The sequence below is a fragment of the Botryllus schlosseri genome, chromosome 16 (genome assembly GCF_051294905.1).
Source record: "Botryllus schlosseri isolate E-star chromosome 16, Bs_hap1, whole genome shotgun sequence".
NCBI lineage: Eukaryota > Metazoa > Chordata > Ascidiacea > Stolidobranchia > Styelidae > Botryllus > Botryllus schlosseri.
This window is the reverse complement of record NC_137251.1, coordinates 12,818,552-12,962,730: the sequence shown is the minus strand read 5'-3', so window position 1 is coordinate 12,962,730 and position 144,179 is coordinate 12,818,552. Positions and strand designations below refer to the sequence as shown.

The window sequence follows — 144,179 nt, the reverse complement described above, 5'->3', positions numbered from 1 at the left end:
GTACACCCTTTTTAAGTGTTGGAACACCCTAGGGTGTACGATACACCCGGTTGACGAGCCCTATCCTATAGGGTGTGGACACAGCGAGATTGAACGGCTCACTGCATTTGGGTTACGTCATACTATCCATTTGACCTGAAAAGGCAACTTTACATCCATTTACTATGTGCTAACTTATATCTGTATTAGGGTTACATCTTTTTCATGCTTTCACAGGATGAGAGACATGAAAGCAGCATGTTGTCAAATTTATCGATTCTTCATAATTGCGGAAAATTTGGCGACAATAAGAAATATCTGAACGAAGCTGATGCGTTGGAGGCCTTGGTGCCACTTTTAGAAGTCGATGAATCTGAGGTAAGTCGTTATCTGTAATCGAGCTTAGGCATCAGTTATGCTGATGGACGTTTCACAAAAGCATATTAAAATGCTTCTGAGATATTTAAATCTGAATCTTACTCGATGGTGCTATAGCTTTTCCAGTCTCATCGGAGTGTGTATACACTTATACAGGCTAAACTCCGTTTTTGTACTTTTGAAAATTGCCTATGACAGGGAGGGCGAGCCTTTTTCATGAAGCGAGTTATACATGTGTCCATGTCATTTGAAGAACAAAAAATTGGGCTATACACGGTGTAATAGGCCAACATCAACGACAAACCTGTTGCTGCAAGAATGCTCATCCGCGTCTGATGATGCAGCTTAGCACTTGAAACAATCACATCTGGGATGTGGATATACTGGCACTCGGTTTTATGAAATTCATGAGTGAAGACGAAAACTCGCCTTGAGGCAGGTTTGCTGTCGACGTGGATTAAAAATTAGGGATCCAGCCAGAAATTCTGAGTAGCCCAATGCCGAAATTTGAGAAACCGATGACTAAAAAGAGTCATCACTTTCTCCAAGTCGCAACCACGGCTTTGCGAAAGCCCTCGCAACGGCATCAATCAATATCAGTTAGAGTATATTTATTGGTGTCTGTATCGCCCGTCTACGTGTAGCTATTGTGCTATAATGACCTTTAGAATACAAACGGATCTTACAAATAATGACGGTATGGCAACTCTACCTCATCCATAGGTAATAGGGCAAGTTTTTGCAACTTTTGCAACTCTTTATACAGCTTCCGGCAGCTTCCTAAATACTCAGAATTTACGTATAGTATATTGTTTTAGCTGATTAGGAATTTTATATTGCAACTTTTATCAAGTATTGCGCAAAATGTAAAGGAGTTATTAAAAAAATGTTATAAAACTACCTCTATGGTTCTATGCTATGGTATGGTTCTATTTTCTTTGATTCGCATAACAAAGAGCTATGTGATGGATTAGCTCAGTGCTTTCCAACCTATGGAAGGGAACGCACTCGTGCGGATGAAAAATTTGCAGTGCTACGGACAAACGTGGTGCGGATGAGTGCGGATAAAAATTGTTCAGATAGTTCAAATAAACTTAATAGGATACTAAGTACTAAGAATGGTGTGAACGTGAGGTTCACGTTCGCGTTCTGTGTGTGAACCTCAGAAATTTAGAAATTCACGTTCACAAACGAACCTTGGTAGGTTCTGGACTGCGGACCTTTTTCATATGTTACAATTTTTCATATCATTATAACATCTTAGGTTGAAATTCTTTGCATTTCAACTTCGGACCACTCTATGCATGGCGTTGGAAGCATAAACAAAATCAACACTAAACGAGCATGCACCTTGCCAATCTAAAATGTTTTACTTGCTTAGTTACAAAAGTTCGCTCGAAATATTCAGCTTTCCGTTTGTGGATATTTAGTGACTCTCTGCTGTGAGCTTGACCCGCAATAACACAACATCAAGAACGAAATACACTACATTTGGGAAGTCAGTGAATGATGCTTATTCAAACAATCTGGGAAATTGATATAAAGGATACATCGCTGTCTAACGTAAATAAATCTAGCAGGGGTACGGGATACATCTTGATTTGATATGTTTATTTTATCATCAAACCAAATCCGTGCGATTGAGGTGTTGACTGCTGTGTAACTTGTTTATGGGGTAATATCGGTTGCAAGTATAGAAACCCGTTTTACACTCTGCTCAACGCCGATGTAGCAATAGTCAGACACCGAATACATTGTCTGGTCTGGCCTAGACCGTAAGCTTATGTTACCTTACAAGTCGTCGTCGAAATTGTTGGCAAAGCGACGGAAGATATTGATTTTAATATAGCATTTGATTGCTCCAGTTGATACATTTGGTGACGTCTAAGACGTCAGCAATTACTTAATTAAGCATTGAGGCTTATGTGGCCTGAAATTTAGCGTTGGAATTGGTAATATGACGTCACATGACGTCATAAGGTTCACGTTCGCGTTCACACAGAATCTTTCAAAAAGGTTCGCATTCACACGAACCTGAACCTTCCAGGGGTTCGCACCATCCCTACTAATTACAATGCCCCCAAACGTTCGGTGCTGCTGCGCAATTTTAAATATTGTAGAACTGATGATGCACCGCTAATCGTAGCTTTTGTTTCGTCTCGTACTATAGCCGTAGCGAATTATTATTTGCGCACTATAATTACCACGTAATCAGGGGATTGGTTCGAAAGCGGAAATAAAGACCTGGTCATCCAAGTTTTAGAATAGGGATACTAAACTGTTTTTTTAGCAAAGGTCCGGTTACAAAAGTCTAATATTTGGTTAGGTCTGTCATAACTCTCATGAAATAATTTACAGTCATAAATATGCGATACGTTATAACTAATTCGGTAAAGCAGTATTAGCGAGAGCAATAAACGAAATGTATTCATTGTTCTTTTAGTCTCAGCTGATGGGGAGAATTGACATTTTTATTTCTTGCTAGTTCTTTATATATTGATTCTAAAGTGGTGACAGCGGTGGTGACACTGTACTTTATTTTTGTAAATCAGCGACAATCCTCACAATCTTAGTGAAACAAAACTTTTCCTGTAGTATCATTTCTTCATATCTGATTACAAGCAAGTTTCATTGATACTTTGGAACAGTGGTTCTCAAACTAGGAGGCGTGAGAGCATCTGACTGGGGCGCGAAGCGGCGGTCAACTGAAAAATTTTTCGCGCTCGGCGCGATTTACCTCCATTTCATAGTTATTGCTCTGTGTGTAGTCACAATTTCATATTGGAAAATTCTCTCATCAACAGTCATAACCTTCCATGTCATCAAACTATCCGTTGGGATTGCCAACATTCTGGTTGCAGGTTATTGATATGACGATAATGGGGGGCGAAATTTTTCACTATCATAAAGAGGGGCGTGTCTAAAAAATTTGAGAACCACTGCTTGCTTTGGAAGATTGACGTTGAAAATGTATCCTTTGTCTGTTTGCAGATTAAAATGATGGCTACCCTTACCGTGGCTTATATAATAGAAGAAAAAGATAACTACATCAAATCTACGGATAATCACATGGTCAAGTCTATTCTTCGGGTAAGACACTTAGTGAAAATACTATATGCATGAATTCTTCACTTCATTGCGGAGTTCGGCACGTCATTTGCCCAGCTCTTCTTGCTTCAAGTATATGCAACCAGCATTGCCGAAGATTTACGGAAGCCGAATTTTTTTAAGTATCTTGAAGTCGCAATCGCAAGCCAAGACCACGAGTGTGACGGCTTCAGAGCGGAAGAAATCGTATTAGGCCTCATGCATCTCGCCAGTAACGATGAAAACAAGCGGGCTATCGTAAACGAGGGGGTACTACCAATGTTAACAGAGCTCATGGAGAAAGGTAAGATTTAGGGATTTATATATAGAAGCTTTTTCGATTCTCAACGTTCACTTGCATCCAGGGGACGAAAGCGAAAAGTTCATCGCGGCGAAAACAATTTGGGTATTGTCGTTTAGAAAAAGGAATCGTAGAAAAATTCGGAAAAGCGAGGGATTAATAGACACACTCAGAAAGTTGAGCGCCAGTGAAGGGTATGCTATCTTCTAGTAATAAGAATCTCGGTCTTCGAAATGCAATATTTTTTCGTCGCGTCAAGTTGCAAATGTCCCAGCGACCATCATCGCAAATGAATAAATCGGAAACCGATTATAATATGACTTTACTATACAGATGAACAAACCTTTGCTGTAGGAAAATATAAAAGAAGTATCGATCGGGGAAAACTACTGGGTCGCATGTGGGAACCGTATGGAAACACGTCTTCATTGACGAAAATCACAAGTTCAAATGATTTGATCCTAGAAATTTTACGAGTAAAATTAATCCTGAGTTAAAAATACTAGTTACAGATGAGTGATAGAGGTAATGGGATCTAGGTGGGATTAGTATGGTATATCAAGCTACTCCTTGGGCGTGAAATCCCACTTGGGGTCCACGTGAGACCCATATTATGAGACCCTTCAATTTTGCCAACCCATCTATCCACCGAAATACCACATGCGTACCACGTGGTCGTGTTACCTGGGCCGTAGTCAGTAGTAGGCCTACCTTGTACACTTGAAGGGGCACTGCTCTCTAAAAACGATGTGGTCTCAAATGGAATGGCAAAACGAACAAAAAATTTTGGCGCAGCCATTTTCTTCAGAACGCCACCGTAATGGAGCTGCAATTTACTGAAATGTCCACAGGACCATCACGCTCCAGCAGTCACGCAGAGATCGAACTTCATGTAGTTGTCAGCCGATGTTATGAAGGAAATATGTCGTACACGCCAAGGTGGTTTAGATACCGCGTTCAACGGACGATGTTCAGTCAGGAGATTTATGTCAAAATCGGGCCTAGTGTATTCTATTTCTTTAGGAACGAAGTGGTGACCAAAGCATCTGCCCATGTGTGGGGATTTAAACGTAGAGATGGCCTCATCAGACAAAAACTGGAAGTATCAAAATCCGATGAAATTTTTTGATGCAAAACAAGATTTTAAAGTTTGTGCAGACTAATACTCTGGTACTGTAGTGAAACCATCTTCGAAATATGTCCTTTTTCAATTCCTTTTCTTTCAATATGGAGTTTTCAGTCATAAAATCGATCATTGCACGCTTTTGGCATCGTACTCACTGCTTCAGCGCCTAATTTTACCTAAAATTGGTCCAAAAATCAACAATTTACTTGTAACTTTTTTTCTGTTTATTTCCAAGACAAACTTGTGTGGAAGTGAGATAGAAACTTGTTGCTTCTGCATCTTTTAAGCCCAAAATCAGCTTTGTGGTGTAAACGGTTATCGATATAAAGCGAAATTAAAAATTTTTGGCTCGTTCGGTGAAATTGCACGACCACTAGAGGGTGCACGAGCTCAAAAATAATATAGAAAATATTTTTTTGATATTTGGCACCACATATCAAGTGTCCGTTTTGAAATTCAAAATTTTCCATTTTCACTCCACCCTAATGTATATGTGTAGTACATATATGTGCACATTTTTATTAGATACACGAATACCCGGGTTACATACTAATACCAAGAATGCTATTACCTAGATAGACATTACCGATAATGGAAATTACCGAGAACGGGCATTGCCGAGATTGGACATTACCGAGAATGCTATTGGTTCCACACTAATACAGAGAATGCTATTACCGAGATGGACACGACCTAGAATTCTATTACCTAGAATGAACATTACCGAGGAGGCTATTACCGAGAATGTATAATGTATAATACCATATCATCGTTATAACGTACGTTTTGGTCGTTGCCTAGCTCAAACAATAATTCGTTATATTTACTTGATTAGAGTTTTGGCGATAACAATTTAGGCTTGTCGAATAGCTTGCCAACTCGAATTGAGACTACCACCTCACTTTCTTTGCCTCCTATAATCCGAGTCTACCCGTGAGACCCGGTCAAATGTAACTCAAACTATTACAGAATAGAATAACAGCTTTACTACGTAGAAAGATCACGTCAACGTCGAGGCAATAGTCACAATAGCGGTTAACAACAGTTAACTCTCTAGGCTATAAAGTTACAATCTCTAAATATCTAAAGTTCGTTCTCTGCGTGACTGCCTAATCGCGTCGAGCAAGTGCGACGGTGAAGACATCGTGCCATTTAACGGGTTAAGAAATGACGCGCAGCCGCGACAGCTGCACCGTGAAGGTCTTGTGGAAATTCCAATAAATTGTAGCTCCATTACGGTGACGTTCTGAAGAAAATGGATGCGGCCAATTTTATTTTCGTTTTGCCATCCAATTTGAGACCACAACATTTTTAGAGTGCAGTTCCCATTAAACTTTCAGTTGCAAGGAACTTATAATTTCAGTACTCGAAAAACGTCTTTTACTACTCGACTCGAATCATTAAAATTAATGCGAGTACTCGAATCATTGTGCCCAGCTCTACCTATAGGCAAGGTAACCTATTACAGGTCGCCGTGTCCCAGTCCGCCATTAACAAATGGTCAACTGAGCAAGTGAGCATGAGGTGCTAATATTTCTAGTTTCCCGAACAAGATTATACTCTACTTCAGTGGTTCTCAACCTTTTTGGCTTCGCGGACCCCCTTTTGACCGTCATGGACCCTCGCGCACACCCTCAAGTCTTAGTTCAAATTTAGCTCAATTATGGTGCAACTGTCATCTGTCTTTTAAAAATATGAACTGAAGGCTTGTATTAAACAGCAAAAAATAATTTTATTGAAAAAAACATCATAATCGTTATGTAGAAATTGGATAGATTTATATTATTTCAAAGCTAATTTTGCAGCTGTATTTCTTGAAGTACTTGTACCATGGTCGTGTCTTGAAACTGCGCGTCTTCGAATTGATATGAACGAGTGCCGAAAATCCAATCTCATAAAGATAGATGGCGGCGAATGAAATATTAACGCGTAACGTTTCCGACGACACTTTTGGTTTGATCACAACATTTATGGCACAAAAATGAAGGAACATATTTTTAATGAACATAACACGTTCAACCTAGTCATTTTTATCTAACATCTCATATTGAAATTATTCTGGAATAGTGGTTATGTATATAACATGATATAATGGATTTCGTGGTGAGGTTTCAATTCCTTCATTGGGACAAATTAGGGAAAATACTTGATGATTTTTTATTTCAAACGACTGTTCACTAATCTGATGAGACTGACAACTTCAAATAGAAAAGGTTTCACAAACATTACGATGTCATCCTGATTGACCTTACTATCTCCATATTTTTATTTTTTCCACAAACCTCAACAAAACGTCTCTAAACTGCAATATGTTCGTGTCAGGTTATTGACAATATGACAATGAAAATGAATTTGCATAGTAGGACTTTTCATGTCAGACGATTATTCTGACGATGTGAGTCATGAGGTTTTAGCAGTTGTGGAACGAAACTGCGTCATGTATTCCCTAATTTGAAAAAAATACAAATCAGGTTATCAATCATTTTGCAGATTTAGAGGTCTCGCGGACCCCTAAAATTGCTTCTCGGACCCCCGGTTGAGAACCACTGGTCTACATCCTAAACTGATTTTCAAACTTACCAGCCCTATCTGTGACAACGAATCTAACCAGCGAGACCGGCCGTTTAGCCATAGCCTTGTAATATAATATAATGGCTATGGTGTAACCGCATTATCTACGACTGCCAGTAGTTTTGTACTCTAATATGTAGTATGTACCATAATACTGAAATTGGTACTAGGGTCAACCAGTTCCGTGGACCTAGCCTTGTCTCGCGAACGAGGTTGAATCAGGTCAAATCACCACGACAATGATATCAGTCCAGAGATTATCAAAGTAGTCAATAAAGTTACTCAAGTACGAGTAGAAGTACTTCTACCATAAGCAACCTAAAACTACTTGAAGTAGAAGTAGAATTGACTGACTTTAAATCTACTCAAGTAAGTATGTGGTTTTGAAATCGATCCTAATTCGTTCACATGGATAGTCAAAAGGTGCAAATTGGGCTATGCGAAAGATGCAGAGCTCGATTCATATTGATGCATACAAGGAGGCATCCAATTCTCGGCAGCATAAGCATTCGTCCGCATCAAGGGATGAAGATGATAGTATTGATATGGAAATGCGATACCAATCCTCTGTTTTCTCGAACAGCACGTTTTAGAAAATATGCGGGTATGGCGACATCCTCCATATTATAAGGCCTGTAGTTTAGTCGAGCAGCAATACGGAGTTGTATCGAATACGGTGTACACACTTTGCGCGATTAGTAAACGCTATTAAAAGATATGGTGGATCATACATCATAAACATGCCATACTGTGCAGCTTTATTTCCTGAAATTAAAGGCATTACTATACTTGCTTTTATACTTCGACATGTATGTTTTCCAGGCAGAAGAACTGAAACTAATTAGAACTCAAAGTATGATAATGGGAATTAAAAGAGAAATATGAATACTACTTCTAAAAGCGTATTATGTACTTCATGTCTTTAGTCTAGAAAGGCTCAAAGGCGGTATGCTAAAACAGGTCTAAAGCCAAAAAAGTCAGAGTCCACTTTTCCAGATTAGGACAGGCCATGGACTGGTAGATTAAGATATGCCAAGTAAATGCTAGATTTCGAAACATCAGTTTCAACCGTTGTGATGGGCCATATATACTGTGAAGAGATATTTCATATGGGCGACAATGCGGTGTGAATGGAGCCACGCAACCCGCTACATAAATTATATTCACCAATGCTTTCGTGAGATCATATTTGTCGCTCCATATCCACTGTGCGCGAAGCGCGACGAAGATTCTGGGCTTTACTCAACTTTTAGGTAAATTAAATGTCGATACTCCGTCAAAACAGCCCTGAAATTCCTCAGGCTATCTTCCTGATTGGAGGATTAATCTACTTCTACTTGACAAACTGAAAATAGCGAAAAGTGAGTAATTAGATCACAAAATATTAGAAAGTAGAAGTAGAAGTAGCGTGAAATCAGATCTACTTGAGTAAGTACCAAAGTAGCAGGAAACTACTACTACTAGTAGTCATGGAACTGTGGAGGCTCGGTGCCTTTATTAGGATGTCACTCATGACGAATTGTCTTATCACAAGACCCCAAGGACCCCATCCGCACCCATCATTGAATTACCGCTTGGAGCAGTGGTTCCCAACCCTTTCATCTCATGGTTCCCGTTGACCGAAATTTGAGCCAAAATGCCCCTTAGGAGAATTGAAACCGATGATTAAAAAAGGTAATTTTTCCCGCGCAAGCACCTGTTGAGTGAGGCATAAGACGGGCGCTACAGGGTGTTTGTTTCAAGCAGGGCCGTAGCAGCACTTTGTCTATCTACAAAAAAAAATGGTCTTGGTCCCAATCGACACAAATTCCGGAGGGCTTCGCTCCACAGACTAACCATACTTGCATTGATACATACAATTCACTATGACTCAAACACATGCACAGCAGACACACCTATTCCGCAGCGAACTGAGTCCGGAATCACGCGATTCGTAGATGTTGCCATGTTAGGTAATGGCGAACGCAAAACTTATCCATTTAGGTTTGTCTGCTTACCATGCACCAATCGCTAATAAAACTGCTGTTAAAATCAGTATGCATAAATTTACTGGTCGCGCGAAATGTTTCAAAAGTTTATGTATGAATTTGATGGTCAATAATATTGGTAGCCTACTAGGGATGGTGTGAACGTGAGGTTCACGTTCGCGTTCTGTGTGTGAACCACAGAAATTTAAAGGTTCACCTTCACAAACGAACCTTGGTAGGTTCTGCATTGTGAACCTTTTTCATATATTACAATTTTACTTCATTATAACATCTTTGGTTGAAATTTATTGCATTTCAACTGCGGGCTACTCTATGCATGGCGCTGGCAGCATAAAAAATCAACACTAAACCAGCATGCACCTTGACAATCTCAGAAATTTTACTTGCTTTGTTACAAATGTTGGGTCGAAATATCCAGCTTTCCGTTCGTGAATATTTAGCGACTCTCTGCTGTGAGCTTGACCCGCAATCACACAACATCAGGAGAGAAATACACTACATGTAGGTAGTCAGCAAATGATGCTTATTCAACCAATCAATGAATTGATATGTTTATTGTATCATAAAAACCAAATCCGTGCGATTGCGGTGTTGGGTAATGCCGTGTAACTTGTTGATGGGGTATTATCGATAGCGAGTATAGAAACTCGTTTTACACTCCGCTCAATATCAACGTAGCCGAGGCCTGAGATATTCGTAGGCCGCGACGTAGCAGTTCTCAGACGCCGAATACATTGTCCGGTCTGGTCTATACACCGTTAAGGCGTAAGCTTATATTTACTTGCAAATCCTCGTCGAAATTGTTGGCAAAGCGGCGGAAGATCTTGATTTTATGGGATTATTATATCATTTGATTGCCCCAGTTGATACATTCAGCATTTTGGCATTATGTGGGGCGAGTCGTGGATAGGTATCGTGGCTATCACTTCACTGAAATGTAGGGTTGGAATTAGCAATATGACGTCACGTGATGTCATGAGGTTCACGTTCGCGTTGACACAGAACCTTTCAAAAAAGTTCGCGTTCACACGAACCTGAACCTTTCGGAGGTTCGCACCATCCCTAATTGGTACTTCCATATATAGCATTACAAAAGAAATAGAGGCATTCGCCCAATGGCTTATGAATATAGCACAAGAAATTAGTTCGTCACTTTCGGTTTCGGCAAGATTGCACTACGTTTAGCATGCTCTTTCTCGCTCGCTCAGTGAGTTGTGTAACCGGGACCGAAACCACATTTTTTCAGGCCCTTCCCGCCCAAATAAACAATGATTTTGAGCCCACCATAGGGTAAGCTAATTGGGCTTGCTATATGAATCTGGTTTTTATATGCATCTGGTCGTTAAATGTTTTGAATGAATTCTGTCAATAATATTGGTTGTTCCATATATTACTATAGTTACTACTCTCCGCCCACATGACCAGAGTTAGCGGTAGAGCTGGTGGAGGATGATGAGTTCGAAAATATGGGGAGCGTAATCGTACATCGTTAAGTCATGTTCATGTCCCGCCGATAAGATTGTTTATCAGCCTTATGCCGGTGCGCACCACGGAGCTTTATAAACATCCCACATCCAGGGGTTACCAATCTTTTGTGGTCGCGACTCCATCTGCAATTTGAAAATGTTCTTAGGCCCAGATCAAAATTTGACGAGCTGATTACTAAAAGAAGTCAGCACCTTTGCCCAGACTGACTCACGGGCTATTTTGGAAGCGGATTACGTTCAACATATTCGCGAACCCCAGAATGAAGGCAAACGACCCCCACGTTTGGAACCACTATCCTTGAATAAAGCATTTAAACGGCCTTAACGATCTCTAGGAATATACCGTTCTCCTGTAAATGCGATTACAATTAGGCTAATTCCAGTAAATGAAGGTTGTTTATATTTATATTTTATGGCAGTTTTTTCGAGGGTGGTAGTCCCCATATTGAAACCAATAAATGTGACAGTAAGTAGCGCGCAGCGCGAAGAAAAATATCATGCATCAGCACAAATATTCCCAAAATTAATGTTTTTATGTTGATTTACGAAAAAATTATGAGCCTACATCAAGTCTACAAAATTCCGGACATTTGGCATATTATAAAAATTCCTCCCGGACGCTAGTTTGAACAGTGAAATTCCGTACATATCCGGGAAATTCCGGACGTATGGCAACCCTAAAATAAGTGCGAAGCAATCAATGTAATCCAACTGCATCATATGTTGTTTTATTTCTACCTACAGACCATGGAAAATGTCAGCATCGGGTGCAATTTGGGTGCTTGAAGAAGACCGGAGATTGCCAAACGTTATATCAAGATTGAATTCGGGAGATGTTAAGGTTTGACCATCCGTTGTGACTTGTGAGGAGGAATTCGGAGATCAGTCTACAATATAGGCCGATATTCCGTGATCGACCGGGAATATCCTTCATGGGTCAACAAATACAGCCTACCAACAGAATATCCAACAAATATTCACGTTTATGATACTATATTTCGAGAGTATCCTAAAGACTCTCTCTATCTCTCGTGATACTACACCATAACTACATTATGGTCGGAGCTTTCAATTGCAATTCCAGAGTTATGAATCTCGAATTGCTTCAGCTACAGAACTGCTTGGGATCATTGTAGAGTCTGTCAGACATGGGGTAATCGTGATTACAGGGCAAGTTTGTGAAACTTTTTTACAGCTTTCCGGAGACTCCTAAATGCTCAGAATTCATGCAATATGATGTTTGTCGGAATTTTATATTGGAACTTTTTCTCTTTTGTCATGCAACTTTTTACTGCAACTTTTATCAAGTATTTAGCAAATTGCAAAGCATGCTTTGAAACTAGTTCTGTGTACGGTACACTCTTTGATATGCTTACAAAGACCTATGCGATGGGTCATAGCTGTATCCCAATGTTATATATTGCAATGGCTTGCAAGCTAGAACTTCAAAAACCCAGACAAGCACGACAGTGCCGGTATTATAACTAGATCGCTTGATTTATTCACTGTCGTTTAAAGGTAAGATCATTTCCCATTTCATGGACGCCCAGGCGAGACCGCCGAAAATTACATTTTCACTGGGTCACCTTTTCAGGGTTGTTATTATTATTATTATTATGATTCACATCAGTGGTGCTTATAGCCTTGTTTAGGGCTTTGTGCTCCACGACATTACAAGTTATACAGTACAATGAATGCATTTTTTCGTCTCTGTCACGCTCGCTTCATCATCGCCTCTTTTTGCTGCCGATTTGTAGCTCGGCCCACTGTGACTGGGCTTTTCAAGTCACTGCGACTGCAGTGAGGTCGGCGATGAGGAGCTCATATAACCTCCGATACGTAGAAGTTAGTCCGAACCGGGATTCGAACCACTGCCATTGGTGTCGTGACGCTGGCACTTATTGATTGGGTATTGATTTTGTTAAACTCGCCAACACTCAGCCTTGATGCAATGCCCTGGATCAGGTTTGCAGACCTGGGGGGGTTTCGGGTTTGGCATTTGACATGTTTTATGGGTTTATCACTTTGCTGTTTGGCTTTTTCCGCATTGCATTCTTTCCTTGTCGTACGGGCAAAAATGTAATTTCCGGCGGTATCGCCTGGGCGTCCGTGTAGGAAGGTTCTAAATTTGACATCTTTGCACGAGCTGACAGCGAAATGCTCTCACATAGGTTTCAAACCCAAAGAACAGAAAAGTGTGTGCATGATCGATTGAATAGCAACGAAAGAAACCAAAAAAGCAGATACCCTACAAATCTGAACCTGTTGGGTTATACAACAGAACCTTTCGAGTATCTCATACCCTAATACAGCGGTTTTCAACCTTTTTCATCTCGTGGACTCATTTGGCCGAAATTTGAGCCACAATTCCTTTTCTCTTCGGTTCGCATTTGTACCGCGGGGATCAGATTTCAAGGGCAGGGCTATTCGTTGCCTTCGTTTCGGAGCCGCATAGTCATAGTCGACGGTTTCGGTAAACATGTGTCGGTAAATTTGGATTCTAGGTGTTATTACAGTCGATTTTTCTAGGAGCACGCTTCGCGGAGTCACAGGTTTAGCGAAACGTTTATATCGTGATGTGTCCTAGCGCGGATATGCATGTGCCTATTGGTCCCGCACTAGCCTACTGAGCAACTCTAGACTGATGCATCTCTACCACCTCAAGCGATACTAAGAAAATACCTTTCGCTCTTTGGCTAGTAAATATAGCACAATGAATTAGTTCATCACTTTCCGTTTTGGCAACATTGCACCAAATTTAGCATGTTTTTTTCGCTCGGGTTGCTGTTCACTAAAAATGAAGCAAGTTGACTTGCGACCTCTTTCACTTGAATTGATGACGTTGGAATGTTTTGTCACCTGAAAAATGTTGACTTGAATACAAAATAAATACTTTCACTAAAGCCGTTTGCCCGCTTAGGAGGAATTTGGTGGCGAGGCCGTTGCGGGCCCAACTAAATTGTCTCGCGAACGGCACTTTCAGCACATCTGAACTAGATTAAAAAATAAGAGGTTATATTTATGTAATCTATGTAATGAGATTTCAAACAGCATTTGAACATACTTCCACAAAAAAAAACAAGTGAAAAGGAGCATACGTTCGGAAATAACTAGTTCACTATACTTGACAGCTCGAACTTGAAATATTTGGTAAACACGTTACAATTCCCCTAAAAATTAAAAAATTCCCCTCACAGTGGGAATTCTGTCATACCGTTTATGAGGCCATCACTACATTCCAGACGCCAGTATCTCGCAGCAGGATAATAATCACCAATCTGCCTAGTTTCAAATAGTAACGTATGTGTGGATGTTTGGTTATGCTTTGTTAAACGCAGTTCGACCATTGCTGCTTGAACTTGTCAAATGAAACGTTACGATTTCCTCATCGAAGCATTAAAACCAACTGCTGATGATATAAGTCATCACCGAGCCGTTCTTTGCCGTTACTCATAACGACCGATTTCAATATACGTATTAAGCGGATTGCAGGCATGCCTTGATGTTCACTCTTATTCTCATGTCGCCCTACTTGAAAGTGCACCAATCGTTATTTCGCTATTCTTTACTACACATTTGAACCTGCCGCCATAGCTATCCGCTTATACACCACATTAGCGTGGGTTGTAGCTACAATGAGGACCGTAACAGCACCCTCAAACGTTGGTCTTGGGCCCCAAAGGGTGATCAATCAAACTTCTGGCGGCGAAGTCCCCCAAAAAACTTTCGTGAGATGCACATACGAATTGCGATTTCTTCATGGGCGCATCATTTCCGTCTATGGGTGAACCGGCTGGAATTTGTATTGTGGGGCTCAGATTAGGAGGATTGGACTAATCGCTGCGCCCATCCAGCGTGGCTATGGACAATGGGCACATACACAAAGTTTCAGCCAAGGTCTTTGTTTGGTAGCACACTTCATGGAGTCACATACTGGCCGAAACTGCATATGTGTCGGTATGTCGTGGGGCTGTAATTGCAGGCACCGAAATGCCTATTTCCAGGATTTATGCATATTTTTTTTCTTAATGGGGAGAGGTACACATTTCAAACATCAAGATATCTAGCGGCACTAAATTGTGCAGAAAAATTTCAAGTTAATTAAATCTCTGGAAAATACTCTATAATTTATGTAAATTTACGAGATAATTTTGTGTCCCCTTCGAGTGTCCCCACCCAATGAGGGTTTGAGGTGTGGCAATTACGGCCTTGGCTACAATGCAAATCATTTGGTGCGAGAAATCGTCAGCTATAAATTTAAGCAATGGGAATATTATTACGTAAGAAGCATAATGACGTCTCATCTAAAAAGACTGTTGCTCTCTCATGAAGCATTTTCATCGCAATCGTTATATTGTCTTCCAATATGTCTTTCAAGTTGCGAAATAAATGTAATCGCGAGTAATCGTCATTACTTTTCCAATGTAATAGTAATCCACTACTTCCTGATTTTGCTGTAATCGTAATCGTAATCGAGTGATTTCGAAGTAATCGTAATAGCAATCGATCACATTCATGAAGTAATCATCCCATGTATGGAGTCAGTTATTTTCAGTGCTTCATTCTTGCTGGTGCGTAGGATTCGACCATCCCCATTGTCTATACGGGCCTTATAATGGTATCAACTTTCAGACGCAGTCCGCCGAGGTTCAAAGAGAGTTCAGAGATTTGCCGCTTCCGCGTTCGGAACCGTCGTTAGTCGCAAGAGCCCGAACAGCACAAACGCCCGGACGTTACTCGTTCGGAGGCAAAAGCGGAACAGATTCATCTGGCGAGCATATAATGATAAGCTACCAATGGGATTTTCAAAAACTTGTGATAAAAGTAAGATTGCGTTAGGCACACAGCAGCCTGTAAATCCTAATGAACTCAACAATTCGCACACTGCGCCAATTATTGCTACAGTGCCGGCACACATTCGTAATATATCACGAAAATATAACATACGGAACATTTGCACATAAAATAACTAGATTTCACGACGCTCTTTCGGTCGATCTAATGTTCTAACATAGTCAACCACATATTGCATCAATTGTGGCCCTGTAAGTGACTACGCATATCTATAGTTCTTCTTCGCCTCTGCATTGTATCACTGTAACATTATCCAAGGCTAAAGCGACCATGCGCCACTTCTTCCGAGACCAATGACAGGTGGAGTTCAGTGCAGAGGAGAGAGGATCCCACCACCGGACGCCCCGATCATCGTAATCGATAGCGGCACCTGAAGCTTATACAAATTGCTTCTTTGAACGCATCTTTGTTCGTCTCCAAACCGAATACTGAAGACCTATTCAAGATTGATTGTGCTGATCCTCTGTGAAGCATGTATTGTTCCCGAAACAGTTGGTCATACAGTGATATATTTTAAAAAATATGACTTTTACCGCACATTCCATGCCGACGCATACATGAAGCTCAACATACCTCTCACGTTGAATAATCTACTGACTGCCGCAATTATTTACCCGGTAGCTGAGTTTATCATTTCATATGAAAAACATATCAATGATTATAATTGTTTTCACTTACTCATTCGCACAGAAATCAAATAATAGAGAAAGATATTATTCTCCGGGCGCACAAGGCCGGCAACGGTAGGACAATAGGCTGTGTGTCTTCTACGAAATGATAATGAGGGCCACATCTCAAGAGTACGCGAAAAAAGGCTTTCCACCCTTAATCTCAGCACTAAGCGCGATGTGACACCGTAATGTCCTTAATAATGTCCTTAAAGTGTTAAAAATCAATTGAGAATCATGGCAAGCCATTATTAAACCCCTCTTAAGTTACTTATGGGCGATAAAGATTTCTTTTAATTATTTATTTTTTTTAATTAGCGGCTTTTTGGGGAGATTTCCCACAAGAGTTGAACTTCAGCATTTCAACACATGTTATTACCAGAGGTGGTCAGTAACGAAGTACTTCTACTTTTTCGAAGTGCTCAAGTAGTTTGCTCTACTTCTGGTGCTTATTTAAGTAGATCTGATTTTCGCTACTTCTACTTCATAATATTTTGTTATCTACTTACTTACTTTTCTCTATTTCCAGTATGTCAAGTGGAAGTAGTTTAATCCTTTAATCAGAAAGATAGCCTGAGGAGTTGCGGGGCTGTTTTCACGGAGTATCAACATTTAATTTTCATAAAAGTTGAGTAAGGCCCAGAATTTTCGCCGTGCTCCGCACTCTGTGGATACGGAGTAGCCAGTATGATTTCACAAAAGTAACGGTGAATATAATTTAGGTAGCGGGTTGGCATGGTTCTGTTCACACTGCATTGTTGCCTTTCGCCCATATGAAATATTTCATCACAGTATACATGGCTCATCATAACGTTTGGAACTGATGTTTCGCCAATCTAGCATTTACGTATCATATCGTAATCGAGTAGTCCATGGCGTGTCCTATCTGGAAAAGTGGACTCTGACTTTTTTTAGTTTTAGAGCTGTTTTAGCATACCACCTTTGAAAATTTCTAGACTAAAGACATGAAGTACATTTTCCGCTTTTAGAAGTAGTATTTATATTTCACTTTCAATTCCCAGTATCATACAGTCTCGATAACACACATGCTAAAGTATAAAAGCAAATGTAGTAATGTCTTTAATCTCCAGAAATAAGGCTACACAATATGGCATTTTCACGATCCACCATATTTTTTATTAACGTTATATCGCGCAAAGTGTTTACACCGTATCCTATACAACTTCTATGCATTGCTCTTCGACTAAACTACGTGCCTTATAATATGGGGGATTGCACGATATCATGATATTTTCTAACACGTGCTGTTCGATTAAACAGAGGATTAGTATCGCATTTCCATATCAATACTGTCATGTTCATCCCATGATGCGGATGAATGCTTATGCTGTCGAAAATGGAATACCTTCTGGTATGCATCAATATGAATCAAGCTCGGCACCTTTCGCATATAGCTAAATTTGCACCTTTTAATAATCCATGCGAACGAATTACGATCGTTTTCATACTTACTTGAGTAGATTTAAAGTCTGTCGATTCTACTTCTACTTCAAGGAGTTTTAGGTTGCTTATGGAAGAAGTACTTCTACTCGTACTTGAGTAGATTTTTTTCGTCGCTACTTCTACTTGAGTAGCTTTCTTGACTACTTTGACCAACTCTGGTTATTACACACCTTTATTGGTAACAATATAGTTCACAGATTTTCATAATTTTCCTTACTATAAAAGAATGGTACAAACGAAACTGTGGTGATAGGCTATTTATAGTAATATACGACAATGATGTGGATCCAATCATTGACATTTAACATATTATTCAGTTAGCGAATAAGTTGGAAAGTGTGGGATACCGAGTTTGGATCGATATCAAGTCGATGAGTGGATCAACAATAGAGGTATGTATTATGCTGGTATTTGGCTTGCCTCGTGAGTGTACAAGTACATCATGAGACTAGACAAATTGCAGCTGTTTGTCGCGTAGGCCTACCTGACTTAAAATTATGACGCGAATACGTTTCTGCGCGTTAGCCAAATGTTGTAACTTTGACGTCACAGTACCGCTCAAATATGTTCTTGCTCCCGCCATGTTTATTGTGTGTCAATATAAACGACTCTGGACCAGGGGTCGGCAATCCCTGGCCCCTAAGATGATGATTTCTTAAGGCATGCAAAAAAGATTTGATGCGCACGACATATTATAACCATTAACCATGTTTGTTGCAAAAAGTGAAACAGCAGTTTTAAAAATGAAGAGAGGTCGAAGGTGACCGAAAATTATAAGCTAGAGTCTTTTAGGCAGACTTTGCCCATCTCGAAGTTATTTTCTCCGCTTCGCGCGATTTAGTGGAACCCGATTTCTTGAATTTATTTTATGAAGATAAGTATATAAAAAAATAAATAAAAATATGTGTAATATACGGAAATGAGTTTCCAACTGTATGAGCAATTATGAGGCCGTTGTGATGTTTTAGACTAGGGGTGGGCACACTGCAGCCAGTGGGAACGTAACTATAGGAGCCGGCAAAGTTTTCATGATCAAGTCATATCATCGTAACAACAATAATTGCTTGCAATAAATTAAGCAAATTTTGCGTGCACCCAGTGCTTCCCAAACTTTTTCAGTTCGCTACCCACTTTTAATGCAATGTTTCATTGAGCGACCCACCATGATATTATGAGCATACGAATGAAGACGTAATTGGACGTACAATGAGTCGTGTGAGCAACGAGTTAAATTAGACGCCCACGAGTGAAATTGCGCGACAATTTGAGAATACGAGAATATCAAGCAGACAAGTGATTACGAAAGAGAAAGCGAGTATCCATTATCTAATCAGTAATTCGTCTTTTACGTCCCAGTCTAGCTTGCGTCGCGGCAATTGATGGCAGATTACATTAATCGGGCTGGATTGCATTTTCCATAAACGTACACAAATCCTTCGGAGGACGGAATATTTCTCCTTTTAAGGCATACACAATAAACACACTGTCCAATTTTGCGCTCTAATCAAAATGACTGTCTCGAAAATCAAGCTCATGAATTATTGCGAGGACGGAACGTGACTTACGGCACTTATATGGACACGAAAAAATTTAATTTAGAGGAGGAGAACGGATATTCGCCCGTATATTAGCTAGAAGATAAGGTGCCTGGCGTATTCGGCAAATTGAATAGAAAACTGTAATATTTGAAAACAGCTTCGTGACCAGTAGCTTCGTAAACCACAAGCTGGGAAGCATAAACAACAGCGTTTGTGCGGTAGCGACCAAAATGTATACCCTTCGCGACCCATAATTTAAGATCCCCCGACGTAACCGTTGCCATTGCCAACTTCAGATAAGCGGTTGGTGGTATTCCTTGCTTGAAACGATAAATATGACAAAACTTAAAAAATGTTTGCACGCCAGTTGGTATAATATTTTAACATTGACATATGTTGGCACCCAGCATACAAAAGGTTGCCGAATCCTGCTCTAGACAGTGAGACCATGTTTTGCGATTGACAGAGGCAAACCCACCTTGTTTAGGACCTAACTGCCTTCGAAAATGGTCAACAGTTAATTTGAGGTGTTGTTGATATCGGCGCTTTCTATCGCGAAGTAATAAACTTCTTGATAACACATTCCTAATATAGCTCAAATACCTATGCATACGAAAATCCATTCGCTCTTGTGGACTAATACATATATAGCATTGTCTGTATCTCTTGTCGTTTATAGGGCATGGCTGATGCTGTCGAGAAGTCGGCGATCGTATTAATGTGCATGTCGAGAACATACAAGGACAGTCCCAATTGCAGAACCGAGGCGGGATACGCGTTTAAACTCGGGAAAACTCTCATTCCGATAATAGTGGAAAGAGGCTACGAGTCTGATGGTTGGCTTGGTATGAAGATCCCTACTTACACGATTGCACAACAGGATTTGTGATTACCCGATGGTACAATTAATGAAATCCCAATTGTATACATTGCCATCGCGCAGATTGGATGGAGGTTTTGAGAAATATTTGTACTATAGAGTCTGAACGAGAAGTGGATAGCATATTATGGCCATGAGGTTCCTTAGGGGGAAATTAGAACGAAACCGGAAAAAAATCGGAGTCATTGAAACGATTTCACTATTTTAACTCCACGCGTTAATTGGCAACACTTCAATATTGAAATTCCGATGTTTTCAAGAACATCAGTAGATATGACCTTTCGGCCACTATATTGCCGCGCTCATGTACAAATAGAGAATAAACTTAACAGCATTAACTAAACTTGTAACAAATTCAAGCATGGCGGCCCTCTCTAGTTCAGCGGTTCTCAACCTTTTTTGACACGCGCCCCCCTTGGCGATGGTCAAAAAAATTGCGCACCCCTGACCCCCTTGCATTTATCGTCATGTCAAAAAGAGCACATCATCTGATACATAGGTGGGCAACCTTTTTGCTAATCATGGCCGCATTTCGATTACTTATGTAGCCTAAGGCCGCATTCCAGGGCATAGCCGCAATGAACGATCTGGACGCCAAATACCTATAGTATATACCTATGGTCCATATCCATTCCGGGTGAACTCCGGACTATTCTACTATTCACAACGGCCTATTGTACGCACCGAAATCGCGAGTGGCAATAGTTGTTGGGAGTGGATATGGCCGCGAATGAATTGTTATTTCTTGACGATTCCCATTCCGGCTCAGATTAAGAAGGGCGTTACTGCATTAAAATCGAAAAATGCAGTCTTGTTGAATTGCGCGGAGCGCGAAGAAAATTTCTAGATTATTTAAAATCTTTCGAAAATTCGGGAGTGAATTTGTAATTGCAATTTGCATGTCCAAGGCCGCCAACACATACTAATTGAATTAGGCGTCGACGGCCGCACAAATTCCCTTCTACGGCCGCAGGTTACCCACCCCTGATCTAATAGTATACATAAGGTATATCTTACGCCAATTTTGAATCCGCATTCCAGTTGTTGAGTCTTTTACATTGCTGACAAATTTCCCCAAACTTGTTTGAAAATAACAAAAAATAACAGCGAACAGGACATCAATTAATTTCAAGGTAGGTGGCACTGAGACTAATCCTGATGCTGGTATAGTGACTACAGAGAGCACGGCGTCGTTCTGTCCTGCCATGCTAAATTTGATCAGTTTTGGAAATGAATTGAATTGTGTTGATTTATAGCCGAATTGAGGGCGAAACCGGGCAACCTTTTGCATCTAAGTCTGTCTTAGGCAGTGCAGTTCGCCAACTATTAACAACAGCTACCGAGCGCACCGAGATTTAGGCTACTGCCAAAGCTATAAGTAATGAATGACTTGCACGTAGGAATTGTTCTAAATCTTCAAAGAATATCAAAAATTTGCTCAAACGAAGTTGAAGTCAACCTATCCTCCGTTGAGCGCGACTGCTGTAGTTAGAGTTTGGCAAGCTTTCTAGAATACGAAATAAGTTTAATCTTCAACAATCGTCTTTTCAGAATGGTTGTGAAACACATGTTTAGTCACAATTTATACAGACATTGTCAATTTCTCGCGCCCCCCGTGAGAGGCTCCCGGTGATGTCATATTTGGTGATATACGACTGTTGATATACAATTTTTTTTTACAATTCCAAGCGAGGAAAGTTAAAGTTGACGTCAGCGTTTAGTAGGCCTATTCTCTTTTCATTCTGATTAGAAGAAGGTCAACCTCACACAACGTACATACTTCCTCGGAAACAGTTGGTCTGGTACATCATCGACTAAAAACTCACACATTGTCTCGTTCCTCCAAACCCGGGTAAACTAGGGGCCGTAGAGAGATAGTGTTAGGATCAAGTCACTACCTTCTAGTCACGAGTCATTTCGAGTCATTGCACATTTTGACTCGAGTCAAGTCAAGTCAATCGATTTTCAAAAGTGACTCGAGTCAAGTCAAGTCACTCGATTTTTGGAGGTGACTAGAGTTAATTCAAGTCAAGTCACGAGTCAAGTCACATTTCAAGTCAAGTTGCCTTTTCGAAGTATGTATGAGGCATGATTACGTCATTGCAATTTGCTAGCTGTCTAAAATACAGTTGGAGTAGCCATTGATTCCGAACCGATGAACGAATATAGAGTTAAATATCCACGCAAGAAGGCGCTGTATCGCTCGCATATACGTAGAACTGTTAAATTACGTAATTGCATAGCCCCAGTTTATAGTTACCAACCAAAATAGAGAAACGAATTGATAAGATGCAATACATTACCCGTTTACAAATAGATATGATACCATTCGCGACTGCGCCGATGGTTGAGGACTATATAAACTATATTCGACTTCAATTTCAATAAAACAAGCGGTTTGGTTAAGGTAAGAACAGAGAACAGAAATAAAAAAATTTGCTATTTTATTACTTGACCACTAGAGTTACGACAACGTAAGCTGTAAGCTTTGATCACTTCATTTCAATTTAATTGTGAGAGCAATCGAGGCTCGGTGAAACGCACGGTCATTGAATGATTGGTCGCTCTCACGGGTTACACAAGCGTTTCGCGAACAATCCGAATATATGCAAGATAGAGTGATTTTTATCGACACCGATTATTTGATGACTTGAAATTGACTCGTGAATTTTGCTCCGAGTCGCGAGTCAATCCACATTTCTGATACGCCGAGTCAAGTCAAGTCAAGTCATTTTAGCAAAGTGACTCGAGTCAAGTCAAGTCATGCGAAAACGGCGACTCGAGACATCCCAACACTGGAGAGATGTGATCTGGAATTCATGGGTCACAAACTGATTCCATTGTCACTAGACTAGAAATAGTCGCTATATCCAGGAGGCTTTGGTTTCGTGAAATGGAAAAGTAGCACGGAAATTTCTCTTAAAGTTTATTTTCAATGAAGGATTTTATGCAGGGCTATTGCAAGGAACGAAGATGTGTTTCGATTTCAGTGACTTAGCAGAGTTCAAAACGGCTTTCACAAAGCTAACAAAAGAAATTGGAACCAGATCTAATATAGCATCAAAACCAATAGTGAGTATTTATCTTATTTCGTGTGTTCTTGCTTATGATATTCATTGTATTTTGACTGCATTTTACATTTACATTTTACACCAGGCCGGTATTTCGTGTGTATAACCATCATCACATTAACCCTACGTATAAATGATTAAAAAATAATAATACAAAAGAAAATTTACAAAATCTATAAATTTACGGAATAAAACACAAATTGTTAGTCCGATTCCTTCCACCAACGTCTGTAATTTTGACTAGAACTCTGGGCTCGACGCCCCAAAATTTATATTAATATTAATAGCGACTCCGATTCGCGGCTCAATTTTACTAATTTCGGCTCGGCTCTTGACCGAATGAAACTGCGATTCTGACCCTGCCTCCATCTGCTCGTTTGAAACAAACTGTGTATACTTGAATATTTCATGAATGAACTCCAAAACTATTGCTCACGAATTCTGAAAATCGGAATCACGAGAATCAGACTCCGACTCTTGACCCCGCGACAAAAGTAGAAATCTAGCTTGACTTAGATCCAAGTGCTCGTTACAGCATCTTGATTCGGTTTTTCACACATGGCGCACGCAAATAATAACCAGTGTTATTGCCTTTCTGTAGGAGGAGCCTATTATTCCCGCCAAACAGCCTGACCTCGCACATCCGGCGGGTTCCCTTATAAAGAATTGGACGTCCAATGAAGTCAAAGAGTGGATCTCGATCAACAACGTTCATATGTGAGATATGAGAACTCCCATTATCATTTCTTCATTAGACCCCCGAAATTTGGTGTTCTGGTGTCATCTTGGGACCAAGTGGTTGCTAACTGGCACGCTATCTCAGTAGGGTTTAAGACAATATCAGGATGTTGGGACCGTTGGCGTGCTCCATACAGCATAATTTCAGATTTCTACTCACGCACTCATCAGACTCGTGAGTGGACATTATACATGCGGAATTCATGTCGTAGTTCTAACCAGGGCTTTGGAGCAGCCGTAAATTTGCATTGTTCCAGCTCCGGCTCCGGAGTTTTATTCTATCATGCATTAGCTCCGGCACCAGCTCTGGATCCACATTAATACCACTGCTCCGGCTCTGGCTCTGAAAACAATCGATGGTGTCTGTCTGTATAAGGCAGTGGTCGGGAACCTTTTTTGTCCGAAGAGCCATATTGGCCCTATTTTTTACATCTTAACTGCCGAAGAGCCATATATGCCAATCAACTGTTACGTCACAATTGAAAATTAGTGACGTCATGGTAGCACTAATTCGATCTGACTACATGGGATTGCTCGTGTGCGTCATATTTTCTCTGTAAAAACTGGTATTTATTGTTCCAAAATAAAGTTTGAAACGAGAGGTAAGGCACAGACAGGCTATGCAAGCCTCACCATTGATAACGCAATTCATCGTAAGTAGCTTGGAATTTATTATAACTGATTTTAATCGAATGTGACTGTCACACTGATTCCAAAAATCTAAATACTTATCGACTTCTCAATTCTTAAAGTCTTCGGCGGTATAACATAACGTCGCGCTACAGGCATATATTTGACCGCCTGCACTACACAGAGCTATATACTTACCAATCAAGAACGTGGATGGCTATGGCGTTGTTTGTAATTCGAGTTTGTAATTGTGAATGTCCAATCCACACCAGTTCATTTCGCGCCGTGGATCAGGAAGACAATGTGCATTTGAAAGCTGCGTTTTGAAATGGGCGCCGCCATGCTCTTTGATTAATCAACGTATCGCACAATGCAAGATTTCGAGTCGGGTACACAGAATTCGCAAGTGATATTGACCGACGGCGTGACAGTAACTTAAATTAGATAATTTTGAAATGAGGGGCTCGAGCCCCTAAACCTGAAGATGGCATTTTCTTTACCTCTCAAAGACATGTTTATACTGCCACGAGAATAATTATTCTGGCCGTGATGAAAATTTACCAACAAGTCGCTGCAATATTGATCAATTCAGCACAAAAATAAATATTTGGCAAAGAGCCATATCTTATACCAAAAAGAGCCATATATGGCTCGCGAGCCATAGGTTCCCGACCACTGATATAAGGGGTGGTCAACTCGCGACCTGCGGGCCATATGTGGCCCGTGAGAAGGTTTTGAGTAGCCCGCGAGCTAATTTCCCACTATATTATGAAAATTCTGTTATATTATCGAAATTGAATTGCTCAGATTGTGAACTTGCAGGGCCAACCAAAATTATGAATAGTCTGGCCGCGGCACTTGGGATGTTGATGACTAAAATATCAGTTTCGACGCATTGTCAGATCCAGGGTCGAGTCACATTTTTAGTAAATCGTCCTACATTACAATAAATTAAAATAGTAGTAAATTTTTTTTTCACGCTTGGCGTGTTTAATTGTCACAAGATTTCTTTCTTTGTAGCCTACTCCACTAGAAAATGAAACGTACTTTACTATCACTCCATGCCATTGCTGTGAACAGCATTAAAATTCTGATGCGGCGTTTTAACACTGGTACTGTACTCGTTAACATCAAGCCATACAGCTCAATTCAATTTTAAATGTGCGATTATTATTCAACTGTAACTGTAGTAAGAGCAATATGGGCAGATATAACGACGTGATCAATAGAAATTCGATTTGTACCAAATGGCCAATGGTTTTACGTTCGATATTGGTGCACTCGTTACAAGTCCATCCTGTGTCGATCAAGTTTATCTGAATACAATATTTTTCCGGTTGAAAGAAATCGAATAATCGAATTCAACATTGCGCCATCCACATTGCGACATGCCCATAACGAATTAAACTATGCAGTATCCACATTGCACATTCACAAGTCACAGTGCGCGAAAATCCAAGAATACTAGAGTATCAAGCAGACATCAAGAATGAATTAACGAAACAGATGATTACAAATTGGAAATCGCGTATCAAATCAGTAATTTGTCTCCAACATAAAATACCATGGGGTTTTGGGCTACTCTTCTGCCATCCCCTATTTACGCTCGAAAATCCTTACTGGAGTGAATGACGATGATGCGCAGTAATGAATTCCAATTAGCGTGCATAATTGCATACTCATTAACACTGTCCAATTTCGCGGCCCGATTAAAGAACTATCACAAAAGAACGAGTATTTGCTCATCCGATTCATAGCAACGATAAGATGGAATTTCTCGGCTCGTGCTCGTCATATCGACATGTCCAACGAAATCACGTTTTTATCGTCTTTCCTATTTCGCGTAATACATAGTGATCATCATTTTCGAACCGTATACAATTGGCCAACAAGGTTGTGCTGATGATGAAATTGCGGGTATGCCGAATAGGGCTCTTCAAAAATGACTTTTTTTTTCTCAAAGCGTACTGGCTACTTGATAAACTTGTTCGGTTACCTAATTTAAGCCTACACACAAAATTTGGTTCAATTCCAGCCAGTAACCGCTTTGCTACAGGAGAAGAAAGTTTCTATTTATTATATAAAAATAAATAATGAAAAATTTGAAAATTTTCTGTTCACTCCATGAAAGTGTTAGGCTTTAGGTTGGTGTTAGGTATATATATTGGTAAATCTGACTCGAAAGGATCAACATAAGAACTACGGCTGTACAACCGACGCATATTGTGTCTCTTTTGAGTAGTTTGGGCTTGGAATAAGCCCACATTCGGCATGTTTTCGTGCTCGATTTGAACAGAGGAAAACAATTGTTTCGCAGGAAGAATTTGTCTTCGTTTGACGGCGAAATCCTCTTGTTTTTGAAGAATCTAAAAGACACCGCGCCAGAGTTTTATTACAGATTTTTACACGACCGGATGGGCGTGACCGAGCTTCGCAGCTTCATGAATCTAAACAATGCTTTGGAAGCATTAATATAGAGTGACTCTGTAAGAGAGTCGGCGTAAAATGTCATGTCTTCCTTTCTAGCATATGAGCAATGAGCATATACAATTGGAGATGGGAAGTGTCTGTTGGAGTGATAGAACTGCACTTTATGCCTTTCCACTTGCTATTTCTACTTTACTCTTACAATTATCATATTCATTGCACATCGTTGTCGAAAATGTGCTGTATTAAAAGTGAAATTTCCCACCGATTACTTATTCAGTAACCCTCTATATACGTTGTAGAATAATTAGCGTTAGCGTTTAATTGAGACGATTAGTGGCGTCAGTTTTTTCGCTTTCCATCGTAATATATCATAGCTGCCCCACCTCATTAATCCTGCTGGAAGGAAAGGCAGCCATTGATTACAATAAGTACATACGTTAGCAATGGTTCTCGAACTTTTCAACAAAATTCCCTTTGGATATTTTAACCTGACTCGTGGTCCCTTACAAAAGCCAACAGAAAACATCAAGTGGGAGTTTATGGTGTCAATGTGGCGGGTGCAGTTGATTTTATTTAATAACTCAGCACCAAAATATGCTACTTTATGTTGAATAACGATATAATTTTGTTGCCCGGAGGTTTTTACATTACAAAGATCTGTTTTTTTTTCTGGATTATGTGAATGTCATGGAAATTGCTTCGTGGTGCTAAAAATCGCCTCGTGGACTCCAAAAGGACCGCGTAACTCAGTTTGAGAATCAACTGCTGTAGATGCCAGATGGTAGCAGAATATCACGAATTCCAGACCGCGCAGCAGAGTCAAGGAAAACAGAATCAGCCTTCGTGATACCAAATTGTAAGCGAGGTGCATCTTCACTTGGGCATGGTCATTGGCAAGGCATAGTTATTATTGGAATTTCGTATACCAGATGCCAAAACAGCCAAAAAATAAAATTTCGAATATGAAAAAAATAAGGCTTTTCGAAAAAGTAGATTTTTAATATAAATGCCTACTAGAATGGAAAGGAGAGTTCGTCTAAACCGACAAAATAATAATGTAAAACAAAATGTTTAAACTGCGAGGTACGTGAAATCTTTGCAGGTACACGGATTAGCATCACGGGGTTCATGAAAGTCCAATGAAAGTCTTGGGTCGATGCCAAAAATTCTAATTATCTCAATTTACCCATAGTACATCTCGCGAATGGATTCCGACGCCGTACTATAACATTGATTTTCAATCCACAATACCTGGATTTTTTGGTGATGCTATTAAGAGTTGGTGAATGATAAGATGTGTGTTTTGACAGGCGTTTGATTTCCCAGTAATAAATACAATGATTGTATACTACGCATACTTATGATTTTTGTTGAGCTAGTTGGTATTGATTCTGTAGGTGTGAAAACAGCGGCGCGGAATGTCTTAATAATCCGATGCGGGTGAAAGTTGGCGTCGGAAATATTCAGGTTACGTTCGAATCAACAGATCGCGTTAAAAGGGATTTCTCAAAGGATTAGAGTTGTACCGAATTAACACATTCAGATACGAATCAACTTAAGTTGTGTAGTGAGTTTCATTTCAAGCTGACAAATTAACACATTGATTGAATATTCCCATGATTCTTATCACACAACTAAAGTCAACCACTATTCCAGAGGTGTGAAAACACTGACATAGCGATCGTCAGAAAGTGTCAAATTGTTGGTTTTCGAAGCACCGTCTGCGACGGTTCTGTTATTCGTCACTATTACTCAATACGTGTTATTCTTATTTTATCTCCCTAGTGAAATACGGCTCCGTGGTAAATTAATTATCAAAACAAAACATTACCTTGTGAGCGATCGGTATGTCTGCAACATCAAACCACGAGAGATGGCTATGTCTGAGACGTTACCTTGTTAGTGGTTGCAGGATTTGGCAAACAATTTCACAACTTTTTTGAAGTGTTAGTTTGCGAGCGCGGTTATTGTTGGTATTCGAATTGCCGTCTACGCCGGCTGTGTGACAAACTAATTACCAAAATATTACCTTGCGAGTGATTCCTACCTCTGTAACACCAAACCATGAGATATTTTGCAAACTAATTCACACCTTTTTCCTGAAAGTACGACATGCCCCGTAGCCTATATATACCTGTGAGTACGACATGGCACAGCAGCCATAAGAATAACAATATATCGAAGTCGCAATCACCGTAAACGTTATTATTAGCTTGAAATGTTCATATGTAAGAATTTGGAATAAGCACATTATGTAAGGATCAATCACGTGATCAATATACTTGATATTCATCTCCTCATCACAACGGCCCATGCCTGAAACTACGACACACCAACACAACACGTCGTTTTCAATACGACACACCAACGCAGCCTATAACTGATAGTACGACACACCAACGCATCCACAAGAAACCATTGTCATTAGGGGGGTCTGAAAGTACGAATCACCAACACGAGTTTTCAATACGAATCACCAACACTCGTTTTCAATACGAATCACCAGCGGGCCCATAAGACCCCATGCAAAAAAAAAACGTTAGTGTGCCAGCTATCATATATTCTCTGATTGACGTTACGTCCTTCCGCGACGACGTTCACCTCACGAGTGAGAAAAGTCGATTTTTAATATAAGTGCCTAGGCCTATTAGATTGGGAAGGAGAGTACGTATAAAGCGACAAAATAATAATAATGTAAAACAAAATGCTTAAACTGCGATATCCGTGAAATCTTTGCGAGTCCACGGACTAGCATCACGGGGTTCATGAAAGGCCAATGAAAGTCTTGGGTCGATGCCAAAAAGTCGAGTAATTAAATCTGAATTAACGGCCAATCTGTTGATTGATCAGTCCAGAGATTAGGAAGTATAGATGGTCCTATTTATAGTCCTAATTGAAATGCAAATTCTAAGTAAGTCGTTTTGCTAACAAAACCGTTCCCGTAGAAGTAGAAGTAGTCAAAAAAACAAAACCAATTGAGAAAGTAATGCAAGTAGCATCAGCCTACTTGAGTACCTCGAAAAAGTAGAAGTACTTCGTTATTGGCAAGTGACCAGCTCTGCTTATGACTCGATCTAGATATACACCGTGGTATGTTTGGTGAATTGAGACGTTTATTTGCGTGGAAAGTAGTACGAATTCACGACTTGAATTAAACTATGCGATTTCCTATTATTATTATTATTATTGTTGTAGTCTTAATACACGTAATCTGTAGTCCGAGATGTAAATTCCACGATTGCGATGCCCGATAAAGGGTTTCGAGGCTAGCCGCACTAAGGGATGGTGTGAACCTCTGAAAGGTTCTGGTGCGTGTGAACGCGAACCTTTTTGAAAGGTTCTGTGCGAAGGCGAACGTTAACCTATGGCGTCACATGACGTCATATTCCCAATTCCAACTCTAAATTTCCGTAAAGCAGTGGCGGCTCGTCCTGTAGGGCAACTGGGGAATTGCCCCACCTAAAATTCTGATCAATAACAATTATTTACCATTTATAGACGCACAGCAATCAATATATACCGAAATCACAGCGAAAACCGCATTCTTCTTGTGCTTTCGCTTGTAAATGCCCATATATAGCGAAGTCTCTGCGAAAATCGAATTCTCTTCTGTAGCGCTCATAACAAGCTTTCACTGTCTGTTCTCTCAAAGCCGCGCACAATAAAGGAACGGTGATTTACTCTCTCCTATTCAAAAAATTACCGAGCAAGTGGAGCAACCTTGCCTTTTTGCCCCTAAGGTGTGATGTAACAATGGCATCTATATCTGAACTCGGTTACCGTCATATGCATTGAGTCGACCTTTGCTGGTATATGTCGTTTTAGACGGTGTTTCGTAACATGATAAGTCTTGAAACTTGGTATGCTATGTCGCGATGGTGGTATTCAACACTGCTCCAAGTTTCAGGGTTGCTACTTGAAGTTTAGGGTAGTAATTTCGTTTCCAAAGTTTAATGTGTGCTGATCCGCCATATCGCAAACATATTTTACTCAAAAATGGGTATTGGTCTCCATTGATTTTGACAATGTTATACATACCGAGATCGGTCATGATATTTGGCATAGTAAATCTTAATACTAGTATCGAACGCTGTACCAAGTTTTAAGTTTATCACTGAACTATGTGGGTGGTAATTCCGTTTCTTAAGTCAAGTGAGAGCTGACTCGCCATTTATCGCTAACACATTTTACGCAAAACCGGTAGTGGTCTCTATTGATTTTAACGATGCTCCATACCTAGATCGGCCATGAGCTTTTGGAAGGTATGTCTTATTTTAGTATTGAATGCTGTGCCAAGTCCCGAGGTTTAACACTCAACTATTAGGGCAGTAATTTAGTTATCGAGGTCGAGCATGGTAGAGATTTACGCTGAACTGACACATTGGCCTAACTACCGCATTGCGGCATTGCGGATTTCACGCAAAAGCCGGTGTTGGTACGTGCTAATTTTAACTGTGTTTCATACTGAGATAGGTGATGAGATGATGATCTCATGAAGCAGTTTACTGAGATTCTCGGTTTGCATTCAAATATTTACTTTATTTTAAATTCTCCAATGTCAATTTCACCGTGAAATTGTGGCCTTCGAGCCATTTGCTTACAACCCCATGTCAAGCGCGATAGCTAGTTCGTTTTCGATGAAGGCTAACAGCTGATCACTTGATCAGCGTATACCTCAATACAATTTACGCAAAATTAGGTGTTTTTACGCAAGACTCGCCCCTTTTCTGCATGGAAATTGTCCATTGATCTAATTGTACGCGGAAGGAAAGCGCACTCTCACCTTTTTTGCCAACGTATTCGATAAAAATGAAAGGCTGACCGCTGACGTATAAGCGAGAATAAGGACGCTTTGTTATAAACTTTGACACTGCTAGTGCCAGGGTCAGTGTCTCTATAGTTTGACCGAAATTGGGTATTGTGATGTGAAGCATGTGGTCTACTGCCAACGGTGTCTCGATATTACCAAATGGTCGACATTGCTCGGCTAGGGAAGCGAGTGGCGCGGTGTGCTAAGCAACACCAATGGTTGTTGGTTCGAGTCTCGGCTCTACCATGTTTCTATGTGTCGGAGGTATATATGAGCTCCTCATCGCCGACCTCAATGCGATTGCAGTGACTTAAAAAGCCCAGAAAATACAGTGAGTCGAGCTTGATAGTCGGCAGCAAAGATCCGATGAATGAATGCGTATGGAAGAGAGGGAGATACTAATTCATGGAAGAGAAAGAGAGCAAGAAAAGTCGACATGAAAAATGAATTGAACTGTTGAAATTGCCATTGTGCCATAGTCGTGGAGCTCTAAGGCTATAAGCACCATTGTCTTATGTTATCAATACAATACATACAATATACATTGCTCACGATTCTCAACGCTCTCATTCTGGGTATTCCAGATTTCAATGAATTAGTCATTGAACATTTTGCAACTATGAAATCACGCCGCGCGCGTAAATACGTAAGCCTTGTCAACTATGCCTAATATCTATACCCCATGCAAACTGCGTGTGACCACCACGAGGTCATATTTTCACGTAGGAATACACTATTGTGACGTCATTTAGACAATTAAAATCGCGTACACCCCTTGCCTCACCACCCGATATTGTCACGAGCCGCCGCTGCCGTAAAGTAATACAGTGGTGACTCGAACCACATTATGCCATAATTCATAAGTCACAACGTCACCTATTGTATCAACTGGAACCATCACATATGCTGCAATAATTCCACAAAATTAATATCTTCCGTCGCTTTAGACAGATTCGATTTTTTATGCTACAATAGGGATATCAAATCAAGTTAGATAGTACGCCTGATAGATTTTTACATTAGACATCAATGTATTCTTCATATCAATTTCATTGATGTAAATAATTGATTATTGAATAAGCACAATTGGTTGACTTCCCACATGCAGTGTGTTTAGTTCTTGCTATTCTGTGATATCGCGCAACGCTCACACCAAAAAGTCACGAGTTATTGTTCACAAGCAAAAAGCTGAATATTACGAGCTAGCTTTTGAGCAAATAATTTTTGAAATTGACAAGGTGGATGCTCGAATGTGCTGATTAGTGCTGTGAGCGCTATGTGGACAGTGGCCCGAAGTTGAAAAGCAAAGAATTTCACCCAAAGACGTTATAATGACGTGAAAAATTGTAGTACATAAAAAAGGTTCACAGTGCAGATCCTATCAAGGTTCGTTGTGAACGCGAACCTCCAAATTTCAGAGGTTCACACACAGAACGCGAACGTGAACCTCGCGTTCACTACATCCCTACGCACTACCAATTTGATGGCATTGATCGACCGGTGAGTTATCATTCTAACTTTCTGTTCAATTCAGAGCTTATGACGTCTTCGCGACCACTATCGAAGTAACCGTAGTGCCCTTTTACGATATACCGTGCTTCGTGAAATAAACATGGGATTGGCCTACCACATTCCCAAATATATAACTTAGGCTATGCGGTAGTTCAATAAGCAGTACCTTAACGTTCTATTAGATACGTTGACTGTTGCGACGGCAATATCTGGTTAACTATTCACAGGACAATGGAAACAATACCACGCTTGAATCGATCTCGTGTAAGCGACTCGGCGTGTGTGCGATGGGTATCTGTCATTGTTCAGTAGAATCACAGAGTGTGATGGTTTCATGAGTATTCCGTAGACGCTGTAACTAGTAACACCGTGTTGTTGAAGTTATCTGGGAAAGATGGGGTCATCCCCAAGCAAAGGTACAGCTGATAATGCATCTCCGAATCTGTGGCGAGCATCGTCCGGGAATCCTGCACAACAAACTGATTCGAGTAACACGGACACGTTTAAAAGAGGTATGAGTTTGTCAAGCAAGCTAAAATATTTGCCTCTATCAACATGTATACACCTTCCGTCGAGGAATACCGGGTCAATGTATTATTTCGGATAAATGAGAATTGACCATACTAACTCACTAGCCACCGTCTCCGTCAGCGCCAAGATCACCCACGAGATTGACAAATGTCCGAACCACTAATCTAGCCCGTCGGACTCAGATGACTTCCCTTTGGCGATAGGTTGCGTACGGTGTGGCGACAAAAACTTTTACCAAGTACGCACCCTGTGATTTATGTATTCGGATTGTTATTGGGCAGGGATAGACTTGTACAAATCATCAATCTACTTAATTGGCGGTCAACTAAACAGATGTTCAATTTGTTCATTAAAAAAATAGTTGCCGAACAACTAAAACACTTGTCGTGAATCGTGATACCGGTGACTTGTTGCGTGATGTTCTTGCAGTAGACTTGTACAAATACTCATTTAGCGCGGAGATAATAGAGTTTGATGAGCGATAAATTCGATTATCTCGTTCCCCAGGATTTCTGAAACCAGGATTAACAAAACCGGTTGATCGCAGCGCATAAACTTTGAATCTCGTGATTTAGCACCTATCGATCTCGCCTTTCATGGCATGCCACCCCATTTGTATCGCTTGCTTTTTTCTAAACTATCTTCTTTACTTTTCATTCAGTGTGCATGCCTCCTCTTTACATCGCCTAGGCCAAGGTGGGTGTCCGATTTCATAGACTACTCCAACTCACTTCGACACCTTCCTATATCTCTCATTGTATCGCATTTCTGCGGTGTATTGAACTGATAAAATTGCTAATAAGCCAATGATGATGAATGATGATGATAGCAAACCGGAACGAACTTCAAGTAACTATAGTTATCCATAAACAATCTGTACAGCAGGGGTCAGCAACACGCGGCCCGCGAGTTCATATTCTGCGGCCCGCGACTTGATTTGAGATTTCGGTAGAAAGCTAAGAAAACACTTTGAAATGTTGCACTTGACGTGCAATGGTACAAACACTGCCAAGACCGCGACGCTTAGAAAACGGCTTAGGGTAGTAGTACTGAAACTGGGGGCTTAAAACTTAAAAGCAGCTGAAGGGGGCGCGAAGCTGCGGTCAACTGAAAAATCTTTCGCGCTACGCGCGATTTACCTCCAATTCATAGTTATAGTTGTTGCTCTGTGTGTAATCCAGAATTCATATTATAGAATTCTCTCATGAACATTCGTAACATTCCATGCCATCAAACTATCTGTTGGTATTACTAGCACGATGGATGCATTTTGTGATATGACGATAAGGGGGGAGGGGGTACACGTAATTTTTCAGTATCATCAAGGGGGGCATGTCTAAAAAGGATTTAGAAGCACTACCTTAGGGCTTCCCCACAAGATCTAGCTTTACGTGGAGATCGTCCTTCAGCTAGTAACGTATCTCGCTAGCCCCAAAAAGCGTTTCCAGGTATCCTGCACAGCTCAGAGTTCAAAATAAAATGAAATTGATTACAGTGATCCTTTATTGTATTTTCAGTCCTTAAAATATCATTTCTTTTGTTTTCACTATACCCATCGCCTATGTTAGGTAGTGCAGTGTGGTACTGACGTAAAGTTTTAAAACGTGGTTGACTGCTTGATATCGATATAGAATTCATGCGGCCCGCGGCCGCTACAAAATTTGAAAAGTGGCCCGCGACCCGTTTTGAGTTGGCGACCCATGCTGTACAGTGTACACTGTGTAACATTCGTACTGGCCAATATTCCCGATAATGACCGTGACGATTGTCTCGTAGAGGTAATATGCTGGCATCACTCAACAATCAACAAATTATGCACGCACAATTGTAAAGCGATGTATCTATATACTCAGTAATCCATTTCGTCGGTGTATAGATACCGTACTGATTAACTGGACTGGTGCAACGGATATCACCACTTGATTGCAACCTCGGGATAATTCTCGTACGTAACTTTATCAAACTTTATGCTTGCGGATTAGCAGTCAGCTAACTTTATTATCGCCGCCCGAAATGCGTCTCGATGCGAAATGCGATTTTTAATCACAGGATTAGCATTCTACGGGATCAGCTAGCTTCATGATCTCCGCCCTTAGTTAGTCTATTTAGTTGATGCACATCTATCTAGCATTTATTTGAGTAGTTCTAGTTCTAGTTGCGGATTTTGAAAAGTAAGTAGTTATTGTTCTAGTTCGTATTTCGGATATTGAAAGTGGGTGTTCTAGTTATAGCTGTAGTTGCAGATTTTGAAAATTCAGTAGTTCTAGTTCTAGTTAATTATTTGAAAAAAATTAGTTGCCGAACAACTAGAAAGTATGTTTCGTCGTTTTGCCTGAATCGAGACACAGGTGTTCTGTTGAATGATGTCTGTGCACTTGTGCAGCCATTGCTTGCTCAGAGTCATCACTAGCGGCGTGAGGTGGGGTTTACAGGTCGAACAGGTCGAGACCGTCCCAATCCTAACCTGAAGAAACCCCGTCCTTTTGAAATGTTGATTCTGTCTGGTATTTCCGCTAAAATAAAAATGAATGTGTTGCCTAGGAGAATGAAGTCCAGTTCAGTATGGTTCTTGACTTGGGAACCCCTACGCCACAGGTGGGTAATTATTTTTCTGAGAATGAGAAGCAGGAAATACGTTGGCGGGCTAAGTCAAAAGTAGGTTTACTTCCAGTTCTTGTAGCTCACTTTCAAAATACAGTAGTTTACACAAGTCTGGAGAGGGGTTGATAACCATTTTGGCTCGCGAGACGGCTGACCATTTTGGAGAAGCACAATCATCGTCTTCCAACTCTAGAGTCGTGACTGATGCGAATATGATTCCATAATGTCAAAGTAACGTTAGGAATCGGCATTAAATAACCTGTCACGGCAAAGAACTGTCTCTGTAGCGTACAAACTGCAAAGCAACTTACCAAGAACTTGTATATTGGGCGTTTCCCTATAGTAGTATCGGTTCGTCTCCATTTAATCCTAATCCGACCCACTATGTTCAAGTGTTCATATGCGTTTTCTACCACTGCAATCAATAAACGAACGAGTTACGACCAGCAATATTGTACGGATATTTCAATTCAGGTCTCGTATCCCAACCACTTCCCATGGCTGCTATATCGGCAAAGAAACTTGCAATGGCGAAAACTCGGGAGAAAAACGCTGCACTGAAAAAAGTACTGGACGAATTTCCAGAACTGGCAGGTATATAGGCACTCAGCAGTTTCATGGTATTCTCTCCGCCCGTGCTTTAGAAATATCGCACTAACGCAAAACTAAAGAAAAGCAGAGGTGTTCAAAGTAATCGGTGTTGCTACAGTAGAAGTAGAAGCAACGCTGTAAATGATTGATTACTCAATTACAAGTATAAGTTTCGATTCCTAAGACTTGTCAAAACGACTTCACGTGGAAGTATAAAAAATTAAAGAGCTGGTATACTTTTGATGATGTATTTTTTGCGACCAACGCAAAATCACTAATTGCACTATACGAATGTAGTTATAGACTCTTTTAAAATTTAAAAGTGATGCAAATTATAATCTCAAAACTATACTGTCTAGCATTCAAAATCCAAAATGTAAAAATTACATTTTTGCCTAAAACGGTTGAAGTAGTATAAGTAGGCAAAACCTGCTTAAGTACGCTGCGGAAAGCGGAAGTCCTTCTTTACTTACCACCTCTGGAATTAGCCTCAAGGGTTCTGTTGTCTGGTGTAGGTCTTTTGATTTTACTCAAGCTACAAAATATTTTCCATCGTGATCGGCATTAATTCGAATGTTTCAGATTCGGTTTCATTTGTGAAAAGGTTCATGACTCAGCTGGACGAAAATGTCGAAGCAGACGTGAAGGCAAACACGATGACGCTTTCCAGCAAAAAGAATCTGGAGGAATTGCTGGATTTCTCTTTCGACCACGAACCGATGGTGGAAACGGCCGCAGTTGTTACCCGCTATACTTATAATTAATCGACCATTCCACATTGCAGGAGCACAAAAAAATTTTAGGAGATGAAATTGCTGCAGGAAAAGGAGGAAGAATATTCACGGACTACATGAGAGCTCTCTCCCCAAGAAATTCTGAAAATGCAAATAAAGCTCACTTACAGTAAGATGTCCGTGAACTACATGTATGACAATATAGCTTGACATATACTATTTGTAATTGCAAGAATATCACCAGAGACGTAAAGTATTTCATGAGATAATTTCAGAGCATAACCCAATATGGTTGAGTGACAAAAATATCTGAATTTGGCATAGCATTCCAGATATATAGAGTGACCAGCGCAGGTCGAGCGCATTGTTGAATCCCAACTGTGACTGCAGTTACAGGAAGGAATGTCTCAACTTACTGAAATCCGTGTGTTGGAATTACTCAGACGCGAGCAGCGAGTTTTGCTTTGCACTTGGAAGAGCAGGATGCTTCCGATTACTTGTGGATGATATCAAGAGCAACATTGGCAACGTCGAGAACAAAGTAAGGAATGATAGAAGTATGTTTCTGTGAAGATGTGCTCCAATAGACGTAACGAGTATATTTCGTATCGCATATGCTCGAGATCAGTCTCGTTGCTGTTTGCTCCCGGTATGTTTTAGTTTCCGTTTGTATTGGAGTTGCATCTCTTTCATTTTGTTTTCAGGATGTGAGACATGAAATCATTTTGCCAAGTGTGTCGATTCTTCACAATTGCGCCAAGTTTAGCGACAATAAGATATATCTGAACGAAGCCAATGCGTTGGAGGCGCTCGTACCACTGTTGAAAGTCGACGCACCCGAGGTAAGTCTTTATCTGTAATCGAACATGAGCAACAATTAAGCTGCGGACCATTTCAGAAGAGTGTATTGAAATGTTTCAAAGAGATTCACTACTGAATATTACTGACTGCTATATAGTGCTATGAATTTTCCTGACTTGGTGAAACCTATATACAGGTTCAACTCCAATATTGTACTGCTTACATTGTATTTTTTTTTAATCGCCTGCGGCAGGAATGGCGAACATTTGATCTTATATAAACTGATCTACCGGATCACAATTCTATATACGCACGAGAACGAGGGATAGCCTAGAGTTCTGTATACCCCTGACCACAACTGCAGTACATTCATGTGTAATGTGCATTATGTAATTTCAGTGGTGCGGTATCTCACATGTGCAACATTTTGGACGGTAGACATGATATATATCGGTAGGCCTAATATAACTAATAACTAATAACTATGTAGCAGTGAAAAATCAAGCAGCTGGGGGATTCGAAACCAAGTCAAGTGTTTAAGTACCAGAGGTGGTCAAAGTAGTCAAGAAAGCTACTCAAGTAGAAGTAGAAGTAGTGACAAAAAATCTACTCAAGTACGAGTAGAAGTACTTCTTTCATAAGCAACATAAAAATACTTGAAGTGGAAGTAGAATTGACTGACTTTAAATCTACTCAAGTAAGTAAGTAGTTGTGAAAACGATGGTATTTCGTTCCAGGGATATCCCAGATATCCCTGATTTCGTTCGCATTGACTGTCAAAAGCTGCAAATGGAGCTATGCCGAAGGTGTAGAGAGCTTGATTCATACTGATAGATCCCAGGACGTGTCAATTTTTGACAGAATAAGCAGTCGTCCACATCATGGGAAGTAAATGGTAGTATTGATATGGATATGCGATACTAATCCTTGGTTTCCTCGAACATCCCGTTTTAGAGAATATCATGGCATGGCGCCCTCCCCCATATTATAAGGCCCCTAGTTCAGTCGAAGAGGAATACGGAGAAGTTGTATCGGATACGGCTTTAAGACTTTGCGTGATTAGTGTACGTTCATTAAAAATATGGCTGATCGTAAAAATGCCATATATTATATAGTTTTGTTTTCGGAAAATACAAGGCATTACTACACTTGTTTTTATGCTTCCACATGTATGTTCTCCAGACAAAAGAAATGAAACTGTAATTAGAACTCAACGTATGATACTCGGAGTTGAAAGTGGGATACAAATGCTACTTCTAACAAGCGGAAAATATATTTCATGTCCTGTGTCCAGAAAGTTTCAACGGTGGCCTGCTAAAACAGGTCTAACGTTACTAAAAGTCAAATTGCAATTTTCCAGATTAGGACACGTCATGGGCTGCCAGGTATAATACGGTAGGTAATCGCTAGATTGCGAAGCAGTAGTTTCAAACGTTTGGGTGGCCATACTTACTGTGATGAAATATTTGATATAGGTGACAATGCGGTGTGAACGGAACCACGTTACCCGATATCTAAATTGTATTCAGCTATATACTTTCGTTAAAATATATTTTTCACTCCATACCTACTGAGCTCGAATCACAACGAAAATTCTGGGTATTACATGACTTTTATGAAAATTAAATGTTGGTACCACGTGAAAACAGCCCCGAAATTCCTTAGGCTATCGTTCTTAATGGAGGATTAAACTACTTCTATTGGACAAACTTAAAATAGCGAAAAATAAGTAAGTAGTTCACAAAATATTACGAAGTAGAAGTAGCGAGAAAAGATCTACTTGAGCAAGTACCGGAAGTAGAGGAAAACTACTTGAGTACTTTTAAAAAGTAGAAGTACTTCGTTACTGACCACCTCTGTCAAGTACTGCCTATCATTATGACGACATGACAATGATAATGACTTGAAAAGTTCAGATATATGTATGCGTCTTCATACGACGACAATGAAAATGATGGCACTCATGACAGTTACACCGTATCCAAAATAATTTCGTATTTCTGTATCATGACTATTTCGTAGCTCTTTGTGAGCATAGTCAAGGTCGAGCACTACTTGACTGAAATGATCGTTCCATGAATATTCCTATCCTTGTGCAACATGTTTCTAGAGGCTAACCGAGGTTTTGAGGCTCCGACAATGGGAATAAAGCATTGAAACTATATATTTCTGCGTGATATAATCATTTCGGCCTGACAGATTACCAGCAAGTTACATCTAACACATTGGAAGATTGATATTGAATAAAGGTTGTACGTTTGTTTGCAGATTAAAATGATCGCTACCCTTACCGTCGCTTATATAATAGAAGAAAAAGACAACGCGATCATATCAACGGACAATAACATGGTCAAGTTGATTCTCCGGGTAAGACACTGAGTAGAAATTCTAAGCTTCGATTGTTCGCTTCTTTGTAAAGTCCGACACGTCATGGCTAAGAATTCTTGCTTGCAATATGTAATCAGCATTACAGAAGTCGAATTTCTTTTCTCTAGTATCTTCAAGGTGCAATCGCAAGCCAGGACCACAAGTTTGACGGCTTTAGGGCGGAAGAAATCGTGTCAGGCCTCCTGCATCTCGCCAGTAACGATAAAAACAAGGAGGCTATCGTAAACGAGGGGGTTCTGCCAATGCTAACGGAGCTCATGAAGAAAGGTAAGTTTTATGGGTTCAGATATGTAGAGGATTTCTCAATCGTTCTCTTTCATGCAGGCGACGAAAGCGAAAAATCCATTGCGGCGAAAACAATCTGGGTGTTGTCGTTCAGCAAATCAAATCAAAAGAAGATCTGTGAGAGCGAGGGGTTAATGGACTCGCTCAAAAAGTTGAGCGCGAGTGAAGGGTGCGCTATATCTTCGAGTAAAATTGATTTGGTTAATGTTGTTAATAAGCGCGGTGTTACAACTTCGTTATATATTTTCATATTGTCACGATAACGGGTTGCTTCAGAAACTAAGATTCTCAAGATTTCTTTCATATAATTGCGTTTCAAATTTGAACTACGCTTCGCGTGTATTCTTACAAGACTGCACCGGCGAGATCCCGAATGTTCTTTCCTACACTGACTTTAACGACCAGCGCTCACGTTGGAATCATAATGATAGGACAGCTCGCTAATGTCGATACTATACGGTTGACGCGTAACCCTAAAAAGATTCCGGTTCGTGGTGACCAGAGGTGGTCAAAGTATTCAAGAAAGCTACTCTACTCAAGTAGAAGTAGAAGTAGCGACGCAATAATCTACTCAGGTACGAGTAGAAGTAGTACTTTAAAAAGCAACCTAAAAATACTTGAACTAGAAGTATAATTGACTGACTTTTAATATAATCAATCTCAAGTAAGTAGTTACGAAAACGGTAGTAATTCGTTCGCGTGGATTACCAAAAACTGCAAATTGAGCTACACGGAAGGTGTAGAGAGCTTGATTCATATTGATGCATCACAGGAGGTATCAATTTTCGGTAGAAGAAGCATTCGTCCGTATCATGGGATGCAAATGATAATATTGATATGAAAATGCGATACTAATCCTTTGTTTACTCGAACATCCCGTTTTAGAAAATATCAGGGCATGGCGCCCTCCCAGATATTATAAGGGCTGCATAGTTTAGTCGAGGAGCAATAATACGGAGAAGTTGTATCGGATACGGTGTTAACACTTTGCACGACTAGTGTACGTTAATAAAAATATGGCGGATCGTGCTACCTAAATTATATTCACCGATACTTTCGTGAAAACATATTTGTCACTCCATATCTACTGTGCGCGAAGCGCGACGAAAATTCTGGCATTTACTTTACTTTTATGAAGATTAAATGTTGGTACTCTGTGAAAACAGCGTCGAAATTCCTCAGGCTATCTTTCTGATTGGAGGACTAAACTACTTCTACTCGACAAACTGAATACAGCAAAAGTAAGTAGATCACAAAATATTACGAAGTAGAACTAGCGGGTTTATATATTTACTTGAGTAAGTACCGCAAGTACCGGAAAAACCACTTGAGTACTTCGAAAACGTAGAAGTACTCAGTTACTGACCACCTATGGTGGTAAAACGAGCTTATATAAATGATTTTCCTGTAAACGACGCGTAATGTGACATTTCTAATCGCAAACATAGCAAGGTGTAAATGTATATAAAACTTCGAGGCACAGAGTATTTTTTAATGTGCAATAACATCACGGATCCATCGTGATGTTTAAAGTATGGTAAATTCACAATCACACATTCAAAAGTAAAACGCTGGGGCTTTCCTAACTCTTCCTGCCTACATCTATAATAATGTATGTAGAATTTTACCCTCATACATATCTGTATGATTAAATTGATAGATTCCTGTCCCGAACCGGATTGTCTGGATTAAAATTAATCTGGATAGAAGCTTGTGAAATCTCTGTTCTCAGTACCGACTTCGCTAGGACAATTTTGCCATCCCGTCAGCACCCATGTCCGTATAAGTATGAGATATTGTCGAACGAATTACCTGAGAAGGCTCGGTGCCTTTATTAAGATGTGACTCACGACGAAATGTCCTATTTTCATAAGATCTCATAGCGACTCGTTAGTATAATTCTTGGGGATAATTTTTCGGTCGCAAGGGTTTAATTCGCACCCACTACGATAGGGGTGCTCCGGCAATCATGGGAGCCCAGGAAACAGTGGGCAATTGGTACGCAAATATAATTTTCAGTTATAGCTGCCATTTACGGGTCATTTTGTTCTATTATTCGCAATCGTGCAATACTTCAATCAATCATAATCCCCGAAAATCAGGGTCATTGTTGTTCATGCTAGATTATTCGATGTGTTCAATTACATTTCTTGATGTTATTGTGCTGCAGGAATTGACAGGAAGTTGCAGCTTCGGGTATTCCCGTCAGAGACGTTACGTTTACTGTACAGTGATGCTATTTTATAAAATAATGTTCACTGTGCAGATTGCATAACCCTCCAAGATTCGTTGAAATATCGAGGCTCGGATACAGAACACGAACGTCAACAGAACCCATGCACCATCCCTATAGTTGATACGTCTTATAAGGAATTGTATATGGGATGGTCGTAAACATTTGAATTCGGCTTCATTAATAATTCGATTTAGTATACGTGATATGAACTCGGATGTGACATCAGATTCAAAATATTAAATCCTCTCACCTCTCGCACGAACCCTCGTAAGACTCCGAACGCTGTAGGTAGCACATATCTTTACATATTTGCGGTTTAGTCTTGGTGCGATCGTAGTACTATTGCGCAGTAAAATATATTCGGATGTACTCTCGTAATGCCGACGCAATCAATAGAGCCCCATCACCACTGTACTTGTGTACGTTAGCAACTTGATTCTACCCACAGACCATGGAGAATTTCGGCATCGGGTGCAATTTGGGTGCTTGAAGAAGACAAGCGATTGGATAAAGTGAGGTTTAATAAAGTGGATGTGGGCAATAAATTGCTACCGAAACGACAGATACAGTCACTTCCACCCATGCTACCCTCCATGAATCAGACATCAAATAAAAAGAAAAAGGTTTGAAAAAGAAAATGTTTCATCATTTAATTATGATAAGAAATTAAGATATCTACGTCTATGATAATATACTATTGCGGGAGAAGCCAAAAGATTGTATCTCTCCTACTTTTCTATCTCTCTCTCTCTCTTGTGATGCTATAATACATTAGAGGTTTCAATCTCAATTTTGGTCGCGGGTCAGTTTTTCAACCGTCTTGATCATTAGCTGGCCGGAGAGTCAAACGATGCCAAAATGTCACCTTCGAATCCATGCCATTGTTTTAAGCTGGCATGCTTCTTTATGAAGCATATATGCATAATATATAATATTACGTATTATAGGGTCTCTATTCTATCGACGCCTATTTACGTAAAAATGCGATGTTTGGCCGATTGAATCAGATATGAACCGCTAAAGCAGGGGTGCCAACCCGCGGACCCGTCGATATAAGTTGGCATATTTCTATAACTCCTATGTAATATTCGTTCTTTGGTGATGGCTCTTCGTATATGCGTGCTGGGATTATTCTAGAAGCGGGCATTCCCAATTCGTAATCGTGTGGCGTTTAAAACAGAAAATTGGTTTCAATGAATTCGAATGCCGAGTTATAATATAAAATAGAAGTTCTATTTATAAGAGGAGCCATGCACTCTACGATAATTTTGAGGAGGTGCTTAGGATTCCACCATGCCCGTATTGCCCACCCGTTCCTAGGTTAACAGTGTCAACTTCCAGGCCGGCAAGAGAATATTACATGGTGGAACGAATATTTTAATGGCGTCTTCCATGGTCCAAAGAAAGATCGAAGTTTTGCCAGAGGAAGAGGAAGAAGAAGACGATACAGATGGTTTGAATTCTAATTCCAATCGGCAGCATTCATAAATGTGATATCCTCTGCCTTCAATACTTTCAGATGAGATGATTATTGAGGATGAGCGAAGTCGTATTGGAAGGGAAGAAACGGAAAAGGGTGTCGACACAAACGGACCCGAATCGTCTGGTCAACATATAATGATAAGCTACCAATGGGGTGTTCAAAAACTAATGATAAGAGTAAGATTGCGTCATGCGCAGCAGCTTGCGAATCTTAAAGATCTCACCAATTCGTATGATGCGTTCCGGAGTCGGATTAACTATTAGACCAGTGGTTCTCAAACTGGGGAGCACGCCCCCATGGTGGGCGTGAAAGCATCTGACGGGGTGCGCAAAGCCGCAGTTAACTGAAACTTTTTTCGCGCCATGCGCGATTTACCTCCAACTCATGGTAATTAGCCTACTCCGTTCATTGTCCGTATTTCATATTCGAGAATTCACTCACCAATAGCCATAACCATCCATGTCGTCAGACTATCCGTTGGGATTGCTTGCATTCTGATTTCTCTCTTTAATATTTTGTGATATCACGATAAGGTGGCGCGAAATTTCTCACTATCAAAAAGGGGGCGTGTCTAAAAAAGTTTGAGAATCACTGCATTAGGCACTTACGGCAACATCCATATAGGGCCAGTTAAAAATCCTATCTATAAAATGTTATAATCTTTAATATCAAATGAATTTTATCATAATAATCACTTGGTGATCTAACTGCTGAACTTTATATTGATTCAAATTTGTTTGTTCTTTCTTTTATCTGCTCTATTACTTAGAATCAGATGTAATTGCGACTATATAGCGTGGAGTAGACGACTAAAATCGTGAAAGTTAGTTTCGTCACTGTTTCGACAATCTTCAACTTTTGCCGTTCCAACTAATGTTGAACTGGGCGAGTGGCCCGCAAATAACAATTGTGAGAAGTTAGAGTCCTTTGCAGAATGGCATCCACGCAACCACAGTGATATTCACAGAAATATTCAGCAAACATGCTGAGTCACTCACTGTGACGCATTTTTCAGTTGAAGGATAAGCTGGAAAGTCTCGGATACCGAGTATGGATCGATATCGAGTCAATGGGAGGATCAACACTACAGGTGTGCAATTGTGCAATGTGCATACTATGCTGATATTTTGCATTGCCTCGTGACTGTCGTGAGCCAAGACAAGCGGGAGCTATTCGTTACTTACCAGATTAAGAATTATGACGCAAATACGTTTCTCCGTGTGGACATTGTACTGTCATCGTATCGCTCAAGTGTCTCCCTATACTCAAACGACTGATTAAACTTTGGGTGTGACTTTTTGTCAATATATTTACCCCGCCAAAGACACGGTCAGTAAACCTGCTCTCTGTGGCTTCGCCGCTTGTCAATGAGCATTTCCGGGATAGCATGGAGGGGTGGTGCAAGACTTAGAAAACCTTATCAGACTATTTCTGCACCTTCTTTGTCCAGCGGCACACGCACGTCATGCGCTCATCATGCTATGCATATATGCATATGCACCGATCGTGTTTAGGTAACGCATATCATGAGTCGGTGTATATTTGGGTTACCATATTTTGATATCCTAAAAAAGAGGACACTTTTTATAAATTCTGAAAGCCCCAGCACCGGACAAGAAAACTGGTGATTTTGAAAAAAAATTGACCGGGGCACAGTGTTGACTAAAAAAAGAGGTCATCACTTTGGCATTAACCCGATTTGTAATGAAACTCTGACGTTCGCTGCGTCTGGGTCGCATTTTCATGGCATTGTAATCCTTTTCAGAGAAAAAGAGGACAAATTCCCCAAAAAGAGGACATTTAGGCGTCCTGCGAGGACACTTTGAATTTATTGAAAAAACAGGACAATTACTCTTAAAAGAGAACGTATGGTAACCCTAGTGCAGTGGTTCTTAACCATTGCTCTCCAGCGCCCCCTTTCGAAAATTGCCTTAGTCTAGCGCCCCCTATTTTAAAGTCTATAGTAAAATCAATGGATAAGTTGTCGAAGTCCGCATTTGGGTTGGGACTTCACTGTTAGACCATTCGATTACTTAACGGTATAATTGTATGTGCTATTTTCGGGCATCAAATCCAGGTTGTTATAACAACCATCGGGTAACGCCTGCGGGCTCGTAGCATATGGTTCGAGATCGATATACACATCCGGAATTCTCGTCTACGATCGGCAATACGGCGAAGTTAATTCTATTGGGTTTTGTTTTATTGCTTTCTGTGACTACTAAATCAACTGATAATGTGGTACAGATTTGCTCACATTACATTTAGAACTGCACCAAGCTCTTAACTTTGACATGAATGGTGGTAACAACGCTATGCAGTATCATCCGTTATGATACGATGAATTAATATTATGACGATTTAATTTTGTAGCTTTCAAATGGAATTATATTTAGTTAATTATTTTGGCCAAAAAGGTTCAAAACATCTTTAATGTACAAAGAGCATCACTCTCAAAAGTTGTACAGTAGCCTACCGTGCCTTTTCGATTTCGACACGCAGTGCACTGCAGGATAAAATACCTACTCCAAAACATTTTCATCATTTCCAAACAGCACAAAACTGCGATACAATGAAAAGATGTGTCGAAACGACTTGGAGTAGCTAGCGTGACGGGAGTGTTTAAACGGGGAATTGGCAATCCAAAAGTACGCCAAATTCAGACAAGGTTAGGAACCACTGCCCCAGTGTATATGCCGCCAAACATTGAGGAAAAAATATATAACGTCCCATTCTATTCAATGTTGAAGCGTATAGACATTGTAAAACCTAGTTTTGTGGTTGCCAGATGCAAACCAGGATCGAACTGCCTTCGACAATGCTCAACATGTAATTCAAAATCTTGTTGGTACCGTTACTATCTATTACGAAGTAGAGTAATAAACTTCTTGATAAATATACATTTTTGTAATAGCACTCAAATACTAATGTAGGCCATGAGAAAATGTCCGTTCGCTCTTGTGGACTAGTACAGTGGTTCTCAACCGCCGGTGCCGGTCCGCCAGGCATTTTACAATTTTATACTTTAATTTCAAGGTGCAATGTGTTAAAGGCTTGTCCATTGATAAAATCAATCAAGCATCAAAACTTAAACTGAATGAGAACTTCGTGAGGTAACATTAGGTCTGGAGACATTTGACTTGAAGTTCAAGCCGTGTCATTTGACTACATGTGAGCGACCAGTACAAGCTGACTTGCTAAAATGCGCAGTTTGCACGATGATTCGTTTTCCATTCATTCATTTTGTGCAGTATAGTAACTATAGTAACTGCCACACTACAACCCCTATTTGATAGGGGCCGAGCTTGAAGGAGCCCAAAGTTATTTCGTGAATGAACATAAACTGAAGATTATTTTAGTTGAAACTTCATCCAACTTTTAAAAACAAAATTTCACACTTTGTCCGGTTTGGTGTCACTAAATAAATTGGATATTGAGTGATCAGGCATTTTCGGCGTCAGCCATTGCCGCGCCACGACGCACCAATGCATGTTGAAGTTTGGGCTAACACTGGACTGCGAAAATTGTGCCAAAAATTTGGCAGCGACAATAACTTGGCCTAAAATGACTGCCCTTTGTAGACCAAAAACCTCGATATAAATATGTCAAATTGTCCATAGGCACCTAAATGACTGGAGCCGAATTCCCCTGTACTGGCAATCTGTACCCCACAGGAAAAACGCCATCCCACAGAAAAAAGTTATTTTCTAGAGAAAAAATAGCAATTTGGAATCGTGTGCTTTTAGCTTAGTACGCTTGGGCGATTTCAATATCTATTCACTATATAACAGAATTTATGACATGCAACAAAGTAATTATTGCAACAGTCCTGCCCGAATATGTTTAGTTTGATTACATGCCCTAAATTTCCCAAGACGACACCTTACTCAGCTCTACCGGAGAATCTGATTCTGATAGGATAAAATAAAATATAGCAATCCTACGCAATTACCAATATTATTGACGGATTCGGTCATGAATTGAAAATTTTCACGCTTCTAGCGATTAGGCTACGTAAACTCTCTGCCGGCACTTAGTAGAACGGATATGCTCTCAAGCAGTGGTGAAAGCATCCATCTAGCTGTGGGGCCCAAGATTAAGTTTTTCGCGGGGTTGACTGACGAAGTGCCTTTTCGGCACTGGTTTTGTGTATGGTCATTGGCCAGGTATAGCTGTTGCCAGGTGTTTTGGTGCGGCGCATTGTATCCGTAGTAGCCAGAGTAGCCTACGTCTGGTGGTATTGAGGAATCAGCATTCAGCAAGGTAGCACGACAAGGTGCTTGGTTCGACTTCCAAACACTTCTTCTCTCGATATTGTCTAAGAGAATAATATTATTCGAGGGCATACTGGGCGAAAGACTGTAAACGACTCTCCGCGGTAGCACGTTTATCTGGGCAAGGCAATTTTACCTCGACTCAGCATACTCACTACCGAAAAATCTCATGGATACCATCATGAACATAATTAATTACGATCAAAACCCTAAAACGTCACTGTCTAGCACCATATACTTGGAAAAATGGCTTCATACTGTACATTTTTGGTTGATTTCAATTCCTGAAAGTCCACCGGCCCGCCAAATATTCTTTGAAATTTTACCGGTCCGCGAGGTGAAAAAGGTTGAGAACCACTGGACTAGTAGGCCTATAACATATACAGCAGTACCTGCATCTATTGTCGTTTATAGGCTATGGCGGACGCTGTCGAGAAGTCGGCCGTCGTATTGCTGTGCATGTCGCGAAAATACAAGGACAGTCCCAATTGCAGAACCGAGGCAGAATACGCCTATAAACTCGGGAAAACTCTCGTGCCGATAAGAGTGGAAAGAAGCTACGAGCCCGATGGCTGGTTAGGTAGGAAAATACTTGCCTACGTGATTGCATAACATGATTTATTATTATCAGAGTTAATACTATACATTAAATATATACAATTTTCCCTTCTATACACAAGGATTTTGCAAATTTGAGCAAATGCTAGAAAATTACCGATTTTAATTTCCAGTGTGTGCGTTCTTGACGTTTTGTAGCACGTCCGGCGACAACGGTTTATCGATGCGTTTTCAGTAGCCCTGTGTTGGCAGTTGGTATCAAAGATAACAATGTAAAATTATACATCTGTATGACTAATAAACTTATCAGTACCTTGCAGTACAACGGATTCGATGACCAGGATTATCTACCCAGAACAAAGCAACAGCTATTGAAATTCTGATCCAATAGTTCACAACTTATTTATGCGAACAAAGTTTTCATCTTAGTTATTAACCAAACACGATATAAAACGATCTTCCTTAGGATGTTGGTGTAGAACTTGGACTTGCCATTTCTATCACGGAACCAAACTTAGGCCTACAGCTATGTTTGATCAAATAATCGACTCGTATTCGTGTTCATCTTCGATATCAATGTCCTGAATTTATTTAGGGGCACTGCAAGGAGCAAAGTTGTATTTCGATTTTAGTAACTTGGTGGAGTTCGACACGGTCTTCTCGAAGCTGACAAAAGAAATTGGAGATAAAGCTAAAATGGCAGTGGATGTGATGGTATAAGTCTTTTTATCGAGGGCATTGGAATGACTAAACCATAGTCCTATATAATAGGGATGGTGTGAACCTCTGAAAGGTTCAGGTTCGTGTGAACGTGAACCTTTTTGAAAGGTTCTGCGTGAACACAAACGTGAACCTCATGACGTCACGTGACGTCATATTGCTAATTTTAAACCCCATATTTCAATTAGGTGATTGTCTATATTAATCTACTGTAAACGATACCGAGCGACGACTCGGAGCCACATAATAGCTCAGTACTTAAGTACATATTGACGTTTGAAACGTCGCCAAATGTATCAACTGGGGCAATCAAATGATATAATAATCCCATAAAATCAGTATCTTGCGTCGCTTTGCCAACAATTTCGACCTGATCGGACAATGTATTCGGCGTCTGAGTATTACCACATGAATATTGAGCAGAGTGTAAAATGGGTTTCTATATACTTTCTACCGATTAACAAGTTATACAGCAGTATATAGCCAACACCCCAGTCGGACGGATTTGGTTTTTATGATACAATATACATATGTAGTCAAGATTGACCCCGTTCGCCTGCTAGATTTTAACATCAGAAGACGATATCAATCTCATTGATTGGTTGAATAAGAATCATTTGCTGACAAAATAGTGTATTTCGCTCTTGATGTCATGTGATTGCGGGTCAAGCACACAGCACAGAAACACTAAATATGCACAAACGGAAGGCTGGATATTTCGAGCAAACTTTTGTAACAATACAAGTAAATTTTTGAGATTGTCAAGGGCATGCTCGTTTAGTGTTGAAAGTTTATGCTTCCAGCCGCATGCATAGAGTGGCCCGCAGTTGAAAGTCAATAAATTTGAACCAAAGATGCTATAATGAAGGGAAAATTGCAATATATGAAAAAGGTTCACAGTGCAGAACCTACCAAGGTTCTATTGTGAACGCGAACCTCAAATTTTCCGAGGTTCACACACAGAACACGAACGTGAACCTTACGTTCACACCATCCCTACTATATAATATATATGATTATTTATATGTATAGTCATAATATCGGTAAATATGAGGCACTAATAGAAATAGCAGAGTTGATCTTGGTATATGTGATTTTCAAGACTTCAGTGTTCCGCATAATGGGTTGATAATATTCCGTATAGGATGGACCCCCGCCGCCTCTTCCTCCTAAACCACCTCAGCTCGCGATCCACGCTCGCCCTCTCATTAAGAACTGGACGTCAAAAGAAGTAAAAGATTGGGCCTCCGCCAACAACGTTCATGCGTGAGATATGAGTCCTAGCTATCAAAGAGGCACTGCTCTCTAAATATGATGTCGTCTCAAATTACAGTTGAGTGCGGGAGAGAATTTTGGCAACATCCTTTTCTGATGTCAAAATACTTCTCATACTTTCAACTCCATTTCATATTTAGAGCGCATTTTAGACCACTTGAATTGTTACGCCCGGCATATAGTTTAAGCTCAAATTGTGTTGAAACAAATCTATGGCCAAAGTCTATTTGGAAATGGTGGCTAACCGGATATACATATTGTAGTCATTAAATTAGTCTTTTGCCTACGGTAACGTAACATAATTGTTTCACAGGAAAAATTTATCTTCGTTTGATGGCGAAACCCTGCTATTTTTGAAGGATATGAGCAACACCGCGCCAGAGTTTTACTTCAAATTTATATACGACGGATTGGGTGTGACGGAACTCCGTAGCGTTCTGAACCTTCACAAAGCTTTAGAAGCATTAACAGATTGAATTAGTACGATATTCAGCGTGAATGACAAACAGTACGGTATCTGAGATATAATAAATAGCAATAGACTGTAACTTGAAATATTATATCATAAGATGCTATTCATTGTATGTCATTTCTGGAGAAATTTGAACAGATTTGTGCTTATAGCTATCGCCAATTTTTCTACCCATGCAATCGCTCAAAATGTCATATCCGACTTGGATGCCTCGTTATGTATCGATTTGCTTCTGATAATCCCTGGTGCGTTGTTTAATTTGTACAAGCATGCAATTTTGATGTTATAACCTAGCGGTCATCCTTTTGGGATGTCTTGCGCTGTTTTTAAAATGTTCAATATTCATCCTCACTATTTTTTCTTCATTTTTTAATGTGATAGACGACAACTCCGTATGTACGGTGCTATCTAATCACTGTGTAACTTGATCATGACAATATGTACATTGTCTCAGTAAGGCCATCGGAAAGTGTCAGTCAATTGTTTGGAAGCCCCACTATTACTATATAATTTCGTTATTTTGCTTCAATACGCAAAGGCTGTTAGCTATAGCATATCAACTACAATTGCGGTTGGTGGAGGGCGCTGTAGCGCAGCAGCACCGGCCAAAAGTTACAACAAACAATTAGAGTATTAGACCGTCGACAATTAGAGTATTAGACCGTCGACGCATTCATTCTAATCCATGGGTCAGCAATGCGATGCCCGTGGGCTACCGGTAGCCTGCGAGAGCAAAATGAGGCGCCCTGCTGTCGCAGTAGCAAATATTCAAATGCTGAGAGTTTTGGAAGTCGAAACGGAAAGAGGCTTCCTATGAGCAGCAGTTAGACTTGGGTCAGTTGACCCTGAACATACGAACGCAGTTTTCGATCGAGGCAATGCTCGTTTTCGCCCGCGCCGAAACTTAACGGGAATCTGGTTAATATTCCCTAGTCTCGTCGCGGAGATAAGCGCCTCGTCGGGCAGTGCGGCAACGTAACTGAGCCCGGAGACCCCGGTGTGAGCCCCGGAGAGTGAGAGTTTTCTGTTCTTGGTAAGGGGCGGAAACCCTGCCCAGTGCTCTGAATGTCTCAGTGAAGAAATCCAACTGAGCACGGATAAGCGGCAGGAGTACTGGAAGCCTGTCACATTCATCAGTACCCAGGAAGTAGCTCTTATTTCAAAAAGGTTGGTGACCCCTGTCTACTCTAATATAGCTTTAATCGAGCGTCGTAAATAGGCTCTTCATTCGACTCTACATATAAGTTTGATAGATTAAATTATAAAAGATGCCATATGGTTTCTCTTTCGAAATGCTTTGAAATTGCTGTAATGTAATAAGACAATTGGTAACTACGTGTGATATGATATCATTCATTGATTTTGGTGATGTGATTCATCGAATGATGTATGGACCGCACTATATATTGGGTTGGTGATAACGTAGGCCTACGTATTCGGGATGCGAACCTCGATATGACCATTGACAACAGCTGGACGCTGTACTACAGCAGTGGTTCTCAAACTGTGGGCGCGCCTCCGTTGGTCTGCGTGAAAGCATCTGAAGGGGGCGCAAAGCTGCTGTCAACTGAAAATTTTGTCGCGCTCTGCGTGATTTACCTCCAGCTCATGGTTATTGCTCTGTGTATAGTCCAAATATCTGTGAAATATCTCATCAGCAGTCATAACCTTCCATACCATCAAACTATCCGTTGGGATTTTTAGCATTCTGGTTGCTCCTTTTATCATTTTGCGATATGACGATAAAGGGGGGGGGCGCGAATTTTTGAAATATCATAAAGGGGGGAGGTGCGTGTCTAAAAAAGTTGGAGAACCACTTTCAAAAAGCCCCATATAATATCTCAAAAGCGACATCACACTGGAACTGCAAGATGTTCTAGGGATGCCCAGAATCCGTTTCGTGGTATCCGGTGTGGTCCTATAAATTAACGTTGTCGAATACTATACCCCACAACCCAATAAAGTCTAAGCAAACAGCATGCATGGGTATCGCGTATATAGAACGCCGCGCCCCCAACTCTCATAGGATCTCAACTATACACATAAACACCATAAGATGCCATGCCAAATTGTTTCTCTACCACGCGAATCAGAATCAATACCCGCGGCAGATATAACTAGGGCTGGGCAAAATCGAGTATAGGCCTACTTGAGTTAGTCGATTCTGAATCACGTATTATGCTTCGATTCGAGTATCACTGATTACGACGCAATAGCAGTATGTAAGATGCCAATATTCAAATATGTACATTTTATGCCACCACAAAGAATATAATGCCTGTTATTCATCACATTACCTATACTTTGGTATTTGTTTGACTCTACCGATTTCATTTCCCTTTGTGACAATGTTGTGGGAGATTCATGACTTCGGAAATGTGTTATTTCCAGTAACGCTCGTAGCTTTGTACTATATTTCGTATGATGCGATACGAGCCAATCAAGGTTCCAAGGCTTCCACTGTGGAAAATAGTATCGAAAGCATAAGTCTCGTGGACAAAATATTTTTCAGTGGCGAGGAGCGTACAATTTCAGTACTCGAAAATATAGTCTTATGCTACTCGAAATGAATCAATAAAATAAATACTCGATTCAGATTCGAGTACTCGAATCATTGTGCCCAGCCCTAGATATAACCCACCCTACACACCAAAAAGATATTTCGAATGAGAGGGTGTCTCACCACTCAAAAGCTGCGAGACAACTTTGGCCTGAGTTACTGTCATTATAGTTTACATCAAGTAGCCCCTGCGAGATATCTGACCCGGCAAAGGCAACCGATATGCTGCATGGGCCGCGGTGAATACGAGATTTTTACGCCCCTGTATCACAGTACGCAGAGGCCTTCTCAAGCCGAAATGTCAAGTCCGACCACCAGGTATTCTCTCAGACCTGGCAGAGCGAGAGTGTCGAGCTATTCACAACATACTTGAACATTTACATGCAATATTGATCCTTGGATATCGACATTCACAACAATCCACGGCCATCCTGAGCCAGCTGCACGTCAGTATCCGATTTATGCAGAAGCTATTGACGGTGCCGGCTACTTGGCTGACCAGCGATGCTTATTTGGGGTAACGTTTCGCGGTTGAATTATGCTGAGATTTAATCTAACGTACTGCGTACACTTGAAAAGCAACAACATAGACAGATGAGTAAAATCCATCGCATATATAAAGCAATTTCATATCAAAATATAGTTTTGAGGCTATCCACTACTGTGGACGCGATAGATTTGATCGCATTAAATGGCGGATGTTTGATCATTTTATACGAAGCATAAACAGCTAGAATTGCACTAATAGATACAGTGAAGTACATTTCTCTTTGCATTCTGATTAGAAGAGGGTCAACTTCCATCCATTCCTTGTCGATATTACCTCGTACATTCTTCCTCGGAAACGGTTGGTCTGGTACATCATTGCCCAAAAACTTACACAGTGGCTCCCAACCTTCACTCACACTGTAAATGAGTAGCTGGTCTTTTGGAGCGTTCTGTTTTTAGAAAATAGAGATATATAATCAGCAGTTGTGAATATGAACATAGCATAAAATAGCCTGACATCAGGTTTGACTCGACCATGGGCACTAGGCAGTGTGCTCTCGTGCAGTACTGCACTCGCATATAGACTGTTTGCGAACGACGCCACCCTGAATAGATAGCGCTAACCTGCAGTACGTGTGCGTTGTGAGTCCTGTACAGCTTCTTCGCCAACATTTCGTTGATAACGATGTCGTTCGACCACACGGCTGGGGCTTCATACCCAATCGCCAATTTGCCTGAATGACCGATAGCTGGTACATATAGTCTAGGTCAGTGGTTCCCAACCTTTTTCGGTGACAGGGCCAAATTTAGAATTTTAGAGTACGGCCGGGGCCGCACGAATACCAGGGAAATGAAAGGAACCCCAAATAGTCACCAAAATATGAAAATTGGCATTGTTCCGATCATTCGCTTGACGACATTTGCCATTGTGTTGCCGCGCTCCCGTTGTTCAGAACAATCAACCTTTGCTGGCTATTTCGGAGTAGTTTTATTGCCCTGGAGAGATTTCAATTCGTATTTTTGCTTTCGATAAACACCGACATATCAAATTATTCGGACGCTTGGGTCTCGAGCTATAGGACTACCAATTATGCTGCTTTTTGCCGGCTAAGCAGTACGCATCTCGGCGTATTCAATCGTGAGTCACTTGTTACACATCTATCCGTAAATTAGTTATCAATACCCAGGGCCGTAACAGCACTTCGTCAGCCCCCCCAAAAAAAACGTTTCTCTTGGGCCCCCATAGGGTGATAAACCGAACTTCGAAGCCCCCTCACCCTCTCAGGCTAGACGTTTACCGTAGTAAATATTGTAGATGTTTACCGGTGTTTACCGCTATTTATCACCTAAATCGGGTGTCCGTTTTAGGCAGCTTCTCTCGACAAATCGCGCGAAGCGCGAAAAAATTCTATAATTCATGATTGAATCGGTCAATATAATCGGGAATTGCATATTTATTGGAATCAATTTTTATCCTCTCTCTACTCACGCAATCAGATTGACCGGTTGAGCCGAGTGAGTTGTGTTTGAAAAGGTACGACCACTCAATAATAATTAAACATCTTCGGGCGTATACCCGTTGGCAGGAACGAAATAGCACTTCGTCAGGCCCCCTAAAACTCTTAGGTCTTGAGCTCCCATAGGGTGATAAACCGATCTCCAGTGCCGTTGTTCGCTTCTGCCACGAAATCAGGATCCCCGTTTAGTGAGCCAGCGTGGACCGCGAAAATTTTCATTAATTCAAAATAAAATAGGTCAATAAGATCGGGAATTGCATATATATTGCTATCAATTATTTATCCTCTCTGCTCACGTAATCAGATTTACCGGTAGAGCTGAGTCAGGTGTCTTGGAAACTGTAGCGCCCGTAAATAATAATTAAACATATTCGGGCGGGCGGACCCGTTGGTACGACTTCGTTACATGATGTTATTTTTTACTTCGTGACCTCCAGTCTGCTATATCAAAAAATATAGAATCGCTCAAACGTACTAAACTAAAAGATGCACACGATTTCAAATTGGTAGTTCTTCACTGGCATATAATTCTTCCCTGCGGAATGGTAGCCTATTTGTCTCGTGACGTTCAGATTGCCAAGACAGGAACATTCGGCACCAGTCATTTAGGCGCCTATGGTCAATTACACCTATATGTATTTTGAATATACATAATGAAGTTTTCGGTTGGCGTAAGGGCAGTCCTTTTCGGCCATGGTTTTCTCGCTGCCGATCGTTCTGGCACACTTCTTGGAGTCGCATGTTACATGGCCTAAAACTTTATATGTCTTCGTGCGTCGTGGCGCGGTAATGGCCAACGCCGATATGCCCACTTCTATAAATCTTGCGTTTTTCATCTTGGTCGAAGAGTACCCAATAATTAAGGTACTTGAAAACTTGAAATCGCGCCCAGCGCGAAAAATCTTTGAAAATTTGCATAAAATACTCTATAATTTATGCTAATTCACTAAATAATTTTGGGCCCCCTTCGAGCTCGCTACCCCCAATTGGGGGGCTTTGGGTGCGGCAGTTACGGTCTTGTCAATACCTATATCTATACCTATATCTATAGGTACTGCCCGTTCAACTGGACAGTTACGGCACATTGCATGGAAACAGCAGTGACGTAATCTTACCACTCACAACTTTCCTGCAATCCTAATTGAAAACTCCAGACTCCAAGCCAAGCAAGAGTATCTTATAAATGTATTTTTTTTTCATAAAACGATTTCTCAATATTTTTGTGGGGGCCGCAAGAAGGCTATCTGGGGGCCGCATGTGGCCCTCAGGGCCGCGGTTGGGAATCACTGGTCTAGGTAGCTTACATGGACGGGGAGGGGTAATGTCTATAATTTAAAGATAGCCACCTTGTGATGACAGCCTATGACATACACGACATGCATCGCGTTGCAACGTGACTAGATTTCATTTTGCTAACGGTGACGGTCAGAAACTTGTTTTAGTAGGTCATGATACACGTTGTGAACTGTCGTGTTTTATTGCGGAAGATTATGATAGGTAAATCGAAAAGAGCTTACTTGTCGGTGCCGATACATCTCGCTCTATTCGCCATTGTGTCGGAGACGTGGTTTTCAATATTCGAATCATAAAATTCTTGTGAAATTTATGTATTTGATTTTGCAAACTGCGAAACCACTCGTCTTCGTCCTTTCTTCTCATGAAAATGATCTGTTATCACATGAAACAAAGTGTCAAATCGCGGTCACGTCGCAAGGCTTATGTGGTAAACAATCGTGCATCGGGAGCATCCAATTTCTTGTTTGCTTAGAGTTGCTTGAACATGGACTAGTGCGCATATGGTTGCGTTAAAATGCGAGGTCGATATGTTCCGAACATCAAGCTTCACCACATGCAGCAGACCAGTCACTCCAGTCCAGAAGGCAAGTATAGCGTGGATAAAGCTACCTATATGTAGTGTTACGGAAGAGTGGCCTAAGGTCTTTAAGAGAATGGCAGTCAGTATGGACTCTTGATAGTTGCGACAGATGATTCGAGGCTGTTGGGAAATGCGTATATATATTTGGCAAATGTCATCGCATAGTGAGAACACAAGGGCCAATACCCTGTGATGAGCGGGATTCCCCAGCGAGCTTGAGAGTATAGATCTCTGTTACTGGTGAAAGTTTCATTTAAATCCAAATGATCCTCGACAAAGTAGAATAATTACAAATAGAGCGACAGTTTTGTTCTTTCAACACATAATTAATTATATAGGTTTGCTTCGTGTAGAAACGGAATAATAATGTATTATCTCCGACCTTGGTGTCAGGGAACGCTTCCAAGATTTCTTCCCAAAAGAAGCACGCAGGCACGTCGCTCACAGCGTCCACGTTCTCGTACATCGCTCTGAAATCGTCGACATTGCCGCCAACGGACAATATCTTCTTCCATTCATTTCCAAGTCGAAAGAGATTTTCCGTATGGCCGTAAACTGTGTAACCCAAAGTCCTAAGAGCTGCATCCATGGACTTCGTTCCAGTCTTTGGATAACCGGCTACTATCACTTTCATTGTTTATCGGCTCTTGGTGTTCAATGAAATATAAGTAATCCTAATTCACTGTACTGTGTACATTGGAACAAAGTTGAGATTATAGCACGAAATTTTGCTCTGCGGAACCGAAAATTCGCGGAATTTACCTGTCCAATCCGTATACCTTTTCAACTTAGCTCAACGATAGAAGCTAATAGGCTAGATTCAACTGCGATGATGTTTACCTTCTGACAAATTCGTAAATATGGAATACGTTCGTGTAGCGAGGTTAACTATTAAACCAGATGTGAACAATGATAACCTCGTGTTCTATAATAATGTATCTTCTTTCCAGTCTATCAGTATGAGGCACATAAAGAAAATGATTTAGGACGCTGGGTCCGGTCCGTCTTTAACACAACAGATTGCAACTTTATTCAAGATTCTATACTATAAGAAAATGGCTCTCTAACTATAACTCAAGTACACCTCGAGAAAAGAATGATAAACTGCAAAAATGCTTGGAATCTCTGTGAGTGCGATCTTTGACCAGACTCGAAACAATTCGTGGACCTCGTCTCTGGACTCGCATACCAACTATATACGGAGGCAATATTGAAGCATCACTAGACTGATTGTGGACAAACTATGGCCCTAGTACTAAGTCACCGATCAAGGATAATCCGAGGATTATCATCGAAAAACTCACATAACTCCGCTTCTACTGGTCGGAATTGACTCTAATTTGTTTTGCATCGTCTTTGAAGACAGCTCAACAATTTCATGGAGTTGGCAGAAAAATTCGATTTTTATTTTAAAATTTTACCCAATAAATTAAAAAATTTAATCGGATCTGCAGAGTCCTATACTTGTTAGAATTGGACCAAATTTGGTGTGCAGCGTTTTTTAGGGTAACCTGACAATTTAATCAGTGAATGGCTGGAATCCGGGGGAAAAGTTATTTTTGAACAGCCCTGCTGCGCAACTACAGCAATCAGCATCGTCCGCAAACGATGAAAGGAAGTTGAGGGCTTCGGGTCTATTTAATGGCTAATTGAATTTCATAATAAGTGGGAACACATAGATTTGGCGATAGCATATCCTAATCTATACGGGAACTTTTCATATGCAACCCGACCTGACGAGCAAAGTTAACTAACTATTTCATATTAATAGCTGAGTGACTTTGTTGACAAGAAGCCTCGGCATTGCACCACTCTGGCGAAACAAACTATAGATAATTCAGGTACAGCGGTTGGTTATCGATAAACCAACTGTGCGGTACACAATTGCAGATGCACTGCACACTGCATAGTTGCACAATGCACATAGTCACGCTATAGTGCTAGCTATGCAGTATGCAGAGGTCATCTATTTAACGAAAAGTAGACGCCAGTCTAGCTCTAGCATTTAATAACTAACAGATACGGAAGCGTCCCGTTTATTCGCTCAAAAATTAGTCTCACGAGAGTTTCATCGTAAAAGTCCATCAATATCAGTCGTCTATTACGAATCTACGAATGGAGCCGCATCGAGTTCGTAAATTGCACGATCAATCAGATGACACTGCCTCCATCACCGCGTTAAAACAAGGATTTGCGAATTTTGTGATGATGGTGAAGCATTAGTCCAGCGCACTGCATCAGTGAAGTCTTCTTCCGTTTGAAATTCATTCAGATTCTGCCTTCCAGACTTTTCTCGTCAGCCCCCAATTGTTGTGATTGCAACTGGTTGGTTGTCGCCAATGATTCTGAACTACCCATAGTTGATCGATTCGTGGATTGATTCTGAAAGCTTTTAAGTGTCGTAGCTTCAGTCAGACTGCGCTTCGTTCCTGTATAAGCTGTTCTGTGGGATGATACCTGTGACGCAGTTTCGAACATTTATAAACTTAGGCGTATCCAAGAATATCAATATAGATACACATTGTGTGTTCATGCTTAGTTCTAAAAGAAACATAGATGCCAATTGAATGCTCTTTCTTCAGATGAGGTCAGTATATAGAGATAGTGGATACCCCCGTTGCCGTAACATGTTGTAGATCAGGGGTCTCAAACTCCAATGCTCTCCCGGGTCAATTTCCTAGCTTTAGATGACGCCGCGGGCCGCAGCATCGAATATAATAGGCTATTATGCAATGTTGTATATCAACGTACCGATGCGTAACTCATGATGGCTGTGGATTGGCTGGAATCTCCATCCAATTCCGAGGAGCACGGGTTCAATACTTTTGTCCACATTTTCCGATAACCGTTTCGAAAGTTTCTATTCAGAATCCCATATAATACACTGTTCATTGCGCTGAAAATAATGCAGCCGCTTACCAAGATATCACAATTTCAATGATTGCATTTTTACAAGACAGCCTGAAAACCTTCTCATTACCTGTTGGTGAATGCTAGCCAAGCGGTGCTCCTTTTGTACAACGCAGGTGCCTTGTGATTTATCAAGATAATCAACGCGTATGGCAGCCAGCAAATTGTGAATAGAGTGACGGTCGCGATAAGGGTAACTACCAAACGACGCTCTCTGTATTCTCTTTTCGGGTACGATCTAACAATATCGAAATGAAATAACTGTTATCTTTTGCGTATGTATTGCTCTATTTCCAATTGATTACGTCTTTATCCTTTGCGATTTTCCGTTTGTTGAGGTTACCGTGATGGTACTAGAAATTGTCATGCGACGAACTTTATGTCTTCAGATAGAAGATGAAATGTTTCAGATCGCGAATGGGAAAAACAATAGCATTGTGGTCCAACCTGTTACGTTCAAAAGCTTTGAAGACGCCGTAGTAGCAAGCGCCGGTTATCGCAAGTGGTAGTATAACAGAAATGCAGACGTACGATATCGTAAATGAGAGATATTTCCTGTTGAATTGACACGTAATCAAAACAAAGAAAACCATGCTGATACGATCATGCGACTAGATATTTCTTCGAGGTAATCCCAATGCATTGTATACTAAATATATTTTCAAGGATTGCTAGAATGTCTTACTCTGCGTCACAGTCGTACATGCAAACATGGATTTTCTTGTGGTATCGGAAATCGCCCCACCCGAATGCCGGTGGAATGGTAACAAGAAAGGCCCTGAAACATGATGTATTAGTCAGTACATGTAGAGTGTAGACTATATTGTGATCAGCTAGAGACACCGGTGTAGCAGGTGTTTCATCTTACTGTACTAATTTACAAATATTGTACTATGTTCAGTGTGCAGTGTGCACTTACCACATCCACACGCCTATTAGCAAGGCTGCTGTTCGGCCTCTGGTGAAAATCCTTGTGTATTTGTTGTGATAAACGATAGCGACGTATCTATAAATCATATAAATAGTATAAAATGCGTTGAGTTTATCAAATACATGCATAGCCAGAGAAAAGTAAGTGAATACATTCGAATGTTATGGATTTTGAACTGAGATATAGGCCAATTCAATATGTTTCCTCGCTCTCCGGAACTCTTGTGACGTAACAATTTAATCAGGTTATATACACTGTCACTAGGGCTGGGCACATTAAGCCCATTTACATGGTCAAGTCGTCTTGAAGCCAAGTCGTCTTGGAGTGACGTCATGAGACGGCTTGCCAAAGTGATCGAGTTTACATGGTCATGTTTATCGCAGCCCGAGTGATACGCAGCACTTTGGGATTCAGCTCGGGAATATGCTACGGCAGTTGAGATATCTAGAAATACTTCAACACAATTCTAGAATGACCAAATACACCGTGTATATATTCTGTCTGATAGTGAGTTGGACAAGTTATATTGTTGGCTGTACTCGCTTCATAAGTTGTGACGCTGAACAAATAAGACCACGTGCATATTATAAAAGCAGTATCATATACTGATAGAGCTTTCACATTCACCCAGTTGAAATACGTGCCGGTTTCGTGAAATATGAACATGAAATGTTGGTATGTTGCTGTAGTCTGGATTCGTTTTCAAGTACCGGTAATGTTCAAGCCGTCTCCAAGCGACTCTGCGGAACGGATTGAGCTCAAGACGGATTGAAGCCGTCTGCCTTTTTCTCTTTTTCAAAAACGAGAGAGTCGGATTGGCGAGTCAGCTTCGAAGCTGACCCAAACGGCCATGTAAATGGGCTTAATGATTCGAGTACTCGAATCTGAATCGAGTAGTAATTTTAATGATTCGAGTCGAGTAGTAAAATACGATTTTTTCGAATACTGAAATTATACGGTCCTCGTGAATGAAAGTTAATTTACTGACGAGAATTATAGTTGTGATACTATTTTCCACTGAGGAAGCCTTGAATCCTTGATAGGTCGTGTCTCAGCATTCCAGACACAGTACAAAGCTACGAACGTTACTGGAAATAACACATTTCCGAAGTCATGATCATCCCACAACAGTGCAATGAAATCGATATGGTCGAGAAAATACCAAAGTATCTTTAATGCGACAGATAACAGGCATTACGTTCTTTGAGGTGGCATAAAAGGCACATATTTGGACTTCAACATAGTACATTTTGTTGTGACGTCATAATGAGTGATACTCGATTACTCGACTCGACTCGAAGCAAATTACGTGATTCAGATTCGAATCACTCAGGTACTCGATTTTGCCCAGCCCTAACTGTCACCAAAGTGTCCTACCAGCAGCATGTCCTACAGTGGCGTGGACACCAGCAAATCTCACGGCTCACTGCGATTGCTCCACATCACACTTTCCATTTGACTGAACGCAATTTGACGGTAATTTTTGACCGGCTTGCCGAGCCGCGAAATTTAAAAAATTGGTATCAATCGAAAGCTACAAATGTACTGAATACGAAAATATAAATTTTATTGTGCTCGTGCTCCTAGAGCCAAAAAATCATCCTCAAATTTTTATTGTAACTGAGTTTGGTATTGTGACGCATCAATGGCGTCTGGAAGCAAGTGAGGAGCAGCGCAAACCGCAAGCGTATTGATCAGTGTTGCGCAAGCGATTCAGCATTCACACTCTCACTGCGCACTTGCTCCGAGCTGGCTGCTTATTCCAGACGGCATTGTTGCGTCACTATGAAAAACTTCGTTACAATGCAAAATGAAATACTCATTTTGAAGACCAGCACAATAAAATTTATATTATCGTAATCAGTACCCCTGTAGCTTTCGATTGATACCAATTTTATCAACTTTGCGCTCGGCAAGCCGGTCAGAAATTACCGTCAAATTGCCTTCAGTCAAATGGAAAGTGTAACGTAGACCACTCGCAGTGAGCGGTGAGATTTGATTGTGTCCACACCATTTTGGGTCACTATAAGCCAGTGGTCGGGAACCTTTTTCGACCGAAGCGCCATATCGGCCCAATATTTTCAATTGTAACTCCCAAAGAGCCATACATGTCAAGCAACTGTAACGTCACAATTGAACATCCGTGACGTATTGGTAGCACTAATATATGAGATTCGTAGTGTGCGCCATATTTCTGCCCACGTGGGTAAGTGGATCCAAACATGGTCACTACAGTAGTACATACCCAGCGTGTGATACGCCAGTGACGTGGGGTTAGGGGAGGCCAGGGAGGCAGTGCCTCAGATGTCGTCAGGAATGAGTGAAGGAAAATTGTGAACCCTTCAATGGTTATTGATATCTTCTATCGATGTTTTTTAACGACTAGTCACTAGATTTTAGACATTTGTATTCCCAAAATTACGGAATTTTCATTTTTATTGTTCGGAAATAAAGCGCGAAAGGAGTTGTAAGACTCAGATGAGACACAGACGGGCCAAGGCTCACCTGCAACAGCGCAACTCATCGTATATAGCTTCTTAGAATTTATGATCACTGATATTAATCAAATGTAATTGTCGCGCTGATTCTGAAAATCTAAGTATTGATAGACTTCTAAAATATTCGGCGTAATCTAATGTTGCGTTACACCCCTGCATTTTTACGGCGGTGCTAGAAAGCTACTAATCAATCAAGAAAATGAACTTGTAATTGTGAATGTCACTTCAAAGGCATTTTATTTCTCGGCGTAGATAAGGAAGACAATGTGTATTTGAAAACTGCATTGTCCTGCAAGGGTCGCCATGTCTGCTATTCTCTTTCGTCAATCAAGGTATCGTAAAATCCAATATTTCTAGACGCGCGACGGTGGTTAGATCGAATTCGCGAGTGGTGTTAGTCGCGGGTGCGACAGCAACTTAAATTCGGGGATTTTGAAAAGAGGGCGGTACGAGCCCCTAACCCTGGATACCCCGCTGTCTTGACCTCTAAAAGACATGTTTATGCTGCCACGAGAATAATTATTTTCGCCGTCATGAAAATCTATTAACAAGTTGCTGCAATATTGATAAATTAAGTACAAAATTAAAAATTTCTCAAAGAGCCATATCTTATACCCAAAAGAGCCATATATGGCTCGCGCGCCATATGTTCCCGACCACCGCATATACTGTCACACACACTCGACAGCGTGGACTTGATGGATGCAGCGTTATCGTATAGTTTCTTAATTGCATTCGTATTGATTCTATGTTGTATAGAGCTAACCTGTGATAGAAGGTTATATTCACTGTCAAAATAAAGTCGATGTAACAATATAAGCATTGAAATGAAGTCGCGGAGGAATGTGATATTTTACGACCCGTACGCAAGTTACGCCTTATCAATAATATCGCAATTGCGCCATAAGAACGCAACAGCAAGCATCAATTGACTTACCTATTGATTGAAACAAGCATCAGACTGTACATTGAGGCTATGGAACTCGTGGAAAGGATAACAGCACTGACTGTACACAGAAGCGGAGGAAACATATTTTGGTTTGTAATCACATTTGTCAAAACTCCTGGCAGAATGTAGGTCGTAATGATGAGATCAGCGACCGCAAGATTGACGAGGAATGCATTTCCGGCGAACTGAATACATAAATTAAACTTACATTACAAAACAGTATGATGTACCCAGTGAAGCTTGGTCAAATATGACCTGGTCATGGCCAAACGAAGATGCATTGAGCGAAGGTTAGGAATGTGGAATCTGCACTGCAGAAATATAATATTAGCAGAACCAAACAGTTGAAGTGATTACATGTAGAATGGAATGGAAATTATGTGTGATCTGATCACATTTATTTGATTACGTGCATATCCTTGTGGGGATTTACCTTCAATTTCTTTTCTAGTAATATAGCTCCAATGATTGCGATATTTCCAAATAATCCCAATGCTATGGTGAATACGAGGAAAGGTATTTCAATTTGGGGTATCCACCAAATGTGTTCATTGTGCACAAGAACAGCATCAGCGGAAAATTCACCGCTGCCATTGAATGGAACATTGTATTCTCCATATTCCATGAGTTGTAGGCTTCTACATGAAAAAATTCATACGGGCATATATCTAAAACGGTACAACATATTACTATGGAAAAAATCGACAATGTATCATTTTCGGCTCCATGAACTTGCGTTTGCTGTTCCTTCAACACAGAGCTTTGATATCCACGATGAATAACTGCTACGCATATGTAAAACATGATACAGTAATTGGTCTTCATGGAGTAACACAATCCGCGATAGAAATCTTTCACAGACTTAAACCATATTCCATCCAAATTTTCATGCCAGTTTCGCGTGATGAAAAATAAAGCCTGGAACCCAAAATGTATTAGAGAAAGTCGTCCACGAAGACGAACTTATAATAATTATAACTTGCGGTTCTGATATTGTTCATCTGTTCAAGACGCACATTGTAGGCAACAATGCCATACACAAGACACGGTGCGTTGTTGTGAACAGATAGGAGAATGTCGAAACGATGACCAAGTACGGTCTCTCAATCTAACACCACCCCCCCTCCTTAGCCTAATGGTATTGCTATAGTATTGTTGCCCGATTTAATACATTGTTCGATAGTGATCTTCCGACTATCTTTCCTTTTTGACGCTTTCCTCGTTCTTTTCATTCTCTTCCTCGTATTTGTCAATCAATTTGGGAAGACGCCGTAAAAACTTATTTAATTTACATCAGTATTGGGTCCTGCACTGCTGTCGCGCGGAGGTGCGAATGAAATATGTATAGGCTGTAGCCTATATTGAGAGCTTATAGAGTCCTATTATAATATCATCCCCGTGAGATAAATTTTACAACGATCCGACTTCCTATTCCAGACATACAGGAAAAAAAAACTTTAAAATCGATTTCGAGCATATTTGGAGGGTAAGAAAATGAGTGATGTATATTCAACTTGTGAATGGGACAATTTTAACGGGACCAATTAAACTATTGATTACTAACCTACGGATAGATGCGCAAGACTACCTTCCTATATTTTCTTTGTATCGCAGTTTTGGGTGTTTTGAAATGATGAGCATATTAATAAACTGATACCATGGAAAACTGAATGGGATAGAATGGTGACTGCATGCGTGGCCTGTCAATCAGATACGATTGAATGACAAGTCATCGAGCAAATTAGCGCAGGCGCGAAACCGTGTTTTGCTCACTATGGCGAGAGCCGCGAGACCGCCGAGACCTCGGCATCCACAAAGTTTCGTTTGTTAGCTGTGATCGCATGTACCATTTGAGCTACTATATATATAAATATATATGTTTTGCAGAACTATATTGGTACTTATTTACAGCTATCGGATATTGGAAATGCCTGCGAAGAATTGTGTCGTCCCTGGTCGTAATACTGTAAGTCGAAAAAATAGTAATTCAGCACTCTTTGTCATTTACAGGGTGGATCTCGCAAAGGACGAACAGGAAAGGCAGCACCGATCGCAACTACGTTGTTTTATATTGTCCATGCGTGATTCTACAGATAAAAGAGATAATATAATCAGAGAGGCAGGGAAAGCTCTATCTTGATTTGGAGGAAGATGATGAGCATATTCAACCTAAAATCAGATCAGCTTTGGATTTGCTCCTAAGGCCTGCAGGCGTCTACAAATAAATAAATTTACGAAATTCCCGACCTACTCTCAAATGCAGGTTTATAGATTGAAAACAGCCCACACTTTTTGCAATGCTGCACATATGGTTGAAACGTATCATAGAGTCGATACCAATTTGTATATATCTATCGAAAATGCGACCCGCTTATGCCAACCATGATCATTGATCACTCATGTCCTATCATTACAGGATAGTGTTTGACGGTGACTTGTCCATCGTATGCTTCCGTATGATCTTATTTTTCAGATGAAGATGACCGGCCACATGACGCCGCGGACCATGCAAGGAGATTACAAAATATGAACCATGCCAGGAAATCACAAAATCTGAAGAAAAACCGAAAACTCTCACTGACACCCAACCCATTTGCTGGATATAAAAGGGTCATGGCGACCCGGAGATCTTTCATTTCAACCGGGTTTATACTATGGTCTCCGCGGTGCCTTCATGCGCCAATCTGCTTGTACCAGTTGTGCCCCAGACAGCTCTGCATAACTGGCTAACATCTAGCGAATGTATATGATAAATGGTCAATATACAATACCACACAGGATGACTGTTGCAATGCTCATTTATTGCTCAGATGAGAAATGAAATGATTGCATGCCTAGAAGTCAACAATGCTCCTGGTGATATATATATATAGTATTGTACTCTACACCTTCATGTGGTAAAGGTTTGTTAATATTCGCATCGTCATTGAACCGTCATTCTTGTAATAACGTTTCTTGTTGACCCTGCGATCACATACTTTTTGCAGTGAGATGTCAATCCTTAGCAGCGCGGGTAGAACATCACAATCTGAAAAATATAGCAGATTTATAAATTAAAAAGGACACTGCATGGCGGTGTGTTCAACTAAATCACAATGTACTGCAAGGCCAGTGTCTCGTCCAGATTCGCTAAAATCTACATTGTAAGTTATATGCCATCAATTTTGAAATTGAAAACATAGTAAAACACTTTCGGATCAAAGTTTTCCCTTCAAATCACCACGTGTACCCTGGCTTCTTTTATTCTCTATACTCTAAGAAATAAGCCAATGACATATAGTCTATCACTAGTTTGGAATGGACATTAGTACACGTTGCTCTGTTGATGCTGCTTCTGAAGTTGAATACGTATGAACGTTTGACAACTCTGTCCTGCAAAATTGAAAAGTTCATTAACTTTTAGGATTTGCTGCATTCCCGCGTAAACTCTCTGCAGACTCTCCTAAGAAGAAAGAGCAGCTCTGAGCCTGGATATACAAGCGCCCCAGCCTTGCGCTCCATCAGGGGGATTAACTTGCCAAAGGGCTCGTCAGTGTTATTTATAAGATATTCAAGCAAAGATCAGTGAAACTGGTCATTGAATTTTCGAATTGTCTTTCTCAAAGTAAAACCAGCCATGTATTTTAAAATATCGCTCTCCCTTTCAGAAATACTGGCAGAGACCAATGACTCCGGCTGAGGTGGCTTCGTTCCATTATCAATTATTTTTTCCAAGTAAAAATTTGGCAGAGAAAACCCTGTCGTTTGATTTTGTATATAATATTGGATCACCGCAAACCTTACTGTAACTCATCACAATATCATCTGGGTTTCTAGTGGAATTCATACTGATAATCCATCCCGTAGCTAGTTCAATACCTTTTTCAGAGAGTTCTGGTGGGCCTTTGAACTCCAATGAGCGCAGCAATGGTTCAAGATCCACTGGTTGCTGGATAATATTTGGAGCAGATATGGTGTACAACTGTAGCCTACATGCTTTCATGAAAGTCGTTGAAGAGAAGTTCATGGACAATTTCCGGGGGAATATCGTACCATTCCTAACAACGTCACTAACTTGCGAGGCCACAATTTCAATAGATATACCGTATAAATGAGTAAGTCGTGTACCTGATTAAATTAAAATAATAATAATACAGCACTACAGACACTGCAGTCGATGTTCAACTTAATCACAACCGTCTACTACATGAAAATTAATCTAGACAAGCTACGATAATAATAACACTTAATTAACCCGCTATGTGTGTTTACGTTAGCCGGAGCATCACGGCAGACAACCGAAACATTCTGACAGCGATGACTTGTCATTCAACCGTATCTGATTGACAGGCCACGCAGTTACCGTTCTATCCCATTCAGTTTTCCATGCTGATACTGATACTCCAGTCGTCACACTTGACTACTCAGAGAAGTCTTCTGCTGAGCCGGCTAAAAGCAGCATAATTGGTAGTGCTACAGCTGGCGACGCGAGCGCTAAAATCAAATAAAAATGGTCTTAATCGAAACGCAATGTTCACTTGTTCCGAAAATACGAATATGTCTAGGGCAGTGCTTTTCAACCTTTATGAGCTCCATTCGCACTTTTTTTTTGTAAAATAAATTTCATTCGCACAAACTAACCGAAAATTGTTATTCCAAAAGAAGATGAAAATACTTAACAACGTTTTGTTAAGACGTGTAACAAATTGGCTACCATGTAGCTTAAGATGTCAAGTGTCTCATTAAAAAGGCAACTTTTTTCGCTCATTTTGATTTCAAATATTTCACTAAAACCCTTCTCAGCCAAACAAGTTGTTGGGTTTTGTACAATAACGTCTACAAGTGCTTGGATGGCCAGGTCCTGAAATCTGTTCTGCACTCCTATCAAAAATACAGCGTATTTTTCGCAAGTGAAAAATGCTTGCTGGCAGAAATCGTTTTTCAAAGCTGACACAAAGGTCCCGGAGGCTCCAGTTTGTCGAAAGGGTGAAAAACCTACATGTTTGTGTTGAGGCTTTTGTTTTATGTCTTGGAAAATAAGGTCCAAAACGACCAAGGAGAGTAGGCACATTAGAGCTCGCTATCTTATGATACGTTGCTCCAACTTTTTTTCTTTCGATCTCCCATTTTCTGTCTCACGATTAGGCTATATGAGATGAGCAAATAAACTCACGATACTGTTTTCTGCTCTTTAGCTCAAACTAACTTGAGAATTCATAACAGTTTAATAACGGTAAAGCAGCTTTTTAGACTACCACCAAAATCTGAGTTTTTGTGGCAACTCGCGACCCGAGCGTCACCCATGAAAAGGATTTCATTTTTAATATTACAGTGGTATGCTTCGATTTTACGGGCATGTATGACATACAGAACGCGCGCACCGCAATTCTACCCAACACAGCTCTACAAAACGTGTCTGACGCACGCGATTTCAAATTACGGCGAATTAAATTCCTCTGCGTGTCGCAGTTGTACTACTGTCTACTCAGTTGCAGGAACGGGACTATTCCGTGACGACAACCGAGCATATATCCATATCGAAAGGTATGGCTATCCAGCATTAGTCATTTTTGGCCAAGGTTTTGTCGCCGCCTATGGTTTTGACACCGCATTTTATCAGCATTTTGTTGGCCAAAACTTTACGTCTTCATGTGCCCCTACGAAGGAGATGGCCGCGAAATGAATGAGTCTCGTAGGCCTGAACTCACTCGTTGCACAGTGCACACCCCTACACTAATTCGTCCGAACGGTATTCGACCATGTTTTCCAGAAAAACCAGTCGGACAAATCTTATCATGAATTCTAAAGATAAAGCCATATCTTCCGCGTGTCTCGCTTATTGGCTACAGTACCTAACACTATGACCCTGGATATGTAGCCTAAAATAAAAAAAACTATCGCAGGATTTTTTGCAATAAATTAAACGAATATTACATTCATAATAGCAGATATCTCTAACACCGTACCGACCCAAAACTATACCCTTTGCGGTCCATACTGTAATAACCCTTGAGGGGGTAAAATTTGCGTTACAATGACTTGCAAATGGGAGTGTGTAATGATGGTATTTACTTCTATCCTCGTGCCTCTCGCTAATCGAACGATTCCTACGAAAATATGGATGATTGTTTAGCGAAAGAAAGCAGAAAGTCAATTTGACGTCACTTTTTCAACCTATCGCATTCTCAGACGGGCTGATATACTGCATGTCTGCCACTACACCAGCTTCCAAACCAGGCTTTTGATTACGTAATAATTATCGTGCGAAAATATTAATTCACTATATACTAAAATATTAATTCACCGTATACGGCTTGTCGGAGCTACTATTAGTGGTGCGTCGTAAGTTAAACAAGTGTTTACAATTGTGTCTCGCAACTGCAGAAGTTACACTGCCCTTGAATTTCCTCTTAGGTTTATTTGAATTATTCCACGCCATAAAAATTAACAATTATTCACGATGATCAGTCGCACTCATCCGGATTTTCCATTCGCACTGCAATTTTTTTTCATTCGCACAAGTGCGAACCGTCACACAGGCTGAAAAGCACTGGTCTAGGGCAATGGAACCATTCCGAAATAGCCGTAAAGTCTGAAAATCGGCATTGCTCCCAAAATTCGCTCGACGCAATTGGCCATTGTTATAGTCATTGTGTTGCGGTATTACTGATTTCCTCACCCTTGATAGTTTCTGGCGCTTTTCCAAGTCCCAGTAATAGTCGAAGTCGAAATACGAATAATGTGGTAATCTTTACTATTATGCGAAGTCACAATGAAATGCCGGCCTTGTACAACCAGAGTCGCGTCATCACCGTATTTTAAGAAAATGACTCGAGTCAAGTCGAATCACTATTACAACCCTGTTATGGTGACTCGAGTCAAGTCGAATCACCATTACAACCCTGTTATGGGGCCAAGGAAAACTGTGTAAAGCGTACCTGTATAATTGTTTCTAAAGACCAATAGGGAGTAAAGCATTGAAATATGAAATATCAGCCAGTGTAAATGTTATTTTATTTCTTCTGTACGATCCTGCTTCAGAAATCATCGCGCAATCGCCTATCTCATTGGTTCCCATCGTGGGCGATATCGCCCCCAGCGGGCGATTTTGAGAAACACGGGGCGAAATATAAAAGGACTCGTTTATTGGTGGGTGAAAACTTACGAAAGGCGCGATGTTAGAACGTTCAGTCAGATATATTGAATTGCCCGGAAATGGGATGCCGGAACATGTGAAAAACGGGTTATTCTGGGACTACCGCGAAAGTTGACGAAAAATAAAATTAAAGGGCACTCGCCACAAACTATCCTCAGATACCCGGATTGGACATTTTTACTCATTTTATCAGCGATCAGAGTTAGCTGTATAAATTTCCAGTTTATATGTCCTGTTTCTCAGATCCGAAAATATGGGGGCGATAAATATATGTCGAGCTTGATAAGGGGACGGTGAGTCGAAAAGGTTGGGAACCACTGGCCTATCCCACTGAGCTATATAAACAGTTAAACTATAGATAACTAACCGACGTAGGTTAGTTATCTATAGTTAAACACCTATCCCGATTCCCAAGGTTACAGGATGACCTCTCGTGGTCAGAGTAATATTTGGCATACGCCGCAAGGTTGAGTAATAGCAACTCCGTGACTGGAGTTCATGGGGTAAAAAAACTAGCCTCCGTTGCGGGCCATACGACTATTTCGGAGTGAATTTACTAAAAGCAAACGCAACCGAGTAGTTGAATTTAAAAAATCCATCTCTTATGATTTATGAATGGTGCGCGATGTGAGGTGCATAGATTTATAAGCTCCATAACTTCGTCCTCCCCCTATCGTCATTACTTTACAAAAGTTAAGCCGATAGCAGACGATATATATATAAATCAAGATCTTGGCAACTATCACAATTTTTTAACGTTCACTTAAATTCAAATTTATATCTTTATTAGTAACTTATCGTGTAACATAGCTCAGTGCTATTATCTCCATCATCGATATGACTGGCCAATATAAATAAGATAAGAATTATCATCGTATATTTTATAGGTAGCGTATGATTTTGCTAAGATCTATGTAATCTGTGTTTATTCTGGTTACCAACTACCCCTAAATCACAGCACTCGGTGCTACGAGCGGAGATTTTCAACTGGCAGTGCATTGAGCCATAAATGCGAGTGCGAGAAGACTCCGGCATTCAGCGTACGACACGTATGGATGGAACTCCGATTTCGTGCAAACGTGATTGTGGTCGACTCCTCCAATTTGTACGGTACGTAAATAAATGAAATGAAGGGTAAAGGAGGTAGTTGTAACTTTTTTAGATCTTGATAATTGATGGTTTCCGGAAGCTTTGACCGAGCGAGATAGTGTAATGGATGTGCGTCCGGCTTCTCGATCGGTAGGTCGTGGGTTCAATCCCCGGCCGGGTCAGACCAAAGCCCAAATACACCATATTTAAGTATAAGATACCGTACGCAACATCTATAAGAATCTGTTTTGGAAAAAATTCTTTTGAATGTCTTTTTTTCGGCTCGATGTCGAATTTTACACTTTTGCAACCAATTTTTCGTGGGTTGACTAAAAAAAAAGGTCATTTCTCCGACTTGACTCCAATGCTCCAATATAGCCGTTTTAACGCGTGATCGCCCCCTTCGTCATTTTCGCCCCCCTAGACCGTCAAATCGCCCACGTTGGGAACCACTGGTGTACATCGACATTCTTTTCCGCTCCTGTCTTATCATCTCACATGCCTAGCTGTATGTTACAAATAATCTTTTCTCAAAATCAAGATATGAACTGTATCAATTCCACCTGTTAAGCCTACCTGAATAGTATTTGACGATAACCTGGTACGTTACTGTGCCCCTCAAGATTGAAGAATAAATATATATTTTACAGCTTTTACGTGTTTCCTTGGCAGGAAATGACTTCACATGATGTACCGTAGTAATCTTTGCTAACACCTGTAGTCATATGTTTTCACATCACTCATAAAATCAGTGTATTGTTTTATGCAGGTATATTTAAAAAATCTATATATGGTTATAAATTGCAATATTACTGGTTGGATACTGCAATAGCCTATTGAAAGGTGATTAGCAGATTTCTATATGGTGGCGTCCGGATGAGTAACAATGTCTTCTGAAGAAAAAGAGCCTTACTTTGATGGTAAGATTAGAATATTTTCTTTGTCTAGTCAGAAGTGTTTGATTTTGCTGATATACTTATTAGTTATTACCCCCCCGCCCCATAATTATCAAGAAAATGAAGTTTCTAGTTTTATTTCAAAATATTTTTCTATCATCTTAAATTTGAATCACACCCATTAGGACATTCATTTTCATGTTTGGTAAATTTTGGAATGTTAAGTGTCCACAAGTATACGAGTGAAGGTGTAATTGTTGTAAACACAAAACCGTTTGTCGAAATTGAATGCTGGTTGCTTGCATGTTTGCTAAAGTATGACACAACCCTGCTGCAATTACCTGATCTACTGTTTACAATTATCCTAATCACATTGTGTGGGCCGAGTCTAGAATATTGACACAGAGCAGCAATTTCTGAAATTGCAGTAGGGTAATGTGTTCAATGAAACTTGACTGAACTTTGGACTTGTTGGATTGCGCACAATTTAAACGGATATCGTCACATATGCAGCGTAATTTCTGATGACGGCGACAGTGTTAGCTGTATTAGTATTGCCGACACTCTTTTGTTCTGTTGTATGGGTGATGGTAGTGAAGGAAAGCAGTTTTATCAAGTTATCGAGACCTTGAATAAGATATTGCAAAGTTTGGGACTGAAGAAGTGGTTTGTACAAGCTCTGTTCAAGGCTCACGCGATGCGTGAAGGTATGAGGTTAATCTAAAAACTGGATTACCGATACAGGCTATATTGTAGGATACGCTGCTAATCCTGAAATTTTAGTGGAACATTTTGTGTACATATCCTGGTATAGATATTTATATCAATGTCAAATTGGTCTAGCACTGCTGTGTCCCTTGATATATGACCAGCCTTTCTTCGTAGATAGTAAAACTAGTCGTGTAGATCTTGGAGCAATTCAGCATGGTAATTTTAAGCCTATATCATATGAGACCATTGGGCATGGATGATAGATTTTATGTGATATTTCAGAACTGAAGTGCTCCAAATCCTATGTCAAGTTGTCTTGTACAAGTGTGATATTTTCATTTTGTATTTTGATTCGGGAAAGTCACCTCTCTATACATAAATTATGTGCAGGCTGACAGCTATTGCCTCATTTTTCAGGGCCTTTGGTGACTACGCCTGCTGCTCAAGCACTCTATTATCCCGGGGCTAATCCTCCTCCGTCATTTCCGCCGCCGAGTGGTATGCAGCAAACTCCGCCAGTGCAAGCATTTTACGGGGGTGGCATGAATGCAGAACCATGGGCTGGACAGAGCCAGCAGCCTTTTCAACCATCTTACAATGCTGAGGATCCTGGTCCTGGTAGCAGTGGTGTTATAGCAGGTAGGGTCTGATCGGAAAATTGATGTATCCTTCGATCAAAGTAGACGGCATTGCTACTCGAGGACAAAAGTACTCTGTAAATTTGTACTCAATTTCAAGTAGAAGTCTAGCAATCTCCAAGGCAAGTGGACTTACAAATTGACAGATCTGAAAAGTACTGAAGTCGTGTCGAGGGAGTTAGTAGCGAAGTACTTATGACCTACTCGGGCAAGTCGGGCATTGTGGAAAAGTATAAGTCCAAAAATATGTATTTCAGTATCATAAAACTATGGAAGTAGAAATAGCATATAAAAACCTCCTTGAGGGGTGAAAAAAGTAGATATGACCTACCAGGGCATTGTGGAAAAGTATATCTAATTTTTTCACCCCTCGAGGAGTTTTGTTAGTATGCTACTTCTATTTCCACAGTTTTATGATATTGAAATACATATTTTTAGATACTAAATTATCAAGTGAAAAGTAGTTCATGATGCATCTCAACAATGAATTTCTACGAAGTTCATTCTTCAACTCATGAAAAAGATCTAAATAAGCTCTATTCGTGTAATCTGAAGCAAATTTCCCTGATTTGATCATTTTCACCTCTCACGATCTGAGATGAATCAGGCATTGAGCCGCGTTTCTGTCAACATCTATCGATTATATAAACTTATGAACGTAACAAGAGATTCTTGGAGGTTCAGGACTTCAATATACAACTGAATAATATTTTCATATTGAAATTAACCCGAATATTTTCGGCTGATACTTGTCAGGGGTTATCGTCAGCAACTAGTAAAGAATTGGAAAGAAAGTTGTCTATCAACAATCGTATCACCAAATTTGACGTCCCCGGCATGAAATTTTGAATAATCGAGGCGCAGAAATCGCTTTAAAAGCTCTATGTACTATTTTTAGATTGAATTATTCCATTAAGAAGAACTAAACAGTTCCTTCTCTTTAATTCGCTGAACGAGTACAAATTTTGTTAAATCAGGAGGAGCCCAAGCATGCTTTGGTGGAGTCGATTCTAGTAGCTCTGCTCCATCGAGAGAGCAGACAGCTCCAGCTGGGAACCTCGTGCAGCCCAATATAAACGGTATGCGATAGAGGTACCGCCGCTTGCTTTACGCGTGCAATTCTCAAATTGTTTCCAGACCTGCCTCTATTCAATCCGATGGATTATCGGCAACACGTAAATCCGATAGCGGCAAGCACATTATTTACTCCTGCCATGGCAGGAGCTGGAGGCCCCTCAAATACCGAACCTGACGACAGTCAATTTGAACCGGAGCAGGATAAACTGGACACGTTGGCACCAACGAGTCTCGGCGCGTCGGGGCAGCAAAATTTTGTCCCCACCTTGAACCATTTTAACCCCACCCTCCCGGCCGCTAATACCGGACTGCAGAATTACATGAATCCGATGGCGCAGGGAAGCCCGCAGATCAGACAAGCCCCGTTTTTTATCCCGGATTCGATGCAGAATGCGTTACACCCTCATTCGGAAGCCGAGGTGGGTACGGGGGCTAGAAGGCTTTTTTCCTCAAATACAGCACTGATGAATTTCAGGATCGTAACGTGACTTTACCCTCGCAAATCGACCTTCATAACGGCACGCCTAGTTACATGTCCAGCAGTGATCAAAGCTACATGGCTTTTAACGATAATGGTCCAGGTATGTTCCATTCGCCGTCGATTCATTGTATAAGAAGTTCTATTGCCATGAATGAGTATTTTTTTTATGTTTTGATAGGAAATAACCAAAATCAAGGCAGCGCATTTGTTCCTACCGACTATCAAGCACCGTCAATTATGTATCCGGTGTCGTCGTCCGGGCAAGATTATGACATTTTACACTCTCAGGTAATTTTTGGTGATTACAGTGGATGCTACAGCACTCATCGAATTGAATGGGTATTATTCCTTCAACCGTCAGATTTTGCGTCGTACGCATCAATATGCATCTTATATGTGTTTGATGCTTCAACGCTGTATGCTATCTGTCTTATATGTTGCAATAACTAGATTGTTATCAGAATTTGGGAAGAGCTTATGTGCTTGTCTACCATGGATGCAATTTTTCTTATCTTTCAAGAATTGTCTTTCTTTTTCATCCAGGGCACTTTTCGAGATCAGCGTAGTCATTTCGAACGGCACGACCAAGGTCAGGTGGTTGGAATGCTGAATGCAAGCGCAGGTGATGATTTATTGAATATCCTATATCGCTGTGGGATTCCGTGGAGATAATAGGATATATTTATCACGCAAATAATTGTGTGGATGATTGTATGATGTTATTTATCTCTACTATAAGAGATTTTGCTGGATCATTGATTTCCAGGTGCTGTGACGGATGTCAGTTTATCGAATAATGGTGCTGTTGGGGGTATGCTGAGCAGTGAGGGAGGCCATGACATTCGGAATGACTACGGTGATGCACTAAAACAAGAGGTACATGGAACTTGTGTCTTTATTGTTTCTGCATGGTTACTATGGAATTTCAGTGATTTGCCGACTACAGGTCACTATCGATGATCATTGCCAAGTCGGGCAGGGAGTCCAATAAAATTTGTTAGATATTATATATGCATACAATGTTCGTTCCAATTCTCTGCTAGTTGCTCAGTCGAAAATATTAGGGTTCATTTCAATATGAATCTACTTCCGTAAACCGGGGTAACTTTGGACTTGAGGGTAACTTTGGACACTGAGCAGTAAAAGATGCAAAAGGGTTGCCGCTGGATGTCCAATTCTTTTTCAAGAGGCAACAGTACCACAAGTAGTCTCAATAAAAGGTGAATTCATTTCACTACCAGATAAACTTGACCCAACATTGATAAATTAATGGCGGGGGGGGGGGGAGGGGGTCAATTTCATCAAAATTGGTGGCCATTAAACTTCTTGCAACCAAACATAGATAGCATGTGATTCATAGATTCGAAACTTGGCAGCAGATACCTCTAAGTAGTCTTAATCCATGGCAAAAATCAATATAAGAAAATCTGATGTCCAAAGTTTCCCCCGTCAAATTTTATCAGAGCGGGGTAACTTTGGGCAATGGAAAATGTGATATTTAGATCTCTGGAAAGTGGCTGCTTCATCTGTGTCAAAGTGTATCGTCAACTATATTCCTTATGACCGGCCTGATGGCTTCTTAAAATGGAATGAGAAGGTTAATAAATTGAGAGTTCGCCAAAATATGGAAAAAAAATGGGTAGGCAATGAGCTTAGAGATTGTAATCGGGTGTAAGCTACGTGAAAAGATGCGCCTGCTGAATATGGGATATCGTAAATTACGACAAATATATCCATCAGAGGACATAGGAAAGGGAAAGTGTATCTTTTAATGAACAGTAATATATTTGAAATCGGCGATAAATCACGGTAACATGCTCAATGTTTGCTGTCGATTGTTGACACTGCCAGTGGGATTCCCCTTATCACCATATGTTATTTGTAAGTCCCAATTGGTGAAGGCATGAGGGAAAATTGAGATACGAGATGAATAAGGGGGCATTAGCCTTCATAAACTACCTAATTTTTTTTTTGAGGGGGATGATTAGGTAAAAATCATGCAATAGGCCAGACATATACTATTTTGTTTCAGTTTTAGCCACTGCTCTCTTAGCAACTCTTACCAAATAAGCCTCATTTACGAGGTTTCATAAACAATAGAGTGTAAAGGCATACAAAAATTTGAACACGGATAATTTACAAAAATAAGGTACTTATTTATGACCATGAAGATTTTGGACTAAGTAATTCTAATCGTTGCTCCATGACCCCTGAAAAACACAAAACTTGCCTCCCCTACACCCTAGCATTTCCAAGATACAAAGCGGGATTGTTGAAAATTGTCCAAAGTTACCCCGGTTTACGGTTTTCAATTTTATATTGCTAATGTTCTGTACCTCCAAGAAGCGTTTGAATCCATCGAGGATTCATCAGTTGATAAGACAAAAATAGCATCAGCGTACTTATATGTATTCTTCTATCTTCAACATTGTGATGGAAACTTTTCACACTTTTGCCGTTCTTTTATTTCAAGAAATTTGGTGAATTCTTTTTGCTGGTTACCCATGCTAAAAATGAATATATCATGTTTGCCCGTACATTTCAATGAAGTGACGCACTCACTTATCGCTCATTTACTTCTCCCAAACGAGACTTGAGAAATGACGATGGAATTTTGAACTGCTTGCATCTGCGTCTTCTGTTGACATCTTATTTACGGCACGCTAGTGCGTTACTGGTTTCGTAGGGCTTGCCTGCTGCCAGTAACGACATTGTCTAACATTGTAAGACGATACAGTTGGTGTATACCGCACCAGATGATTAAGGTCAATAAGAAATGCTTTCCAGAGGTGATCAGTAACCTAACTAAGTAATCGGAGTACTCAAGTAGATTTTGCCTACTTTCTGTATTTGCTCAAGTGGTTATGATTGTAGACTACTTTTTTCTTAAAAATCGGAACTTATATGGGTACGGCGCCTTAGTGTAGAGATCATGTCGTCGCAGTGGTATCAAAGTGGCTTATTTCCATATTAAGCGTTTTGAGAAAATTGACTTTACGTGAAGTTTTCATCTTCTTTCTGCGATGCATTGGCCCTGATTAACTTTGAATCAATGAGACAGATATAACCATGGCCGAGATATGGCGGAAAAAAATTGAAAATTTTTCAAAAACTTGAGTTTTTTAAAGTTTTAAAAATTAACCTTTAAAATTTGAAAACTGGACATTAAGCTACTTTGATACCACTGCGACGATATATAGTGTTCCACAAGTTATTATATTATTTTTATAACTATATAGCATTGTTAATGAGATACCTGCTGTTGTCTAATATAGTGGGATGGTCGAACATGTGATTTTGTTGAAAATCTCGTCCGATGCTGACACGTTCAAGATATCCTTTTTAGTTTGACTTACTCTAGCACGATTTCAGGAAAGCCATGAGGACTCGGCCAATTTGGAACCACCTACTCATCAAGACTCTGTCGTAAATCAGTTGTCCGGAACCAGTCTGGCTAATGACAATTTCAGCGCGAATTTAACCGCGAACGCGCCGGAATCTACTCCCGAGACCGAGTCTTTGAAACGTGATGATAACACAAATCGAGTCGACGGCGACTCGGCCACTTTGACACTGGACTATCAGAGTAGCGTGGACAGGAGTCAGGTGGTTGGGGCGGGGATCGCGTTTGCTCCTGTCTATCCGCCGGACCCTCGACAATCCTCGCAAAATTCGGAACTTATTCCGGAAGACAATGCTGATAAAATCAATCCACCCCCTCTGCCCGAACTCTCCTCCCAAGAACTGCAAAATCAAGGGTACGCTGTTGGGGGGGAAGCGCCCGAACCCCCGCCAGACCAGACGAAGTCTGAAAGTCCGATCCCGGCCGACGGGTTGCATCACATGCAGCCCGCCCTGGACGTCCCGACGCCCGTTATTTTCGCGTCGCCCAATTCCGCGTTTGAGTCCAGGATACGGAGTCAGAGCACGGGCTCGAGCAACGGCAGCGCATCTGGGAGGGTTGCTCAAAATAGAAACGTCGCGCATGGTGCTGCTGCGACGGTCGATTTCGGTGGTTTGTCGCGGACGGACACCGTTCCCACTTCCAGCCCGTTCAGTAAGTTGGGTAAACATTTTGGGTGAATGGAATGGGTGCGGTCAAAAAATATCAAATTATCTTTAATGTAAAGTAGATCTTGTATTATTTTTTTGTGGTAGCATAAAAGGTTCATATTTAAACATTCCACATCTTCCATACTGTTACGATGTCCTGATGAATGCGTTGAGAAGCATTTCCAGGATACGTTTCCTAGAATATTTGTCTGTAGCCCACTGTGATTTTGAAAAGGTATGACTCTGGGACTGCAACACCGTTGCGTGTAAGTGCTGAAAAGTTGTGGGGCCTAATTTACTGGCCGTTCCTGCAGTTTGTACACCAACTAAATTGTTGTTTACTTAATAGAAATTGAGTGTAAATCTGTTCATAGAGACCGGTAGCAAACTGAGCAGACTGCTATTCTCATTTTGATATGGTGGATAGAAAAAATATGATTCAGACTCTCCTGCCGCGTTTTAGAATAAATTTGAGCGCAACATAACATTTTTCGGTTATCCGAGTTGCCTTGGTAACCTGAATCTTGTTCATATTGGAACAAGATTCGGACTATCTAGCTAGTATTTTACAGGTTTACCGTCAACTTTGAAATGGATGGCAGTTATTATAGTAACTTAACATAATGAAAATGAAATCCTTGAATTGCATTACAATCTTGAATTCCGAACTGGATTCAGATTTCAGAATAGTAAATCTGGGCTTCTCTGTGTTACAGGCACGGAAGCTATGCACTCTTCGCACAATCCAGACCCCTTGCCGCCCGTTGTAGCCTCAACCACCCCGTCGATCGTCAGGGCCACGGTACCGGACATTGTACGTCCGCTGCCTTCGAATCAAAGCAAAGAAAACTTGAGGACGGGCGCCACGGCTGTGCCCTTTTCTTCAAATCAATCGCTACACAGCCAAGTCCTACGGAACCCGACGGCGTATCCGCCCGAACCCAAAATGCAATCTTCTGGAGCCTCGTCTGGGCGCTCGCAACCTGACTTAGTGCAATCGCCTTTGGAGGGGGCAGGTGCTATTCGTAAAGCGGTGGTAGAAGTCTCCAATTCAGTGATGGGATTGAAAGTCAGCGACACGCAATCTGGCAGTAATCCTCCACCTGTTTTGTCGGCTGCCTCTGAATTACCTACCGTGAGTTGCGATGTGTATTTTATTAGCTTCAAAATATTGACATCGAACAGTGCTCATCAGTCTTTTTCGAAATGGTACATACGCACTTTAACATTACTCAAAACTTACACACCGCATTCCATGCAATGCACGGTATCTGTAGTAATCCTAATTGGAATAAGCATGAACAAGGTTGTGAGATACAGGTAATGCATAGCCTAATGTGATCGATGCCGTTGAATTTTTGCAGCCAGTCGTGCAGATCGAGGCAATAGACTTTTTGCAATGCTCATCTCATAGTTATATTAACATACTTGTTTTGATTTCGTTCTTTGTTTTAAATTTTGGATTTTCTGTTCTTGTTAAAAATGTTGTATGTGTGCGAACTGATATTTTTTGCGAAGTGATACCCTTCATTTAAACTCTGCCTTTTCAGCAAATCTTTTCACTAGGTGAAAACTGTTGTAACTTGTTACAGACTGAGCTACTGCCACCGTGTTGGTATTCACTGCTTCCACGAGCAATCTCACACCACCAATTTGTGATTAGAATTCATTGGTTTCGGTGATTGATAATTTTTGTATTGATAACTAGACCATTTCAAATCGCAGACTGCTGCTGTTATAATTGACTAAATCCTATCCAAATATTTTGGTCCTCATGGTGAATTGTAGCATTAAACTCGCACTTGGCCCTGTCTTTGTCGTGCGTAATCTACAGTGTTGAATTTCACTGCCCATGAGCTGTTGTGAATGAGCCGTTTTGTTTTCAGACAAAGCAAGACCCTTACCTATCCCACACGTTGCATAATTCTAGCTCGAATTTGAAGACGTCAAACGCAGGAAGCAATGATCGCCTACCCTCACTCGGCGTTGACTTGTCTGCGGAAAGGTAATGTCTTTACTGTGTTGTGCAACATATGCCCTGTGTATGTCTGGTAATGATTTCTCCCGGCGTTCTCCCGGTCTTTAGTACACCAGTGCAATAAAGTGGATTAAATGGTCATGATCGGTCGGCTACATGAGTAGGAGTAGTCGTACTGTAGTAAATTTCCACTCGATTAATACAAGTAGAGGTAAAAGTAAGAATAAGCCAACTAGTCTTAATAATAACCACTCGAGTGAGTAGGACAGGCTAAACCTACTTGAATACTCTATAAAAGTAGAAATACTTACTTACTGCGCGCGTCCTGCAATAGATGACGTGTTCTCGTGTGTTCCAGCTCGCTGACTCATTCTAACACCAAAAATGATGATTCGCGGGAGCCCATCACAGACGATCGCACAAACTATGACTCGGAAAGTATTAAGGACGAGGGGCGTCGCGGGCACTCGGAATACGCCCCGTCGTATGACCCTGCAGATTCGCGCAGAGACATTCGCGATTCGAGATATGACCATGACCCTCGCAGGAGGGAGGAAGATTACCGACATGACAGCAGATACGGCGACGGTTGGGACCAGCGCCGGTACAGAGACGATGGATATGGTGATTCAAGGCCGAGGCACGAGCATCAGCCGCGTCCCAGTTCAAGGTGGATGATTGATTTTGTGTGGCTGGTGTTGCATTTTTGTTTGTTAAGGGCATTGGTATTGTTATGGTTTCAACAGGAATTACAAATTTATAAAATGCAAATAACCACAAATTTTTTATTTACTCATGTGTGGGGCAGAATTATTTTGAAAACTTCGATATTATGCTATTCTAGGATCCAGGTTTAAGCCGATGAAGATAGGCCTATTGCCCACATATTACTGAGTTGTTGTTGCGTTTATGTGCGTCAAGGGGTATGTAGATTTTTAGTCCATTGTAATTACGACTGGGTGCAAGTGATGACTTTTTTCAGTCATCAGCATCCCGATTTCGCGCTTAGGCCACTCGGAAGTGTCCGCCGTCTTTACTTTTTGTTCCATGTTGATTATTGATGGCAGCCCTGGCCTGTTATTCACAAATAGTTGAATGATTGGAATCTTGACAAAAGATTGAAGCTAGCGTGCACATGTAACTCCGCTCTGTTGTTCAGGGTCAGTGGCTATGGCCCTGAAGGCCAATATTATGCAAGGCACTACGAGGGCCGATACGGGCGCGATTATGAATGGGATTACAGATATCCATATTACAGAGATGGTTATTACGACTCGTATTCAGGTGAGTTTGGACGATATCCATGGTGTCTTTCGAAGGGGTGCTCATTAAGATAACAGGTTAAAATTACGCCAATTCATTCTGTTGATTTGACACCGGTGAAGCAAAAATAGTGAGAAAGGGTCTTTTGGCTTCTGATTGTGGCACTGTACCACTGGATCAGTGCGTACTGTGTAGTGTTCCTGACAGTGATTGGGTTGATCTACTCTACACAGTCTGTAAAACATTAGAGAGAAATGTTCTTGTTTTGTTGCAGGTTATGGTAAAAGTTATGATCCTTATGACTACCCCAGAAGACATCACGTTTATACAAGGTAAGCGTGCTGCTGCTCACGGACACTACTGTACATGGCAGTGTCATAGGTGTCGTCATGCGTGACTGGACGAAGTCACGTAGTCGCGGATGAGTTGCTCTTCCTGTGAATTGTGTGTGATTTCATAATTTGAATGCGCCGCGATAGAGTCATGTAAACTCGGTTTGATTTCTGGGATTTTTTGGCTGAAAATCTTCATGAACTAATTCTGTCTTTGGCGGCTTGGATTGTGTTGAATTAATGTAGTATTGTGAGACTCATGTAGTCCCGTATGCCTGCGATTGTGAAAGTAAAATGAACCTGTATAGAGTTGCCAAATTTATTTACTAAGACTTTTACTGCTAGATTTGATGTATCAATTTACTCTTAATTTAAATATGTTGAATAATATTTCAATCTGGTTAAGATCATATTATTGCTATTCCCCATTGGAATGCTTCCTATCTGTATATTTTTGTAACCTGCGGATAATATTTGAATTTGATGAGTTGAAATGCGGCGAAAACCTAGCAACTTGACATTTATTTCGTTAGTCAAACTTAATACACACGGTACATGTATATCCGATGTTTCTTGTAAAACGTGGGCACAGACGCGAAAACGAGCCGCACAGAGCTGGTCAAAGCAGTCAAGTAGTGCTCAAGTAGAAGTTACGACATAAATTTCAACTCTAGCACAAATAGCGATCTCCGAGGAGGTAAAAAAGTCAATATTTTAGGCCCAGTATTGCCAAAACCGTGGAAAACTGTGGAGTATAAGTTGTATTATTCGCTGGCCACCTCTGACGGCGAGAGTCGGGCGCGTAGCCAGCCGAGAGAACAGGAGACAATGTTCTAAATTCTAAAAGATGAATCGGGTTAAACCTATGTACGTACCAATACCAATGCAACAAGAATCAGATAATCTGGCTTGCTTCTCTATACACATGAAAATATGCCAGTTACAGTATATAGAACTATAGATAAGATAGATTTCATTCAATTTGGTACCGATATATGAATAATGACTTAGCTTCTCCTAAGGTGCGGCATAATCTAGTATGACGAATAGTTAATTATAAAGAGTTGGATCCTTAAGAAAGTGTGCAACAATGGCATGAAGAAACAATATGAACAATATGGGAATGCATTCACAATAAGGGATAAGCAGATTGCTCTCTCCTACAGTACCACTGGGTTTTTAAAAGGGGTTTGAGTCGACCTTGGAAATCGGGGAGAGTTGTCTCTGATTCTAACCCCTCTCCACACCGCGGGCGAGAATTGTAATTTTAACGTAATTTTCAAGGTATTCGGGGTACCGTGGCTACGGACCCGGTCACGAATCCGACGTGTCTCACTATTATCAACATCCCAACTCGAGACGGCCCGACCAGGATGACTCGAACAGTGTGCGCAGCGAACGGCTGCTGCCTTCGGAACGGGACTCGATGGCGGATCCAGGGTGGAGCTATGGACGCGATAACGATTCGTGGTAGGCCGTTTTTCGGAATGTGTAGCACAGCGGTTCTTAACTGGTGTTACGTGGAACACTAGGGGCTCCATGGGCCAGTGTCAGGGGTTCCGCGGAGGTCAAGAGCCACACTCGACTCCTACATATGATTTGGGATGATTAGGGCGACTTTTTTTTCTACCTAAAAAACATAAGATTTTGACCTAAAAAATCAAAATTTTAATTTTTTGACCTTGAAAAACTTAATTTTTACAAAATTTTGACCTCGTGTATGTAAATTAGGTGTTTTCGTGCATGTTAAAATTGTACTAAATATCTTCTTTTTTGGTTGGAACTGTCTGTCCTTATGAAGTAGTTTGGCCTGAGAAACTTTTTTGACTTGAAAACTGACAAATTTTAACATGAAAAAACTTTATTCTACCGAAATCTGGACCTCTGAAGAATTCCAGTAGTTGCACTACAACGAAAGATACTTTCCGACATTCTCGGGTAGAAAGTGTCTGTCCTTAGTAAGTAGCTCGTCAAGAATGGAGAACGAACATTCAACAGAAGCAGTTGTTGGCTGGCAACACTGAAGTTATGTGTACACTGCTGGTGACACACCGTGTTGCTTCATTCTGACAATGTTGTCTAAATCACAATTTTTCATCATGCGCTTCTTGACACAAGAACCAATGCCCATGCATTGCAGTCTTGCTTCAGTTAGGATATTGCGGTATGTTGACCATAGCACCATGTCAACCTGTTAATTTCATTTGACCGTTTATGATTCACAATGAGCACACAACGGTAGACCTATAAAGTAGGCGACAAAAATGTCAAATGATTTTTTTTTCGTGGCTCAGTAAAAATTTGTGGTTTAGCGAAGGCTTACAGATTAGCGCAAGTGTTCCGCGGGTTAGTAAAGGTTGAGTACCACTGACACACCATGTGCGCTTTGCATATTTCTAGGTATGTAACTGACGTGTGTATTTACTAGGTATCGGCCTGAGGAAACGTGGTACGGCGACAGCATTGTGGACGGATCGACTGTCTCGAACACTTACGACGAAACCTGGGAGACTCTACCGATTGGTTAGTACTCGTCGTTTTTACTCCGAGATTGTGACTGTTTCTGGAGCGGTGGAGTTGAGAGTTCTTTAAAATGCTCGTACTCCGAATCTAACTACTTTGAAATGGAACCAAATGTTCACAAAAAGTGCAGCTGCAGATGCGTTTTTCATGAAGATGGACCTTGACAAAATTAATTTGGATCTGCGAGCACAATTTTTTTAAATTCAAAAGGATATTAGGGATGGTGTGAACGTGAGGAGGTTCACGCTCGCGTTCTGTGTGTGAACCTCGGAAATTTAGAGGTTCACGTTTACAAACGGACCTTGGTAGGTTCTGCACTGTGAACCTTTTTCATATATTAACAATTTTCACTTCATTATAACATCTTCGGTTGAAAGTTATTTCATTTCAACTGCAGACACTCTATGCATGGCGCTGGCAGCATAAAAAAATCAAGACTAAACGAGCATGCACCTTGGACAATCTCAAAAATTTTACGTGCTTTGTTACAAAAGTTTTTCAAAAAGGTTCGCGTTCACACGAACCTGAACCTTTCAGAGGTTCACACCATCCCTAAAAGATATATTATTTCTCTTGACAATAATACAATTGAATAAGATATTGATATTGAAATAAACCCGAATATTTTCGGCTGACACTCGCCAGATGTAATCGTCAGCAACTAGTGTAGAGATTTCAGAAGAACTGAATATATCGACAAATATATCACCTAATGTGACGTCACCGGCATATAAAGATTCATTATATCTGGTGACCAGACTGTTAAAATGCCTAGTTCTTTTGAAATCTCGAATAGTTGCTGACGATTACCCTTAACAAGTGTCAGCTGAAAATATTCAATATGAATATATTTTTCAATTGTACATTGAAGTTCTGTCCAAGAGTCTCTTGGTGATAATAATAATTAGAGATGTGTCAGTGGTAGTTCCGTTAAGGAAATATTAGTATCTGTGTCATGTGGACTCCACATCACTGATTGTGCCTGACATCAACATTAACTTTTAGTCCCTGCAAGACAAACTCCGGTCAAATTCGGGTCCGTGCACACCATTGTGCGATTTGGCGCCGGCGGACAGCTGATTAAAGTCCGGCCAAACAGGCCCACCGACAACCAGCCCACTGTCGTGGAAATTCACAGCGTGGAGTTGTTACTGCAAGACACCCCGGAGGCGGAGGACCTGAGGACGTACCCAGGACCGCTTTTCAAGTATGTATCGGCTGTCACTATTAGAGTGTGATAGCTTTTGTGTGAACTTGGGAATATTAAAACGACTCGATGTCTTTGAAGTCTCGTAAATCTTTGTCAAGTTTTGTACATAAACATGGAGAAATTATTGGGACGTCTTTCTTCGTAGCGTTGTTATGTTGACTGGTTGTGGTAGGGTTGTAATGACTCGAGTGGTTATTTTTCTTAGAGATCAACTTGACTCTAGTCATTTTCTTGAAAACAGAAATGACTCGACTCGATTTGAGTCAGTTATGTATTGACTCGGCTTGTACTCGAGTCATTGCGCATGGCACCACCAATTCATATGACTTCTTCAAGTCTCGTATATCAGGACCGATACTTGAAAAATAGGTCAAGAAAATATCATCCATCTGTTTGTATAAACATATTTAAAGTGAGTATATCATGAATCCGAGGCCTTCAATATCATCCAAGAGTGTCATGGAAGTGAGTTGAACAGTGAACTCCATGATATGGACTCGTACTTGAGTCTTAACGCTGTGACACGGACTTGACTCGAGTCGAAAACTCTGAAAGTGAAATTGACTTGTCACTCGTAACCTTGTGACTTGGTTACAACCCTGCATTCAACCTTACAAAACAACCTACCAATCCAGACCTGACACAATTGTACCAGTTGAATAAAATGATCTCTAAAATCACCATGCGATTAACTGCACCTTCCAACTATACTAGTATGAGAGAGTATCTTTTGGATTGTCCCATGTTGGGATTTGGGTGACCGCAGCGGAGCAGTGGTCTCTGGTGCGTGGTTTTGCTCCCTAGTGGCCGGGTTCTGGACGTCTGGTTTGCGATCACTACTGGTGTCACCGCTGACCAACTATACGAGTGTATTGAATTGAAAACGTGGTAAACCCTACAGGAGAGACTAATATCTACGGTTGTGTGATTTGCCAGGCGCTGACTTTTAACTCTACTCGCAGGGAGGAGACTCACAAAAACGACGTGCTCCAGTATACGAGCAACTTAGCCGTCGATAGCATGAAAGACTCGAGTCTGATGGATCGCCAGTCCACCACTCTCATTTGGGAGTTTCTGGCGTTGCTAGTCCGGCAGAACGGGGTGAGACTTAGATATTATGTTGAAATCGAGAAGTTGCCAACGAGGCACACTTGTCTTACTGTAAAATTATGGTATTTCCATTTATTGAACTTAATCCGTTTACCGCAAATCTGGGAAATTTTGTTGATTTTTTAATGCTGGGGATAAAATAAATCTTATTGCCCTGTACGCAAGCTATAATGATGAAACCTTGGTGATGATTTCCCAGATTTAATTGAGTTGTTTCAACTGGGGGGTTATTGTTTCAGTCCGTCCTTGGCACCGACATTGCCGAGCTGTTGACAAGGGATCATTCGGGAGACTTTGCGCTTCTACAATCGCCCCTGGATTCCATCAAGCAGCGTCAAACGCAATACGGAAGGGCCACGCCAAGCTCCGTTTCAGGTGTGATGATATGATTCTGCTGAATCACGCGCCACGCCGGATTTGATAGACCCACAAATCGAGTTTGTGCTTTTTGGTTGCGTGATATTGATCGAGGATGAAGGTTTCTTAATTTCTCTGAGAAATTGGAACACCCACCTCCTTGTGCAACAGTAATATAAAATGTTGGTTTATTCTTACAAATTTAACGGGGGACACAAGCACAATGAATCAGTAGCACCCAACTGTTTTTATCGCCCTGAGATGCCCTGTAGCGGTATCAGCATAAAATGCAAGGATAAGTTGCCTTGTAACAATCGTGTATTGGATAAAACTTGGAGGACTGCGTCTCGTTTTAACACTTTTCGTATCATAAACCGCACAGTGAGGCAAAATTATTGTTTTCTCGTTGTTCAGACGAGCCTTGCGCCAGTTCATCGCCGGTTGTCGAGCAGGCCGAAACCAAATCGGTGGTTTCAAACGTTAGCGTCGACGTTTCCGGCGTCTTGGAAAAGAATTGTTTTAGGTTCAGGGATCTGCTTTTACATGGCCGGAAAAAGGTTAGTAACGCTCGCAAGCTAGCACTTGTATGCGCATGCACATTGCGCACTGATCGGGATGACCTTTATTAGATAATGTACCTTAGGCTTTTATTATATGACAAGATGATCAAAGTTGTTAGCATTACTATTCAAATTGAAGAAGAAGTAATGTGGTTAATTAACTCGATTACATGTACAACTACTAATTTCTAAGACCTGCTAAAGCTGCCTCAAGTAGTATTATAAAATGAGTTGTCGGAAAAGTACTCATTTGGTCAAGGTGTCTTTCAGTGGTAAATTGGAGGGGGTTACTTTCAAAATTTCAAGTTGGACCTTAGCGACAATGCAAAATGACTAATGATGACATTACGAGTAGAGCAATTATCAAAAATAAAGTCTGTCAACATGATACAGGAGCTATTTTGCCCAGCTGCCGAGGGTCGACACCGAGTCATAGTGTTTTCAGTTCAAACCACTTTTTTCAACTCTTGGAGGGATATAGAATGGCACGCATTCATAATATACTAACTTTCCTCAGTCCTAATAGTTTCTGGCCCTATTTTCCAAGTATCAGTTCTAATAGACGAAATACCAATAATGTGGTAACTTTACTGTACTTCGAAGTTACAATGAAATGTCTGTCTCGGCCGTCCTAGTCGAGTCTGAGTTGTGCACAATGACTCGAGTACGAGTCGAATAAATACAAAAATTGACTCGAGTCAAAAACATGCGACCAGAGTCATTGCAACCCTGTAGTGAAGTTGGGAAAGACCTACTCAAGTGCTCTGAAATCGGGTACAAATTAGTAGACACATAGCAGAGTAGAGTCATAATTCATAATTCGTAATTCAATGATTCAATTAGGTGCGTGAGTTGACAGCGCTGGTCATCGGAAATAGTTTCCTGCACTGTATTGGTCCGTTTGTTCTCAGGACGCCCTCGAATGGGCGATGAAGTCCGGACTGTGGGGCCACGCGCTGCTGTTGGCCAGCAAGACGGACAATCGAACGCACGCGCAAGTCATGCTACGTTTCGCCAACTCTTTGCCGATAAACGATCCTCTTCAGACCGTTTATCAGCTCATGTCCGGAAGACAACCCGCTGCCGCAACCGTGAGTGATGTTGATTCGTTTTAACTGATGATTAGTCATTTATTTGTTGAAGTCTCCTGTCGATGAGAATTGCTGGCAATAGCTATCATAATTTCTGTTGAGCGCAATATCTTGTCGGTCCGCCAAATATATTACAATTTTATATTTCAATCATAGAATACAGAAAGTTTGACGCTTGTCCATTAATCAGAGCAACAAAACAATTTAAATTGATTCACAAATTTGGAATCATTCTGCATCGTGTCGCAGTATAGAGCTCATGGTTTAAAAGTAGTCCCACAACTCATTACAGACCAGATATACGTAAAAGCTGAGAAGTTGAACAAAGTTTGTTGAATTTGTACAGTACATTTTGCGCGAATTTGGCAGTATGCTATGCTATAGCAAATAGTTGCAGTTCTTTCAAGTCGTGACAAAAAACTTTTTAACTTTTGTAAATGTTTTGCAGTGTGTGTCCGAAGACGGTTGGGGCGATTGGCGGCCGCACCTGGCCATGATCCTCTCAAACCCCACCCCGAACCCGTCGCTCGACATGAGGGCCGTGCTGACGATGGGCGACACCCTGTCGGGGCGCGGCCTGCTGCACGCCGCCCATTTCTGCTATCTGATGTCGTCGACGCCTCTCGGATACTATGGCAGGACTAGCAGCAAGATGGTGCTGCTCGGAGGAAATCACACGTGAGCATTTTGTCTCTTTGGCAGGGTGGGCTTGCAGATTTAAATGTTATCAGTCCTCATTTCCCAGGCTCCATTTTGTGGAAGGTCACCCTTTCTTACTAGATATATTTTATAAGATTCTGTCTATTTGTAATGCCACAGTTATTTTGCGTTAGTCACATGGATGCATCTTGCAATTTCCAAAGTAGCGACCTCACGGCCAAATCTACTTGTAACCCCACTCACTTTGGTACTTCTCAGATCCTTCATTGTCTTCTTACACTTGAAGTAGTTTTTTCATGTCTTGAAATGCTACTTCTAGTCGCAATTGAGAAGCAATGTTGATTTTTTTTGTCTGCCGCTAATTGCAAGTGACAAAAAAGTCACCAACTGCAATTGTAATGATTTGGTTTTTATCGTAGAGTTGTGAAGTTATGATTTCTTACCCTGAGCCAATGCTGTAATGACTCGAGTCGTTTTCTCAAAATACAGAAAATGACTCTCGACTTGAGTCAATCTGTGTATTGACTCGACTTTTACTCAAGTCAGTGTGCATGACTCGGACCAAGTCATTTGACTCGAGGCTCGGATGGCCGAGCGAGACCAAACATTTCATTGTGATTTCGAAGAGTAGTTGAATTGCCACAGTCTTGGTATTTCATCTATTAGTATTGATATTCGAAAATGCGACCTGATAAAACGTGAGGAAAATCAGTATATCATGAATGCAAAACATTCGATATCACCATGCAGAGTTGTAAAAAGTGGGTTCAACAAGATTTTAAATCGAAACTGAACTTCAAACATAATGACTTGGACTCGAGTCGTAACGGTATGACTCGGACTTGACTCGTTGGTAAATTGAAAATGTCTCGACTTGACTCGAGTCAAAACTATAAAAGTGAGATTGACTCGTGACTCAAAACCTTGTGACCCGAGCTTAGGATGAAAACACTTCAAAATTATTCCCGCGTCTGCTATGACACCGGAGTTTTCTTTAACGCGACGCGAGCTTAAACTGTTCCGTTTTCGCAGGCTCTCTTTCAATGAATTCGCCAACTGGGAATCGATACGACGAACGGAAATCTACGAGTACGCAATATCGCTCGGGAAACAACAGAAGAGCACCTCGTCTTCGATGAGTCTCCCGAGCCTCCAAGTGTACAAATTCCTGTACGCCTGCAAGCTCGCCGAATACGGTCTTATCGCTCAGGTGAGGACCACGTCAACTTTTTAGGGAATTGAAGCCAGTTGGTGGTTGGTTGTCTTAGTCATGTTCAAATTCTTCATTTGTGTACCTTTGTCGTGAAGTAACAATTACTCAAACACACACCTGGACAGCGGCGTTAACAGTCTCAATTCCACGTGGGAGTCAATGAGGGCGCTATGTACTATGGCAAGCTGTTTTGAAAATCTGATAATTATAGGCCCTCTCTGTGCGCCAAAGTCTTATTTATGAACATGAGGTCACGTAGTTCGCGTTCGTACAAGGTGCATTCCATTGCCAAATCGTCACCAGCGCTCTTCGCAGATGTTCATTGTTTCGCAACTTGAGGTTTTCTAACCAATCAAACAATCCATAAAAGAACGAATAGACTAATTGTGCAGTGACACTAATCGAACGCAATATGTGAGCACACATTTAATCGCATGTACCACGAGGACGATAAAGTTATAAGCGTATATGGCACCACAACTATGTACGATGATTTGGAAGAGGAATTGCCTTGTAGAATTGTTTTCACTGGTTGTCTATGTCTAGAATACTTGCCAAAATGTGAATCTGTCATAACATATATCCGTCTCTCAAAGTATATCAACACAAAATGTATAGTGACTGTGTAATGAACCGAAAACTTTTTGTATGTATTAGTACGTGGGTTAGGGCATTCTACTCTTATCGTGTGGACTCAATTTTCCTCTCAAAGGCAAGATCCGGTGGTCTTCTTAAATATCCACATTCTCTGGTGCTTTGTCGTTTCTCATCTTCATTCCGTTGTCGCAGGCCTTCCATTACTGTGAAAGAATCGCAAAGTCGATCTGCAACGGGCCGAAAAACTATTCCGAAACTCTGGCCAATCAAGTGGTGAACCTGTCGGACCAGCTGCGGCACCACGACCCGCAAATCGCGGCCGGCGTCAGCCAGGCCGGGAACTTACGGTGGCTGGAAGCTCTGAGAGGCGTACTTCAAGCGATGCAGGTATGACAGCTACCATACTACTGTCGCTGTTGATTTTTGCTGCACTGCTACAGTTTGACATGAACACCACGCTTCGGTTGTTGGAAATTGCCCGAAACTGTCCGAAATTCCTTCATAGAGTCGGCTGGCAACTCTTTAAAATTCATTCTCTGCGTGACTGATTAATCGCGTCGAAAATGTGATGAAACCCCTGTCAGACGTTCTGCGAAAGGCTGGCGTTTGATATTGATAAGGCATAAGACTGACGGGACGCAATAGAAAGCTTTCTGAGAAGGTCTCCTACTGTATGTTTCCATGTTCAACTAAATATGCGGTTAGATCACATTCAGAGCGGAGTGCCCCTTCAATCAAGTAACAACTGTACAGATTCAAGTCTATATATTGAAGTAATGAAATTATGCAACCATCGTGACTGAGAATTACAATACTCGTCTCACCGCCCACTAGAATTATCATAATTAATACACTATTCGGATTTAAATACTCTAATCTTTGTGCCCTTGTCCAGTTGATTATTGCATAATTTAACTATTTTTGACCCGTTTTTTTTGTCTGCAAGACGGGGTCGATTCAGCCTCGTGCACTTATGCCGTCGTCTGGCGTCACGACTTCCGACACACCTTCGACAATATCTTCCACCCCTTCCGGGGATGACAGCAACATCGGTTTTACTGCGCACACGCCTGATTTCGAAGCGGATGTTACCGACAGTAATGCCGGTTACGGATATCAGCCGGTGCGTGTGTTATCGGTTCTGGTAATATGGATTTGGGTTGAGTGTGTTGTTCTGTGTTTTAGGTACCTGTTGGTCAGGATTCGATGTACAATCATAACCCGCAGCAAGTTTATGAACGGCCGGGTTCTGCCGTGATGAACACGACCGTGGAGACGCAGCGACCGCCGTCAATCCAGCACTGTGAGTTTGGATGCCTTGTCCTCATCTATATCATTGCTGTTCAGCCATTTGTAATATTGCATACTATATGATATACATCATCTGTATTAGGCTGATTTGAATTAATTCTATTTTTCTCCTGTCACTTTCAAGACTACATTCATTGCAGTATAATTTATTAATTTGAAGACTACCATCCAATTACAATGTTCGTCACACTTCGCCAAATTAGTTATCATTTGAATCTCTGTTTTTATGCATGTTATTGTGCCATCCACTCTTGATACGGACACGCAGACAGTTTAATTTATACTGCAATACAATGAATATAGACTTGAAAGCACTATTCGAGTTTAGTACCACCATTCACCTGTTCAACTATATGTTCCTGTTACATTAAATTTTACTTCTCTTTTGATACGAAACAGTGTATATTATGCTAAATATTCAGCAAATTCTGTGAATATCATGTATCACTTTATAACTTTATGGTGCTTGAACAATTAAGTACTTTGGTTACGATTGACGTAAAGACCGTCATGATCGTATCACAGGTCACAGGTCACAGGCACCTGACGCATGTAAACTAGGGGTGCCAGTGCCACGCATCTCAGTAGGTATTCGGGGTAAGCGACATACCCACAATTCCGTTAGGCTTGTATCGTTAGGGTGGAGTGAAAAATGAAAATTTTTGAATTTCAAAAAAGGGTCTTGATATGTGGTGCCAAATAGCAAACAAATAAATTCTCTCATAATTTTGGGTTCGTACACCCTCTAGTGGTCGTGCAATTTCACCGAACGAGCCAAAAACAGCTAATTTCGCCATATCTTGATCATCACTTACACTAGAAAGTCAGTTTTGGGCTTAAAAGATGCAGAAGCAACATGTTTCTATCTCACTTCCATAGATCTTACTCTTAAAATTGAACAGAAAAAAAGTTACAAGCAAATTTCTGATTTTATAGGTAAAATTAAGCACTGAAGCAGTGGATAGGATGTCAAAAGCGTGTAGTGAGTGGTCTTTTGACTGAGCAACATACCCTATCAATTAGAACCACTTTTCAAAACTTGCTCAAACAAATGAAACCACCTCCAAGCATAAATAGGGCTCGGGCATCGAATAGAGACTGCTAAAGCTGTATTTAAAACAGCGTCCATTCATAGTGCGGCGTCACGATATTGGTAAGTTTATAACAACGGCCCTCATGAGATTTCTTACCAAAATGCTGTCGTAGGGTTTGTATCATATTTGTCACAAAGCTCCTGAATGAAAGCACAAAAATTGAAAATACACATTCAAAACACAAACATCAATTCTATACTGGAAACAGAAAATTTTTGTAGCAGTATCATATGAGTATCAGTGTGCACAAACATTAAAATCATGTTTAGTATGGAAAGATTTCATCTGCTTTCAAGACTTCAGTTTTTGTCTGATGAGGCTATCTCTACGTTTAAATCCTGAGACATTGAGCAGATGCTCATATCACCATTGTCACATGTCTTTCCAGTGCCTGGTTGTGGCAAGGAAAACTGAGCCTTAATGGTGATGATCATAGGTTTCCCAGCTCGTCATCAGACAAGGTCTTGATTGCGATGCAGGCGGCTTTTCAATATTTTTTAGTATTAAGTTGACAATTTGATGGAAAGATTAAGCCTTGATGTTGATAACTGGAATTTGGAAGAATCTGATGCAGGTGTCAGTGTGGCTGCTTTAGGGTTTGGTTTCATTTATATATCCTCCTTCAAAGTCGTCAATTGGATACAGATCTGCAATATTCAGAGGCTGGGCCCGTCGTTCATTCAATATGGTTGACTCTCGCATCTCAAATTTCAAAGTTCTATGTGGGACAGAGTCGTCCATCGAGAAATCTGAATTGTCTTGCTCAATTCTGCATGAAGGTCTATTTTCCGTTATGGTTTGAAATGATAATGCACAATTCCATCGTAGATGGTGCTAAAAATTTCCACAATATAGTTTCCCGTGTCACAAAGCTGACTGATTCCCGAATTCACTCCCTTGCACTATCTTTGCTACGAAGAAATGCTCATTTTGAACATCCAGAAAATATTTTGCTGGGAATGTTTTGGTGACGAGGAGGGAAACGTCCGAAGATTTACAGTTAACAAGATTACAGCTATGCGCAGAACAACCACACCATACCAAATTCCAATTATGAATTTGAAGGAAGATATATAAATGACACCAAACCTACAAACAGGGGCATTGAGCATCAGTTTCTTCCAAATTTCAGTTATCAACATCAAGGCCTAATCTTTCCACCAAATTGTCAACTTAAACCACAATGATATTGAACATCCGCATGCAATCAAGACCTTGTCAGATGTCGAGGTGGAAAACCTAAGATCATCACCATTAAGGCTCAGCCATCCTTGCCACAACCAGGCAGTGGAAAGACATCAAAACGTGGTTACTGAAGCATCTACCCATGTTTCAGGATTTAAACGTAGAGTTAGCCTCATCAGACGAGAACTGAAGTCTTGAAAGCAGATGAAATCTTTCCATACTAAACATGATTTTAATGTTTGTGCACACTGATACTCATATGAAACTGCTACAAAAATTTTCTGTTTCCAGTATAGAATTGATGTTTGTGTTTTGAATGTGTAATTTTAATTTTTGTGCTTTCATTCAGGAGCTTTGTGACAAATATGATACAAACCCTACGACAGCATTTTGGTAAGAAATCTCATGAGGGCCGCTGTTATAAACTTACCGATATCGTGACGCTGCACTACCAATGGACGCTGTTTTAAATACAGTTTTAGCAGTCTCTATTCGATGCCCGAGCCCTATTTATGCTTGGAGGAGGTTTCATTTGTTTGAGCAAGTTTTGAAAAGTGGTTCTAATTGATAGGGTATGTTGCTCAGTCATAAGACCAATCACTACACGCTTTTGACATCCTACCCACTGCTTCAGTGCTTAATTTTACCCATAAAATCAGAAATTTGCTTGTAACTTTTTTTCTGTTCACTTTAAAGAGTAAGTTCTATGGAAGTGAGATAGAAACATGTTGCTTCTGCATCTTTTAAGCCCAAAACTGACTTTCTAATGTAAGTGATGATCAAGATATGGCGAAATTAGCTGTTTTTGGCTCGTTCGGTGAAATTGCATGACCACTAGAGGGTGTACGAACCCAAAATTATGATAGAATTTATTTGTTTACTATTTGGCACCACATATCAAGACCCTTTTTTGAAATTCAAAAATTTTCATTTTTCACTCCACCCCATTGTATCGTCCTAGACTAGCTGGTGAATTGTGTGTTATAGAAATAATTTGCAAGGTATTTTCGTTTACGTGCTGGTGCTTGAATACGTCATATGCGTAAGCTCGTCAACAGAAGGATGCTTATCTGCTCCTTCATGATACGCATGTACTTGACCCTAATAAATTGATGCTGGCTTGGTAAATTTTCAAATCTCCCTTCTTCAACCTCCTTCAATCTCTTTCTCTCTCCCAACGATTGAAAATAAGCTTCGCTGATGACTCAACATCCTATCTTCAGCCCAAGTCGGAGTTTCTACGTACAACGCACCCGGATATCAGCCTCCACCTGTTTCTGCAACTACATATATGAATCCAAATGATCCGTACCAGGTCAGTATTTTGATTCCTGGGTAGATAATTCATAACATATTCGGCTCTTATATTATAAACAGTTAGGTGTGTATTTATGCTGACACATATTATTGCGGCGGAAGCGAAGTAGCTTATGCCCTTTTTTCAAATTTTGAAATCAATATTTTCTAGATAGAAAAAAATATTTGGCCCGAAAGAAAATGAATACTTTACATATAGGACGGTATGTGGAGAATGCGCTCGTCTCGCATCATGGTTTATCGTGACATTTTTGCCGTTACAGCAACCCGGCCCGGCCGGTGAATTTAGCAGTCTTGCGAATCAAGCCAATCCACTGGCGTCCGCCTATCCTTATGCTGGGGAAGGCTCCGGTCCTTACCATACCCAGACCAGTTACGGTTTTCAGCCGCAACCCAACGAGGCGGACGATGTTGAACAGCGAGACCAAGTAGACGATTACTACGGACACATTGAAAGCTCGGTATGTTGAGAGAATTTTTCGATTTGCTAGTCTTTTTTCGGTGCGATGCTGCGTAGCCCACTTTGGTTTTGATTTGCGACATCTAGTTTCAATTCTCTACTAGTTGCTGACGAGTGTCAGCCGGAAATATTCGGGTATATTTCAACATAAATAACTATTCAATTGATTCAAGATGCTCTTCTACCTCTAGTTAGCGTGAAATATCGTAAAGAGTGGTGATTTTAAGCATTAACTTTTTATTCCTGTCTGGAATACATTCATTGTAGTATAATCTATTAGCCAGGCCGTGTTATTTTTGGCATATGCCAAAACTGCCAAAAATAACTTATTTTTGGCATTTTTCGATTTTTATTTTTGGCAGTTTTGGCATCGTCCTCTAAATAGATAGTTTCAGCCTCGAATTAGTCACAAAAACGCTTTATTTGGGCTAGTTTGTCAAAAGACACCACAAAATGTGCAGCATCCACTTATAATCAGTGCCAACAAACAATAGGATGAAGAAAAAACCTAACGATTTCATAGGTTAATAATACCAAACGAAACCACAAAATGTGCAGTATTCATTGGAATCGGTGCCAATAAGTAAAAAAAGAAAGAAAAGCCTGACAAACACGCTCAGCAGCTGATTGTTACAGCTGTTGAATAGAGTTAAATCGTTTGCACTGTAACAGTGCTTCCAAACTCGGTCAGCTAAGTTTCTCCTAAATTCATTTCTCGCCCAGAGAATCTGGGAAATATCGGCTTCAACAGTAGCCGTTGAGGGAAAGAATGTTGCCAGTCATCCACAAAAGGTTTTCAGAGCTTCAAAATCTTTGGAGGGCCGAACCGGCTTCCATGCATCATGAAAAGAGATCACTTCGCCAGTGCCATCGATCTCGTCGCGGAAAGAATTGTCTTCCCGATCCTTTTCCAGGAGTTTCCTGTGTTGTCTCTCGACACATTCTATTTAGCAGCCCGACTATCACTTCTCCTTCAGTTTACTGATATATTCACTTCAGGTGACTTTAATATTACAAACTCGCATGGAAGAGTCCTGGGAAGGTTAGCTTGTTTAAAAACATTGACGCAACAAGACTGTCTGGCAAAACGAGACTATTCAGCTCAGAAATAGCCAGACAGTTTGTTGCGTCACAATGTTCAACTCGATCGCAATGCAAAAATCGTGGTTGATTTTGGGGGTTCCAGGTTCCATGAGCAGAATATAATTTATATTTTAATGATCAGTATTGCGGCAGCTTCTCATTGATACCCGTTTTATCAAATTTAGCGCTCGACAAGCCGGTCAAAAATGGTCGTAAAATTGCCTTTGGACAAATGGAAAGTATGACGAAAACCAAATGCAGTCAGCCGTTCAATCTCGCTGTGCCCACACCATTTATGACACCATGCTTTCACCCCTAATGGGTGGGCTGGACCCAGATTAAGAAACCTGCCTTTCACAAACGCTCTTCTCGCTTGTAACGCGGTCCTGTTAACACAGCACCATGAACGAAATACACTATTTGGCAGGCCGTTTTATTTTTGGCATATGCCAAAAATTGCTTAGTTTTGGCATTTTCAAATTTTTATTTTTGGCAGTTTTGGCATCTGGCTCTTGAAATGCCAAAAATAACACAGCCTGTCTATTAGCTCAAAAGACTTGTCGTGTGCCCCTTATCAAGAGTACGGCACATCTGCAAAAGACTTGATGATCAACAGATCACTTCACTGCAAATACAGCTCGCCATTAAAATGCGACCTGTCAATATTTTCTGTATCATGTGTAATTTAATTGCGTATCTGAAGTACAAAACTTCAATATACAATTGAGTAATATATTGATATTGAAATAAACCCGGATATTTTCGGCTGAGACTCGTCAGGGGTAATCGTCATCAACTAGTAGAGAATTGGAAAGAACATTGAATATCGACAATCGTCTCACCAGGTTTGTTTTCATATGAATCTCCATTTCGATGCTTCTTGATTGTGCCGTTACTCTTGATAAGTGGCACACGAAAAAAGTGTAGCCATGAAAGCTATGTTCAGGTTGAGTACCGCCAGCCAATTTCCACCAATTTTTTTTACCAGCACCGTGGACCTCCTCAGCCTACAAGAGCCCGAACCATATCCCAGAGCTCTCAACGATCTAGGGGGAGCACAGCGAGAGGTTACGATAGGCAGACGCCCACCGCCGCTTACACGCAAGGCAATAGCATGCAGGTGCAGGTCCTGGCAGAGGTCTCTTTTTTCTCAGTCTAATTGATTACCGTTGTTTAGCCGGGGCGGAGGTCTCGGACTGTGTCGGAAAATTCAACCGGTAAAAAGTCTAGGAAAGCGAGCGGGGAACAAAAAGCATCTACACACAAGCAAGATGATAACGATGGCGAGGTGACCTGCGACATTTGTAATATCCGTACTTGATCTGTATTGGATTAAAACAGATAACTAGCGCCTTCACCGATAACACTGATACACTCGGCCATGATTCAAAATAGATAGCATCTACCTTGATGTGCATTTCCAAAACTTTGTATCATGTATTGGAACAGCCATTGCTAAACTAGAAAGGCTGCATCTGGACACTATGTCTTATTTTCGCCTTCTATTCTATCTTGGTAACGACACCGTTGCAACTTGGAAAAGAATTCTCTGTTAATTCGAAGTGCAATTATTTTGCTTTTGCAGTACTTTATCTTAATCGTCATTTCCTGTGGGTTGTATATATTTATTTTGAAAATATAATAGACCACCTACTTTGCTCTGCACGACACGGCGCCTGCCGTATTCCGTCATCATTTGAAAATAATTACTTTTTCCAGGGCATAAAGAAGTCTCGATCGTGGCTGACTCCCGTGTTAGGTCTGTTTATGAGGAGAAAATCCAATCAAGTTCATCTTCCCGATGATAACCAAAAAGACGTAAGTTCGCATTTAGATACTTCGATCGTTTCGACAGCCGAAACCTGCAACACTGTGATTGATACTGCTTCGCGGAGCAAAAGGCTCTAATGTGTTGTGTGCAGCGATTAGCGCCTTGTTTTTAGAAATCGTCACGCCAAATATGCAGAAACGTATCGGTCAGTTTTCAGGTTTGCCATGACCAGTTCAATTATCCACAGGCTTATTTTTAACTCTCTGAAAACTCGATTATATGCCTCGATTGTGCTGTTTCTAGGTATTGGTCCGGTGTAAATATACCAGCAAAGTCTGCAATCTCTAAACAGAATGATGAATGGGGAATCTGAAGTATCAAATCTAAATTATCATTTTTTTGAATTTTAGAGATTGCATACTAGTTTACGATGCTATTCTTCATAGTTTGCATCCCTTTAGCCCACTAGGTATGTATGTCTTATCGACAATAGCGGCTAATCCGAATGTTGCACCAGATCGTTTGGGACAATGAGAAGAAGAGATGGGTGAATAAAAACGGCACGGAAGAAGATAGCGCTCCGCCGCCACCCCCGCCGACTGACAGCGCGATGAATTCGGCCCCGATGTTCTCGCAGCCCATGCCGACCGGGGCTCCTGCGCCAGGCCAAAGCACCGTACCTTCGACCGGTTAGTATGTGGCCACGATATTTCGCGACACAATATCCGAGACAATGGCAAGGTTTAGCTACGAAACTTGAATTTCTTGCCCTGTGTCGATGTAGATCTGTAAGTGTTAATTTGAGATGTGTTTAAATATTGGGATGGGAAGGATCGTTTGTTTTGATGCGAGGTAAAGTTTTACTGCCATTTCGCGATGGGGCTATCGGTACTAGGCCCAGTAGGCTTTCTCAGTAGCGTCTTGGTTATCCCAAAGGTCGTCAGTGACATAGTGGCTCTACAATAGAAGTAGTTTTGTGTGAAATTGTCATGAGTATGTGTGAAATATCACCTATCTGTGGTGTCATGAGCAGGGTTGTAATGACTTGAGTCATGTTTTTTTGGCGACTCGACTTGACTCGAGTCATTTTTTCTAATGCGTAAAATGACTCGAGTCGACTTGAGGTGTCAATTTGTGCATTGACTCGAGTTATACTCATTGTGCCTGACTCGAGACTAGGACACAGCCAAGACAGACATTTCATTCTAACTTAGAAGACTAGTAAAGTCGCCACATTATTGGAATTTCGTCTATCAGTCCTGATACTTGAAAATTATTATCTTATGAATGCGAGCCATTCTATATCACTTGAGCGGACTTGAAAAAAGTGGTTTGAACAGGATTGAACTCAAAACTGAACATTGAACGCGATGACTTGGACTCGAGTCACAACGCTATGACTCGTACTTGACCCTCTACTCATTGACTTGGACTCGGCCTTTACTCGGTGGTGAATTGAGAATGACTTGACTTCACTCGAGTCAAAGCTTTAGCAGTGGGATTGACTTGTGACTTGGTTACAACCCTGGTCATGAGTCATTTTGCGTAGCTGTGAATATACATATTGCAATTTTGACAATACCCACTACCATAGACGCTGAACTCGGGTATGCTAGGTATGCCACGCATACCTAGGAATTTTTTTGGGTATGCGGCATACCCAGAATTCGGTTAGGTCTGTAGCTGACCGGCTGGTGAATTGATCGATTTAGAAATAAGCAATGTATTTCGTAGTGCTGCTGAACACGTAGGCAAATCAGCAGCAATATATGAAAGCCCGTAGCAAAACCCCGTCCTTTTGAAATGGCCATCCCGACGCTAATACTCAGTTGCAATTCAGTTAGTCCGATTTTATCAGTGTTGCGCGCGGCCACCTCCAATTAGCGAGAAGCGTGCTTCCAATTAGCGAGAATCGTTTGTGAACGCACAATGTAACGCAACCCGGTCTCGCGCCGAGATGATTGCGAAATTAGGTCATTAATTGCCGCGCGCTTTGCAATCGTCGCTGGCCTGATTTATCTCGTGTCTACAAAGCCGAGTTCCGCTGGCTTGAAGAATCGCATCTGCAATAGGTCCGGTGCGCACTATACCATCGCTGGTCTGCGCACGATACCGTCGTTGGCCCACACAATTGCGTCTGCAATAGACCTGGTACGAGATATATCATTGCGAGCCTAACTATCGCGTCTCGGGCCTAGCATGATTTGGATCCTATCGCTCGATTGTGATTAAAGACTGACATCGAATTTGCGACTCGCTCGTACATAAACAAGGTTTGATTTATAAAAAATGAGAATGGTTTAAACCACCTGAAATCGATGCCATTATAGAACAGACTCCATAATAACTCGGCTATGCGCCTGAATACATTGATTGGACGCGAGTATTTAGAAGACAGGCAACCAACAAAACCAAGACCTCGATACTAGTAGAGATGTCAATTTCTCTGGGCGCGAAATGTGGCGATTGTCATCTCGTGCTGTGTACAGTATAGAAATATGATATCTGATACGCCGGCCGGAACTATCGCGTCTTCTGTGATTGTAATCTCAGATTGGCTCAGACATTGAACATCGACGGAATTGATTGAAATACATACTGACCTGAGCAGACAGCGGCGTAATTAATTTTGATTAACGCTAAAACTATGATCAGAAAATGTCTGGCAGGCTCTGGATATCAAAACTTCTGACTCCTCTGAAATCAGAGTCACTAATGAATAGAGTCCTGAACAGACGTTCCATTTGGGAGATTAATTCCCGTAACCTTAGTTTATTAGCCGTCGCCGAAGATGCGTGTTCGTTTGTTCTCGAGGTGAAATCTCCTAATTGTCGGCGCGCGTGTTGGCTAATATGCAGCACGCTAATTGACTGCACATGCACAGTAGGACTCGCTAGTAATCTTATAGTAGCGTGATGTGTCGCGTATATATATATTTCATGCGAGTGAGTCCGTTACACAAGGATGCTGATCCGATCGATATATTGGTACATGTGCTTAACCATGATAAACTGATGCGACCTTGGTAACTTAAAAATGAATTCAATCAGTCCAGCAAGCGGCCGGCTGGCTACGCGCCTGCTTAATAGTATCGTAATTTTGTTACTATATACAAGTGAGAGGTGATATTGAACGCTTGCGAGTCGGCTCATTTGTCAATTATGACGCACTATGACGCCAGCCCTTTGTGACGTCATCGATCCCGCATACCTAGGGAAAATCAGAGTCCAGCGCCTATGCCCACCACTAGAGGTAGGTAACATGTATTTTGACAGTCTTTATTTTATTTTTGTCATTTCGACATGTCTTGGAAACCGTACTTTTCACTTGCAACTGAGTAGCAATTTACAGTGTTCCTCCTACTTTACTTATGTGTTGAATTTATGTACCGATATTTCATACAAACTAACAATGTCAGGCTGTTTAGGTCAAATCGTTTTCTTGTACCTAGGTCCGCCGCAATTGACTGCTAACCGGTTTTCGCTGAAGACGCTCGGTATGGAAATATCATTTGCGTGTTTACTTACGCTTATCGACATTGACATTTTGACTTTGCAGCAGGGGGAAACCGTGTACAAAAACCGATGTACAAAAACGCTTTCAAGTCATCGAGTAAACCTGCGGCCCCGGCCCCTGTCGACTTGCCGGGGATGGTCAATAGTAACATATCCAATCTGTCCGGCTTCATGATACCCGGCGCAGGTCGGTGCCAGTATGATATCGCTGCTTTAAAGCCAGTACTGTTATGTATTGCGTACTTGTAGTACTTTTAATGCACACAGTAATGATACGATAGTATAGCACTCTAAGATCTTGTACTTCAGAAAAAATGCCCAAAAAAATACGAACTCTGGTTCAATCCCGTGCACTATTTATCGACTTCTGAAAACAGGCCCTGGTTCTGGTGGACCCTAGTCTGTTATTTTAAGCAAGTCATAATACGAGGGTGTCTTGGATATGATTTTAGGAGAAAGTGTGATGATAGGCCAAATAAAAAGGAGTTATTCTAGTTTTTACCCGATTCCAGCACGATTAGAGATTGACTTGACCGGTCTTATGTCTCGATTACTGTATTAGCTCAGAGCTGAACTGCAATGTATCGTTATTATACTTTCATGAAGTACCAAAGTAGGTTTTGTTAAAGCGTTGCTTTTCAAGTTGTTACTACTGCTTGAGACTTTTCGTACTTTGGATTTTCAAAGATAGAACGTAGTTTTGACATACATTTGTCACCGCTTTTATGTGTAAAATGTCGAAGAGCAGCGTGAAATAGCCATCGCACAGGTTATAAATTGAAATTGACGAGATAATTAACTCAATCACAGTGCCTACGTCTCAACCTGCGCAACCGCAAGTCGGCGAACCGTCTGTGCAACGCAACCAAATCAACCCTGACACTCCGCAAGCCATCCAGGTCGGTACATGCGTGCGGTTTCAAGTATATTTATAATCGGTGTGCTTTGGTGACAACTGGTGGCGATGAGTAGGCTGGTATTTCGAAGAAGTTCATCGCATGCGTAACTCGAGGTCATGTTTTGTGGAGAATTTTTTTGCGCTGAGATCTCGCCTGTTAACGACCCATCGAGGGGCGTTGTAATTGTGTTGCGATTACAGCGGGGTACAATGATACGACAACTCAACCGTGATTCATGTATCAATTTTAAAGATTAGAGTCGTATATTAGGCTTACCATACGTCCTCTTTTAAGAGGATTTGTCCTCTTTTTTGAAAGTGTCCTCGGAGGACGCCTTTTTGTCCTCTTTTTGAGATTTTGTCCTCTTTTTTGAAAATTTAGGCAGATTTAGAGCAAATTGCGAGTGATATGCCGCATATTAGTACAGAAGTGAAGCTCCGGCGGGTATGTCGGAGTGAAAAACGGTGACTTTAGCTGTGAGCGAAAAGATGACCTTTTTTTTTTTTCTTTAGCCATCCACCTGGCAAAGTGGAGTAAAAAACGTTATTTTGAGCTCTGAGCAGAAGTGATGACCTTTTTTTTTTTTATTTTAGTCCACCGATCACAAAGTGGGAAAAATTGAAAAATGAACCGGTTTTTGAGAATTTTACTCCGGTTTTTGCAAGGCGCAAATTTCTGAAAAAGTGTCCTCTTTTTTGATTTCCAAAATATGGTAAGCCTACGTATATTGAGTGATGATTTTTTCGAATACTGAAAATATACACTCCTTGTCACGAAAGAGTTAATTGTAGATACCTTTTACCAATATGGAAGTCTTGAAACCTCGATTGGGCTAATCACAGCATATGAAACATGTCGTTCAAAGCTAGTCATGTTAGTAGGTATGAGATATCGCAAAGTCGTGATCGACCCACAGCATTGTCACAGAGTGGAATGAAATAGGTATGATCGAAAATAAGTTATCTTTATGATGATGTAGAATTCATTCTTTGTTCATAACAGTATGAAACACATTTGAACTTACAATGTCTTTCATACTGTTATGATACTGGAATCGCTTGGGTACACTCGATTTACCCCAGCCCTTGTTACGTTGCTTAAACTCCAATGGTGTTGCAATGGGTACAGTCCGAGAAGGTGGATTCATTGCGAATTGAGACGTTGGTGCTTTTTGTCAGATGTTCACGCCGGGAAATACCCCGCACGGGTCTGCGAATGATTTTACCCAGCCGTTTAATCACGAGTATCTGGCACGGGTGAGTGGGCCTTGCCCGGGAATGCGTAGCTTGGATGTTGCACTCGATAGAGACGACGTGGCCCTTTTTTGTAGATACTTTGGTTTTGCGGTAGGGTTGTTTATGTTATAGTGAAATCACAAACGGTCCGGTCTGATCTCGGTGAAATCGACTTGAGAAGTTTTGAAAATTGAAATCTGGGTTAACTTTTGGATCGTTTCATGTGATTTTTGGTGTGATTCGAGCAAAGTCTCTAAAGTATTCTCTAGCACAGTGCTCATTAACCTTTTTTGGTGCGTTGAACCCATAAAGTCGTTGTGACGGACTTGTGCACCCTGTATACTTAATCCTTAAATAGCATTCATTGTATGTATATAATTGATAGCTGATTACTAACAGATAGAGGCAGACCTGCTCACAGCCTATTTAGGAAGCTAATTACTAAAATAAAGGTCGGCAAATGTCACCCCCCCGGATGTAAACCACTGTTTCAATATCACAAGTTTGTCATGTATCACCGTATACCTTACAGAGGTGGTCAAAGTAGTCACCGTCACTACTCAAGTAGAAGTAGAAGTAACGCCGTAATTTCTACTCAAGTAGAAGTAGAAGTGGTGGTTCACAAGTAAGTAGGTATTTTACGATTATTTGTGCCTACAAAACTGAAAACTGTCAAGTAGAAGTAGAAGTAGTCTAAAATCATAACTACTTACAAAGTAGTGTGGGTAGAAAAAATCTACTTTAAGTACTTCAAAAAGTAGAAGTACTTCGTTACTGACCACCTCTGATACCTTATCACACTGGTGTATCCGACGCATATTTTGGTACACCCCTAGAGTGCACCGTGCGCACTGATTGAAGAGCACTGCTCTAGGCCTCTAGCAAGCGGCCCAATGTTGGATGTTTGTTGTAAATTTGTTTGTAATATCAGCATTGGTGCCCCTATTCCTTGCCCATTATCGCAGTATAACCTTGGAAACTGTAACTGATGTGGAGTGTTTAGCCTACCTTTACCAATCGACAAGCTGACAATGTAGCATACACTCGAGGCCATATTAATCTCCACCATTGCCATAACTCTGTAACAAAGCTTCGACTTTACTCTGCTTTACTTTGTTTTAGAACTCTAGTTCGAGTTCGATTAGCTCATCTGCTCGAGAAGTGCAGAACCTAACTAGTGTGGCTGACGGAGAGGTGACTGTTCGTAATGATTGCATGTGTACTAACTCGACAGTAGCGTAGCTGGCTTGATTTAACCTGAGATTTTTACCTAATTCGCCGCACTCTCTGGTTTCCTACGCATATTGAGCATGATTAATCAGCAACGCACAGTGAAAGTATCTCCTCTTAGTGCCAAATTTCTGAAAATCGCTCTGTTACTTATCTTTGTGTGACTCTAGCTGGATGAATATGGTTGGAGAGGAATTTTCCTCAATCTAGCCACTGCCCTCTCGAATTTATGATGCTGTACTGTTTCTGTTGAAGACTCTTTTCGTCCCTGGCTATCGCTATACTTCCATAATATAATAGATGTGATGAATTTTTTTCGTCAAGTGACTATTTCATTGGGAAATTTTCAACGAATAGAAAATATGAAAATTTCCAACCTTTCACTTCCGTACCACAATCTTAGGTGTGAGCTAGTCATGAAGTCTCCTAACCCTCATTCTTCAGTTGATGCTTTCGGCTACTAACACGTAATTTTGTATGCGTAGTGGCAGCACTCCGTTACAAACGATGTTACATGTATTGTTACCAATGAAGGCATGCATCATAGGTTTTGATAATTCATTGAATTTTTAATGTGCATCGCTTTATATATGCTACATCAAGACTTGCACCTTTTGCTGCTGAGGTCTGACATCGATATTTATTTATCCGCACTCTATCAAGATCAATATTTATGTGAATTATAATTCTTTATTGCAATGCACACCGGGTTTGGAATATATATGCCTGATGTGTTACCCTGCTCTCAAATGATTACGGTTTTATCACTCATCATAATTGTCGTCTGTCCGTGATATTTCGACTGTGCAGTGTTCTACATGTCGATTTGAACACTGCTAATGTCATGCTCATAAAGCCTCGTTGATAGGCAGAATTACATGCACTGCTAGTCCGTCGCTCTGCTCCATTCGACACTCTCTACATGGGTATGGTGTCATAATAGTGCATATACAGAATCATTGATATTTAGCCTATATGATATTTAAACCAACTGAAATCAAAAAATTGTCAGGCAGTTCTGATTTCATAGCTAGTAGCGGTATCGCATTGAAACAAGATACAAATAGCATCACTTGACCATACTGTCGCAATCCAGTGCCCGGCACTGCTTGTGTTTCTGCTGCACGTAACACATTTGACTCCAATCATGATTTTCGGTAACACGTCTCCAATTTTACAGCCTGCAAACGTTCCAAACATGATGCCCACGTACGGGGCAGCACCTACATCACAAAACACCGCACCTTCTGGGGTACCGACCATGTTTTTCAACCCGTCTCAACTTTCCGCCCAGCCGGACTTGCTAAGCCAACCTGGCATGCCGCCAACGGGTCAGAGCAACAACGCTCCCGGGCGGGGCCGCGGTCGACCCGCGTATCCAGGTCAAGCGTATACTTGAGTAGAGTTTTCGAGTCTCTGTCGTGACGCTGCTCCCGCGTTCTCTCCGTGAAGTGATCATAGCGCGGAGTAAATTGTGCAATTTTATGTATAGATAAGAACTTGTGGTGATAGTTCGCTATCAGGAAAGAGTAATATATTCTATTGGCGTTTGTGTGGCTAGTTGGAAAATTGTGAAGTCTTTGAGCCAATCAAAATGACAAAAGTATCGATGAGTGTTGAACCTATGGCCGTGGCAACTGTACCTTACATGGCACTCGGGTGTGCTCCGTTGGCAATCGTATGTTAATTTTAGTTTTCCTTTCGCTTGTTCTAGTGTTAAAACATTACGCTGACTGCTTTTTTGTGGTGGAACGGGTGTCTTGGAAGATATTGTGTAGTCCACGTGATGATGAATCGGTTGTGAATACATCAGTAATGGCGATTATATGGACGTGCGGTGTTTGCGTGATTAGGGCTGAGGAGTAGCTTGAGGCTGTGTTAATTTGGAATAGAAAGTCAGTAGCGGGGCGACGGCATAGTAAATCTATTGGCTTCTAGGTCGTTACGATATAGAAATGGACAGCTGGATAAGCAACAACTTAACTCTAGACTAGTTCCACTGAAATGCCGCCAATCTAGTGAGTGAAATTTTCTCTGCTCTAGTTATAATTCTAATCTAATATCTGTTTTTCCTGAAAATCCTTCTGGACAACTGTAAACAGTGCAAAACGAGCAACGATTAGTGTACTACTGTACAGTGTACAGACATTTATCACTGTCATGCTCATGAGAATAATATACGATTTTGAGAGAAGCCGAAACTTTTTATTGTCCAACTCCGCTACGTTGCGCGGTAATTCCCCGGCCGGCAACATGCTAGCCAACCATCGAAACATACTGCCCTTGGTCATGAAAATATTGCTCGATGTGTTTTTAGTCTGTAAGGAGCGTTCTGTGGAGGATATCCATACACTTACGTACACATGCGATATCAGCCACCGAAATGTACTGCAGCTACTCCCTTCCGTGTATGCTTTATCCTGGGAAACAAATGCATCACCTATAATGTGATATTATGGGACCAGGTGTCGTTGTCGCTATATTCATGGGATAGGATATCTGGGCATTGCGCAGTGGTGTAATCCGCGGCTGCAACACCAATGGGTGCGGGTTCGAGTCCGACTGAGGTCGACTTCCGAATTCCGATACCTAAGTGTTGGAGGTTTACCTGGGCTCCTCCTCGCCACCTCATCCGCATCAGCGGTGTCTTACAAAAGCCTAGAGGTGGGCCGTGCTATAAGTCGGCAGTTACGGAAAATATGAAGAATATCGGCCTGGTGTAAATGACCATAGCAGTCGACAAACACCATAAATACCCGACAACAAACAAACAACCCTTGCCTAGATACACATGTACTCCCACGGAACTACTTGGCTGTTTTGTGTAATTAAAGAAAGCTCCTTGGATCTGCGTGTGTGATCAGGATTGCAAGAGAACTCAGAGCGGTCATTAGTCAGTCTGCTAGTGCCTACAACGGGAACTGTAGCATCGACTCCAACCGAGCGCTTTACCAGCGTGTCTTGCAACAAGTCGTTGCATCGACCGCTACAGCTACTCCCAACGTTTCACCAGGTAGCGTAAGGCTTACAATGGGGATATCTTGAATGAAAATTGGAGAAATACTATGGTATTATAATCGGAGGGGTCAAGTAGTCATTGTTGACACTCGGGCAGAAATATTGCGGTAAATTTCTACTTCGTATTTTCAAAGCCTGTTACATTACAACTGTAGAAGACATAAGGTCTTGAAGTAGTTAGAAGTAGATCGTCGGGACAGTGGCGTAGGAGCATACGTTGCCGCCAATGGCTTTCGTTGACAATGCAGCCTAAATATTGAAATAGTTTGATATTTACTGGAAATCTTCTTGTCTTGACTAAAAAAAAGATCATCACTTCACATATTGCCGCCCCCTAGCAGCCTGCACCCATTGCGCAGAGCCATAAGCCCCAGGTGGCTGCTACGCCATTTGTTCTGGACTAGACGCGGCAGACTTCTTTAGCCTACCGCCGGGGCCTGCTTTCAAAATTCAAAGGTGCATCTTCAATACTAACACAACAATAATGGCGAGATGACAATGGTGCAATTTTCGAAACCACCTGCGAAAGTAGTGTGCCCTAAATATTACCATTCGAGTACTTCAAAAAGGTGGAAGTATATAGCCTACTTCGTTTTACTGACCAGTGATCACCTCGTACTCTTATATAAACCCGAGTATCGTAGGCTATGCCATAAACATTTTACGAAATATAGCCTAGAGGGGCACTGGATCCTTCTTGTTAATAGTTATTATTACCGCCAATATTGGAACGAAAAGGTGCTGTTGTACTGTACTGTACTGTACGGTGTACGTACGTACACAATAGCCTACCATAGAAGCTAGAACTTGCATCGCCAGTATAACGGCAATGGAATTGTGCGATTAACACTGTTGACTCCTGAACAGACATTTGTTCGGAAGTAAATATATTCATCTTGAACTAGAACATACACAGATCGCCCTGACAGCGATGCGAGAATATTAGTAAGGTGGTGTGCAGATGAGCATAAATTTAGTTGGAAACGAATTTCGGAGTCATAACCGGCATCGGAGTTCTTAGTGGCGTATCGTGGAATCCATACCCAGTTGTGGGTAAATTGACGTGGCCTGCAGGTACTGTCAGCTCTGTACAAGCAATAGTCTCTTTGGGGATGTGCGTTAGGCGTTAGCAGGCAAGCTCAATAATCCGCCACTGCTGGTCGAGAAGTTTCTCGGCCGCGATTTCTCATGCTCAGTAGTCATTCTAAGCTTGTTTACAATGGATCAGTGGCGTCGAAGTCTCCGATGTCATCTGGTAAAATCCCACTGTCCCTGCTAATTCTGCTACTCGGCCTGTGTCGATCTTCGTGATATCTCCCGCTCGAGTTAAAATCAACAGTGTCAAGTTTGGCCTTGTGCCGGTAGTTTGTCTTGTGTGTACCGTATATAGTAATTGTCCGGGGTGCGCGGTTTATATCCGGTGGTTGGCATTCCGGACAACACCTGAAATAGTTGTGAGAGTATATTATCAGCCGTTTGCGAATCGATTTTGTCTTAAAATTCCGTCCGTGCGGTGCAAAAGTTGTGGCCTTACCTTAGAATGCAAGTATCTCTGTTGGGATTGATAACTTCGTCGCTTTCATCCACGTCTTTCTTGGGTTTGTTTTTTCTGATGTACGTATTACTGTAGAGGCGGACGGGGATGTCGTTTTCTAACGGGTTGTAGTAGTCGCGCGAGCAAAGCTCGCATTGAGCATTGTTTGGCTTCCGAGTAATATCTGTATTACAATGGTTAGAATATAATTAGATTAAATGTTATAAATTTAGACGCACTGTAGAGATAGGCACGTTTGAATTTTAGGCATCCTGAAAGTATTAAATGATGGTTGATTACACAATGAATCGATGGACTGCAGCATTTATTGCCCTAGTAAAATGTTCATCGTTATCTCGGCGATGTTTGCGTGGGTGGGAGAAGATATGTCTCACTCATTGATCAATCAAATCGATTGGATCACGTGAAAGTTCACGGCTGATTTTAAATTCACCTCGGATATCCGGTTTTGGAATTTCCGCCCGGATGTCACTGTCATCACGGTCTGTGACCTCACAATTGTAACGTTGATGCGCTGAATTTATGTCGTCCGCAGTGTGCCGTGATGCGACATGGTCGTCAACTGGAATGTCGCTGTCTGGATTATTCTCGGATTGCGTTCGTTTTCTGTGATGTTTTCTTTCCGGTTTTCGTTCTGCAGTAGTGGAAGTCCTCTGCATTGAGTTCTCCGGGTTGACTTTGGCAGTCAGCTTCTTTCGGTTGAGTTTTCTCGAAAGCGATGCAGGTGAGTCCGTTCGAGAGAACTCCATTGAACTGGAAGAAGCGTTCGACTCGGCGCTTGAATTGACCTTGTTTCCGTTGTAATGAACATACCTATCCTTTTCAATGCTCTGGAAGTAATGGTTTGAAGATTAAATCGCACAAACGGGATCAGTCCAGTCACATTATATGTAAGACCATCGTAACATTTCCTCAAATTACCGAAGCTAGAAGTCCCTCTTCAATGGTAGCAGATAAGACGAAAGATTCCACAACAACTAATTCTGTGTTCGAAGTTGCATTTCTGATCCCGCTCGCACTTACCGACATATAGCCTTGCTCTTGCCAGGGTGGCCAATTATTGCCATGCCAGCCTTATAAGATTTGTCCTCATTTTGAAGTGGGATATCTTATGGCACTTACACAGTCCTTATAGTTATAAGATCTGTCCTTATTTCGGACTTGTGCCTTCATTCTGTCATACCGGTATGCAGAGGTGGTCAGTAACGAAGTACTTCTACTTTTTCGAAGTACTCAAGTAGTTTTCCTCTACGTCTGGTACCTACTCAAGTAGATTTAATTTTTGCTACTTCTACTTCGTAATATTTTGTGATCTACTTACTTACTTTTCGCTATTTTCAGTTTGTCAAGTAGAAGTAGTTCAATCTTCCAATAAGGAAGATAACCTGAGAAATTTCAGGGCTGTTTTCACGGAGTATCAACATCAAATTTTCATAAAAGTTGAGTAAAGCCAAGAATTTTCGTCGCGCTTCGCGCGCAGTGGATACGCAGTGACCAGTATCGGTGAATATAATTTAGGTAGCGGGTTGGCGTGGTTCCGTTCACACCACATTGTCGCCCTTCGCCCATATGAAATAATTCATCACAGTATATATGACACATCATAACGTTTGAAACTGACGTTTCGCAATCTAGCATTTACTTGTCATATCGTAATCTAGCATGTCCAATTGTCCATGGCGTGTCCTAATCTGGAAAAGTGGACTCTGACTTTTTTTTAGTTTTAGAGGTGTTTTAGCATACCGCCTTTGAAACTTTCCGGACTAAAGGCATGAAATACATGTTCCACTTTTAGAAGTAGTATTTATATTTTACTTTTAATTCCCAGTATCATATACTTTGAGTTATAATTAATATCAGTTTTTTTTATCTGGATAACATACACGTTGAAGTATAAAAGCAAATGTAGTAATGCCTTTAATTTTCGGAAATAAAGCTACACAATATGGCATTTTTACGGTCCACCATATTTTCATTAACGTTAACTAATCGCTCAAAGTGTTCAGACCGTATCCTGTACAACTTCTCCGTATTGCTCTTCGACCAAACTACGGGCCTTATAATATGGGGGATGGCGCCGTACCATGCTATTCATGACAACAGAGGATTAGTATCGCATTTCCATATCAACACTATCATAATGTGGGTGAAAGCTTAATTGCTTATGCTATCGATATTGGATGCCTGTTGGTATGCATCAATATGAATCAAGCTCGCCACCTTTCGCATAGCTCAAATTGCACCTTTTTACAATCCATGTGAACGGATTAGGATCGTTTTCACGACTACTTACTTACTTGAGTAGATTTAAAGTCAGTCAATTCTACTTCTACTTCAAGTAGTTTTAGGTTGCTTAGGGAAGAAGTACTTGTACTTGTTCTTGAGTAGATTTTTTTCTTCGCTACTTCTACTTCTACTTGAGTAGCTTTCTTGACTACTTTGACCACCTCTGCCGGTATGTTCATCGTGATGACCTACTTTTTAGGCAGCAGATGTCGAACCGAGGGGACGATATAATGAGGATTGAGGGCAAGATAATTTGGGCTGGTCGAAAATAATGACCTTTTGTTCCTTTTATGGATATGATAATCGGGGCTTGTTGAAAGTTATGACGCTGATGATATGTTTAGTCACCTGTTTCCAACATTTCGCTGTCAGATTACTGTTACCGACAATTTTGACGGGAACCCTGCCTTGAGCATTATATTGACACCCTGCCAAAGCGAATCAAAGTATAAAAAATCGTCTATACGTTTTCGCTCTCGTCTTTTTCTTCGATCGTCTCGGAATTCTTTTGCATCGAATTAAATCTGTCGTTAGGCCTCGAGTTACTCGTGGAGAATGACAACCTCATCAGGAGTTTTGTTTTCATCCAACCAGACCGATCCATGCGGTACGATGTCGCAAGAGGTCGCTCTTCGTGCATTGACTGAGAAAGGATTTTCAGGTGAATAACGAAATCTCGCAGAAGTAGATTTTATTGGGAATATACCATCGTAATTAGGCGAAAAAGGGTGATTCTAAACTTCTAATTAGTGGCATTCATGTCGGAATATATTTCGATATTTCTGCGGAGGCATATATCGTCTGAGTCCATCTAATTAGAATACTCGAGTATACTCGAGTCCAACATTTTTGCAAAACGAAACAAAAAATTTTCCGGCTATAAATCATAAACAATCGAATGAGCCTGAAGTAGACAAGCCTTCAGTTGGTAACAGTAGCGATGGCCTTCCTGCTTTCAAAGTGAGATGAGTACTTGATAAGGTACTTACCGTGAAATGACGAGCTTTATAATGTTTCCACTTCATGTCAAGTGCCGCTCGAATTTCAGGGTTGCATACGCAGTAGCAGATAAATATGGCTACACCCTGATCAATAAAAAAACAAAATCACGACATTCACTGGTGCACAACCTACGATATGGTCTAATTTCAGGTATGTAAAGTTTGACGTAGTTTTGCAACTTTTATACTTCGTATGGGCAAAGGGTTGCATTTAGAACAAAAAACAATTTTATACGAACATGTTTAACAAGGCTCTTGTTCAAAACATATTGTTTATTGTTTTTTTAAAGCCATAACGTCACGAATATTCAATTTTGACGTCATAGTGGATTTACAATTGAAAATATAGAGTGAATGTAGCTCCTTTGACGAAATATCTACGTATTATAGCTGTTGAACCGACTATTTTCGTGGTTTCAACCATTCCATATCGTATACGTCGGCTATATCGGATGGAGATCGTCAGTAGGCTCATACAACATGTTTTTGGAAAGTATTTACACAATTATGGCATAATTATCCAACTTGAAAAAAATACATTTTTTTTATAGGGCCTTTGTTTAAAACATGTTTTAAGCAAAGTGTTTTAAACAAGCATAAGTATGGCATTGTAATAGAGCGGGTCATCTTGAATCAGTTACCTATTAAACGGCATGCTCAATCGGTAAGTCTGCGAGCAGCAGGTACATGTGGAAACTGGATAGCGATTGCGATCACATATACTTTGATCAAAGCAGCCATCTACCCGCTTTGACACTGCGCATATCGTTTATGTGTATTTCTTCGCAAAGGCCCAAGTTTCCACAACGAACTTTATCTTAGACCAGATCCAATTTAAACAGGGCGATTATCACAGCAGCATTTGATGACATCGAATCGTTTTGCGAGTATTACGTAGGGCGCATTACAGTGGGGTTAGTACGATGCATTAGAATAGCACAAAACGATTTGAGAAAAAAAATCGTATGGAATAATTCAGTGGGATTGATTGGTATCATTCAGGCACGCAAGCGTCGCGTTCGTTGTGAGTGAGTTGTGATTATTACGTGATGTGTTTATATTGTCATTTCGGCCTGATATGATCGCCGAATTTGTCGCTATACCGTTGTTAAAGATTTACTGACCACTTGATTGAAACGCCTGTTTTGCGGATGTACCTGGAATGCGTTAAGCACAACAAATATATACGCCACAGACACGTGGAACATAAGTAGTCCGATCATCCAGGTTAGCCCAAGAAGGGGAGTGAGCACCACGATTCCTCGAACCGCAGTTTGTAGATACGCAAGCCTTGTGAGTTTCGACTTGTCCGAGTCTGTCGCGTCCGCTCTGCGAGCCACCTTTCGCTTTTGCGTGCGCATTGCGACCCGCAGTACCATGACTAGTATCACGGAGTTGACCTGAAATTGAGATGGTGAAATAAAATTACCACTTTCACACGAGAGCATTCTATATTTCTCCGTATATATAGCCCCTAATGTAACGGGATGTGTATATACAATACATCGCTTTTGTTAAGTAATTTAATGATGGGCTACAACTACAATATACTAAGAAATTACCAGAATAACCAATATGGCTGGTCCTGCGAACGCCCATATCATTCCACTAGACACCGATAGCCAACACCTGTCGAATACAAAGAGAACAAAATGGTTGACGATAAGTAGGCTTTACTGAGAGATGTGGCATGAAGCTCACCCTGCACTATGGTATTCGATATCCGAAAGTGCTCCAGTGAGAGCTGATGTCATCGATATAATAAGCGGGATCCCCCAACCAAAAAGGTGGTACGCGTTGTTAAAGGTTTTCCTTTGTGAAGACAGCACGACTACTATTTTGCTGGAAAGTAATCAATAGATTAACAACATTGTATGAAGACGATCGTCCCATCCATACGGAACGTAGAGTTTTGTACAAGCATTATTTTTTCAACGTTCTCCGCAGAGAAGGTAAGTCCCACGTCAATCACCAAGGCACATCTTCATGGTGTTGTCACAAAAGACAACTTGACTCGATTATTACGACAACGAAACGTTACACTCACCGGTATATGACAACACCTTCAATCAGCATCCAAAACATGGCGGTTAACAGCAGAAAATGGTTGAAAAACGTCAACACGATGCACGCGGGATAAGTCTTGTCGCCCTCTGCGTCGTCAATTCCGATCAGCATTCCGGCTCTGCTCGTTACTTGCGACGTGAGCAAGACGGCGTTCGCGAAAAATAATGCCACAAACAGGTTGACGTGGATCATGCGTCGGTCTGACTTGATTTCCCTGTTCGAAGGAAAGTGTAACAAAAGATCCCTTGTAATGTCGAGCTCATTCAAGTTATAGCACGAATATATCATTCATTTTCACTTTTCGATGCTATGCCAAACGACACATAACTTTCACGTGACTCGCGATTATTATGTCTTAATCCATAGAATCTAATTGTTAAGACTAATTCTGTAACTAATTCTAAATGACACTATGACCTTACTACTATTATTAGTATTTCCGGAATAATTCAATGGAAGCAACTAATATGCCCATGGTAAATGAACCTGACACTCTAAATTTAGTCATTATTTAATAATTATTTACTTTTGTGACGTCACATAGTACCGCCACGTCGGGTAACCTCCCAAAGTGCCAGCGACGTCTTACTGCTACAATGACCAGCAGCCACTTGACCCAGTGACTAATCAAAATAAATTTGATCCGCTTACAAGGATGTAGAAAACAACGAAACAAACAAATTATGCATTCATATTCAGCCATAACAACATTAACGAGAATAGGATAATTGGGATGGTATTGTGCGGATTCCGTTGAACGCCGTGGGGCGAGATAGCGTAGTGGTGTAGTCCACAGCTACAACACCAATGGGTTGTGGGTTCGAGTCCAACCGAGGTTGACCCCAGAATTTCCACCTAAGTGTTGGAGACTAGGCTCCTCCTCACCATCTTATCCGCGCAAGCGGTGTGTTACAAAAAGCCTGGAAGTGGACCGTGGTACAAGTCGGCAGATACGGAATCAAAAATAAGGAATATCGGCCTGGCGTAATTGACCATAGTAGTCTTCAAACACCATGAATACCACCCCCACAACAACAACATTGAACGCCAACAGCTGGAGATTTGACGGACGGCGGATTAAAACGATAAACAGAGGGGCTGTCATCGCTAAATCGGGCGGAATGGTAAGCCCGGCATATGCACATTTCCTCGTTATATATCCACGAGATCTTGGATAGGTTCTAGTATTGCTATCACCTTTTCAGTGCCGAGAATAGGATGATGGATATAAGGAGGCAGACGAGAGATAATATATGACCAACAATCGTTATAATGCATAACGCGAAACGGTGTCCTTCCAGTAACTGAAAGTGAAGCACAGGAAATCATTGGTTACGAACGAGCAGGATATACAAAGCCCTAATCAATTACGTCATCGATAGATTCATAAACGACCAGTAACACCGCAAAGTCTGTGGTGTGATTGCACTGGCAGTGATATTTGTCTGATTCGGCATCGAGGCGCTTGGCACATCCGTCCGTTGACCACTCGAATGCAGATTCTGTAACAGGCAAAAGCAGTATCTATGTATGGTGCATACCCTGGCATCCGCGAGAAATAGCGAGTGTCACAGGAGTGACAACATTGAGACATGCAAAATAGCTGATTATTCTCATATACTAACGGTTGTATAGTTACCTGTCGACTCGTCGCTATCCTGCAGAAAGGAGCACATTTCAGATCCCTCCATTATTCTCAAATCTGTTGCAGGAACCTCCTGCGACAAAGACGGGAAAATCAGTCACGACAATACAAGCCGGGAAGCATTTATCACGATAGATAAATAGGAACACAGTGCCATATCCTGAAAGTATATAAAGGGTATAGCAACTATACGGAGTGTTTTAATTTCTTAAAAACGCGCAGATTTAATTTTTTCAATTCAATCCTGTTCCTGGCTGCCGTTTAAAATCTAATTGCACTCCAGCAATACACCAAAAAGAGTTGAAACGCAGCGTACCTAATCCTAATCAAGCTTCCCAAAAATGCGAATTCAGATACATTCTAAATCTATTTTCAAGTCAAAATTCACGGTCATATCTGTTATTAGCCTTCAGAAGTCTTCGGAAATTGATAACGATTCTCTGACATTGTGGCAGCCCAAGATGAAGTTTATTGAGAAGCTCCTTACCTTTCCCATTGTGAATTCGACATTTGTGGGATAATTTGAGCCGTTAATCCGTAACGTTGCGGTCTGCAAGTCGCTGGCAAAGACGTAAAATTTCTTCTTACTCGGATAGACGAATGGGTCGTGATCGTCTTCCCCGGCGACCGCGCTCAGCGAACGGGCGGTGTGTTTTTCGCTCCCCATTACTCGGTAATGGAGATTAATCAGTGCAGCACCCTGAGATTCTAAAGAATATAGCGCGGTCATGTAGTTCCAATTACATTATAGATATTAGACCCACAATGTAACAACTGGTTCTAGCCAGTGTCACTGCAGAGAAAAGAGTTTGGTACTGTTCGGATTTATTTCGATTTTTGCATGATTGGGACGTAGTCATGACGTTACAGAATAGACATTCGTTCTGATATTTCAATATTTATTCTCCGAAAGGAGTTTTTTGACCAACCCCGAAAAACGGCTTCGCGGTGGAGTCGTCGGGACATGGTCCCAGCCGATAGACTGGAACTTACCTATAAGCTCTTCTTGTTCCTGCGTGAATATCATAGACATCGTGTCTCCGTTCGGTGAGAAATAATTGGATGAGTTGCGAAGAGTCATATTACTCTGATTGCCACCGACAGCGATGACTTGTAAATCTAGAAAACGATTTGATAATGCTGAAGAATCCAACTAGTTTACCGCAAGAGCGAATTAAGTTGTACATTGTGTATTCAATAGTAGTGTGCGGGATCCATACGAAAGATCTCATACCGACAGGAATCCGGCTAGCTTTGTGGAAAAAATGGAATTCGGACTCGCATTTTCTCTGATATGACGACGTTCGCTAACAGACATAATTTTGAAGTAACAGTTTTCGATATTGACTTTTTCAAACACCAAGTTCTAAGTCAAAACTTCATGGAAACTCCAAAACAAATTATCAACATAAATAAATATTGTTCTAGTTTACTGAGATTATAGAATCTTCGACTTGGAGTAGCCTAATCTTGAATCCAGGGTCACCGCTATGTCATCGTATGTTTACAATGTCACAGCGAACAGCGACGCAATCACACAACCGAAAGTAATGATCACGCTTCCAAAATTATCTGAACAGCTGGCAGCGTGTTTGATACTAGATCAGTGCTTTTCAACCTGTGTGACGGTTCGCACTGGTGCGAATGAAAAAAATTTCAGTGCGAATGACGAAGGTGGTGCGAACGGTGCGAATGAAAATCCGGATCAAGTGCGAATGACGAAAGTAGTGCGAATGGTGCGAATGAAAATCTGGATCAAGTGCGAATGAAAATCGTGATTAATTGTTAACTTTTCTAACGTGGAATAATTCGAATAAGCCTAATAGGAAATGTAAGATCAGTGTAACATTTGCACTTGCGACGCAATCGTAAAAACTTAATACGACGCACGACTAATTGTAGCTCTCATAAGCCGCAGTGAATTAATATTCATGCACTATAATTATTACGTAACCAAAAGCCGGGTCTGGTAGCTGGTGTCGTGGCAGTATAGAGATCTCTACAATCTCTATAGTGGCAGACATACAGTATATCAGCCCGTCTCAGCCTGCGACAGGCTGAAAAAATGACAACAAATTGACTTTCTGCTTTCTTTCGCTAAACAATCATCATATTTTCGTAATAACTGTTCGATTAGCGCGAGGCACGAGGATAGTAGTAAATACCATCATTACAGACTCACATTTGCAAGCTACTGTAACAACGCAAATACAACCCCTTCAAGGTTATTAAAGTATGGACAGCAAAGGGTATAATTTTGGGTCGACACGGTGTCAGAGCTATCTGTTAATATGTATGTAAAATTTTTTGAATTTATTGCAAAAAATCCTGCGCTCGTTTTTACATATCCAAGATCACTTTGTTGGGTACTGTAGCCAATAAGCGAGACAAGCCATAAATATGGCTTTATCATGAGAATTTATAATAAGATTTGTCCGCCTGTTTTTTCTTGAACACATAGTCGAAAACCGTTGGGATGAACTAGTGTAGGGGTGTCCAACGACCGAGATCAGGCCTGTGAGACTCATTCATTTCGAGGCCAACCACTTTTGCGTCGGGGCACATGACGACGTAAAGTTTTCGCGAACAAACCGCTGATAAAATGCGGCGCCAAAAACATAAGCGGCGACATAACCTCGGTCTAAAAATGACCGATGCTGGATGGCCAAACCTTTCGCGATGGATTGGATATGATGCTTCGTTGTCGGCACGGAATAGTCCCGTTATTGCAATCTGAGTAGACAGTAGTACAACCGCGATACGCAGAGGAATTTAATTCGCCCTAATTTGGAATAGCGTGCGTCAGACATGTTTTGTATAGCTGTGTGGTGTGCGCGTTCTGTATGTCATACATGCGGTCGCGAGATGCCACAAAAACCCAGATTTTGGTGGTATTCTAAAAGCTGCTTTACCGTTATTAAACTGTCATGAATTCTCAAGTTAGATAGAGTAGATAGAGTAGAGTAGAACAAAAAGTATCGTGAGATATTAGATTTTCTCATAAACTCGCGAGACAGAAGTTGGAGCAACGTATCATCAGATAGCGAGCGCTAATATTCCTACTCTCCTATATCGTTTTGCACCTTATGTTTCAAAGGCATAAGGCAAAAGCTTAAACACAAACATGTGTGCTTTTCATTCTTTCGAAAAACTACAAACTGGAGCCTCGCGGGACCTTCGCGTCAGCTCTCAAAAACGATTTATGCCAGCAAGCATTTTTCACTCGCCAAAAATACGCTATATTTTGGATAGGAGTGCAAAACAGATTTTAAGATCTGGCCATCCAAGCACTAGTAGACGTCATTGTGCAGATTCCCAACAACATTGTTTGGCCGAGAAGGCTTTAAGTGAAATAATTGAAAGCAAAACGAGCAAAAAAAGTTGCCTTTTTAATGAGACACTTGATAGCTTGAGCTACATAGTAGCCGATTTTGATGCACGTCTGAATGACATATTGTTAAGTAGGCCTATTTTCATCTTCGTTTTGTATAATAATTTTCGACTAGTTTGTGCGAATGAAATTTATTTTACAAAAAAAGTGCGAACGGACCTCAAAAAGGTTGAAAAGCACTGTACTAGATTATTATTCATATTGTTTAAATCTAAGTGCCTCTAGCCTCTGACATTATCACAGTCGTTCCGTTCCAATGATATTCGACCTTTGCACCCGTGACACTACGTCAGATTGGCATCAACGCATTGGCGCTTCGGAATACGCTTATCGAATTGATACCAAAATGCCTAACAACGTGATTCTTTTTGTGGTAGATAAGATATATCTCATCGCGCACTGGAAGTTTGACAATGAGAGCATGATTGGTATCGTGTTAAATATGTGTTACTTCTCTCCAATGCAAATTTTAGCTGACTCATGCCATAAGCCAGTATCAAATTGGCGGATCCACGTCGACTAACAAATGGTATTGGTTTGTTGTGATGATAATGTACCAGTCATTCAAAAATACATCGAGGGTTACTCATATAACCTCACTATAAAGAACTGTTCTTCACCCTTTCCCACTAGACTGGACGTTCATCGAATACAGTGGCCACTTAACAATTACGCTCCTAGCAAGGCTGGCGCCAGCGTAGCGGTAATCAACGTTACAAGACAATTCAACAAGGCCCTACTCGAGACGAATCGCGAAGGAATTAGCAAGTCCGCGCAGGTGATACTCATCAATAATAAACGAAGGGCTATTCTCTTCATTTGTCCTTACCAACGTCAGTATATACTTGATGAAATGAGACTTTAGAAATCGCATAATGGTGTGGTTGCGCATGCGCAACATAGATGAATTATGTAGCCTACTTTAATTCCATATTTTGCAATGCCTATGCAAAACTGAGTGGAATCGGTTGAAAGAGGTATTATTACATGACATATATTAATATGGTGATGTGTAAAATAATTCCAATTATGTCCGATTTTTTCAAATAAGCCTTCTATTGACCCCGAAGGTGAGGGTACTGATAAACGCACTCATTGCTCACAATTTATTGGATTATAATTTTCTCGCTGACAAAATTATCACCTCACGACACTTGTTTTTGAAAAATTTGGCAATGAGCTCCTGCACGTACCACTGCACGCTGTACAGTATACATTCACACGCGCAGTGCACACTCTTAGCGAAAAAAGTCTGTATCCCCACCCTTGTACCACCCGTGATGTACAGGTGTCAATATACACCCCTGGTACACGAGACCATAACCTATGTCAGACTTGCACCACGTTATAAAACAAACACAACGTTTTCATAAAAATGACGCTTGTACGTATGAACGTGGTAAGGTATTATACACGTATATGCACGTAGGATTTATAGCCGCAAAATAATTCCGAGTTAGGTTCTGTATTCGTGTATCACCCTTGGTTGTGAATACACACTGTTTGCGGTAAGAATGCGTCACTTCCAAGGTTTCTCGTTGGCATACGTGCTGCGCGAAAATTTTCAGGGAAATACTCACGTAATCCTGATACATTGAGAGATAACGCTGTGACATCATTCCCGACTTCGTCACTGCTATTCATTAAAATAAGTTGCAACATGTCCGCTGAATATTCCGCTATGGTATTTAGCGACGACACGATTGCTCTTACGCGTAGCTGTAATAGGATGAATATTGATTCCGATGTGACCCGTACGCACATGTACAATGTACAATTTGTACACGGTACATGCATGATCCAGATATGATTTGATGTATAAATAACAATCACGGTATTATACACGTGATCTTGTCAGATCACATGGCAGCAGTGGGTGGGAAACGTCCCAATCGACTACGCCGTTATTTTGTGATCACGGTTATAGGTGCCTTATTATAGGTATCAGCAATGAGCAAGGATGTAGATTTGGAAAACGTGATTTCACGACTTTGACTGAATCCGAAGTTGCGAAACTGGATTCGCATTAAAATTTGAGTTGGATTTGAAGCTCGGGTTAAATCCACTCTTCTCTCGTAGGTATAATGGTCGGATAGGTGTTAATATGTGAGATCGAAATACCCATCTCATTTCCATGTTCACCGAAAAATGGTTTGGTAGGCAAAAATGTCCACATACTCACTAGTCACTACAAGTAACTCTCTCACCTGACTATTATCAAAATAACAAAGGTTCGGATCCAGTAGAATTGACGCTGAAGTGAGAATGTTTGATGTGAAGTTCTCGATGGCTCGCTTGGTTTCGGAGCTTGTCAAATATTTTGTTTTTGATAGCATTTTTGCTCTATCCGTAAGATTCTGTAGCCTGTCAGCCCCGTCCGACCCATCGAGGATGTATTCTGCTGACCCGCGTCTCAAACCAGCAAGTAATTCAATCGATTCCTTGTTGAGTCGCTTTTGCGGTATGATAAACCATGAAATATTTGCGTAAAGTAACTATCCACAATGCATATTCTTACATTCAAATTATCTGAGCTATCGGTACACCAAGGCTCGTTCGAGTCCTTCTCGCAAAATTGTTCTCTGATGACGTCGGTCGAAAACTCGCAAACGAATTTGTAGTTTTCGGAACACCGACTTGTATTCCAACTGCCATCAGCTGTAACTCGATTTACATGTTATAAGAACATGAACTACTATAAAGTAACAAATCAAGTTAATCGATTACACCTCGTACTACTCCGTCCCAGATGGTCTAGGGATCAGGATTCCTGGCTTTCACCCAGGCGGCCCGAGTTTGAAGAATTTCATTTATGTAATTATTGCTATTTTTTGTACATTGAATAGAAAATCACAAAAACGGTTCGATTCCCGGCCTGGGAAGCTTTTCATCTTACTTATCCTTTAATACGGGTTTTAATCTGGACCTGAGTTACGTACCGTTGCAATCACTTGGAAAATCCGTTTCTGCCAATAAAAATCATCTATAATCATCGTATTAACGCGGGGGAAATTCCTTAAATTCCTTTGAACTTATTTCACATGCGTATAGGCTACACAATGACTACACAATTGCCCATATTTTATAAGGAATCATATTAATGTTTGTAATAAGCATTTCGAAGATGTCGGATAGTTGGCCAAAAATGTAATCGCGTATAGCTCTTGTGCCCATGAAGTAACGAATTTTCAGTAACCGCATATAAGTATTCAAATTCAAAAGAATCTTGAAATAGACAAATTCTCATTTAGAGCAACCCGAAATAGTGCATTAGACTTCAAACATACCTGATATTTGCATGCATGGACCGTTATAAATATCGTTGTCCCCGAGGAAGCCCAGGTTTGCAATTGCCTGGTTTTGATTGTCGACTGTCTGAATCCATCTGAAAACATTTAGCATTGAAATCAAAAGTGTTCCCCGATCTCAGAGGCGTTCACTAACGAATTACGTTTACTTTTTCGGAGTAGGCCTACTCAAGTAATGTTTGTCTATATTTCTACTTTCTCAATTGGTTATGTTTCAGACCACTTCCACCCCCATTCAACAGTTTCTTAGGCCAAGGGAATTACACTTTTTTGCCTGCCCTTCTTATTGCGTAGTTTTACAAGAAGTTTTAAACTATAGTTTCACGATATGCCTATACATTTACGGCGTACTTGTCATTGGTGAATTGAGTCGCATAAGATGTTAAGGAATTGCGAAATTTTATATCTTACTTAAATTGCTCTTTGATGTAGTCCTGATCGTCGGGTAAGGTCCTTTTTATCTCGTCCACCTCACAAAATTCCAATTCATAAAGTTTTTCCGTTGTTGAACTATTCTCGTTTTTGCGCTTAGAGCTTTTGGGCGCTTCCCTCTTTGGGAAGATATAATATCCGTTTTTCAAATCAACGTAGGCTGACATTGTAGACTGGTCGTTGTTATTACTCCCCTGACCGGTGATGTCACAGCTAATATCGACATATCTCGCGAGGATCGCTAAGTTCTCACAAGAACTCAGTCGTGACGGTAGGATTTTGGGTTCGTCTGAATCTTCAGCTGGTGAGCCTTTATTAGGGGATTCGGTGGTTCTCAACGAGAATTCACACACAGACAGCCTGCGTGCATTGCAGTCCGAAGCCTTGTACCTTGGTGGTTGAATATCTGGCTTGATTCGATTGTCTTCGTCATTAGTAGGTTGGTTGTCTTCTTCGTCGGGAATAATACCGGGTGGCAGGCCAGTTGGGAGTGTTTTTCTGGCTTCTTCCAAAGCAGCGTCTTCAACGGAATGAAATACGTTTACACATTATCATCTCAATATTAGCAATCGGGTTAATCTGGAACTCGGCACAGTTCGCAGCAGGGTCGTATTTGAAAAAGGCTTCCGGCCCCTGTCACAAATGAACCAGAAATATCTTCAAACAGGACTATATGTCGTTATGCAGCATTTTGACAGTCGGCGATCATCATCATCAGGGCATCCATTCGGCACCGTACCAAAACTTGTACCGACGACGATTTCGAGAGTTCCAACTAGTGCATTTCGTAGACGTCGGCTATTATGTCGGATGCAAATCGCCCATGCAGGCTCAGACTACATGTTTTATGAAATTATTTAAAAATTATGGCTTAATTATACAACTTTTGAAGAATTAATTTCGTTTACTATAAAATGGCATTTTTTAAAACATGTTTTAAACAAAACTATTTTAAAACATGTTTTAAACAAACTGTTTTAAAACACCACTTGTTTTGAATGCAGCCCTAGTTCGCTGCCGACAAGGTAATATGGACTACACGCGTGCAATGGGCAGCCGGGTCAGTAATGAAATATACTCCTACATTTCCAGAGACAGAAACTAGGCAGATGATAGAGTTTATACCGCATGAAGAAACGCCACACTTTACCAGGAAACATCGTCAAAAATGAAGGGATTTCATGATTGACTTCTGGCAGCAATGTTTAGTTGTGATGCGTCTGTATAACCGTTGCACCGAAAAGCGGGATATCGTAGTGAGTTCGATTCTGACAGACCTAATCACAGCACACCAAGTGCATAACTAATTCATCTTACCGTCGGCAATGCCTTGGGCTAGCTTGTCTAAGTCTGTCTGCTCTATTTCCTCTTCTTTTTCCAAGAAGACCTTGATAAAACAGGACATGGCGAGTATAGTACTGTCTGTATAGTGTATAGATTTATTTTGGGTAATTATTACCAGGTCATCTCACTTTATAAAGACGCCGACATACTCACCTCGAGACAATTTTCTCCATTTTGCTTTGCCGGCGATTCCAAATTGGTATACTTGACCATACTCCCTTCACTGTCAACGAAATCCGTAGATCCGGCCCGACTGTAGCCGTCAATCCAGAAGCTTAATTGCTCCTCCCTGAAGATAAAAGATGCTGGGTAAGGCCGACACATCAGATGGATATGTCATAAATGCGCATTATACCCTGCTACGGTGTTATACTAAGATCTCAATCGTATACCTTTTAGGGCTGGGCGGATAGACTAATTCTCTGGTCCTACTTCGATCCTGTTTTTTAAAGCCCTGGTCCGACTCCTAGGCCATATCCTAGAAATGACCATAGCCTGGTCCGAAAAACTCCGATAATAATTATCTACTCACAGGATATTATTGAATATTGATTAAAACAATGCAAATGAGTAAATTAAAAACTCAAAGATCAAGGCCCACTATTATCTGAATAATTATGCCAACTTGGACTTAGGATGTGGTTTATTTCCATGAACGTTTAACTTCAACTATTGATTCGAGGGTGGAAGAGGGTAAGGCTGTCCTCTTCTTAGTGAAAAGTACTGATCAGGCTCCGATCCATCTCCGGCCGTATCAGAAAGGGTACTGATTCGGCTCGGGCCATAAATGAGAACATCCGGACGAATACCCAATCCGGCTCCGGTCTATGCCCACCGCTAATACATCATAGGATATCAGAATAAATGAAATGGAGATACATTTTCTAATAGCAGCAACTGAAGAGCTTGCCTAGCGCTATTAGATGAAGATTGACTATAAGACTCGTGAATTACAATACCTCAATATTCTATGTTATAGCATGTGACGCTAAAAGTAGATATCTTATGGACGGAACGCTATATTTCAGATTAACAGTAACATACAGCTAGCATTCCTATAATATACTCACATACGAGTTAAGTTTCTTGTAATGGCCATTTCTTGCATTGCATTCCCAACAAATGTATTTGTTTCCTCATCCTGCACTAACGCTAGCTTTCCTCCGAAATTATCGCACATTTCTTTGGCTTCTGTCCACTTGAGATATTCCGAGTTAATTTGGAAGCAGGAAGCATTCCGAAATTTGAATCCGTCCACACAGCGATTGAAATAGGACTTGAAAACTATGATTTATACAATGCCATTGAACTTTGCTATATGCCGTTATAGGTAAGCGTGAATTAGAATAAATGACAGCGTAACTAACCGAGCGCGGGTAAGTGACCGCCAATCCAATACGTTTCTTCGGCTGCCAAAACCCGCAGACTCTCTTGCTCGCTTTCACTCAAAATGGATACCAAGTTACCAGACTTCTCCTTGCAAGTTTTCGAGGCAGTCATCCACCCTATAAGCAACACTCGTCTAAGGTTGAGCAAGTTTATACCCAATTTCTTCGGCATCGTATACGATTATTATAGTAAGCTATACCTATGTAGGTTAGTAATCTATACTTAACACTCAATATGGAAGTATTGTGAAAAGTTTCTATGGGCTGGGCATGTCAAGGGCGGTAAATGGTATACTACATTGTAAACACCTTTCAATTCCAAAATATCGATAAAGAAATATGACATCTGGCTTTGTGGCATCACTATGGGCAGGTCACAGTTGGCCCTGGTCACAGCAGAGATGCCACTCCTGGGTTTTTCCACCCAGATCTGGGTTTTTCGAGCATGACCTGAGTTTCTGGGTTTTTGTGCTTGAAATCTGGGTTTTTTCCACATCATGTTTGTCAGGTCAATTTTACGGCGCAAAAATTGATTATTAGATTAGTAAGATCTTCTAATGTCGACGGATTCCACTGTAATTGAAACGGCAGAGTCCAAAGAGACCCATTTACTATTAAAATGAGAGGTCTTGGCGTTATGCGATAGAGCATTCATTGAATACTGACTACTAGGTCGCAGAAAGTCTTGTTCACCGGGCAACTCTGATTTAGGACTTGAATGCTACCGGTAGCGCTGCAACAAATTCGTTGTGTGTCAGTAAATAGTAGGGATGGTGTGAACCTCTGAAAGGTTCGGGTTCGTGTGAACGCGAACCTTTTTGAAAGGTTCTGTGTGAACGCGAACGTGAACCTCGTGACGTCACGTGACGTCATATTGCTAATTCCAACCCTACATTTCAGTGAAGTGATAGCCTTGCAATACCTAGCAACGATTCGGGCCACATATGCCACAATGCTGAAATACCTATTAATGTTTTAAACGTCTACAGATGAATCAACTGGGGCAATCAATTGATATAACCATCCCAGAAAATCAATATCTTGCGTCGCTTTGCCACAATTTCGACGAGAACTTGCAAAGGAATATAAGCTTACGCCTTAACGGTCAAGGTCAGACCGTACAATGTATTCGGCGTCCCGAGTATTGCTAAGTTGATATTGAGCAGAGTGTAAAACAGGTTTCCCACTTTCCCTACTTGCTACCGATGTTACCCCTTTAACAAGTTATGCAGCACTGGCCGACACCCCAATCCACGGAGTTGGTTTTTATGATACAATAAACAAATGAAATCGAGTTTGACCCCGTACGCCTGCTAGATTTTTTACATCAGACAACGATATCAATTTCATTGATTGGTTGGATAAAAGTCATTCACTGACTACCTACATGTAGTGTTTCTCTCTTGATGTTGTGTGATTGCGGGTCAAGCTCACAGCAGAGATGAGTCACTAAATATTCGCAAACGGAAAGCTGGATATTTCGAGCAAACAATTGTAACAAAGCAAGTAAAATGTTTGAGATTGTCAAGGTGCATGCTCGTTTAGTGTTGATTTTTATGCTGCCAGCGCCATGCATATACCGGGCCCGCAGTTGAAATGCAATAAATTTAAACCAAAGATGCTATAATGAAGTGAAAATTGTAATATATGAAAAAGGTTCACAGTGCAGAACCTACCAAGGTTCGTTTGTGAACGTGAACCTCTAAATATCTGAGGTTCACACACAGAACGCGAATGTGAACCTCACGTTCACACCATCCCTAGAAATAGTATGTAACTCATTGTAACTGCTGTAAAGTATGCAATTTATGCACATGGAAAGACCAATTGTTGATCTAACTAATTTATCATGTTGACATCAGAGTATATTCACTTTCAACAGGGACACTCGAAGAGAGACATTTTGGGCAACCGGGCAAGTTATTCAGAGTGTAGTGTGAGGGGTTTGTTAAATGCAAATGTATTCTTAATCTCATGATTTGGCAGTTTCTTTTTCGACTAAACATCCCAGATAAAAGTGTTTGTCCCCGGGTTAATGAATCGAAAGCTATTTTCAATCTATCTGGTCAGCTCGCGCAGTCACTAGAACTACCCTACAATCATCCTCACGATACATGGGAATTAGCATTGTGACTAAGATTCCGAATATATCATACACTACGTATTTGACCCCCCATACCGAATGCCTGGTAGCAATGTGTCAAGAAGAAAACATCATATTTCGACGGATTTGCTCATTTAACTGATCAACATGCATATTATAGTATGGAAATGAACCGTTGGGATTTCAATATCAAGGGCTAAAACTTCTTCTATGTCCGTATAACTGTCATTGATGACTCTCAGTCACTGTCATAGAAATGTCTCAGTCATAGAAATCTGAGTGAAATAGAGGATCTGGGTTTTTCTGGGTTTTTTCAACGTCCAAATCTGGGTTTTTCCAAAATATCTCAGTGGCATCTCTGGGTCACAGCACATTAATGTTACGAACGTTTTGCACGTAATTCGTTTGATTCAGATCACACCATTACAAGCCTCCAGATATAGGCCTATTCACATTCAGCTCCTGTCTAAGCGAAGACTGACGAACGAACAACGCAGTTCCTGTAGTGTTAGAGGTGACCGTTTGCTATACTTGATAAAATACAACTATTTATCGGATAGTCATAAAGCTAGCAATATATTTAGAACTTGATATGGACGTTTCATAAACCTTGCAATATCGATATTCAAAGCAAAAGTCGTGGATGAATATTTAGACACCGTGTAATCTACAACTTGTAATGTCATGTTACTTGAATTTGAAGAGCTTCTTGGAGGGACAGAACTTAAATATACAATTGAATAGCATATTCATATTGAAACAAACCCAAAAATTTTCGGCCGACACTTGGCAGGAGTAATCGTCAGCAACTAACTAGTAGAGAATCGGAAAGAACATTGTATATGTATATGTCATATGTGTAAAGTGTATGTAGGCTATGTATTTGTATATCAATAATCGTATCACCAAATATGGCGTCACCAGCACTCTATAGGGGCGGTGAGATCGCTTTTGTTGGCACAAACTAGGTTGGCGTATTTTTATAAAAGTCGACTCCAAGGCTAGATCTGTCGCCTCGATGATTTTTCGCATAAACGGAATTACTTGAATTTGTTCAGCCATACACCCATTATTACAACTTAGCAATATGCACTGAAATGTTTACGCATTCACATTTAGCAGTGGTCTTCAACGTCTTATAGGGATTGCGTATAAGGCCTGCTGCTGAACTACCGCTATGCACGACCAATAACAGCGATTCTTTGCGGTTTTAGCATCGCTAACCTCGAGAAGAATGGAGAGTCGCCGCAGTTAGTTATTCTACCACCAACAGTATATCCGACCAAGGTCGACTTCAGATTTCCTTCCTAAGTGATGTGGGTTCATCGTTCATCTATACTTCTCCGGTCAGTGTAGTGTACTGTACACCGTATTTTACAAAAATCCAGCAGTGGGCCAATCATGATAAACCATCGGTTTGGTGTAAAATGACCAATGTAACAACATGGACTACTTGAACAACAGCGACACCAACATATCGCAAGAAAACACTGGTAAAACAGCGATTACATCTGCCTTCGTGTTCCAACTCCTCAATGTTAATTCCGTTCCTGGTTTTAGTTACGATGATGTCAGAAAATGCGATGTTAAATATGTTCGCATACTGTATATTATTATGCATATATATCCGTACCGAGCTTATCTTCATACACCTTCACGCAATTATCCCCGATACCCGTCCATCCATCCTTTTCCGGGCACCCGCATAGCGTCAAGCGAATGTTGCACAATATTGAACAGAGAATGTAGATTACCTGCATAGGCGATGATATAAAAGATATTACATATATAATATACATCATTTATTTAACGTTTATTAAATTTGGATGGGGATGCTGCTTCACGCTGATGTTAGGATATGTCACTGAATGTGTTCAAATAACCCCAGTTGTTGTGGATTTGTGATTTTTCCTTTTCATGCAAATGTATGATAAATTTGTGATGCTGGTATGCTTCCAGATTTAAATCACCCCTCAAATCGGCAACATGTCACAGTGAATAGGCTACTACATGTATTATTATTAACAATACAATTATCGCCAATACGTACTTTAATTTGAAATAAAATGGCCTTCCTACCTTGAATATTGACAATAATCCCCTTTCCATGACTATTCACTTCCTGCGTATACTCGTTGCTGTAATCTCCAGAAATATCACTTAATATTTAGAATATCCCTTGTTAAATGATAACCGAGAAACAAACTCCCTTTGTAATGAGGCTAAATCACAATAGCATGCCATACGTCACTTGACCAGGATACATCGGAAGTGGTGTCAATAATACAGTGTCAACTAGTACTTCAACATCATCAACATATCAAGTATCGGGTAATCAAAAATAACCGAAAAAGGAGATAGTTGATACATCTCTCGACCGGAGAGCGAAAATTTCTATATCAGACGTGGCTTTGACACCTTCACTTCGTTCTTGATTACCCAACTGCATTGATTCATTGAGACAATGTGTTGTTCTAAAAGACTCTGGAAGTGAACAATTTGACGGAAACGGTGACGTACCTCACACACTGAAGCGTCGAATGTAAACACGGCGGCAATTTTGTTAAAATGTCCTATATTTTAACACACAGTTAGCAAGCTAACCTCATCCATGTAAGCAATTATTGCCTATTAGCGACTTGGTATATTTGTCCAGCAGAATCTGAAGCAACACTTGCCACCCTCTCTCGACAATGAAGAATGTTAGAACATGGCAAAGGCCTACTCAACACGCGAAATACTTTTCACGCCTTTTGAACTTACGTCTGGAAAGGGGACGTAGCCACGCGTACGCCACCGACATGTATCCTTCTTCAGTAGTTGGATTTAACCTAAAAAAAAGCCTCAAGCGTGTACGATAGGTCGATATCCTTCATTGCCACTGTCTCTCTTCCCAGAATTCGCACTGTGTAGGCCTATTTTCAGATAATGAAATATATTTGAAGAATAACTCGACAGGGAGTGCTAAATCTCTTGAACTATACGTGATAGATTATCATCCATATCGACATGCTTTAGCTCATCTTATCGTGATGATTTCATAGCAATACTTCTATGAAATAGGATAGGATCTTCCATCTCACGGTTGTGAGCTATAGTGACATTATCATTGCATGGTCATTGGTCATTGGTCATGGTCAGGTTACACTCATTCGAGCATCAGTCGGATTCAACAAACTGCATCTGTTTTCCAGATGTTTCGATGCCACCGAGATCTTTCGATACTTAAGCTACTGTTGAAAGTGTTTTATCACCGAAATAATATTATGAATATTAGCCCATGGGTCAATTTAACAGTGAATTGTGAAAGGTCAATGTTATTATGTCATAAAATTGGGAGAGGATCTCTCGCTTGAGTGATTATACAGAAGTGATTCGATAATCAGAACGGTATAAGCTAGGGGCGGGCAACTCACGACCCGCGGGCCGAATCTGGACAATTTCGCTCCGTCTCTAAATGAATCCAAATTGGCTTACCTGAGAAAGACGGCCTTGAAACTACTGGTTCTGTTCGGGTATAATACATACATTCGCGAGCGAATATATTCGATCATGAACATTAACAAGACAAAGCTGCGTCCCAATCTAACTGATGTTTACGTGCAGTCTTTGCTAAGGGTTTCTACGTCCGACATGGAGCCAGAGTTAAAAGAACCTGATGACAACTTTTATCGACCACAAATGTCTCATTGACTATGCAACAGCTATTGAAGTACATTACGTTTGTAAATTCATTAAATACTGTTTCGGTCTATATCAAGGGTGTCAAACTCAACTTGAGTCGCGGGCCGGATTCAAAAGTTTTGATCGCTCGCGGGCCGGATCATTTATAATGATTACAGAGTACGTTCAACTCCATACCTTTGCTTTTCACAGGAATGCCATTAACGCCATGCAGAATAGTAGGCTATTAAACATTATATCATGGATAATGTGGGCTCTGTTCGAGCAACACCGTTACTCGCAAACAATGGAATTGGCACCGAGTGTGATAACTAGACGCAGCTGAGAGATGGAATAATGGCATATGAACAATTGAACATGTTCGACATTTACTGTAGCAGTGGTTCTCGACCTTTTCGTCTTCGCGGACCCCTTTTGGACCGTCACGGACCCCCGCGGACCCCTGAAGTTTTAGTTCAAATTTAGCTCAATTATCGCGCAATCGCCATCTGTCCTGTGCAAATAATAACTGTAGGCTGGTGATAAACAGCAACTAAATGACTTTCTTGAAAATAACATCATATTATTTGTGTAGAAATTGGGTTGAATTTTCTCATTTCAAATGGAATTCTGCAACTGCATTTTTAGAAGTACGTAGTCGAGTCTTCAAAATCTGAGCTATCGATTTGATATGAACGAGTGCCGAAAATCCATTTCCACAAAGATAGGTGGTGGCGAATGTCATAATAACGCGTAACGCTTCTGACGACACATTTAATGGATACGATCGCAATCGCAACAAATATGGCACCAAAAACTGACAAACCATTTTTTAATGCACATATACCGTCAAGCCTGGTCATGGGTCATTTTTATGTAGCAGCTCATCTTGAAGTTATGAAAAAATGGTTATGTATATCACAGGAGAGAATGGATTTTTGTAAACATTTCGAAGTCACCGTGATTGACCTTGCTAATTCAACTTTTTCATTTTTCCACAATTCCCAACAAAACATCTCTAAACAGCAAAATATTTGCATCAGTAGTCTATTGGTAATATATCAATTAAAATGGGTCTGTACTGAAGCATATTTGATCGCACACGGCCATTCTGTCGATGTGAGTTTGGGAGTTTTACTAGTAATGAAGCGAAACTGCCTCGTGATTTTCCTAATGAATTACGTTATCACCTATGTTGTAAATTTGGAGGCTTCGCAGACCCCCGGTTGAGAACCACTGGTCTGAAGGATTAGAATTATTTACGTCAAAGTATTTATTACTAAAAACCTCAACTTCTGTTATAAGTGTGCTGGATAATACGATACTTTTTCAATTTACTCAGAATGACATCGCGGACCGGATGAAATCGTATGGCGGCCCGGATGCGGCCCGCGGGCTGTATGTTTGACACCCCTGGTCTCTATGCTTTAGACTTAAGGTTTACATTAAATACGATTTTTTCCTTGCATAGGTGGTATTGCGGAGCCGATAGACAATTTCTCTGGTTCTACTCTGATCCTGTTTTTCAATTCTCTGGTCCGGCTCCGGTCGTATCAGGGAGAATACTTATCCGGCTCCAATGCGGCTCCCGCCAAAAATGAAAAAGCCCGGTCGGATATCCAACCCGGCTCCGGTTCATGCTCCGCCCTACACGACACGGTGGTTTCGTGAATTTATAAATATGACTCGTTTATTTTCGCACTGGCTTGGCGCTTACTTACGTGTAGTTGATTGGTAGTTATTTAGTTACAAAAGTCATGCTTATCAATATAGATTGTGGTCGCATCACAAAACTACTGACCCGGCTTCGATCCGGCCAAAATTGAAAAAATCCGGCCGGATATCCAATCCGGCTCCGGTCCATGCTCCGCACTAATAGGTGGATAAAGACGCGAATAATGAATCGATTCAGGAATCCGGCCCGCCGACTACTTCATTTTCCCACATACGGCCCGCAGACTGGAGAAGCTGCCCGCCCCTGGTATCAGCCCATATCCATACCGGGGACCTACGTATAGACCCCGTCCTTACCAAACACAAGTTCCAATTTATGCGCATTAATCCTTGGAATGGCCCGAGTTAATGGTCAACTCATCATTATGTTAGGATGTTTTTTTTTTCGAATAAATTTCTGAGCTGATATTTGAATACCATATTCGCTAATTCCCTTACAAGTTGGTGTTGCAGTCAGAAGATTCCGTGTCCCAAGATGTGTTTACATGTTTTTGACGGTGATAATATTCGAGATGCATATCAGTATTGATCACCGGACTTCATGTTGGGACCCTAAGCATCCCTCATTGGCTATGTTCTTCTTAAATTTCTTTCATAGACCAAGGTCGGTGTGTGGCGAGATGCGTAGTGGTATGATCCACAAACTGCACCTACAACTACGGTTGCATTTAAAACAAACGGTGTTTTAAAACACTTTGATTAAAACATTTTTTGAACGGTGTTTTAAAAAAATTCTTTCAAAAAAAAACCGATTTTTTCAAGTTGGAAAATCATGCCATAATTGTGTAAATACTTTCCAAAAAACATGTTGTATGAGCCCACGAACAATTACCATACCCGATATAGTCGACTTATGTATGGATATGGGATGATTGGAACCCTCAAAATAGTCGGTTCAACATTAATAGTAGAGATATTTCGTCAAATGAGTTATATTTATCCTATATTTTCAATTTTCAACGGCAATCCACTATGACGTCGCAATTGTATATTCGTCACGTCATGGCTTAAACCAGTGGTTCCCAACCTTTTTCCACCCACGTACCATTTTGAGGTTTTATGCAGTGCTCGCGTACCACCAATATAAGTTATGCGCGTTTCCACCATTTATGACGTCATACTCAGTATTTGACCTATGCGAGGTGTATTAACAAATTCTATTAAACTAGGCCAGGGATGTCAAACATACGGCCCGTGGGCCGGATCCGGCCCGCCAGACGATTTTATCCGGCCCGCATAGCAATTCTGAGTACATTGAAAAAAGATTATATTATCCATCACATCCACAGTAATAAACCAAATTACAAATTCCGCATTGACAGTTAAATATCTTGTATTCATCACAACGCATACGCAGGGATAACGCCAGATTATTACTAAAGCAGGGGTGACCAACCTTTTTGCCATTCACATTTCGACTACTCGTGTAGCCTGCGGCCGCATTCAAGGCCATAGTCGTAATGAACGAGCTGGACGCCAAATACCCAGGTTAAAGTGTCTATGGCCATTTCTGGTGAGCTCCGGACTAATCTATTCAATGATAGACTTACTATGCGCACCCAAAATCGCGAGTGGTGACTGGTAATGTTAAGGAAGGAAGTGCTCATAGTCGCGCGATGCGCGAAAAAACTCAGATTCACCAATGAATTTCGTCATTGATATTAGTAGTTTTACATATTACCGCCAAGCATTTATCCTTTCTTATCCCGTGTGATCAGATTCACTCGTATAAAGTTGATGTAGGGGTGTTTTCGAAAATTTAACGCAAGTTATAAATTATGATGCATCTTCGGGTGGGCCAATTTGTATTAGTCACTTTGTAGCAAGCTGTTATTTCTTGACCTCCAATCAGGATTGTTAGTATAGTGAGGAGCACACGATTCCGAGCTGATATTCCAATGTGAGGCGCATCATTTTCCATTGATGTTCGCATCTGTGTTGTGGGGCTCTGATTGCAAAGGGTGCTACTATATTAAAATCGAAAGATGTAGTCGCATTAATTAAAATCTTTCAAGAAATCGGGAGTCAATTCGCAAATTCGAATTGCATGTCGACGGCCGCACACCCACATACTGATTGAATTGCGTGTATACGGCCGCACCAATTCCCTCTTACGGCCGCAGGTTGGCCACCCCTGGACTAAAGCAAAGGGAACACTGAAATATGTCTACTTGTATCGCCGGTTATGCCATTGTATTCAACCGGACAAACATCGTATTTTCGCCAATTTCGTTGCTCGCGAATAATGGTGTTGCGACTCGCTAGAATGAAACTCCTACGATCCGTGTATTATCTATATATGCTTGATAATAAAGTATTCCAACGAGAAGCAATGGCATGAGGCAGCATTTTGGATTCCGTTGACTGGTCCGGCCCGCGAGCGATTTCATGACTTCGATCCGGCCCGCGATGCAATTTGAGTTTGACACCCCTGAACTAGGGATTATCACCCAGGGTTAATGGGATGTATGGAATTGTTTTTTCACCACCAGTCACAAGAAGAACAACATTATTAAATAACAACACACATTCAAAACTCAATTTATTTAATGCGATGTCTGCATTTGTTTATTTTCCACTAGCTTGTCGATGCGTGGTATACGTTTGCTTACAGCGCATCGAAAGTCATGTATGGGCGCAACAAGTCGGTTTCGTTTCTTCGACTTGATAGTCATCAGGGATGAAAATCCTTTCTCGCATTCCAAGTATAAGGGAAAATGAGCAGCTGATGGGGAATAGCGTAATACGACGGCTTCAAAAAACTCAAAATCATCCTCACCTGAACTAGTAACTCCCTTTGGTCGAAAATAAAAACAGAATCTACTCGCGTACCATCTGGAAGACCTTTGCGTACCACTAGTGGTACGCGTACCACAGGTTGGGAACCACTGGCTTAAACAAAACAATAAAAACATGTTTCAAATTAGGGCCTTGTTTTAAACATGTTTGTTTTAAATTGATTCTTGTTTTAAATGCAGCCCTACCTGCAACACCAATGAGTTGCGGCTTCGAGTCCGACCGAGGTCGACTTCAGAATTCCTATAAGTGTTGGAGGTTTATCTAGGCTTCTCCTCGCCACGTGATCCGCGGAAGCGGTGTTCTATAAAAAAAAAGGCTAGAAGTGAGCCGTGCTACAAGTCGGTAAACACGGAATCAAAACTGAAGAATATCGGCTTGGTGTAAAATGACCAATGTAGTCGAAACACCATGAATATAAAACCAAACAAATCAAGGTGGGTATCTTTAATAAAAACTGACACTGCTGCTTAATTATATTCACAGAAATTTGCCAAACGATGCATATGTTAATATTTAGCGCCATCTTGCGTTATGACAATACTTCGCCCGATTACATTCAAATATGATGGATATGGTGCAATCATTTGAGAATAGCATATAAGAAATAAACCATTTTCGCCCATCCAATTTACCCTCCGCCCACGTTGCCCCAAAATGGAAGAGATTTGTATTAATATATTTATAACAAATCATTTAAATATTTATGAACCGACAAACAACGATTTGTCCTCCTCATGAGCCTCCAACTGGAGTTTCCGGAATTCTTCGATCTTTTCCTTCCCAGTCTTACTTTTTATTCTGAGGCATTCAAGATGCGGTACGTTGTTGTGCTTCCATTTTCTCTTAGTGTTATATGATCTTTGTATTCCATTGTTCGTTATTCTTTCCTTCCCTTGAATATTCTCCACGACGTATGAATATTCTCCAGGACCCACCATCCCACATTGGGTTAATGCTTAATGTACAGTTGGATCATAGCAATTTACAACGTGGCAACTTTTATCTGGCACATTTGTTCTTTATGGCTCTTCTACTCGATAAATATACAATTGAGCGATCGAGATTATACCGGGTCACGATCTGGTATATTGACATCGGTTTCCGACACATGTCCTTTCATTTTCATGGATTGCGTTTTCATTTTCTGTTACTTTTCATTCAATGTAGGCCTACATTCCTCTTTACGTCGTCTTGGTCTCCGCCCGACACACCCGCCCGACACACCGACACCACCCTATTTTTTCATTGTATCGCAATCTTGTTGTGCTATTTCCAACCCGGAAAATACGTCATACCTCGGAATTTTACTGAGAGAGAGAGAGAGAGAGAAAGAGAGAGAGAGAGAGAGAGAGAGAGAGGGAGAAAGAGACAGAGAGAGAGAGAGAGAGATTCTTTATTTTCATCCAACCAAAACACATAACAAGCAGACGGCAATGATATGGTGGTACAGAAAATATGCTTGCACAGTATTCGGTATCCGATAGGAATGATCGATACGATCGTGAAGGTTAATTAATCTGATCACTATAGCAAGTTTTTGCAACTTTTTTTACAGCTTCCGGCAGCTTCCTAAATACTCGAAAGATATGTAGAATGCTGTTTTAAGCTGCTTGAAGAAATCTTATGGTGCAACTTTTTGCAACTTTTGTCCATTTTTTTCATGCAGCTTTTTACAACTTTTTCGATTTTTTATGAAAGTTTATTTGATTTTTCATGCAACCAACTTACTGGAAATATCTGGTTGTATATTTAAATAGATCGGTCACTGTGTTTTTGAGAATTTTGGTGAAATACACGGCCAATTTGACTGAAATACCGCAAATCAGCCCTGAAGTAACGCTCTAACGCAGTGGCTTCCAACCTTGGGGGCGCGCCCCCTTGTGGGGGTAGGGCGTGAAAGCATCTGAAGGGGGCGCGAAGAAGCGGTCAAGTGAAAAAAAAATTCGCGCTCGGCGCGAATTGCATCAAATTTACGCGTGTTTCTTTATATATAGACCGAATTTCATATTTTTTAATTATTTCATCAACAGCCATAACTAGGGCGATTTTTTTTTACCTAAAAAACGAAAGATTTTGACCTAAAAAATCCAAATTTTGACATTTTTTGACCTTAAAGAACTAAATTTTGACCAAATTTTGACCTAACGTATGCAAATTAGGTGTTTCCCTCCAAAAATGT

At 40.9% G+C, this 144,179-nt stretch overlaps 6 protein-coding genes and 1 long non-coding RNA gene across 12 annotated transcripts in view; 4 read left to right on the top strand and 3 right to left on the bottom strand.

Moving 5' to 3' along the window:
- Positions 1–28,258, top strand: part of LOC145458665 (uncharacterized) — a 41,122-nt gene extending 12,864 nt beyond the window's left edge. The window contains exons 6-16 of the mRNA XM_080337109.1: positions 217–357; positions 3,349–3,447; positions 3,589–3,748; positions 3,810–3,939; positions 11,662–11,758; positions 15,550–15,741; positions 18,221–18,295; positions 20,121–20,286; positions 23,275–23,393; positions 23,994–24,109; positions 27,078–28,258. Of these exons, the coding sequence (XP_080193235.1) occupies positions 217–357; positions 3,349–3,447; positions 3,589–3,748; positions 3,810–3,939; positions 11,662–11,758; positions 15,550–15,741; positions 18,221–18,295; positions 20,121–20,286; positions 23,275–23,393; positions 23,994–24,109; positions 27,078–27,237 (1,455 nt within the window). The 3' untranslated portion in view covers positions 27,238–28,258. The remainder of the gene's footprint in view (positions 1–216; positions 358–3,348; positions 3,448–3,588; positions 3,749–3,809; positions 3,940–11,661; positions 11,759–15,549; positions 15,742–18,220; positions 18,296–20,120; positions 20,287–23,274; positions 23,394–23,993; positions 24,110–27,077) is intronic.
- A 5,367-nt stretch (positions 28,259–33,625) lies between these two features.
- Positions 33,626–52,904, top strand: LOC145458716 (uncharacterized). Its single transcript, XM_080337174.1, has 17 exons — positions 33,626–34,024; positions 37,119–37,238; positions 37,818–37,957; positions 38,020–38,138; positions 38,360–38,510; positions 38,674–38,811; positions 41,039–41,137; positions 41,266–41,425; positions 41,483–41,612; positions 44,128–44,305; positions 45,000–45,132; positions 45,199–45,338; positions 46,178–46,252; positions 49,851–50,016; positions 50,590–50,708; positions 51,859–51,980; positions 52,303–52,904. Exons 1-17 carry the CDS (start codon positions 33,907–33,909, stop codon positions 52,463–52,465), a joined length of 2,271 nt encoding a protein of 756 aa, XP_080193300.1. The 5' UTR covers positions 33,626–33,906; the 3' UTR covers positions 52,466–52,904.
- Positions 52,905–55,552: 2,648 nt separating this feature from the next.
- LOC145458873 (uncharacterized) lies at positions 55,553–60,146 on the bottom strand. The gene is made up of 4 exons (XM_080337375.1): positions 59,286–60,146; positions 58,545–58,695; positions 56,135–56,244; positions 55,553–55,959 (listed from the first exon to the last, which is right to left on the bottom strand). Exons 1-4 carry the CDS (start codon positions 59,535–59,537, stop codon positions 55,654–55,656), a joined length of 819 nt encoding a protein of 272 aa, XP_080193501.1. The 5' UTR covers positions 59,538–60,146; the 3' UTR covers positions 55,553–55,653.
- Positions 60,147–60,923: 777 nt separating this feature from the next.
- Positions 60,924–66,952, bottom strand: LOC145458871 (melatonin receptor type 1A-like). Its single transcript, XM_080337374.1, has 9 exons — positions 66,625–66,952; positions 66,180–66,376; positions 62,733–62,819; positions 62,499–62,591; positions 62,261–62,368; positions 62,119–62,196; positions 61,884–62,051; positions 61,655–61,799; positions 60,924–61,360 (listed from the first exon to the last, which is right to left on the bottom strand). The coding sequence occupies exons 1-9, from the start codon at positions 66,814–66,816 to the stop codon at positions 61,172–61,174; spliced, it is 1,257 nt and encodes a 418-aa protein (XP_080193500.1). The 5' UTR covers positions 66,817–66,952; the 3' UTR covers positions 60,924–61,171.
- A 239-nt stretch (positions 66,953–67,191) lies between these two features.
- Positions 67,192–68,971, top strand: LOC145458874 (uncharacterized). The gene is made up of 2 exons (XR_013921214.1): positions 67,192–68,134; positions 68,202–68,971. It is a non-coding gene; the product is annotated as an uncharacterized LOC145458874 (long non-coding RNA).
- Positions 68,972–75,150: 6,179 nt separating this feature from the next.
- LOC145459214 (uncharacterized) lies at positions 75,151–112,090 on the top strand. Of its 6 annotated transcripts, none has more exons than XM_080337851.1 (38): positions 75,151–75,335; positions 76,440–76,661; positions 77,638–77,739; positions 77,798–78,156; positions 78,213–78,318; positions 78,397–78,506; positions 78,762–78,840; positions 78,985–79,094; positions 81,591–82,275; positions 82,988–83,406; positions 84,158–84,276; positions 84,608–84,919; positions 85,409–85,533; positions 85,787–85,844; positions 87,129–87,314; positions 88,273–88,367; positions 89,373–89,574; positions 90,540–90,678; positions 90,927–91,062; positions 91,459–91,601; positions 92,516–92,695; positions 93,144–93,373; positions 94,388–94,565; positions 95,358–95,552; positions 96,112–96,288; positions 96,351–96,468; positions 99,979–100,070; positions 100,336–100,533; positions 102,604–102,735; positions 102,793–102,903; positions 103,335–103,433; positions 103,904–104,075; positions 106,838–106,882; positions 106,945–107,088; positions 107,712–107,800; positions 108,979–109,056; positions 110,158–110,229; positions 111,446–112,090. In XM_080337851.1, the coding sequence occupies exons 1-38, from the start codon at positions 75,302–75,304 to the stop codon at positions 111,662–111,664; spliced, it is 6,270 nt and encodes a 2,089-aa protein (XP_080193977.1). In that variant the 5' UTR covers positions 75,151–75,301; the 3' UTR covers positions 111,665–112,090. The 6 variants fall into 6 exon arrangements, with proteins under 6 accessions (XP_080193977.1, XP_080193974.1, XP_080193973.1 ...); XM_080337848.1 differs by lacking the exon at positions 75,151–75,335 and adding an exon at positions 75,606–76,018 and having other exon boundaries at positions 106,948–107,088; XM_080337847.1 differs by lacking the exon at positions 75,151–75,335 and adding an exon at positions 75,606–76,018.
- A 2,063-nt stretch (positions 112,091–114,153) lies between these two features.
- Positions 114,154–136,495, bottom strand: LOC145459213 (uncharacterized). Its single transcript, XM_080337846.1, has 25 exons — positions 135,884–136,495; positions 135,438–135,558; positions 131,680–131,817; positions 131,383–131,596; positions 130,466–130,601; positions 130,286–130,355; positions 128,948–129,488; positions 128,516–128,613; positions 127,747–127,886; positions 127,436–127,681; positions 126,809–126,947; positions 122,831–122,956; positions 122,325–122,545; positions 121,832–121,910; positions 121,564–121,694; positions 121,390–121,496; positions 120,173–120,406; positions 119,827–119,967; positions 119,688–119,754; positions 119,283–119,525; positions 118,114–118,209; positions 117,591–117,767; positions 115,272–115,668; positions 114,818–115,001; positions 114,154–114,726 (listed from the first exon to the last, which is right to left on the bottom strand). Exons 1-25 carry the CDS (start codon positions 135,911–135,913, stop codon positions 114,498–114,500), a joined length of 4,305 nt encoding a protein of 1,434 aa, XP_080193972.1. The 5' UTR covers positions 135,914–136,495; the 3' UTR covers positions 114,154–114,497.
- Between the last annotated feature and the right edge of the window lie 7,684 nt (positions 136,496–144,179).

Coding starts and splice junctions, on each gene's coding strand:
- LOC145458716 (XM_080337174.1), top strand. CDS start 33,907: ATGGGGTCATCCCCAAGCAAAGGTACAGCTGATAATGCATCTCCGAAT. Junction 34,025..37,118: donor CACGGACACGTTTAAAAGAG/GTATGAGTTTGT, acceptor ATTTCAATTCAG/GTCTCGTATCCCAACCACTT. Junction 41,426..41,482: donor AACGGAGCTCATGAAGAAAG/GTAAGTTTTATG, acceptor TCTTTCATGCAG/GCGACGAAAGCGAAAAATCC.
- LOC145458873 (XM_080337375.1), bottom strand. CDS start 59,537: ATGAAAGTGATAGTAGCCGGTTATCCAAAGACTGGAACGAAGTCCATG. Junction 58,696..59,285: donor AAGCGTTCCCTGACACCAAG/GTCGGAGATAAT, acceptor ATGTGATAACAG/ATCATTTTCATGAGAAGAAA. Junction 56,245..58,544: donor AGATGTATCGGCACCGACAA/GTAAGCTCTTTT, acceptor TCGGTCATTCAG/GCAAATTGGCGATTGGGTAT.
- LOC145458871 (XM_080337374.1), bottom strand. CDS start 66,816: ATGGAATATGGAGAATACAATGTTCCATTCAATGGCAGCGGTGAATTT. Junction 62,592..62,732: donor CTAATAGGCGTGTGGATGTG/GTAAGTGCACAC, acceptor ATCATGTTTCAG/GGCCTTTCTTGTTACCATTC. Junction 62,369..62,498: donor ATGTACGACTGTGACGCAGA/GTAAGACATTCT, acceptor TCAATTCAACAG/GAAATATCTCTCATTTACGA.
- LOC145459214 (XM_080337847.1), top strand. CDS start 75,892: ATGGGTGATGGTAGTGAAGGAAAGCAGTTTTATCAAGTTATCGAGACC. Junction 78,507..78,761: donor ATGACATTTTACACTCTCAG/GTAATTTTTGGT, acceptor TTTTTCATCCAG/GGCACTTTTCGAGATCAGCG. Junction 84,277..84,607: donor GTTGACTTGTCTGCGGAAAG/GTAATGTCTTTA, acceptor CGTGTGTTCCAG/CTCGCTGACTCATTCTAACA.
- LOC145459213 (XM_080337846.1), bottom strand. CDS start 135,913: ATGGAAAGGGGATTATTGTCAATATTCAAG. Junction 135,559..135,883: donor GATTATTGTCAATATTCAAG/GTAGGAAGGCCA, acceptor TCGCCTATGCAG/GTAATCTACATTCTCTGTTC. Junction 119,526..119,687: donor CAGCCATATTGGTTATTCTG/GTAATTTCTTAG, acceptor TCTCAATTTCAG/GTCAACTCCGTGATACTAGT.